This window comes from Nelumbo nucifera, chromosome 3 (assembly GCF_055504915.1).
Source record: "Nelumbo nucifera cultivar China Antique chromosome 3, China Antique-T2T, whole genome shotgun sequence".
Taxonomy (NCBI): Eukaryota; Viridiplantae; Streptophyta; class Magnoliopsida; order Proteales; family Nelumbonaceae; genus Nelumbo; species Nelumbo nucifera.
In genome coordinates, this window is record NC_142651.1 from 40,899,267 (window position 1) to 41,043,445 (window position 144,179).

Genomic DNA, 144,179 nt, shown 5'->3' on the forward strand with positions numbered 1-144,179 from the left:
TTCAGGCTATTCAGATTTTCATGCAAAAGCTCAATACGTCTTTTAAGTATCAAAACTACTAGAAGATTTTCCCAAAAAAACACACCAAACGGGCCCACTTTCCTGTATTTAGCTTTAACAGGTATTTATAATTACAAATACAAACGGTTGCGGTGTGACAACCCAGCTAACCAATTACAACTGGATTGCAAGTGAGCCAAGTGGCCCAAGATTCTGTTGGTTAAGCTGCACGTATGGCTAATCTTGCCCAAGACTCAAATCCTAACATCAGCTTACAAAGAATCAAAGCAGATTGGCATAAAAGTCTTTTTTCCCGTTTTAAATCTTTTGGCAGATACTTAACCATGATTCAAAAGATCCGTTTTGAGACCTACTGAATTATCAAAGTATCAAACCATGCACACCTTGCATGGTCATCAAGTAATTCAAGACATGCATCAATTATCAATGAGTTGCGAAAAAATTACTGAATGGCTATTCTTTTGACAGTTTTCCCTTAGCAGGTTGTAAAATTACCATTTATGCATGGAAAACGAAGGATAATAAATTAAATTGTTTTCACTAACATGACAGTTTATTTTGTTTTAAAAACAAAAATACAAAATTTTGCATATTGGTGAACATCCTCAATTAAAACAGTATGATACTTTTGCCAGTTTGATTCCTCGGTCGAGGAAAGGAGGTAATTAGACATTGAAGATTTGAATCTCATAAATTTTGGCCATGCATTGTTATGATCCTCTTTAATGATAAAACATCACCACCAAGGCAACAACAGCAACCACCATAGCAATAATTTCATCATCATTACCCCATGGTAAGCACCTTTTTATGGTAAATGCTATAGTTGTTAAGGTGTCTACCTGATTCTAAGGCCTTGCTCCTTTGCCAGTATTTAATGGGGGAGGGGTAATTTGGTTAATCGGTAAATTAACCATAATTCTTATATTCATTTTTCGTTATAATGGGTTTCACGATAAGCGAAGATATGGGAGAGTATCGGTTACCCTCCTGGAAGGTGGGTAAGCGACTTACCCGGATGTCGATAACACTCTCTCCCTTAGCCTCTTCTTTTACCCGAATAATCTATATCACATAAGAACATTGGAATTTCACTTATCCAGTCAAGTTTTACTTGAGAAACACTTGTCTAGATAAACGTACTTACACCTAAATAAGTGAAAACGAATGGAGCATAAGTGACAATAGAGTGCCTAATTGCCTAGTTCATGTATGGGGCATATGTGACAAAAATTACGAACAAGTGAAACAACTTGAGAAAGTTATAATTTTATACTAAAAGAAATATATTAAAAAGAAACTATAGGAAAATATTTAAAAACTCTTTGTTTTTTTGAGAAAAGGTAAAGTATAATTTCATAAAAAAAATACATGTACAACAAAAAGATTATCATATACAAAAAAGGAACTATAATTTTCTCCCTAAATAACTAGTTCTTAGTAAGCCAAGAAAATATTCTCTTCAAGAATTTCTTGTATACTGTGTATATCGGACTACTTTTTTCTCTTTTTTGAATATCTTTGCATTTCTCTCCTGCCATACACCCCAAAAAACTGCTGCAGGGCATTATTCCATACCAGCTTCCCCCTCTTAGATTGGCCTTCAACTCTCCAGCTTTGTATAAGAAAATTCTCTTTTCCTTCTTAAAATTTTTTATTTTCAATGGTAAAATACTTAAACAAAGTATAAATAATATGAAGCAAGGTTTTTAAAATCGAATCGAACAAGTCAGGGGCTCAGTTCCTAGGTTGAACAGTCCAATCATTCGAACCAAACGGATGACCTGTTCTGACAAAAAAAATAAAAAATGGCCAAAACCGTTGAATACTTTAAATGATTTGATCACCCGAATCAACTGTTTGCTGACCAAATCAGCGATTTTTGGCCAAAAAACGGTTCTAGGATAAAACGGAACCGATCAAATGACCGTTTCCCGATTTTTCGGTCCAACCTTCCGGAGTGGTTCGATTTTGAAAACTATGGTATAAACTTACATGCTAATTATGTCCATAGCAACAATAGTAAAGAGGTCTGCGTTGTATTTTGTATCGCCTGGGAGGGCACCTGGTCACCTGGATGGGCACTTTTTCTTCTTAATTATGCATGGTTTTTGGGCAAACCACCCAAACATGGGTACCTTGACTCCAGATACAGTACTCCAGATACAGTGCTCCTCACACTGACCTTACAGGCACATTCCACCATGTATTGAGAATATTATTCTGTAATTTTGTATTATTATTTATGGAAGATGTTTCTAATGCACGGTAGGATGTCTGGATGTGCCTATTGACAGAAACAGATCCCAATTTGAATGCCTTGTTGCCTATGCGGCGTCTTGACAACAATAACAGTCCCATCTAGAGCTGGTTGGGGGATATTTTATAAATTATATAACCAAATTTCTGGTTGAAGGCCTTGATCTGTCCAGAATGGTCTATCATAAAATCCCAGATCTATACAAGATGCCAGAACAGTTCAATTTCAATTACAGAGGTGGATTTCTGAAGGTGGTTCTTGCTTAAAAGAGTCCATTAGTCCAACAGAACAGAAGAATTCTATATCATGTAAAGGAAATATGTTGAATTTGTAGGGATGTAGTTCTGTATTGAACTTCAAGACGGGCCAATTTGGACATCTCTGTATGAAGAGGGGACATCAGTATGCTTTGCCTTGCTCTGCTTCCTCCTTTGCTCTTCTAATATGAGAGGGACCTGACCTGCTTTCTCTTGGTTGAGTTGTGCTTGTGATCCACCTAGCAGTTTCGCAAACCTCATTTTGTCAACTTGTTGCACCACTAACCCCCCAGTTAATAACAGTATGCTTCCAATTACACCCATCCATAGCCAACTCTTCCCCTGCACAAATAACACCAAACATAAAAGGCCGCAATTGGAAACAATGCAAATAAGTGTGAATGTAAATATGTAGAGTGTAAAACGGTTCATATAAATTGCGAAATTAGGTTAGTTTTACAATGACAAATTTACATTCTTACTAAACAGACTTTTATCTGTAATGGGTGCAAATATATACTCCAATACAGCATAAGCTTTTTTTTTTTTTTTATCAAAAGCCCACTTGAATGCAAATTTACTTCTTTTTTATTGATGTATTTTTACATCTTATTATCAATATAAATATGCATTGGTCTGTCATTTGTCAATGCATAAATGTAATATTATCAAACACAGGCAAAAGTAAACCAGAATGCAAATTTACCCAGAACCGGGATTTATACTCCATTTGCATCGTTTCCAAGCGCAGCCAAAGAAAATTTCATTCAGCCTATATCAGCTCCTGTGTGCCACTTGAGACTGGATTTGGTCCTCCACACACTGTGTTCACAGCCTTTTGCAGTTGGGCATTAGAAACATCTTCATATTTGTATATTTTTATTTATGAGGAGATATTCCCAATGCACAGCGGCAAGGGCCTGTATGGATGGTGTTGTGAGGACCAAATCCGAATTCATGCCACTTCCCACCTATGCTCTGGTTTCCTAATGCAACAAATTAATGGTCACATCTGATTGATCTTTTCCATTTCAACCTTGATTATGCTTTTCTTTTAATCCACTACCACTTATGATTAATGGCCACTACTGACATGGGATTCAGTCCTCATAAGACAATGCTAATGTCGTCCACACAATCACTTGCAGTTATGCATTAGAAATATCTCCTGGTGAATAAAAAACATACAAGTACAGTGATATTCTCAATACACGGTTGCAAGAATGCAAATAGCTGTGAGGATGGCATGAACATGGTCTTATGAAGACTGAACCTGAGTTCCTTTTCAGTTTTCACTATATGTAATTCATCAAAGACACATACCTTATTCTTGCATTTTGTGTCATCGTCGCTCTCACTGCTGCTGCTGCTACTGCTACTACTATAACCAGTATTATCATCGTCGTCCTTTTTCTTCTTTTTCTTCTTTTTCTTCTTTTCAACTGCTGCTCTACCGCTATAATCAGTATTATCACCCTTCTCCTTTTTCTTCTTTTTCTTCTTCTCGTCCCCTTTTTTATGCTTGGTCTTGGTTGGCTTAACTCCATGACTCTTGATGTCAGGCTCCTTCTGCACATCCTTCTTACCTAATTCTTTCACCTTGTTCTTGGATTCGATGATCGCCTTTCCCTCCTTGGAAGATTCCGAATTGTTAGATGTTTGTCTCTCGTGCTTATGTTCCGTTAAATCCTTCAGCATCTCCGTAGCCACCTCGGTTACAATGTTACCGATTTCATGTTCGGTACATTGTGCATCTTGTCTACCTTCATCTGTTGGCTCCTGGCTCTGGATTGAAGGCTTTGAAGCCATGGCAACTTAGGGAAGATTCTGTTGAGCGCTATGTTGGGGAGGGGGGGAGGGGGTTCTAAGTTCTAACTAATAAAGCATTTGTTTGACAATGTAATTATATTCTTTCCTTGCCTATAATTTGTGCTCTTGAGATGAGCCAAAATGTCAGAAATTCTGTTCTTCGAAAAGCAATATTATTCCTCTACTCTATCTTAATCGCCAATCCAAGAAAAATTCTTCCTTTAAATTCGAAGTCTTAATTGAATTGCTTCCCCCAGCACCCCATTTGTCGTAAGTTATCAACGTTATGTCGTAAGTTATCAATTTGCTATATATAGTGGAGCACGTCTCAAGCTTCATCTCCGCAAGCTGACTGAGATAATCTATGGACCGGAGGTATGTTGATAAATGTGCTAATAGTAGAGGGTCTCTTAGTAAATTTATCACGCCCCAATCTCCGTGTATCAGATAAAGGCCGATACGTCATGTGCTTTTTTTTTATGTTTTATTTTCTTTTTTCAAAACCAGTTCCAAGGGGTCAGTTTAAGTTCCGACTACCTTCTAAAGCATGGTCTGACCCGATACAACCCCTGTAAGGTCATATTGGAAAGCTCCCAATACGATATGTATCGATACTTTGAACATTGTCATGTATAACTGAATATAGAATGTACAGCTTCATTGTGCCTCAACTCCATGGTCATTGATATTGGTGAGCAGCCACGAGACTTTAGTTTCAACCTACCAGAATGTAACTCATGCTCCTCCAGAGATACATATCACAGTATTCAATTTGGGCCCGGACCTGCTACCCACATGCTGTTCCCACATAAGTTGGGATCTCCTACCAATAAAACACGTTTCAACACTCAATCAACTTGATTTTACACCGCACATTTTACTATCAAAGTATTGGAACCCACCATAAATGTGAGACCTATCATGTATGAGATGTACGGTGTCAAATGATGTTGGTAGTGTATTGGAAGTTGGAACATATTTTGTTGGCAGGTGATCTAGACTCTTCGCACATCTCTACCCACGAGACGTTACAATTGCGCATTGGGAATATCTCCCTTGTCATTTATGGGGAGATATTCTCAATACACGGTGCTCCATGGTTTAGGATGTGGGAACAACTTGTGGGTAGCAGATCCCAAGTGACTCAACTCAGCTATATGTATGTATGCGTGAGGTTGGCCACTCTGAATCTCCTACCCGCAAACATTTTCCACACCCACAACACACTACTGCTGTATATTGGGAATATTTCCCATGAATGACAAAGGAGATATTCCTTATGCCTGCCTATAATGTCATGTAAGTAAGGATTTGTAAAGAGTTTGTGGATGGGAAATCCGTGATGGAGGAAACACTACTGCTGTATATTGGAAATATTTACACATGAATGACAATGAAGATATAATGCCTGCCTAAGGATTTGGGAAGAGTTCGTGGGTACGAGACCTGAGTACAGTGGGGGGATAGGAATTAGGATGGTGGGTGTGCTTTTGACTTCATGTGTGAGGCATAATAAAGAGTGTGGGTTGGGAGGTTTTTAATGGATGGATGTGAATATTATGATAATGTGCTTATTTAGTGTGGTCATCATGTGTGCCTACCGGATTCTAATCAGATTTTGTAGGCATAATATAGTAAGCACATTTAATAAATACTTGATAAATATTCTAACAATTATCAAAAGTGGTTTTTAATATTTTTCAATGATAGGTTGGAGGTATTTTAGAGACAGGTATCAAAAAATTTTTCAAGTACTCATTAAATATGCTTATTGCATTGTGCTATCTGATCTGGACCGAGAGAAAACAAGGGGCGTTGATGAAATACTTGAAAAAGTGAGAGAAAAGTGTAGGAGATCTAGACCTAGATGGTGTTTGGTATTGATGGCGTTTTAAGGAGCAACAGTTCCGGTGCAACGCCAAGTAGGCATTTAATAAAAAAAAACCATTAAGTGTTAATTTGTTTGAATCATTTAAAGGATAAATGTTTCTCCCAGGTTATGTGAGAGCTGTTTATAGGAAAAATGTAAAAAAAAACGACATTTTAATTTTTTGGATCTACGGGTGCCTTTTCACTGTTTGGTGCAAATGACACTCAGTTGTAAGAAAACATTTAGGGTCAGTTTGAAAGGAGTACAAAAGCAAATATATTGAGTGCAAAAAAACGGTGTCACGTCGGATCCACATAGGCGTTTCAACAAACGCCCATGTATCTCATTGTTTGGTTCAATCTATTAAAAAATTGGGCATGTCTCGAAAATTGGGACCCCACCAATTCATGAAATGCCAACTTTGGCATCTCGTGCATCAATGACCTGTTTTCCCTAACGGTTGACTGATGTATATCCTATATGGTGCTTACCTATCAGCACATACATGAAAAACAGTGATGAGAATTACCTTACCAAACAACATAGTATTGCTCACAGCCTACGTGGCAAAAGTATTTTTTTTGTGAAAAATGGGTCTTGGAAGCATGGGCGGTTTTTTTTTTTTTTTGAATATCTGTCCCAAAAAGCAGTCACGCTTCCAAACACCATGTAAGTTGACTTAGCATGCATGAATTACACTTGTTGATACAACACTAGACCATGCTATTAGTTTGTTAGTGCATGAGAAGAAATCAGCAGCTACTCCACGGCTAAAACTGAGAAATCATGGCTTTTGATGCCATTAGTTTGTCAGATAGGGATTTGCTACCAATAAAATGCTCTTAATACTGTCCCAACAAGTGAGTGTAGTTGTACATTGTGAACATCTCCCTTGATTGTTTCCTATCTTTTCCTACTTTTTCCTTCAAATCAAATATAGACTTATCATTCATGGAGAGATGTTTCCATATGTGCAACTGTACTAACTAGTTGTGACAGTGTTGTGAGCATTTATTAGTAGCAGATCTGAATTCTCTTATGTCCACCATTTACATAAACCCACCAATAGAAATTGGGCACACCATTTGTTAATGGCAAATTGGCAATGGAAATTTTTAACATTCTTTAGGGCTTGCAAGAGCATAATATTGATCATCGGTATTAGTAATTATTAATATTAATCATTATTATCCTAATTATATTTATTATTAGTAAATAATTTATGGAAATAATGATAATATCTACTAATTTATGGTAATGTGTTGATAACTTTTTGATACTTATATTGATTTCTGGTAATTAATATTATTTTTTAATATTAAGGGTAACTATTTATGTTGACAATTTTCTGTTTGTTAGTAATTATTAATATTATGTTTTGTAATTAATTAATATTATGTTAATAGTAATTATTAATTTTTATTAATATTAATATTAACTATTAATATTTTATTAATAGTAAGTGTTAAAAAAATAATAATTATTAATAAATATATAAGGGTAAATTACAAAGACTGCCCTGTACTATGGGGTCTGTGACAAAGACCCCTTGTACTTTGTTTTGCGATAAAGACCCCCCTGTACTTTGTTTTCCGTTAAAATCCACCGCTAATAATATTTTTTAATCTCTATACTACCTTTATAATATCAAAAACAAAAGGCAGTGACGAGGATGGAGTGCTGGTTTGGTTTGGTATGTGAAAAACTCCTCCAATCCAAACCAACCAACAATTGGTTGACGGAATTGGCCTCAGAGTTGCTATTAATTATTGTTGTTTCTTCTAGGAATACCTTTGTGAATTCGGCAGTTACATTCTGTAGGCTACAACAAGAAATTAGGAGTCTAATGAAGGGCTTTTTCTATAAATCAGCTTTCTAGCTCAATAGTTAATTGCAAATCCAAGTTATTGCGTGTTTGACATCAACGAGTCAAGACTGAGATTGCTTTGATCTTTTCTAGTTCTTTTATAGATTAATGTTCCTTACTTGTTTCTCCTCTCTCTCTCTCTCTGTTTTTGTCTTTTGTTGGTTTTGGTATGATATTCGAATTACCGTGATTGAGTTCTTTCTTGCTCTGGAAGTTATGGTTTTACCGGAGTCGTAAGAACCAGGGTAGCTAGATTTAGGGTCATTATTGGCGAGAGAAGAACTATTGCTTTTGGATAAAATTAGGGTAGTTTTGATCAACGAGAGGAGACATGAGGGGCGTCAATAACACCATGGACACTATAAGTGTTGCTGCGTCTGCGATCGTCACCACTGATGCTCGAGTCCAGCTAGTTACAGTTCAGGTAAAATTTCTTGATTGATTCGTTAGCTTTGAAGTTTCTTTCTTAATTATAATACTATGTGTTTGTTTCGGTTTCTAGTTAACATTATTTTTGGTTGAGTTCTTTGAATTTGAATTCTTGGACTTTGTGATTTGCTTCCGAGGCTCGAGATCTGTTGAATTACTTAAGCTTGTTTTCGTTATTTGATTATCCTTTTGCCTTTTTGATGAAGGGAAATTTGGCCCGACCTCGCGATCGCCCGACACGTGGCAAAGGCAAGCAGCTCGGGACAGTAGAGCACCCAAAGCGAACATCGGAAGCAAGTCCAAACTCACTACCGAGCTCGGACTCCAGTCCGCTGTACTTAGTCCGAGCTCCTTGTTAAGAGCGAGCTCCCTATCAAAGGTCTGAGCTCCCTGAAACACGAGCTCCCTAAGTCCGAGCTCGGTACTAGGAGTCCGAGCTCCCTATTAAGAACAAGCTCCCTACTAGGAGCCCGAGCTCCCTAAGAACCCGAGCTCCCTACTAGGAGCCCGAGCTCCCTGCTAGGAGCCCGAGCTCCCTGTTAAGGGTCCGAGCTCCCTATTAAGAACAAGCTCCCTACTGGGAGTCCGAGCTCCCTATTAAGAGCGAGCTCCCTACCGAGAACCCGAGCTCCCTGCAAGGAGCACGAACTATACTGGGCCCCAAGCCCCACAAAGCTGATCAGAGCTGGCCCGTGGCAGCTCGGAAAACTCCAAACCGAACTCAAGCCACCTCGCTCGCCACTCCAACACTTCACTTCCAAAGCACCAGGCCAGCCAAACGTACCCGACACCAAGGACGTTCGTATCCAAGGGCGACGCACCTGACTGATTTGGGATCTGACGCCTGACAGCCGCATTTCAAACGGCTTCCTGCCACTGCCACCTGCAACCGTCGTCACTAGCCGCAGAGACGGCTCCGACAAAAGGAACAGTGGCGGTTCTGTCTGGCCAGAGGAAATGACACCCGAACTGGCAGGAGTTCAGAAGAAATCATGACCGACCTGACGGAGGCCTGGAAGTGAGTGCGCGAGGTGGTTATAAAAGGCTTCTACCCCCCAGGAACGAGGTATGCTAACTTTCGCGCTATCTGGCTATTCTTGCCTTTGAAGGATTCTAACTTGAGCTTCGGAGCCCTTACGCCGGGTTCTCCCCGGAGCTTCTCTTCTCCTCCCGTTTCAGGTCCCTGTTACTCAGTTCAGAGGCAAGATCATCGACAGCTAAGACCGGCCAGATTGTGCATCATCAATTGGCGCCGTCTGTGGGAAGCCGCTTCAAAAAGCCTCCCTCCAAAACTTTCATACCCTTTCCTTCTTCTCTGAAGAACTCATTACTCATGGCCTCATCCAGCAACGTCGGACGCGGCACAGAGACAAACACCACCGGGGAACAGCTCCAAGTTCCCGTGGTGTGTGTTGGGCAGTTCACCATCCCCCTCACGGTGGATGGAATCCCCAATCTGATTACGCCACAAGCAGTGGCACCTGTAAGCCTTCCTTCCACAAGCATCCCCTTCCCTCTTCCCATCGAGACTACCTTCACTGAACCAACCGCCGTCCCCCTGGCAGTTAGCCAAAATCGGTTGGACGACTTAATGCAATGCATGCGGGCAATGCAAGCCCAGATGCAGCAGTTCCAGCAACACCAGCTTCACCAGCACCAAGTGTTGCACAACCTCTCCCAATACCACTATCAGCAGCAGTTCCCCCAACTGACACCGAACCAACCACTACTTCCACCTCGCCACCCTGCCCCGAAGCCAGTAACGGCCTCTCTACAGGATGGGCGCCTCCACCAAGGAAAGGCCTCCAGGCCTCAGAACCCCCCAAACAGCCAGGCCTCGTCCCCAGGCCGGAGAGAAAGAAAAGTCATCCCCGCCTCGCGGCTCGCAGGCGGATCAGGAACCTCGCCCGCGAGGTCAGCACCTCGGGTCTCCAAACCGGAGTCCCCACTGGTGGGAAACCGATTCGGCGCACTGGCAGCAGCGGACTACCAGCACTCCGAGCCCATCGAGCTCGGCAACACGGAGGCCAGCAGCGCCAGTACAAGGCCCACTCAGTAGTGAAGGCGCCGTTGAAGTCGACGAACTACCACCCGCGTCCTATCCGAGCTCAGAGGCAAAGGCGAGACGAGCTCGGACGAGGTAGGAGTCGCCCCAATTCTCTCAGTTCCTTCCCCCCTCGCCTCATAACTCCTGGCAGTCCCCTTGCCTAGAGATTTCAAGCTCCCGCCCCTGGACAAGTATGACGGCTCCTTCGACCCCAACGACCACGTGGACGCTTTCCAGTCCCAAATGCACCTCGCCAGAGCCAACGAATCATGCATGTGCGTGGCCTTCACCACCACCCTCAAGGGGGTAGCCCGCACTTGGTACAGGAACCTGTCCCCCAGATCGATAAAGTGTTGGGCTCAGTTCGTGCAGGTCTTCACTGCACACTTTGTCACCAGCAAACGGTGCCCCAGAGCAGAGGAAAGCATCTTCGGAGTAGTCCAAAGAGAAGGAAAACCCATACGGGGCTACATCAAACTATTCAACGAGGCATGCTTACAGATACCTCGGTTAGACCCCGCGGTGCAGCTCACCGCAGCAAAAAGAGGGGTGACGCACAAGGAGTTCAAGTGGCACATGGTAGCTAACCAGCCCGCGACCGTGGCCGAGTTCCTCAAGCTTGCGGACAAGTTCATGAGGACGGAGGAGGAGATCAACCAAAGAACCGAGGGCGGAAACGAGAAAAGAAAGAGGGACGGCGAGCCCTCTAGCTCGGCCGACCGAAAAAACCCGGCCCGGGACCCAAAACCGAACCAGTCGTTCCGAGCTCCCCTGCCAGTTCGGACTGATTACACGCCATTGAACACGAGGCGGACCGAGATCCTGATGACGATCAAGGACGCCCCCTTCGTGAAATGGCCACCCCGCCTAAAGGGAAATCCGAACGAAAGAAACAAAAATTTGTATTGTAGTTTCCATAGGGACCACGGTCATAGTACCGAGCAATGTAATAACCTTCGAGACAAGATAGAGGGGCTCATCCGTCGCGGATACTTAAGAAACTTTGTACAACACAACAATAATAACAATAAAGCGGATCAGCCGGGCGAACACTTAAAAGACGCCCCGGAGACTAGCAGCAGGCCCGCCGAACCGATGCAGCGACAGCCTCCGGCAGAAAGGCTAGTTCGGGGAACCATCCATGTAATTGTGGGAGGTTCAGTGGTGGCGGGGTGCACATCAGCGGCAGCTCGGACCTCAGTTCGCGAAGTGGTCCTCAAGGAGTGGAACCCCCCGAAGAGGCCGAAGACCGAGGAACCGATCCTCTTCACAGAAGACGACGCACGGGGAGTTCGCTACCCTCACGACGACGCACTTGTCGTCAAACTCAGGATCAGCGACTTCGAAGTTAGGCGCGTGCTCGTAGATTCAGGCAGCTCGGCAGACATCCTATTCAAGTCGGCGTTTGATCGGCTACAGTTGCCAAGGAGCGAACTAAGACCTGCAAGCACTCCCCTGGTGGGCTTCAGCGGGGAGGAAGTCAGGCCCCTTGGAAAGATAACGGTGCCCGTGGAAGTCAGCACGTGGCCTTGTGCGGTCAGACTCAACCACGATTTTCGGGTGGTCGCGACCCCCTCCCCTTACAACGCCATAATAGGACGGCCAATCACGCATATCCTGCGGGCGGTGGTCTCTACCTACTATTTGGCAATGAAGTTCCCTACGGACTTCGTTGTGGGGGTAGTGCGGGGCGACCAGCTCGAGTCCCGCAAGTGCTACGTCGCCGCCCTAAAGGGCAAGTCCAAGCCGGCCGGCGACCTCGATCTGGAGCGGCCTACAGAGCAAGGCGAAGAACGAGCCTCGCCAACAGAAGAAACAGTCGCGATCCCGACCTCACCTACGGACCCAGCTCGCGCACTCCAGATTGGTGCTTTTGTCAAGGAACCCCTATGGACCGAACTGGTAAGTTTTTTACTCCAAAATTTAGATGTTTTTGCATGGTCCGCGGCCGATATGCCCGGTATTGACCCTAGTCTTATAACTCACAAACTTAACACTGACCCTTTAGTCAGACCCGTTAGACAGAAGAAACGGAACTTAGCCCCAGAGCGCTGGAAAGCGGTCGACGAGGAAGTCGAAAAGCTCCTCGCGGCAGACTTTATAAGGGAAGTCCATTACCCGAGCTGGGTGGCCAACCCTGTACTGGTGAAAAAGGCGAACGGCAAGTGGTGCATGTGCGTCGACTACACCGACCTGAACCGAGCTTGCCCGAAAGACTGCTTCCCCCTTCCTAGGATCGACCGTCTAGTGGACGCGACCTCGGGACATGAATTGCTAAGCTTCCTGGATGCCTACTCAGGCTACAACCAAATCCGGATGGATCAATCCGACGAGGAGAAAACGAGCTTCATAACCGAGTTCGGTCTATACTGTTACAAGGTCATGCCCTTCGGGTTGAAAAACGCCGGGGCGACCTTCCAAAGACTTGTAAATAGGCTGTTTCGGCCCCTGATCGGCACGAAGATAGAGTGCTATGTAGACGACATGGTCGTCAAAACACAGTTTTCACAAGAATTAATACAAGACTTGGATTCTGTCTTCCAGATCCTGCGTCAGTATAACATGAAATTAAACCCCAACAAATGTGTCTTTGGCGTCACCTCGGGCAAATTCCTGGGCTACGTTGTCCATCAACGTGGCATCGAGGCCAACCCAGACAAAATACAAGCCATCCTAGATATGAGACCACCTCGAAAAATAAAAGAAGTCCAAAGGCTAAACGGCCGCATAGCCGCCCTAATCCACTTCATGTCCAAGTCGGCAGATCGCTGCCTACCCTTCTTCAAAGCAATCAAAGGCAAAGGGTTCGAATGGACCCAAGACTGTCAGCTCGCGTTTGACGAGCTAAAAGGCTACCTCGCCAATGTGCCAACCTTAGCTCGGCCCGAGGAAGGTGAAGTGTTAGAGCTATACCTCTCGGCTAGCGACGAGGTGGTCAGTTCGGTACTAGTAAAGGAGGCAGACCGGGTCCAGCGACCCATATATTATGTTAGTAAAATCTTGCAGGGAGCAGAGACAAGGTACCCGCAAATAGAAAAGCTAGCGTACGCCCTGGTGGTAGCAGCACGGAAACTTCGCCCGTACTTCCAGGCCCACACCGTCATCGTCCTGATCGACAAACCTCTGAGGCAAGTTTTACTCAAACCCGAGGTTTCCGGCCGGCTGACGAAGTGGTCCATCGAACTCAGCGAGTACGATCTCCAGTACAAGCCAAGAACTGCCATCAAGGCCCAAGCCTTGGCGGATTTTATCGCAGAGTGCACGTTCAACCCCGAAGCCCCTGAGCTGGTCGAGCCCGAGGTCCCCAGTTCGGGCGAACTCGGAGCTCCCAAGCCAAACGAGTCCGAACCCCGTGAAGTAGCAGCCAGCGTGGCTTCCCTCCTGGTTAGACCAAGCGCGAACTGGGATGATGAGCCCTGGATCCTTCACGTAGATGGCTCCTCGAACCAACAAGGCAGCGGGGCTGGAATAGTGCTACGCGGCCCAGGCAGAACAAAACTAGAATACGCACTATGCTTTGAGTTCGCGGCATCCAACAACGAGGCGGAGTACGAGGCACAGATAGCCGGGCTAAACCTAGCGCGCAAGGTCGGAGCAAAGCACATGGTTATCTGCAATGATTCCCAGCTCGTGGTCAACCAAGTTACAGGCGAGTACGAAGCACGCGAACTCACTATGATTGCGTACTTAGCAAAAGTAAAGGAAGCTCTGCTCAATTTCCAATCACACTTCATCAAGCAAATCCCGAGGTCAGAGAATGCTGAGGCCGACGCCCTGTCCCGACTGGCTAGCACGAGCCACAACGCCAGGAGAACCGTGTACATAGAGGACTTGCCTCGGCCCAGCATTCTCAGTGGGGCAGAAGAGGTCGCTCCCGTCACCGAAGCAGAGCCGAGCTGGATCGACCCACTCGCGAGCTTCCTGTTAGACGGAACCCTCCCCGTGGACCGCAACACAGCCAAGAGGGTGCAGCGCCAGGCAGCCAAATACGTCATGATAGACGAACGGTTGTACCGACGATCCTACACGCTCCCCTATCTGCGATGCTTGCGCCCAGCCGAAGCCGAGCTGGTACTCCGCGACATCCACGAAGGCTTGTGTGGCGGACACCTGGGGGGCAGAGCCGTCGCCCAAAAGGCACTTCGACAAGGATACTACTGGCCAATGATGAAGACAGAGGCAATCGAGCTCGTCAGAAAATGCGGCAAGTGTCAGAAGCATGCCATTATCCACCATCAGTCCGTTGCCGACCTCAAATACCTCACCAGTCCATGGCCCTTCGCTCAATGGGGCATCGACCTCCTGGGGCCATTCCCACCAGCGACAGGCGGGAGAAAATTCCTAGTGGTGGCAGTAGATTATTTCACAAAGTGGATTGAAGCCGAACCCCTGGCAATAGTTACGGCCCGAAACATACAAAACTTCTTTTGGAAGAACATCGTATGTCGCTTCGGGCTACCTCGGGTACTGATCTCCGACAATGGCAAACGGTTCGAAGACATCAAGTTCCAAGAATGGTGCCGAAGTATGGGAATTAGTCAGAACTTCACATCGGTCGCACACCCGCAGGCAAATGGCCAAACAGAAGTAATGAACAGAGCCATCCTCCGCGGACTGAAAGCGCGATTGGACCGAGCCAAAGGTTTGTGGGCAGACGAACTACCGAGTGTTTTATGGGCACACCGAACCACGGAAAAGACCGCCACGGGTGAGACCCCCTTTAACCTCACCTATGGCACCGAAGCAGTGATCCCAGTGAAAATCGAAGTGCCTACGTTGCGACTAGAAGCGTACGACGAACAGACAAACGTGGGCGAGTTACGCACCAACCTCGACCTACTGGACGAAGTGAGAGACCTCGCGCACATCCGAACTGCGGCTTACTAACAAAAGGTAGCTTAGTACTACAACGCGCGAGTAAAAAAGTGGAACTTCCGCGTCGGCGACCTGGTTCTCCGTAAGGTCATGGTGCCCGAACCTGGCGTAGGGAAACTTGGACCAAACTGGGAAGGACCCTACAGAGTAATGAAAACACTCGGTGGGGGAGCGTACGAGCTCGGAACCCTAGAAGGGAAACAAGTACCCCGAGCATGGAACGTTGTCAACTTGAGAAGGTACTATCTATAGGCCACCAAGGCGAGTACGTCGAAGTCATTTCATAAAACGAACTGAAGGACCAAAAGGGTCAGTTCGGCAAAAAATATAGCTCGAAGACACTAGTACATGAACAAAAAGACATTTCATTTCAAAACAGATGTGTACATAAAAAAAAAAGAGGAGACATTTCATTTCATCTCATTTGACAAGCCCGGGGCTACTTCATCGTTATCAGAAGCCTCTCCGACAACGCCCGAAGGACCTGCCTCCCCCTCGGAGTCTGGTTTGGCATCCGCAGCATTAGCCATCTCCGGAGTGATGCGCGAAATGGATATGGCACTGGTATCGAGGTCGGGGTACGTGTTCCGGATCATCCACCGACTTAGCTTGAAACCCCTCCTGTAGGAGTCTACCATCAGGTCATCGAAATCCGGCGAAGTAATGTAATCGCTGACAGCCTTCTTCTTCGCGTCTTCGATGCCTTGAGAGAAGATCTGAGTCCTCTCCCTGATATCCTCCTGAAGATACTCGACCTGGTGCTCCAGGTCCAGCTTCATTTCCGCCATGCGCTGCACCACCACTCCCATGGCCTCGGCATCCCTCTGAGACCTCGCCTGCCCAGACCGCGCACGGCGAGCAGCAGCATCAGCAGCACGAGCATTCTCCTCGGCAGCTCACGCCTGCCGCGAGCACTTCTCCACCTGGTTCGCCAAGGCGTGAATGGAGGAGTTCACCTATCAAAGGAAAACGAGATTAGAGAAATGAATAAAAGAATAAAAGAATAGAAGTCGAGCTCTAAAGAAGGGATCACTTACCACCATGGCATGAGTAACGGCACGGCAGGCCACTTGGTGAGAGGGAGCTCGGTCCACGCCGCAACTTCCTCAGGAAACATCGCCTCCTTACTCCGTTGAAGAGCATGAACAGGCGACAGCACGCTCCTGAAGTCCCCCGGGGCCTCCGAGCCCGACGGCCCAGCTCGCATATGAGCGGACTCGGAGTAGGCGGGAGCCCCCGTGTGTGTGGTTTCGGCATAAGGAGCCCCCGCCGGCCCCTGCATAGGAGTAACCATCTCGGGCTCCTCTGCCGGATAATCCTGCACCTCGGGCTCCGCAGCTCGGGATGGCTCGGCGCGAGCTTGCTTGGCCACCCGCTTTCTCCTCTTCATGCCCTCGAACAAATGCCCACCTCAGGTCCCTCGAGAATCCATTGTACCTGCGAAAAGGAGTTCGACATCAGTAAGACGTAAAAGAAGAGCAAGACAAGATCACTAGGGAAAGAACCTACCCGAACTCAGGTCCGCAGCAATAAGCTTGGCCTCCGTCAGATACCATTGGCAATCCAGCCCAAGCCGCGCCCATTGCCGGAGGCCCTTCGCCGTCTCCTCATCAAGTGTGATGCCGGAATCAGGAGCGGCCACCCCCCAGCCGGTCTGAAACGGCCACCCCATCGCACTTCGCACCCCAAATAGTCCCGCTTCCATGCCGGGACCTTATTGGGGAGTCCATGTAAGAGCTTGAAGCCCGGGCGAGGGGACAGGTAGTATGCCCGCCTACGCCCAGGAAGGGGACCCACTTGCTTTTTCAACATTAAGATAGAAGAAAAAATCTCCAGATCCAGAGGGAAGTTCTCGTCGCAAAATAAGGAGATCGTTCCCACTAAGTTTCTAATAGAGTTCGGGTGAAGCTGGCCAACCGTCACACCGAAGTGGTTTAGGACCTCGACAAGAAGAGGGTGGAAGGGCAGTCGCAGCCCCGCGGCGAGCTGTTCCCGGAAAATCACCATCTCATCAGGACCGTGTTCCCAAGGAAAACTGCCCGTAGGGATAAAGTAACCGTACTCACTGGGCAAATTGTAGTAGTCTACGAGGGTTTGAAGTTCCTCAAGCGTCATAGTCGAAGGGCCGAACTGATCTACAACCCGACCACGACGGGAGGTGGACGCCGACCTACCCGAGGCACCTCGGGTGGTAGGCCCGACCCCTTCCTCAGGACCTACATCGGGCTCACTTGAACTACCGTGGGACGCAAACTGGTTCGTAGAACCCACATCAGACCCGCTTGAACAGTCTGAACCCTCCAAACCAGACATTGTGAAACGGAATGGGATTCCAAAAACACTCACCCGGGAAGAAGACTGAAGCAGACCGCGAGAACTCGAACAAGCAAGAAAACCTGGGACGCGAGCTGAAACTTAAGGCGTGAGCTCAAGATGTACAGCAGTAGCAAGGACGGGGCCCCCCCTGCGCACTATTTATATCCACAGCATACGGAAAGCGACGACCCAGATTGAAGCCAATCCAACGGCCCACAGCCGCGCTAAGCCGCACGTCTTCCAAGACCAATCAGCGCACGTCTTTCCAAAACTGACGGAACGTCGCGCACGTCTTGTCATAGGACAGGTGTCGGCACACGTCTTCCCGAAACTGACGGGGTAACGGCGCACGTCTCCTCGCAATAAAAGCGTCTGCAGCGCAACTCCCGAACAACTGCCGTCACGACTCCCAAACGCGCACCCTTTTTTGAAAATCAAATTAGAGCAAGCGCGCTCAGCACGGACCAAAACCCTTCTGCTACCTTGCAAACTCCCCGCGCCAAGACGGGACCATTGTCGCAGGGAGTGGGGGGCAATTGATGAAGGGAAATTTGGCCCGACCTTGTGATCGCCCAACACGTGGCAAAGGCAAGCAGCTCGGGACAGTAGAGCACCCAAAGCGAACATCATAAGCAAGTCCAAACTCACTACCGAGCCCGGACTCCAGACCGCTGTACTTAGTCCGAGCTCCTTGTTAAGAGCGAGCTCCCTGTCAAAGGTCCGAGCTCCCGGAAACCCGAGCTCCCTAAGTCCGAGCTCGGTACTAGGAGTCCGAGCTCCCTATTAAGAACAAGCTCCCTACTAGGAGCCCGAGCTCCCTAAATCCGAGCTCCCTATTAGGAGCCCGAGCTCCCTGCTAGGAGCCCGAGCTCCCTGTTAAGAGCGAGCTCCCTGTTAAGGGTCCGAGCTCCCTATTAAGAACAAGCTCCCTACTGGGAGTCCGAGCTCCCTATTAAGAGCGAGCTCCCTACCGAGAACCCGAGCTCCCTACAAGGAGCACGAACTATACTGGGCCCCAAGCCCCACAAAGCTGATCCAAGCTGGCCCATGGCAGCTCGGAAAACTCCAAACCGAACTCAAGGAACCTCGCTCGCCACTCCAACACTTCACTTCCAAAGCACCAGGCCAGCCAAATGTACCCGACACCAAGGACGTCCGTATCCAAGGGCGACGCACCTGACTGATTTGGGATTTGACGCCTGACAGCCGCATTTCAAACGGCTTCCTGCCACCGCCACCTGCAACCGTCGTCACTAGCCGCAGAGACGGCTCCGACAAAAGGAACAGTGGCGGTTCTATCCGGCCAGAGGAAATGACACCCGAACTGGCAGGAGTTCAGAAGAAATCATGACCGACCTAACGGAGGCCTAGAAGTGAGTGCGCGAGGTGGTTATAAAAGGCTTCTACCCCCAGGAACGAGGTATGCTAACTTTCGCGCTATCTGGCTATTCTTGCCTTTGAAGGATTCTAACTTGAGCTTCGGAGCCCTTACGCCGGGTTCTCCCCGGAGCTTCTCTTCTCCTCCCGTTTCAGGTCCCTGTTACTCAGTTCAGAGGCAAGATCATCGACAGCTAAGACCGGCCAGATTGTGCATCATCACTTTTCCTCTACGTTTTCATTTGAGAATTTGGGTTCTAATTTGGAGGTGAAAGGGAGAATTCTCTTGAATTGAATTTGGTAATTAATTTGAAATCTTCCTTTAGTGGTTTCTGTGTTTTCGTTGCATTTTCACTCTCAACTTCTTTAGTTCTTTGTAAGACTTAAAACTTGCCTTGGTTTCAAAAATTACAAAACTAGTTTTACTAGATTTCTTTAGTTCTTTGTAAGACTTAAAACTTGCCTTTAGAAAAACAAAGCCCATGCCTCTTTTTATCAAAATCCCACCGTAGTTGAGTTTTTTGGGGTTCTCTTCATCATCACTAATCTGATGAAATGCTTCAAGTTCAACCTCTGCTTCCTTGTCATTCTCAATCTAGTCGCTCAATTTCTCTATGAAAGGTCTCTGATCACCAGCAAAATCTCAACAATCGGTACCAAAATCACTTCGGGTGTTTTTTTTTGCATGGAAATGGATCAGTTTGAATAGTGATAAAAGTTCTGGATTCCTTGCCATCGTTTGCAGATGTCACATGCCTCGTCATTTTGGAAAAAAAGTTCTGCCTTTTCAGGGACATTCCACCAACGAACTCCAAGAAGTGAATTAACAGCAACCCTGAGGCCAATTCCGTCAACCAAATGCTAGCTGGTTTGGATTGGAGGAGTTTTCCACATACCAAACCAGCACTCCATCCTCATTGCTGCCTTTTCCATCCTATTGGTGTATTGTGAAGTCAGGGAAGATGAACAATGTTTTTTTATTATAAGGGTAGTGTGGAGATTAAAAAATATTATAACGGTGGATTTTAATGGAAAGCTAAAAGAATGGGGTCTTTGTCTCACAGTCATAGTACAATGGGGTCTTTGTCTCACAGTCATAATATGTATGCTTTAATATGCTAAAGCATCAATATCCAAAAATGGGTGGCGCACAGATTGGTGATGACAAATTATCGAAAATGGGTCGACATCAACCCACTATACATTAATTGGAAATGGGTCAGCGTCAACCCATTTCCCATTGTCTTCCTCACCCGATTGTAAATAGAGGGTTTCCAAACAAATTTTTGACCAGTTTCCAAACAAATGGGGCAACATCACCCGATTGTAAATAGTCTTCGCACTATACAATGAACTTAAAAAGATGGAGAAAAAGTACCCGGATTCAAGAGTAAAAGCTTGTTCACGCCTGAAAAAACAGTGTTTTCTCTGCCAAAATAATGTGTTTCTAGTTCTACTCCTGGTTTTAGGAAAAAAAGGAAAGGAAGACGACTTAATTAGTGAGTTCTGCCCCTGTTTTTTTTTTTTGTCTCGAGGAGTGTAGTTCCGTCTCCTCTTGGTCCAAAACGCTCTCTCCTTCACGATGATATGTGAACTCCTTTTCGTCCAAAACACTCCCAATAATTTTTTGAGTTGCAAAGATATGTGAAATCTGCATTTTTGTTTTACTCTAAAATGAAGAAAGAATAGTGGGAGTTCTAGTTGCACACGATGTAGGATGCTTGACGTGATAAAACTCTTCAAATTGTGATCAAGCATGACTTAAGAAAGTCATGGGACGTGGCCAAAACAAATTATAGGTTGAGAAAGGTGATTCATTGGAATTAAAATAACGTAGAATAAAAAAAATAAAAAATTTAACATAAGGAGAAAATTTCTTCACTACATGTTTGTGTATATATATATATATTAGTATATATACAAATTTATTAATATTATCTAAAAAGTCATAATATCTAAAAAAAACTTATAACTAGTCAACTAGTATCATAAAAGAAATAACCTATCAATTGATACTTACCAAAATTCACCAGAGAGAGGGTTTTATTGGCCCATGCTCTTCTCATATAGGGATGCAATTTAGGTGGATTCGAGTTAGGATTTTGTCATAATAATATACAATGATGGGTCAATCCGAGTTGCATCCCTACACATATATACCTTTTACTTTTCTAGAAAAATGATTTTGTTAACTTATATTGACAAGCCTAGATGCCCGGCCCAATATCGTCAAGCCCAGAATGAGGGCTGGGCCGGCCCGGCCGGGACGGGCAGTTCAAAATGCTTTTACGGAAATTATTAGTAAGAATACATCTCGCCATGGCCCGGCCCATTATCATCGATTTCGGCTTCAGTCAGGGGCAAAGCCCATTCGAGCAGTTTTTACTGTCTTGCATTGACCATATTTTCATACTTATATGTTTATTTTATGAAGAGATATTCCCAATGCAAGATTGGAAAAGATTCCAATCTGAAACTGATGAAGAGTACAAGAGCCGCAAAGGCTCGTGTTTTAGCAGCATTTCTCGCCGAGTAAGGATATTAAAAGATTCCAATCTAACGATTTTAACAACAGTTCCAATCCTGACCGTCGTCTTCTAGTGGACTCCATCGCGACTCATTTTGCGTTTCAGTTTCAGTGTTCAGTGTTCAGATGATCGGCATCGGATCCCAGCTCGCAGGTTTTAACGAAACAAAGGAAGGATTCCTTGATTCCTTCTGCTTGCACAAACTTGTAGTTGTTTTCTTTATCAAAGAAGACATTGTCTGATTGCTTAGCTCCGACTTTGGATCGCTGAACATATGGCCAAGAGGCGAGTTACGGCCGATCGGGACCGTCGTCGAAATAGGGTCCAGCCGGAGGTTCAAGAGGATCAAACTGGAGGCGCTGCTTCCCAACGCCACCCCGACCGTCGCAAGTTCGTCGCCTTAGTCTTCTTCTCCATCCTCATTCTGATCATATCGCTAACACTATACCGCATAAAATCTAATCCACGTTCGACGAACGAGCTCCTTTCTGTCTACGACAGAGGCCTCGTTCGAACAAACGTCAATTACCAAGAAATCCTCGCTGTAAGTAATTTTTTTTTTCTCAATTTCATCCTTCTCTTTAATTTCACCGCCTCCATTGTATTTTTATTTTGGATATAATTATTTTGCTTTTCACTGCAAATTCTGATTTTGTTTCCCCTGCTTCTCCAAGATTTTCAGGAAAATTTGAAGGTCTCAGAAAATACGTCTTATCGGCACTTTAAGTACCCTGTACTAGCCTATGTCACTCCGTGGTATGCATCATTTACCAGCTTTAATCAAAATAAAAAAAAAGGACGAAAACGATCATTCAATTGCTCTGATTGAATCTGAACAATTATTTGCCCTCCGTTATATGATTATATCCATTTTAAGCTCTTTATTTTTTCGAATATGTAATTTCAGTTTTCGTTTATGGGGGAATGTGGTGGGAGCAGGGCGGTTTGAGGAATGAAGATTGATAATTGTTGTTATTGTTCATTTGCAGCTAGTTTGATTAATTTTCAGAGCTTAACTGCTCAGTCGATAACCATGGTGCAGTCGCCTAGGACGACTAAGCATCGACTAAGTCGATTAACGATGGTCTGCCTATTTGAGCATAACACTATTTTGAAGTTTATTTATTCTATCTCTAACTTATAAAATTTAGCTATATTTTCTTTCATATTCATAACGTGGCAGAGTAGAATCCTTTGGGGAACTTGCATTTCTTTTAGTTTAACGGAATAAGTTGCCTTATGTTTATCATCTCATAAAAAAGTAACAGAGACTGCTGACGACACAGCTCTACTAAGGTCTGAGGCATGGTGTTAAACAATCATAAACCTCCATATGCCATTTACGCTCTGCAGTCCTGGAAAGAGCATTGTTTTATACCGAAAAAATGTACCAGAAAATAGAATTTGCAAGGGGTAGAGAAAAGAAAAACTTTTACTGGAAAACAAGTCTTCCACATCTTGATGGAGAACAATCAATTTCATCAACTTAAAGGAAAAGTTTCAAATATTCATGACAGTCTTGCAACAAACTGAAAAAGGAACTTTTTGCTTCTTTTTTTGTTCTTCTTAAACATTACTGGCTAACCAGGAACAGAGCGGCCTCTATGTACTATAAACTAACTGCTATGAACTACCATCCAGAGATGAGCTGAAATCTCCCATATGTTTTTCCCAAAATCATTTGCTGACTTTTTCGATGGTATTATTTATTTATTTTTTTTTTTTTGAAATTGTCAAGTTTTCTGTTTTATATAGGATTATTGTACTGATTAATCAATTTGTTGGGGTGGTGAATTCTTGCTATGGGCTTCCAGATGGAACTAGTAACATTGTACTCCATGACCCCTGTGTGCAGGTTAATTATCTTTATGGATAGTCTTTTTTTTCTTTTTTTGAGAGAAAAGGTAAAGTATTTCATTAACAGAAGACTGAAAAAAGATCCGGCCTTGCCCACTGAGGAACTGAGCAAGGCAAAGCTTTGTACAACTCAGAAAAACCAAAAAAGAACATCATACAAAAAGATTTCAAAACTCCAAAAAAGAACTCTAAGGGCAATTCTTGAACAGTTTGTGCATTGCCACCCAGGAGTGTAACCTTCCCCAAATGCTTTTTAAGACTTCCTCCTCTGATCTCAACTGATTTTCAAAGAGTCTCTTGTTTCTTTCCGACCAGATTGACCACACCACCAACGCTGGCAGCACCTTCCATACAATCTTACCTCTTCTCGACAGACCCCTTAGAACCCAACCCCGTAGCAGATCCAATACATTCCTTGGGAGGCACAACTGAACTCCAAAAACCTCTAACATTTTCATCCAAATCACCCAACTAAATCTGCAGTGCAGAAGAGATGCTCCAACTTTTCAGAGTTGTTGCCACATAGGACACATCTACTTGGTTCTACTACCCACCCTCTCTTTTTCAAATTGTCAGCTGTTAAGCACTTCCCTAATGCCGTCACCCATAGACAAAAGGAAACTTTTAGAGGAGCCACCATCCTCCAAATGAGGTCTTCGGGAAAATTATCTTCCTCCTCCCTGCACAGGGTGGAAACTTGTATCCACCCTTATCATGCTCAGGATCTGCATCAACTCCTCCCATTGCTCCACTTCCCAATCATTCAGGTTCCTTCTAAAACTGGGGCACCACACACCTGCCCCTCCAACCTGAGAAAACACCTCTGACACCAAACACTCCTTGTTGGTGGCAATAGGATTGGAAATCTGTCCTTAAGAGGTTGATCCCTGCACCAGACCTCCTTCCAAAATCTAACTCTTGAACCATCTCCTACTTCCATTCTTAAACCTTGTCTGAAAGCCTCCTCTGACTTCTGAATACCCTTCCAGAATGCACACCCATAAGTTAAATTTGATTCCCCTGGGTCCCAATTTGAGTTCCTTGAACAATACTTAGCCTCTTACTTTTCTCCATTGACTTGTAGTCTGCTCATTCCACCTCCAATACCATTTCCCAAGACAAGCCAAATTAAACTTTCTCACATTCCTTAAACCCAAGTCCCTTCGCCTTTCTAGATTTACAAGCTTTGCTCCAACTGACTAAATGGAATTTAAACTCGTCCTTCCCTCCCTGCCAAAGAAAATCTCTCATTGTCTTCTCCAACTTCTTAGCCGCACTAGCTGGAATAAAGAAGAGAGACAACAAGTAGGTAGGAAGAGAAGGCAAAACACTTTTTAATAGTGTAAGTTTCCCCCCCTTTGAAAGATACCTCGATTTCCAAGAGGTAAGTTTCCTTTCCATTCTTTCCATCACCAAGTCCCAAATCTTCTTAGAAGTACACTTTTCCCCAAGCGGCATCCCCAAGTACTTTGTTGGCAATTTTCCAACCTTGCAGCCTACAATATTGGCCAATACTTCCAAGTTTGGACTGTTCCCCATTGCCATTAGCTCACTCTTATGCATATTGACTTTCAGGCCAGAGACCACTTCAAACCAAATCAAAATCATTCTGATTTTTTTCACTTGATTTTCTGTCGCATTGACAAAGAGAGTATCATCAGCATACTGCAGCAGTGCTACCTCCACTCCTTGACTCACCTTGAAGCCTTCAAGTAATCCTCCTTCTACTGTCTTATTCACCATCATATTTAGGGCTTCCGAGACACAAATAAATAGCAAGGGAGAGAGGGGGTCCCCTTGCCTTAAACCCCTTGAGCTCTGAAATCTGCCTGAAACACCGTTTAGCAATATAGAGAAGCTGGCTGTTGTTACACACACCTTTATCCAATTCCTCCACCTCCTCCCAAAGTTGAACCTTTTTAGCATGCACTCCAAAAACTCCCAATTTACATGGTCGTACGCCTTTCCCATCACCCCTCTCATTCTTTTAGCTAACACCTTTTCCACCACTTTATAGATGCTACTAACAAGGCTTATTGGTCTGAAATCTTTCAAGCCCACCGCCCCCTTTCTTCTTGGGAATTAAAGCTAAAAATTAAAGTTTAGACTTCTTTCGAATGCCCCAATCTGATGGAACTCCTGGAAAACTTTCATTAGGTCCTCTTTTATGAAACTCCAACTTCTTTTAAAAAAAATTCCATTGTGAATCTATCTGGACCTGGTGCTTTGTCACCTTCCATTTCCTCAATTGCGGCTCTTACTTCCTCTTCTGAGAACGCTACTTCCAGTTGGCTAGCCTCCAGCTGAGAAAGACTCTTGAAAGATAGCCCATCCAGCTTTTGTCTTCTTGTCCACCCTTCTTTATAGAGATCTTTGAAATAATTAGTTTCTGTTTGTCTGATCCTTTCTTCCCCTTCAATCACCTCCCCCCCTTCCTCCAGCCTCTTAATAGAATTAGTTCTCCTTCTGCCATTTGCCATTTTATTGAAGAGAGCGGTGTATTTATCTCCTTGTTTTAACCACAGACATCTGGAGTGTTATCTCCATTTAATTTCTTCTTGGAAACATAATTTGTCATAGTCAAGTTTTGCCCTTTCCCTCTTCTGTCTCTCCTCTACCGAGACACTCCTCTCTTCCTCCGCCCTATCCACCTCCACTATTTCCTTTAGGAGATCCTGTCTTCTCCTTTCTACCCCCTTAAAGACCTGCCTCTTCCATCGTTTCAATTCAGCCTTTACATAGGAGAACTTCTTACAGAAAACATGACTTGCTGTTCCAGTTACTGAGTATTCCTCCCACCACCTTCTAATCTGATCCATGAAGCCTTCCTCTTCCAACCACAAGTGTTCAAACCTGAAAGGTGGATTTCATATGGTGACTAAACCTTTACAGTCCAAAAGGATTGGTGAGTGATCTGAGATAGGATGGGGCAATGCTTCTTGGGATAGATTAGGGAAGCTATCCTCCAAGTCAATGGAAATTATGAATCTGTCCAACTTCTCTAACACAGGATCCTCCTGATTGTTTGTCCAGGTATATCTTGCCCCCAATAAAGGTAAATCCACTAACTCCCATCTTCTCAGAAACTGTGAGAAACCTTGTCTACCCCTACATCTACTATTACTGCCCCTCTTCTCCGAGGAAAATCTGACTGTATTAAAATCCCCCCCAATTACTCAAGGGAAATCCCACCTCTCTCTTATCCCGTCTAACTCAGCCCACAGGTCCCCTCTACTTCTATCCTCTGTTGGCCCATACACCCCAGTCATAACCCACCTGAAATTACAGTCAACAGATTGGAACAGCAAAGACACTGAAAACAATCCCTTTACCACTCCCTGGATCGAGTGAAAGGAAGGATCCCAAACAATTAACAGATCCCAGCTGTGCCCACTGCAGGAATTGCCTCCCATTCGCAGTCCCCATCCCCCCACAATGATCGGACCACCTCATTGGACATTGCCTCCATCTTTGTTTCCTGAATGCACAGAACTGAAGGCTTCCACTTCTTCAAAAAGTCTTTATGGATAGTCTTTTGTTTCTCATTTCTAAAAAGGGTAGCATTGTTCATATTTTGAATATCCGACATGGTGAAGGCAACAATTAAGGTATGTTTCTTGGTTTTCTGTAATCTTCAGGAATTCCAAAGGCTATGAATTGGCAAAGAGATTCAACTCTAAGCTTACACACATATCACCTGTATGGTATGATTTAAAGAGGTATGGTTAAAGGTGCATGATGTCTCATTTTAGTTACTTCTGTTGTTTGTTAAAATTCTTAGTGATTTTTAGCTTTTCCAACTAAAGTGAAGGCACCCAGTTAGTTCTGGAGGGACGTCATAATGCTGATTTGGGATGGATTTCTGAGCTTAGAGTGAACAGACATGCTCTGGTATAATTGTTATCCTGACATCTTCCTTGAAATTCTGTGGTAGAAAAACAATATCCATAATATTTAATGGGAACTGGAAATACAACCATTTAGCATGCTGCTGAAATAAAACTGGCTGTTTTAAAGTCAAACAGATAAAGAATTTAGTTCCTATTGTGAAATGGAAGTTTTGCAAGGCATTGTAGTTAAAAACCATGCAAGATAAATATCATCATGTTGTTATTTGAGATCATTGCATTTATTCTTCAAAATATTTATGTAAGCATGTATGACTATGTTTATGTAAATCATTTTCAAGATTCTCTGGTTTTAGCTTGTTTTACACTGTTGGTTCTAATCCTAGATAGGGAGGAGGGTTGTGTCAGGTTGACTGCTGACATAAAAACTTTTAGTCAATCCATTATGACAATGAATCCTGGATAGTTTTATGCAATACATGGATACTGTATAATGGCTCTTGATAGAGCAGAATGGTGGGGAAGGATTCATGTAGCTGACCCCAAATAGTTGGGATTAAAGCTGGGTTGAGTATATTATTGATTCTTTCTTTTAAATACTTTTAGATGTATTGAGATTATTGCACTTTAAATACATCATTAAGTATTTCTCTATTCTAAAATTTCTTGGCTTGTTCAGAATCAGAACTTCAGCATTCAGTAGTTTTTTGCATATTCAATTTGTTGTCATGTTAGAAATTTGTCATCAATAGATAGGACTTTCATAAGAGTTTCCTGCATCACATATCCTGTTCTACAACTTAATTTCAGTCTCCTTTATTCTGCATGCTCATTATATGGATCGGCTAGCCTTATGTGGTTGGTATCATCTTAATTAATAGGTCCTACCTAGATTTGTTCTAGAAGCATTTCCCAAGGAACTGCTTAGAAAGAAGAAGCAATGGAACAAAGCTATTGATCTTATTGTAACAGAGTGCAAGTAAGCCTTCTTCTATGTTTCTACACTTCCAGTTTCATCTCTTCTTTTCCAGGAAATTTTAGGATAAGGGGTACTTTTTTTTTTTTACAGAAACCCATGGTCTAAGACAAATCTGGGATCCATGGCCATGGATACACTGTTATCATACATCTCTATTTATCTGTTTTCCCTTCATTTTCTGTTATTTCTATCTCCTTATATAATGAATATGCTTTGTTGTATTTTTATGAGTATATATAATAACAAACATGTATTAAGAGGCAGGCCACATTCCTGTATTAAACTCGTTGCATGCATGCAAAAGATATGGAAACATCCTTTCTGAGGGTTTCATATTACCTAATATTCTATGGTTGTACGCATTATGCTGTAACTTCACTTGAATCTGTCTTTGTACCTGAATTTTAATTTGTTGCTGATCTTTTCTCGTGCATTCACTGCTTGATATATAGAGAGATGGGATACGATGGTATCGTACTAGAATCCTGGTCAAGGTGGGCAGCTTATGGTGTCTTGCATGATCCTGATATGCGGAGTAAGGTAATTACAACTTTCTGTAATGAAAGCTAACTAATTAAGTGTTAGCATGATGCTTGTAGGACTAACTGCTTTTTTTATTGTTTGATTTTAAAAGCAAATTATGAGTAAAGAAATAGAAGCTTTGCTTACAGGATCAAGAATAGCCAAAAAAATGAAGTCATGAACCTCCTTGTCTATGGGTTCTTGACTCTTAGCAAATTCAATAATGTGGGCCAAGCACACTGGGATGGGGCCTTGGAGACTGGTAAGCTGAGGCCAACTCCTGGGGTTGCAGATATTCTGTTGTTTTCGGCTTTCCTTTAAAAGTTGCGCTTAGCTGCAATGAGCTTACTTCTTTTTGGTTTATAAGTGACATAAACTATAACGAATTCCAAAATCTTCTAGGAAATGCTATAAATGAGATTGAGAAAGTATTTACTGTGGAAATGCAGATTAAACCTAGGAAGAGTTAATTCCAGATAATTATTGCCTGGGAACTGCAAAAATCATTAAGGGGCCATTTGAAGCGTCGAAATTGAATGACATATTTTGCTTTGTCTTTTAATGGACTAGTAAGTGTGTGTGTGCTTTGCACAAGACAGTTTTTTATGATGCTGATGATTATAGTAAATAATATTTTCCAAAATTTTCTACAATTTTTTTATATTTCTCTGTCTATAAAAATTATTCTTTTTTGTCACACTTATTTTTGTTTAATATGATGAACATGCGATATTATAGATGTGCAGCTGCCCAGCCAAATGTTTTCTGCATATTTTCTATTTTTATACTTTTGTGTGTTTTCATTTTTTTAATTATTATTATTATTATTATTATTATTATTATTATTATTATTATTATTATTATTATTTAATTATGACATTAGGGGTTTACACATTTGACCCAAAAAGGTTGAATTGTTACCTACCACCAAATAGGAAAACAACTCCATTGCATTGGTTTTAAATTTGTATTTTATTTCTATCATCAATAAAAACAATTATTTTTTGTCACACTTATTTTTCTTTTAATATGGTTAATTAATATAGGATTCAATGAAAGAATGAGAGCTAACATCCTAAATATAAGACTTAATGAGAGGGAATTGAATGAGGAGAAATGTAGTGGTTCAAATTAGGGGTGAGCATTCAGTTTATTCGGCTAAAAACCGAACCGAATAAACCGAAATTTTAAAAACTGAACTAAAAAAATAAAAACTGAAATCAAAACCAAATTATAGAAAAACGAAAACAACCAAAACCAAAATTTTCGGTTAGTTCAATTAAAACCAAATTTTAATAATATATACTCTATTATATATATATATTATAACATATAATATATATTATATGTTATATATTATAAAATTGAATTTCATTTTATTATATAAATATATAAATATATAATATATTATTCTTTATATATTACATATTACATTATTATATCTTACATATTATGTATTATATATTATATATAATAATAGAAAGTTTGGTTAATTCGGTTAACTGAATTTCTAATTCTAAAAACCAAAACCAAATTGACCAAAAATCGAAAAAACCGAACTGAAAAAAACAAAACCGAAATTTTTGGTTCGGTTTTTCGGTTTTAACCGAATACTGCTCACCCCTAGTTCAAATTATGTTTTGTGCCTTCACAATTAGGGGGGACCAAATTCAAAAATAGGGGTATTCTAGTCAAGAATATGATTCAATGAATGTAAATGGGAGTTAATACCTTAAATATAAGACTTAATGGGCAGGGTTTAAATGAGAAGAAAAATGGCTGTTCAAATTACATTTTTGTCCTTACAATTAGAAAGCAACCAAATTCAAAAATTGTGGTATTTTAGTCAAACAAAAGTTCCACATTCTCATTCTTATTTTTAATAGTAATATAGATATAAATATAGATAAATAATTAAATAATAGAATGTTCAAGGGTGTAGTAATCTACGCTTCAGTTTCGGCCATTAAGAGTCCACAGCCTCCTTAAAAACTTTTACTAAGGCTGTTTTTTGTTGCAGTGCAAATTTATTTGCACTAGTACAAATGCATGGGAGTGCAAATGTAAAAAAGTGCAAATTCTTGTTTAATTTTGTTTTGGATTTTACTTTATTCTGCTTCATGTCTTAATTTACTTCATTTGCATTGCAACCAAACACAGCCTAAAGGACAAAGCAATAAGCTTCTCAGTTCAGGCATATCAGCTATTGTCAAATGGCCCCTAAGGCTGCTAACTATCAACTATCAAGTACCTTGATAGTTACTTGGCTACAATACCTAGTAGGTTAGTTCCTTCTAGAAACTGTAGTCTTTAAGTGTGACTGTTACTTATCAAAAAAAAGTGTGATTATGTTTATAATTTGAAGTTGTGAAAGCGAAGACATTTTTGTTCTGAAATTCCACCACGTGTCTTTCTTACATTCCTTTCCTTTTTGTTTTCCTACTAAATTCAGCTTAACGTAGGCTCAAGGAGGCCCCAGTGCTCACATTTATTTCCTCCTTGTGGACATTTGCTGCCTATTTTTGTGTTTGTTGTGGTGGCTTCTCCTTGTGTATCATCTTCTTCGGCCATGGCCATGCCTTTGTCTTAACCGCTACAATGTTGCTACTGGATTTAACATTTCTTTTTTTTTTTCGTTTTTGATAATCACTAGAATTAACATTTCCTTCTTTCATATCTTTAAGTTTTCCAATATATTAGTGTCTGATCTGTGTCTATGTGTGCTTCTGCTGTGTGACATTACCATTTATTAATCATTTGCATATTACAGGGCTTTTAAATGCTTCCAGTTGCCTTACACTTGTGTTATTTTCATGTGAATTGTCTCTTTAGTGGAAAATCTGGCTTTGCTACCCCCATTAAGCACATGGAAAAGAATTTTTGTTTGTCAAGTGGTCAAGGTTCGTTTTCCTCTTTTCTTATATTAGTTTGTCATTTTAATGGGCTGTTCTTGGTATACAAGTTCAGGCATTGCAGTTCATCAAAAAGCTTGGACAAGAATTGCACTCAGTGAGCTCAGACAGGAACCCAGAATATCATCTTCAGCTGGTTTACGTTATAGGTCCACCACATTCAGAGAACCTCCAAGAACATGATTTTGGCCCTGACGATCTTCAAAACTTGAGCAATGCTGTAGATGGTTTCTCCCTCATGACATATGACTTCTCAGGTCCTTATAACCCTGGTCCAAATGCTCCTTTGAGCTGGATCCGTTCCACCCTAAAGTTGCTTATAGGTGCTACCGGCACAAGTGAAAAGGGCCTAGCCCACAAGATATTCCTTGGCATCAACTTCTATGGAAATGATTTTGTGCTTTCAGAAGGTATGTGACTTGTTGACCAGGATTGTGGTTAATCAGTAGGTGCAATCAATTGACATGCTTATCGTACATCACTTCTTAAAAAGACACTGGGAGCTTTCATAGCTCATTAAATGCCCTATGCCGTTGATGTTGCAGGCTCAGGTGGTGGAGCTATCACTGGGAGGGAATACATGTCTTTATTGGAGAAGCACAGGCCGATGTTGCGGTGGGAGGACAACAGTGATGAGCACCTGTTTATTTACACTGATAACCGCGGAATTAGGCATGCTGTGTTCTACCCATCCTTGAAATCAATCTCCTTGAGGCTGGAGGAGGCTCATGCATGGGGGGCTGGCATTTCAATTTGGGAAATTGGGCAAGGTTTGGATTATTTTTTCGATCTTCTCTAATCTCATTCTTTTTTTTTTTTCTTTTGAACATAATTATGTGAATTTCATTTATGTAGCCTTTCAGTTCTTAGTTTGAGAATATCTTGAAGACTCCCAAGCGTGGTGTGACTGGTGTCTCTTGAGGGCGAACTTTTGATTTTGGTACCTTTTTTTTTTCCTTAGTGTGATGCAGCTTTGGCCCTATGGGGGCAAGGTGCTGTACACTAGACCTGGTTAGCAGTAGGGGTGTCAATGGATCGGTTTTGGGTTGGACTCTGTCCAAATCAAAATCCATTTGCACGGATTGGACGGACCAATAAGACATTGAATTTGGACGGACTGGACGGACCAATATGACATATTGGATTAGACCTGGTCCGTCCATAATGAATTTATGTTGGATTGAGCCAATATCTGATCCAGTGATAAAAGATAAAAACATAGGTGTCAATGGACCAGGTTTGAGTTGAAATTAATCTAAATTAACAGGAATTTGAACAGATTGGACAGTCATTGGACCGGTCCAAAATATTCATTGGACTGGATGGACCAGGTCCATTTGTAATGGACTCACATTGGACTGGATTGGATTGGACCAAATCCAGTCCAATTGGCACCCCTAGTTAGCAGGGTTAGTGGGGTTAGGGTAGTGGGGATGCACTGAGACCCCATTGGCAATCACAACAGAGGACCTGCGTTACCTGCCTTCTTCAGGGTTGAAACTCGTGCCTCCTGAAATGAAGGGATGCCAAATTGCCAACTGAACAGTCTAGGGGTGTCAATTACAAAATCCAATTCAATGAATATTTTGGACCGTCCAATTCAATGTCTAGACCATTTAATCTGTTCAAATTCGTTTTAATTTAGATTGGTTTCAACTCAAACCCAGTCCACTGTTACCTATATTCTCATCTTATAGCAATGGACCATATATTGGCTTAATCCAACTCAATCCAATATGTCGTGTTGAAAAAATTGGTCCTTGACACCCTCACTGAACACCTAAACTACATGGTTATTGGCAATTTGATTCTTGTCTAAAGGCAAGAAAAAACCAGTTGAATCTTCAATAAGAAGGTTAAGCGCCAATGATATTTGTTGGTAATGCCTCGCGATTGGCGATACGCTGAATACAAGGAAATAGGGATATTTGGCAAAGCTTAATAATGTTATAATGGTGGCAGGTGTGAAGCGATTTCAGTGGAACTGTGGAAGTTGTAAAACGGAGCATCAATGCTTTTTATGGCTCTATATTTGCTTTGAAGTATCTGAGTATATCGATACTTTAACCATTACAATGCAATGCACCGGTACAAGTGCATGGGAGTGCAAAGAATGCAAGTTCTGTTACGTTTTTGTCTTTTTGCCTCCGATTTTATTTTGCTTTAGTTCTCTTACTGGTAGGGAAGCCCTTGCACGGGCAAAATAGAAAATGCCATTTGGATATACAATAATAAATTAGGTTATATTTTTTAAATAAAATAACTATAATTATATTATTTTGAATAATAAATAACTACAGTGGGCCCTAGTCTAATTTAGGGTTGTCAATAAATCAGGATTAGGTAGAACTAGTCTTGAATCAATTATTTAATTGGAATCAAATTATAGACCTGATTATATTGAAAACAATAATTAAAATAATACTAATTTATTTTTAACTTGAACATTTTAACTAATATTATCTTATTTATTATTTATCAAGTTTACTATTTTAAACATGAAACATGATAAAAATTACATGAAAGATAAAAATTTTTATATTTCATAAAATACTTGGTTTCAAACCTGAATCAATTCTGGACAGTTAAGAATGAGAATCAATCTAATAATTAATTAAGACAAAATTATGGAACTAAAACCATTGTAATTATGTTCAGTCAATTTAGCTCCATGAGAATAGACCCAACCTATTGGTTCAACCCTAGTTTTTCTTAAATAAATTAATGTTTATATAATAATTTATTAATTTGAATAAAAATAAATAAATAAATAAAAGTTTATTGGGATGGGACTGGTATGGGTTATCTTAAACTAGATCCAACTAGTTAACAGCCCTAAATATTGGGCTCAAGGGGAGAGAATAATTTGTTAGTAAATTATTTTTAAATAAATATATAAATAATTTAGTAAAATAAATAAATAAATGTTTATTAAAATCTCTCTCTCGATATCACATCTCCTTTATTTTATTAAAATAAATAATTTATTTAATTTTATTAAATAAATAAATATTTAGATAACAATAATAATAAAATAAATAAATAAAAATTGAGATAGAGAACAAGAGAAGAGAGGGAATTGAGAAAGAAGAGGGATGGAATAATTATAAATAATTGTATGTGGCACTCTAATTTTTGAATGCCATAAAGTCAATTATATAAGGAAGTTTGTCCTATATGTGACACTTCTATAATTTTTTAATATCATAGAGACAACATAGCAAGGTGAAGAAGGTGTATTTATCTTATATATGGCATTGTTGTAATTTTCAAATATTATAGAGTCCACTATATAGGGAAGGAGGTTTGTCTTATATGTGGCATTCTTTTAATTTTTGAATATCAAACTAAAGAAATGTGAGACAGAAGAGAGAGAATAAAAGAGAAAATGGAGGGAGAAACATGTCTATACCTTTCCAATGCTTTAAGTATATACTTATAGATTTCATTCATGCATTTGCAGCAAAAAAAGTAAAGTAAAATTTAAAACTAAATAAATAAATAAAATAGATTTTTCACTCCCATACTTTTGCACGGTCCATTAAGGCTTAAAATACAATATTTTTGAAATCTGTTTTGAATTAAATATCATCAAAGAAGGTACAGACTTACTAATCTCCAGATTCTTTAGGCCTATCCGTGAACCAGTAGTCGATTCACTCTGAATAAATTGTTGATTTATTTTAAGAACTCACAGTTAGGGCGAATAGAGTCATCACATGATTGATGTACTAAACTATATTATTTGCCTTTTACACGAATTTCCTTTGAAATGAAAATAAAAGCTGGTTATATTTTTGGTCAATAAACTAAAAACTAACTGGATCTATAAATTATAAATGTTGAAGTTAGGAAAACAACAAATGGGCCCCATAAATTTAACAAATTGACACCCTAAACCTAGAGGCTGTTTGCCAAATTAAGAAGATAACACTGAATTGAACGATAGCACTTGAGTTCAGTACAGCAAATAACCTACAAATTCTGAAGGGCCATCGTTGATACTAAAAATTATTGTTGATGGAGCTTCCAAACGGCAATGGAGGCAGAATTGGTATTATTGGTGAGAAATTACTTTTTTCTTTTTTGATAAAACCTGGAGGTGCTGCCCCCACAGATCACACAGGAGGTTACACAGAAGGAGATATGTAGAAGCTTGGCTTAAAAAAAAAAAAAAACATTCAATTTGCAAAACAGTTCATTTTGTCTAAAAGGAGATGTGTAGAAGATAGTGAATATGTTATTGGATCCAGACCTTGCGGTCCCTTGGTGAATTCATCATATAATTTCTAATTACAGGTTTATCCTGTGTAAGTTCATTTATCACTCCATCTCCTTGATAATAATATTGCTGATTTTATTGTTAAAAACACAGTTCTTTTCAATAGGCCAATCACATGGTTAGTTGCACCACAATTCTTATTACCTACGCTCATGAAAAATTTGTTGAAATATCAGAAAAAAGAAAAAGAATAAAAAATACAAATTGTGAAGGGCGAATCGAACACCAATCTTGTCGAAACACTTGAACTATCAGCTTGGGAATTGATAAGCAGACAAGCAGCCGATTGGGGAGGAATGCCACCAATTGTTAAACACTGTTATGTAAATTTCAAACATTTTGTTTATCAAAATTACTGGATGACTGAGGCTTCTATTGCCAGTAGCGCTGATAGTAACTTACTTTGCCATTTGTCCTATCATGCAAATATGAACTTACCAGTCTGTTGATCCCGCCTCAGTACATAAGAACAGTATAGAGGCTTCATTCCTAGGTAAATCATACAAAGATAAGTCATTGTTAGAATCATTGGTGTAAATTGGGCCATGCCAATGCTTTTGGTGGGTTGTGCTGTGCCGGCCTGCGGCTGGGCCCGGCCGTGCTTATTATCTTTGGGATACTTTAGAGATTCGGCCCAGCCTGGCCCATGGAACGGGCCCAGGCCGTGTTGTGGGCTAGGCTGGCTTGTAAGTTAGACCGGGCCAAGTCATTAGATGTATATTTAAAAAAATAATGAAAATTTTAAAATAAATTAACAAAATAGACAAAAAATTAAAAAAAATACAATAAAATTGAATATATATATATATATATCAAGGTTTTAAAAACCAATCCGGAAATAGAACTGCTGTGGCCACCGGTTTCTAGGTCGAATGGTTTATATTATTAGGGCAAATGTTAGTATTAGTCTCCTTTAGTTTTTATGAGAAAGAAAGAAAGAAAAAGAAAGAAATGAGAGAAATGAAGGAGGGAAGAAGGGAAGAAGGGAAGAAGGGAAGGAGGAAGAGGAGGGAAGAAGAAGGAAGAGGAAGAGGAGGAGGAGGAGGATTCAACCTTCACCAGCGATGATGATGGCAACGGCAATGGTGACGGCAGTGACAAACTGACAATAGAAATGCAGATGTCAGATCTATCTCAGATCTCAGATCTAAGATCTTATTTATCTTCAGCTTCCAACCTCTGCAATCTTCTTCTTCTTCTTCTTCTTCTTCTCTGATGTATATGGATCTCAGATATGAGGTCGTTCTTGTCTTAGATCTGAGGTCATTTTTCTCTCTTTATGTTGTACCCATGAACCACTGTCCCGGTCAAATGGGTTTATGGTTCAATTGCTCGAGCTAGCGGTTCTCTAACCAAGTCAACGGGTTTTGGCCCAAGAACGGGTTAAGGGTGAAATGGAACCAGTTGCCTAGACAATTTTCAGGCCGGAGATAGAAAGATAGATAGCCAGGATAGGCCGTATTGTGCCATGCCACAAGCCCATGCTAGCATGGCCCACCCAGTCATGTTGACCCATGGGCTTGAAAACTAAGCCCATCACTGCCCAATTTACAACTCTAGGTGGGGAAGTTACTTATTCAACTAAGAGATGGGTATCACCTACCTAGGTAAGTGATACTCAAGGAAAGTGATTTTTCCATGGATTCCACATGAATTTGGAAAACAAAAGTGGAAAAAGTGATCAATGGGAATTACAATCCCATTGATCAACTTTGCCCCCGCCCCCCCTCAAAATTTGAAAAAATGAACGAGGCCTAAGAGTATGCTTTTGCTGTAAGTACTTGGTAGGGATGCAAATGATACCCATTTGTCTGAATCTAAATTTAAATTTGATCTTATTGAAAGTGATTAAAATTTATCCATTTATAATTAGATCAAATATGAGTGGACTCCTAAATTGTCATAGGTTAAAGCTTTTAATACAAGTTGTTTTGAATTTTGTTTGTAGTGCAAATCTGAACCAAACACAAATTTTGCATTTGGCTCAATTTTGCATCTGTTTGTAACTATTATTTGCACTCCCATCAAGGCTCAAAGTATCAATTCTTAGCGGATGACTTCATAGTCGAGATGGTAACTTAACATCCCTCCTAATAGGGAGTAAGGTTTAGCTGAATGTCTTAACTGTTCAGCAGCTATGAAACCAATGATAAGGTTCCACACCAGTATTTAAATACATAAGGCCTGTGTCTTTTATGACCCATGAATTTATTACTAGTGTAGAGCCTCACCATTGGTTCCACAGCCGCTGAACAGCTAAAACATTCAGCTAATCTGAATTCCATAATAGGAGGCATGAGATCAAACCCGTTGAACTATGAGCTCTCTGTAGTATGGCTAATGGGCCTCATGTGCACCCTACTCTTCCCCACCCATTCCCCTAATAATAAAAGAAAGTATCGATGTGTATCAGTATGATTTTAAATGATAATAGTTAATGTGATATAATGCCTCACAGATTACCTACCAAATAAATAGAAAAATAAGATAAGAGTTTTGGAATGAAGCCCAGAGCATATGATTTTTGCATATTCAAAGTATCGATACTTTGAAACATGGCTCCTCCATGAAAACTTTGTACTTATTGTCTCATTTGTACTCACTAACAGTGCAAGTTTTGCATTATAGGCTCAATAGTATAAATGCAAATATATACAATGCAAATATATATAAAATAATACAAAACATAAGGTTTTACACTATATATTTACATTTGTATTCCTTCCAAACTGACTTAAGAAATAATGTAAAATTTGCACCACTTTCCTCTTAGTTCAATTTTATGGGGTCTATCATTTTAATTCCAACCTCTCTCTCCCTCTCAAAGAAATAACCTCATCATACCTCCATTCTCTTTCAGATAAGGTGGGGACAACCTCATTCCACTTCTTATTTTATCTTTTACAAACAAACAAGAGTCAATTACCAAAAACCACTGTTTTTAAAATTGGACCGGACCAGAAAAACCAGGAATCAGTCACATGATTGGTTCCGTTTTCCTCCAAAACTGTTGATTTTGGTCAGCAAACTGCTGAACCGGCCGGTTAATTGTTCGAATGGTTCGAACGGTTTTGACAATTTTGCAATTTTTTAAATTTTTTTGTCAGAACGAGCCGGTCGTTCGGACCATTCAAACTGGTAACCGGACCCCTGACCGGTTCGATCACCGGTTCGTTTTTAAAAACCATGCCAAAAAAGCACACATGCGCGAGTCAAGGCTGAAGCAAAACTTAACCAGAATTTGCCTTCACCACACTTGCACTTTCGGGTCAGTTTGGAAACGGTGTTTTATACTCTACATATTCCAAACTGAGCCATGTATTTGCATGGGTGCAAGTTTCCGTAAACAAGCTGAGTCTGAAAATGTAAATACAGTATCACTGTGGGATGGATCAGCTGTATACGGATTCGATTCCCAAATCACCAAATACCAAAAGAAGTTATTTTTAGTTTATTTTATTAATAATATATACTATTTTGTATTTTTAGTTTAATTATTAATTCTATGAAATAACTAAGTTGCAATGCAATTCAATTCAAATGCATATATAAATCCAATGAATCTGATTCAAATTTGAATACAAACGAATCAAACTTTAATCTACTTATACTCCATTTAATTGTATCCGTTTGCAGCCCTATTTGGAGGGTGGTCAAAAGTGATTTGATCTGTCTTAGCTAAATCGCACTTTTGTCACACAAGAGGCAAGTAGGCAATTAGATAATAAGAAAGTTAATTCCAGCTTCCGAGCTTCGTTTAAACCAGGGTAGAAGAATGATGCAATCCGCCCCAATCCCATGTATCTCTGCACAAAATTTCCCAAGTAGGAAGTAGCTAGGTTTATCCTCTTGTGATTTTAAGGACTTGGGTAGTTCTCATTCCCGTCTCAATGACAAATGCTTGACCGGCGAACACAATGCGGTGGTCCTCCCAGTCCCAGTCCCCGAGTATTTTGTCATCCATTCTTGCACTGTTGTCATTAAGGACAAACTGTAAATAGGGTTGCTTTTGCTTGTTACGTCTTATGCTGCTTTCAGCTTTCCCGATCTCTCTAGTCGGACTCGGTCTTGCGTCTATTGCCAGCTTGCTCCTGTTCCACGGAGCCAAGTTATGCATCTGGTTTCTGTCCGGCACGTCAGTGGAGGACGGACGGAATTCCAGGTCGCATTGGTGGTTGCCTAGCTGGTAATTTCCGGCCCCGGGAAGCTGGGACAGAAAGACTTTCCGGCCTTATCTATTATCCATTCAGCTTCTCTGTATCCCACAACCACAAATGCTCGACCGACCAACGACCATTACTGTTACCTCAACTACTACTACTACTACAGAGTACAGACAGCTAATTACTTTTTGTAGTCACCACTCACCACTCGGACTCAGTATTCCCGTTCCAGGACCAAGACCATGGTCTTGACTTTCAGCCACATATAAGAATCGAAGCCAGGAGTTCAGGAATGTCTCATCTTAACGTGCCACGCGGAATCTTGTTATTGGTTCGTATCCATTCCTTCCACGTCAGCTCCCCTTCCCCCCCTTCAAGTCCAAGGTTGCCATCCGAATGGAAATGCTGCAATCCTTTATTTACCTTTTAAAAGGAGGGAAAGAAAAATCATGTCTCTTGAGAATTGAAGCTTTTCTGTCAATTTCTTGAGAGCTTAGATTTCCCTTTCATGATCGAGAATTATGCCATGGAGGCCCTTAATGCAGCACGCTTGACCCCAGTTTCAGTTCTTTCTGATAGAAGAACCGAACCCAGAAAGATTTCATCGCTTCCTTCAACTTTTCCACTTAAATTCTCCAAATTTGCTAATTCTTTCGTATCGACAACAAACTTACCGGAGGTTCTATTGCGGAGTTTTAATGGGAGCCTAATGGTTCTGTCTTCTGTTCTTAGTGCTGGGCTTGCAAGAGCTCTCACGTATGAGGAAGCTTTAGAGCAGTCTACGAGCACCTCCACATCTGGTGGTGGTTCTGATTTTGATGTGGGTGGTCTTCTCGACAACGTTGTTAGCTTTGGAGCAGAGAATCCCGCAATTATAGTTGGTGGAGTCACCATTTTTGCGCTTCCACTTGTTTTGTCTCAGGTTGTGAAGAAGCCTAAGCCTTGGGGTATTGAATCTGCAAAGAATGCTTTTGCAAAATTAGCCGATGATCTTGATGCTCAATTGCTTGATATAAGGGCACCGGTGGAATTTAGGGAAGTGGGTAGCCCAGATATTCGAGGTTTGAAGAAGAAAGCTGTGTCAATTGTATACAATGGCGAAGACAAACTCGGATTCTTGAAGAAGCTTTCTTTGAAGTTCAAGGAACCAGAAAATACCACATTGTTTATTCTAGACAAGTAAGATTCTAGGCCCTGTAACTGTAATTCTCTTTCTTTATACGCTAATGATTCCTATTGTCTTTTTTTTTTTAAATAGGCTTAATTGCAGTTTTGATAAGAATTTCTAATTACTAAATGTGTGAATTTCTGAAATGCTCTCTGAGTTCTGAGATTTACTGAGCTACATGATTTATACATGGGGGGAGATAAAAAGGATCTTGAGGGCCCAAAAACCGGTCCAACCACCAATGCTACAATCACCACAAATTGTTTTAGAATGCCAATATACCAAAACTACGTTCAAATATAACAAGGCAGCAGAATTCATTATATCACTTACAAATACATAATAAAAGAGACAAAAGGTTTAGCCTGAATGTACTTACTGTATTGTAGGCATGAGAGGCTAAATAAGTAATTGAATCAAGGTGTATATGATTGTACTGTTAAGTGGGCAAGGGTTTGCTAGGTCGATATGGCTTTAAATAGAACAGATTGGCAAAACAGGATTCATTTAGTCGAATCCATATGGTGGGGATAAGGCATGGATGATGGTGATGATGTTTAAGTTGTATATGATTGTTCAATAAGTGATGCATAGAACTGAAACTTAATATAGAATATGCTGCAGTTATTCAATGCCATCATGAAGTCACCAATCTTTTTAACCATGCTACTGTTATCCATACTTACTCCTTTTCAAAGGGCTAATTTGCTCTCTCTTTCTACAAACCCTTAACCAGGTAATCACAGGGCGTTCCTCAAACCAACCTCACAGAACTTTCAGCCACACATCAGGAACACCTCCTGCACTTGTATGTTGTCATTTATGGGAGATGTTCCCAATGCATTGGTGTGAGGAGCAAATCTGGATTCATCACTGGGCGTTCCTCAAATCAACCTCACAGAACTTGCAGCCACACATTGGGAACATCTCCTGCACAGCTGCACCTGTATGTTGTCATTTATGGGAGATGTTCCCAATGCATTGGTGTGAGGAGCAAATCCGGATTCATAACCAAGGGCTATTGCTTGATTTGTAAAACCTCAGGCTGATAACCATATGAATGTTGGTTGGAGTTTGAGAGCAGCCACTTTGTGCCCCAAAAAAAAAGTGTCAAAAGTCAGGTCTATATCCAGTCCACCCCTCCCAAGACCGCGGATAGCTGGGACCAACATTGGGTATTGGCCTTACATGGTTATATAACCCTAGCCTATGAACCATAACAAAAGTTGCATAGATTATGTAACTACATTAGTTGAATTAAGCGGTGAACAATGTGCTGCTTTCTAAGTGACTTGGAATTTGATTTATATCTCTAGGGGATTTTGATCAATGTGTCTTTGTTTTCTTGATCATGTGATGAAGTTAATTAACAGTTGTTGATGAATTCCTATAACAGAAAGTATCACTCACTTAGTTTTGTTATTTTATTAATTGTTTCTATTAGTATTTACTGAATGGTGATTAAATACTGGTCTTGAGGACCATCGTTTGAGGTTCATCCATAGAATCTTAGTCACTCAAAACATGTCCGACAATTAGTGTTTTATATTCCATTAATGAGGCACATTGTGAGCAGTTTAGAGGCTGTGGAGCTTCCCCGAGCAGAGGATGATCCAACTGACCTACATTTCTCTTTTCATACTCAATGTTGTTTCTAATATTTATTTCTTATGTCAAATATAGATCCGTGTAAAGGTCAGATTCTGTGTGCTGATATTGATTTATATATTATTTGCTTAACATCCAAAACTAGTATTCAGGACTAACTCCATCAGAACTGCCATGCAAGTCAGGTTTGATGGGAACTCTGAATTAGTTGCAGAATTGGTCACTGCAAATGGTTTCAAAGCTGCTTATTCCATAAAAGATGGTGCAGAGGGACCCCGAGGGTGGATGGTCACTGTCTATCTCCTTGCTTTTATACTTATTTTTTTCTTTTGTTTTACCTTTTCCTTGTGCACTGAACTTTATTGTATACTTGGTTTATTCAGTATTGAGAATCTTGGATATGAACACAAATTTTGCAGAATAGTGGGCTACCATGGATACCCCCAAAAAGAACACTGAGTTTTGATTTTGGCAATTTGACAGATGCTATTAGTGGTGTATTCGGGGTATGCATCTGAAACTTCTATTTGATTCTTAAATGCGTAACAAGTTTAGTAGGTAACAGATGTTTGGTGAATCTTTGGCTTTCCAAAGTGCAAATTTGGCAGGGTTGCTCATGAGGTAGAAAAAAAAAGGAATCAAATGAAACTGAAACAGCCATAAGAAACAGTTTCCAAATACTGTCATCTTGCACTTCCCATGAATAGAACCTTTTGTTCTTTAGGATGGGGAGCATCAGTGTGGGTGATTTTGTGACATTTTTAATGGAAATTCTCTTTTATTTTTTAGAGCTGACCCCATGTAGTTGGGGTAAGGCATGGATGATGATGATCCTCTTTTATTTTTTAAGAAAAAATTGACATGAATATGCTTTCTTTGATGATGCAACTGATGGATTTGTCTTCTATAGGAAACTATTCTGAAATATTAGCATTAAGTTTTGGCAAATTCTGCATATTCTATTTTTTGTGTCAGCATGATGCAAATAATTTCACTTTAGTTTTGATTAGTGACGTTTTTCATGTAGTTTCTGACAAAAAGAGATTAAGTGCAGGAAGGTTCTGATGGTTTGCCTGTTACCCTTGGATTAGCAGCAGCAACAGGTTTAGGTTTATTGGCATTTTCAGAGGTCAGAATGTGGACATTTCTGGTTGCCATGACTTTTTGTGTTTTTTTTTTTTATATATTTGGTAGATGTGAATTAGATTTGGTATGGATATTGACATTCAATGACTTTGGGGATAATTTTTGCAGGTAGAAACAATACTCCAACTTCTTGGTTCAGCTGCAATCGTTCAGTTTGTCAGCAAGAAACTTTTGTTTGCAGAAGTGAGTCTCTGATGATTTCTTCTTGACTTGTGTATTCTCATTTTAAGAGGTTCTTGAAGGACAATTAATTGGTTTACTACAATACCAATGTCTTTTGATCCTGCATGTTGAGCAGATACAATTTATTAAGACTCTTAAATTAATAGACCACCTCTTGGACAGGAAAAACCATAATGAAAGTTGGAAATGTTAGGAATTTTAATCTTCCTATGAAATAGCTTGATTTTAGACCACTAGACGACTTTGTTTATCCTTGATTTTACTGCTTTTCAAATTCCAATAGATGTTAAGATGTCTTGCTGATATAAATGCTATATTTATACCAATAGCATAATAAGCTGCATAGGCTGAAATCCATATCATCCTGCTTATATAATTTTGGAGTAAATGATGTAAAAGCTCCTTATATGTCCCTTATTTGAATGTTACAATGAAAATTTGAATGTTTCTTACATCCATAGATTTTTATTAACAGGATCGGAAGGTAACATTGCAACAAGTTGATGAATTCTTGAACACTAAGGTTGCTCCCAAGGAGATTGTCAATGAGATAAAAGTAAGTCATCCTACTAACTATGAATCTCCATTTGTTAAATTTCCAATGAGGCACTTTGTCTGACGATCAATCTGTTCCAAATGCATACAGTTTTCACCAAGTTCATCAAGGTTTCTTGACTCTTTGAGTTTTAATACATAGGAGTACTTGAAAATGAAAATGATAGGTTATGTAGTCCCATATATATTAGCATTCTAGTGCATACTATCCTCATATATTGATGCGCCCATTGCCTGTGGTCATAATCTCTCTCTCTCTCTCTCTCCATGTTGAAAATTTAGCAAATCGGGAAGGCTTTTCTACCATCACCTACAGTTAAGAAGGCTCTACCAAAACCTGTGGAGGGAGCATCAAACACTGCCACTCCTGATATCATACAGAAGACTGAAGCTGCTACTGAATTGAATCCCGAACTAAAATTACAACAGGCTTCCAAACCTAGTCCTGAGGTCAATTCAGCACCCAAAACAGAGGTTAAGGCAGAGCCATTTCCAGGATTGTCAAGATCACTTTCACCATACCCATATGTAATGCTCATCCTTTGGCATTGAATTTTTAGATTTTTCTTGCTTGTTAAACAGTGCTAGTTTTACGAGCTAACTTGTTAAATAGATCCCGCTTTTGGACACTATTTGTTCTTATCCTATTTAAAATGATAAACGGTGAGCTTTCTTGTCTGGCTTTTTTTCACATCAATATGTAGTGTATTAGTAATCCAATTTTTTAGTTTTGTGCTCTAAACTGATGTTTGTTTTTCTCTTTTCTCAATGATGCAGTATCCAGATTTCAAACCTCCAACTTCTCCTTCCCCTTCACAGCCTTAAAATTTCAGTGCACTCTGGGATCCATGAATGTGTTCTTGCAGCAGATAAATGGTCTGACCGGAACATTTGGAATCTAGTCAGCAAGTAATCTAGTTGAATTTTTGTATTATAGAAAGGTCATGTATTAATAAGAATAAATATATTGCAGGTGCAGTTATTGTAGATCTGCTGTTTGTTTTATCATTAATTTCCTTGTAGCGAAATTCCATTTTGTTGATATAAATTTTGGATATATTGCCTGTCAGATCTGTTAGTCGTACTAGCTGTGGTTAATGGATCATACATCTCTTTTGTACTTTTAGTTAGGAAAAGACCCTAGATTACCCAATTAGCTGAAGGTACTGAGACGTTGTAGACTTGCCATCACCACTCACCAATAGGAAAATTCAGCCCTTTGCAGAATTTAGGAGCTGTTTATAATGGCTGAAGTGGCTATGTTAAATGATTTGTTGATGTGCCTTTCAGTTGAAGGACTGTTTGGTAACAGTTGAAGTGGCTGAACTGAATGGCTTAGTGCTTTCCCTACTTTTTCCTTCAATAATTTTCCTAAAAAATTACGGAGTTCAGAAGGGCTGTTTTGGCATTTTAATTTTTACTGCCATTGATATTTGAACGTTGAAAACGAGTTTGCAATCTAACGAGTTTGAAAAAGAGTTTGTTTTGATAATTTTCCCAATTTTTTAATAACAATAATAATAATACTTAATCTTGTGATGACGATGACGCACATCTTTCGCTCCTCCTTGGAATTTGGAAAGTAGGAAAGGCTCCTTTTAACGATAGGAAATAAAGCCACGAGGCACTTGCTTGAAAGAATCTCAAGCTTCAAATGAAAACATATCTTGCGTGGCGGTGTTTTCCACCGAACGATGGTCCTTTCCTCCACCCATTGGTTGGGTACTGGCTACGCCCGTGGTTTGGATTGTGGAAGAAAGAAAAAGAAAGGCTCTGAGATCAAAACCTGAAGTCGAGCGGGAAATGATTATCAGAGCTTGGTTTGAAAACTTACGAGTAATAATTGTTGCTCTGGCTCTCATTCTCGTTCTTCCTCTCCATTATCATAATGGCGAGGACCAAGCATCTCTTTCGTAAGAAACGAAGGCAATCATCCCGTCTGTCATCTGGTTAGATCTTTCTCTCATTTTCTCTATTGATTGTTGCTTTCTCTCTGCGATGTTTTTTTTTTTTTTTTTTATTTTGCATGTGAAACCCTAATTCCTTGTTTTTTTACCCTCCTAACTTTAAATCGCAGCTGCAGGAGTAAGCCCCGCATCACCTGCGACTCCGGTACTTCTCTATCCTGTTTTAATCTCTCACGTATTTTTTCTTCTCATCCTAGAAGAATTGATTAGTGAATTTGATCTCTTTTTGGGGAAAAAAAGTACAGGCACCCGTGGAAAATGCTAGGAATAAGAAAGCCGACGCACCGGAAAGTGAGCGCGCCCTGTTTCCAACTTATATTTTTGTTTTTCAGTTAATGTTTCACTTGAAATGTGTTCGTGTGTTGTACTTTCTGGTTTAAACTGACGATGGTTCAGGTTCGACAAAGCGGCAGCAGCACAAGCCCCACCGCTACAGGCCAGGAACCGTGGCACTTCGGGAGATTCGACGTTATCAGAAGACTTGGACGCTGCTGATACCGGCTGCACCTTTCATTAGAACTGTGAGTTGTTTAGCTCGACTCAACTTTAATCGTTTTTATTTTTGACTTTTGAGGAAGGAATTGTTACTGAAAACTGAAAAGTTCATATTAGTTCGGACTATTATGACGCCAGCTAAATCTGGTTTCATGAAAATATAGAATATGCTGGATGTTCCGAGTTTTGAATATGTTCCGTAGAATTCTCAATTTCGCATACTGTTCATAGAGACTTGTATATTTTTCCATCTTCAGTTCTGTAGGAACAACTTCAGCTCTAGTCATTCTAGGGATTTCTTTGTGTTCTTGTAATCTTTGGAGAAAGCATCCAGTTTAGTGTTTACCATGGCCATGGTCACCATAACTGCAAAGTGCAAACACAAAATAAGGAAATTAATTTCTGATAGGAATTTGACAGCGGAATAGGAGATATAAGGGTGGTGAACTTAAAGCTTAATACAACATAAATATTTTTTGTGGAATTTTGGGATGGATCAGTTTGATCCGTTCTGGGAAGAAATTTAGGGTTGGAGAAGAAAGGGAACGTAACTACAGAGAAATTATCGAGAATGATGAGGAATGAAAAAACAGGGCTATTTAGGGATAAATGATTTAGGGGATGCTTGGTATCAATGGCATTTATTTGATAATTGTTTTGTACTATTTTGTCTTCAAAATCAGGACAAAATCTGCTTTAAACATTTTTCGACAGCTCAGTGCCACTGGGCTACACTAGATGCCATTAGGTGCCACTAGGGGTGTCAATTGGACTGGATTTGGTCCAATCTGGTCCAGTCCAATACGAGTCCATTACAAATGGACCTGGTCCAATCCAGTCCAATGAATATTTTGGACCGGTCCAGAGACTGTCCAATCTGTTCACGTTCTTGTTAATTTAGATTGGTTTCAACTCAAACCTGGTCCATTGACACTTATGTTCTTATCTTCTATCAATGGACCAGATATTGGATCAATCCAATATAAATTTTATATGGACGGACCAGGTCCAATCCAATATGTCATATTGGTCCGTCCACTCTGTCCAAATTGAATATGTCTTATTGGTCTGTCCAATCCGTCCAAATGGATTTTGATTTGGATGGAGTCCAACCCAAAACCGGTCCATTGATACCCCTAGGTCCCACATGTGTTGAACAGTAAAATATCGCCCCTGAAAATGAAAAACATTATTTTAGCGTTTTTTCAGGTAAATGGCTCTCACGTAAATCAAGAGAAACGTTTACTAAGAAACGGCTCAACCAAACAATAAATTTGGCATTTTTTTTTGTTAATCGTCTACATGGGCACTAAGCTGGTGTCATTGCTCACAAAAATGTCATCGGTACCAAAGACCATCCTACTAAGCCTCACCTTGGCGCCTTGAAAACTATGCCGGTACCTCCAAAAATCAAAGCCTTTTGTTGGAAGTGGTATGTTAGAAAGTCAACACTTTGGATAAGCTATAGAGAAGAAGGCAAAATTGATACGTCTCTCCTCATGCTTGTTGCCTTTGCTTGGGCTGTGGAGTGACAATTAGACATCTTTTACTATCTTGTCCTTTTGCTTCTTTTATGTGGAATTGGTTTTCTTCTCTGTTTGGTTGCAGGTGGACTCCTCCTATGGACGTGGCAACTCTTTTTGATCTGAATTATTTCACATTGCCAAAGAAAAGGGGCAAAATAATGTGGAGGGCAACAAGAGCTGCTATCCATTGGTCCTTATGGGAAGAGAGGAATAACAGGATATTCCAAGGAGTGGAAAGAACTAAGGGGCAAGGTATTGACTCCATAGCTGTTAGAGTTATACATTGGCTGAAAGCAACTGAACTATTTAAAAATTTCTCAGCTGAAGATATCCTAAGGGGATGGTCAGTAGTGGCTAACTCTTCAGCTGAACAAAGTGTGGTTCAGCCCCTTTGGACACCTGCAATACAACAAACCAATGAGTAAAATTGAATTTCGATGGGAGCTCATTGGGAAACCCGGGGCCTTGTGGAGTTGGAGGAGTTTTCAGAGATGGGGAGGGCAGGATGCTAGCACTTTATTCTGGCCCAATAGGCGTGGATGACTCCTTAAGGGCTAAAGTCTCGTCCCTACTTCAAGGCATGAGATTGGCTAAGCAATGGGGATATCAAAACCTTGAGGTAGAGGGAGACTCTAAAGTTCTAATAGGATGGTTGCAGACGAAAAGCTTGAGTGTATGGACCCTTAGACAACAGATGAGGGAAATACTTTGCCTAGCAAGGGAATTGGGTGTAATTTTAAAATGGGTAAGGAGATCAGCCAATGCTGTGGCTGACACTTTGGCGAAGCAGGGGACTCTTAGGGAAAGCTTATTTTGGGCTGTTTTAGATTTGAGATTTGTATGGGATCAACACTCAGATTTTGAGTGGTTGACACTATTGCTTTTAACTGTTATTTTCATGAAAGTGATAAAACTCTGATTAGATGTTCATATATATTTAGATCAGAAGAAAGAAAAGGAAAAGAGAGAGAGAAGGAGGAGAAAGAGAAGAAAAAGAAGGAGAAAAGTCACAGCCGAACTAGAGAGAAAAATCACAAAATCTCTAGTCAATAGAGCAATACATATATAATTAAACATAAAAGGACTGTACTACCCTTGTACAGCCGACTCTAACACTTCCCCTCAAGTTGGTGAGTATATGTCATATAGTCCCAGCTTATTACATATGTAGTCCACTCTTCCCCGATTCAACCCTTTGGTAAACAGATCTGCCCATTGATTTCCTGTGTTCACATATGTTGTACTTATCACTCCACTAAGCACCTTCTCATGTACAAAGTGGCAATCCACTTCTATGTGCTTCGTCCTTTCGTGAAACACTGGATTAGAGGAGATATAAACTGCAGCTTGGTTATCACAGTATAGCTTCAGAGGAGTGTCAATTGAGTACCCCATCTCCTCTAGTAGATGCTTCAACCACACCAGTTTGCATGCTGTGTGAGCCATAGCCCTATATTCAGCCTCTGCATTGCTTCTTGCTACCACTGTCAGCTTCTTACTCTTCCATGTCACTAAGTTCCCACCAAGAAAAGTAGTGGACCTTCTGTTAGATATGGACCCAACCCAATCAACACTTGTGTATCCCTCTATCTCAAGACTTCCTCCACTCTTATACAACAAACCATGACCTGGAGCACCCTTCAAATACCTTACAATCCTTAGGACTGCCTCCCAGTGTGGGATTTTCGGATTCTGCATAAATTGACTCACTACACTGACTGCAAATGAGATATCAGGTCGAGTGATGGTTAGGTAATTAAGCTTACCCACCAGCCTTTTGTACCTTCCCAGATCCTCAAACTCCTCACTTGTATCACTACCCAATCTAGCATTCAGTTCCGTAGGTGTTTCAGCTGGTCTGGCACCTAACAACCCTGTTTCCTCTAGCAAATCAAGAACATATTTCCTTTGGCACAGATTAATACCATTCTTGGACCTTGCAACCTCTATCCCTAGGAAGTATCTTAATTTGCCAAGATCCTTTGTCTGGAAGTGATCATGCAAGTAAGTCTTTAACCTGTCAATTCCTGGTCTGTCACTGCCTGTGATAACAATGTCATCTACATATACCACCAAGAGAATCTTCCGAGCATTTGATTCATAGCTGAATACGGAATGATCAATTTGACACTGTTTCATTCCAAACTTCTTCACCACTTCACTAAATCTTCCAAACCATGCACGGGGAGATTGTTCAAGTCCATAAATAGCCTTCTTAAGTCTATAGACCTTCTCATTCCCCTGAGCAACAAACCCTGGTGGTTGCTCCATGTACACCTCCTCAAGAAGATCAGCATGTAAAAAGGCATTCTTGATGTCAAGTTGAAACAAGGGCCAATCAAACATAGCAACAAGAGAAATTAGAACATGAACTGATCCAATTTTTGCAACCGGACACAAGGTGTTTGTGTAATCAATACCATACTGCTATGAATAACCTTTGGCAACTAACCGAGCTCTGATACCATGATAAAACTCAGATTAGATGTTCGTATGTGTTTAGATCAGAAGAAAGAGAAGGAAAAGAGAGAGAGAAGGAGAAGGAGAACTAGAAGAAAAAGGAGAAAAGTCACAGCCGAACTAGAGAGAAAAATCACAAAATCTCTAGTCGGCCCTTCTTTTATTTATACTCTTCTAAGATATACAAGGATTACCATTGTGCCCTCACTTAAGTGAGGGCCACATCAGCAGAGAAATACATATATAACTAAACATAAATGGACTGTACTACCCTTGTACAGCCGACTCTAACAGAAAGTTACCGTTTCTGATAAAAAAATCTGGAAAAAAAAGAAGCTAATAGCATATGACGAGCCTTTGAGACATTGGGTATTGAGGTGTAAGTTTCATATGCAAACATAATTCTCAAGGGGAATTAGGGTTTTCTCTTGCATTCATTTGTGTTAAAACTTTATGTTCAGACAAGTCCAGATAGATCTAAAAGTAAGCATTAGTACATCTCTATAAAATTTTAGTTGTTCTAATGTGTAGTTTCTTGTAACCTTGTAAGATGTAACTTTGATATTGTGTTATATGCTACTTGGTGCCAATCATCACTTGTACAATGTACATTTTAGGTGAAGGAGATTAGCAACTTCTATTCCCCAGAAGTAACTCGTTGGACGGCTGAAGCACTGGTAGCACTTCAGGAGGTATTAAAGTTAGGAGTACTTGTTTGAAATTTGTATATGGTGCTGCATGGTATTGGATGCATTAAGGCAGACATTTTTGCTTTGACATTCCTGCATGCTTATTTGTATTTCAGTGCATGCGTTTCTGTGCATCTCTTCCTATTTCTGTCCATAGTCTGTAACTGGTCAATTTTATTATGCTTTCTGGGTGGTTTGTGGATTTGAAGTTTAATTTCTAGCTAAGCATATTAATATTATTAATTGAAGATGCAACATTAAGTATTCCATCTGTCTCGGATTATTAGCAAACAGTAAAGATTTTGCTAGCATTTTAAAGGAAATACATCACCATAAGCTTTACCCCAACTATATGTTAAGACACAAATAAAGGGAATAGAGGGACAAGTGTACAAGAAAAGGCCACGTCAGCCTTTAAGTAATGTAACTGACAACCAACCACTAGAACAAACTAAATAAACAAATTGGACAAGTGGAGAGGCTGATATAACAGAATTGTAACGGAAGTGTTATAAATAAGGAAAGGAAGCCAGAAGAGGAGGCATTGATTTTGGGAATTCAGTCTCTCTCTCTCTCTCTCTCGTTCAGGATGCAGGCTTCCTCGAAAAGCCCCTGAGTTAGGCAGTTACCTAACAAGTTGGTATCAGAGCCAAGATGTCGAGCACAAGGTCGTCCGTGATGGAGAGTAGGGTCGACAACATGGAAGGAGAAATGCAAAGATTATCGGCTGACGCCAAAGAAATAAAAGAGAGAGCTTCGCGTCTTTGCTTGGGCGACTGGAACAAACACCACCAGTGCCGAACCAGGAAGGGTAGGAAGAACGCAGTGACACCAGTCATCGAAGCGGATCAAGAACGACAAGAATCGAGTTTCCCATCTTCGCAAGGGGGGATCCCACGTCCTGGCTTCTACAAACTGAAAGGTACTTCGATTACCACGATACGCCGGGACCAGATCGTGTTCCACTAGTTTCCGCACACCTGGAAGGAGAGGCGATCGTCTGGTACCAGTGGTACCGACGACGGCACCCAAGAGCTACATGGGTGGACTTCACCTTAACCATGAGATTTGGAGTCTTGGCTTTTGAAATCTATGATGAAAGCCTCGCTAAGCTATGACAGACCGGCTCCATCCAAGATTATCAGATGGCATTCGGAAGGTTAGCTGTGCGCGTGCAAGGGTGGCCAGAAAACGCACTGGTCGGCAGTTTTGTTGGTGGACTCAGGGAAGAATTGTGGCTGGAGGTTAAAGCCATGCAACCGACCACCGTTCTTGACACAGCAGCCTTAGCTCGACTCCATGAAGACAAATTGAATCGGGCAAGAAGGATTAATCGACCCTTGGGAGCTGCGGTCAGACTAGGTATATCGAATCCAGAACCGGGTATCTTGGGTAAACCGGAGTCCAGACCAGGAGTAGGAATCACAAGCAAGGAAGCCAACTCTGGTTTAGGTCCCGACTCAGCCAAGAGGTTAACCTGGGCTGAGATGCAAGCCCGATGAGAAAAGGGCCTTTGTTATGCATGTGGATACATATTTGGACCGGGCCATTGCTGTAAGATCCCGCAAGTATTCTTCCTTTAGCCCTAAACCGAAAACGTCGAGTAATCAGCAGACATTGACGAGCCAGTGGACAACCAAGAACGGGGGCAATGGACAAAGGAATATCTGGAAGTATCCCTGCAAGCCTTGACCGGTCTTGCCTCCTCTCAAACCATGAGAGTAATCGGACTAGTACAAGGGCGCCATGTGTCGGTTCTTGTAGACAGTGGCAGCACTCTCAATTTCATTACTCAAACATTGGTCAGACAAATAGGGATTCCGGTCCAACCATGTACAACATTCTGGGTGCACGTAGCTAATGGGAGCAATCTGGTGTGCTACAATACATGCACAGGATTAAAACTGAAGATACAAGGACACGAGTTAGAGGTAGATCTACATCCCTTGGAAATCAGTGGAGCAGATGTAGTTCTCGGATTCCAATGGTTAAGGCAACTAGGGCCGGTGATATGTGATTGGGTTCGTCTCACAATGGGCTTTCAAATGGGCAACTCACAGGTGCATATTCAAGGATAGATGTCCAAGGATCCAGGACCCATTAGTCTCGCCACCCTAAGAAAACAGGCAACAGACCCAACCCACATCATTTTAATGCAGATAGACTCCAACGGGAATGGCCCAATTCTAGCCCAAGGAAGTAACTCCAGCAGATCCGAAGAAGCCCACATACAACTATAGCAGTTACTTCAAAACTTTTCACTAATCTTCCAAGAGCCTAAGGAACTACCACCGAGACGTGCCCATGATCATTGCATTCCATTGCTGCCCGGAATGGCACCCACAAATGTAAGGCCCTATCGTTACCCCTATTTTCAGAAACTAGAGATTGAGAGACAAGTGCAAGATATGCTTGATAGAAAAATTATACAACCCAGCCAAAGCCCATTCTCCTCGCCGGTATTACTTGTGAAAAAGAAGGATGGGACATGGCGGTTTTGTATAGACTATAGGGCCCTGAACAACATTACTGTGAAGGATCGATTCCCCATACCGGTAATCGATGAACTACTAGATGAACTCGGTCGGGCCACAATATTCTCTAAACTAGACCTGAGATCGGGATATCATCAAATTCGGGTCCATGAGGGTGACATCCACAAGACCACCTTTCGTACACACATAGGGGCATTATGAGTTTTTGGTCATGCTGTTTGGGTTGACCAATGCGCCAGCTACGTTCCAAGCACTTATGAATGACATATTTCGACCCCATTTGCGCAAATTTATACTTTTTTTTTTATGATATACTTGTATATAGCACTACATGGGACGAACACCAAGTACATCTACAAATCACCTTGGAACTACTAAGGACTCGTAAACTCTTTGCAAAGGAGTCAAAGTGCACATTTGGACAAACTCAAGTACACTACTTAGGGCACGTAGTCGAAAACAGCACTATAGCAGCAGACCCGAAAAAGATCTCAAGCATGATAAATTAGCCCTGGCATCAAAATGTTAAGGAGTTACAGGGCTTCTTGGGTCTAACAGGGTACTACCAGCGATTCATCAGAGGGTACGAACTGATTGCTGCCCCCTTGACAAGTTTACTTAAGAAGAATGGTTTCTGCTGGACTAGGGATGCCCAACAGGCCTTCGAGACACTCAAAACAACTGTCTTGTCTCCACCGACGCTCGCACTTCCAGACTTCTCAAAGGACTTCATCATTGAATGTGATGCGTCAAGCCAAGGAGTAGGTACGGTTCTCATGCAAGAAGAAATGCCACTAGCGTTTTTCAGCAAAGCATTGATAGCACAAAAATGGGCCAAGTCAGTATATGAACGAGAACTGATAGCAATTGTTCTCGCAGTTCAGAGGTGGTGACCCTACCTTCTAGGGAGGAGGTTCATCATACGAACTGACCACCATAGCCTGAAATTTCTGTTGGAGCAATCCGTATTATCCTTGGAACAACAGCGATGGATAGCCAAATTACTCGGCTACGATTATGTCATTAAATACAAGGCAGGGCACACTAACAAGGTGGCAGATGCGCTGTCACGCCAACCACAACTATTTCCATTACTTCTCATGGGCCCAACGTGTTCCATCATGAGTCAGTTAAGGGAAGAAGCTGAAAGACACCCACAACTGAACAAACTGCATTCACAGGTCCAAGAGGACCCTACTAGCCACCCAGGGTACACAGTGGAGAATAACTTGCTGTTGTATAAACGTCGAATGGTGATACCACAGGATTCGGCCCATATTCAGCAGCTTCTTGAAGTGTTCCACTCATCACCAGCAAGAGGACACTCAGGGATTTTGCGCACTTACAAGAGACTAGCCACTTAATTCCACTATAAAGGCATGTGGAATTCGGTCCTAAAATTCATAGCCGAATGTGTCATTTGCCAGAAAAATAAGGCTGATACCCAGTCTCCAGCAGGTCTGCTACAACCACTCCCAATTCCTACACAAGTGTGGGCGGGTATATCCATGGACTTCATAACGGGGCTTCCCCTTTCCTATGGCAAGTCCGTCATTCTCGTAGTTGTTGATAGATTCACCAAATACTGCCATTTTCTCCCTCTTTCCGACCCCTTTACAGCTTCAGTGGTGGCTGAGATTTTTACTAAGGAGGTGGCACGACTGCATGGTACCCCTAACTCTATTGTCTCAGGCTGCGACCCAACTTTTATGAGTCGTTTCTGAGCAGAACTTTTTTGACTACAGGGAGTGAAACTCTTCAAATCTACCAGCTACCATCCTCAAACAGATGGGCAAACTGAGGTGGTCAATCGGAGTTTGGAAACCTATGTAAGGTGCTATGCAGGGGGATAGGCCACGTCAGTGGCTCAAGTGGCTTCATTGGGTGGAATGGTGGTACAATACCACGTGTCACAGTGCAATAGGAATGACTCCCTTCCGAGCTCTATATGGACGCGACCCACCTCCCCTACTCCCATATGAGAAAGGGTCTACATCAGTAGTAGCAGTGGAAGACCAACTCCTCTAGCGGGATAGGGTGTTACAAGATCTCAAATCCCACCTCCGTCGAGCCCAACAATGGATGGCCGACTCTTACAACAGAAAGCATAGGCTTGTCTAGCACCAGATTGGGGAGCAAGTCTTCCTTAAACTACAACCGTACAAGCAAGTTTCAGTAGCAGGCCACAGGTGGAACAAACTGAGCTCAAGGTACTTCGGCCCATTTCGGATTGTGGAACGCATTGGGTCTGTGGCATACAGGCTTGACCTTCCAGCAACATCAAAATTGCACCCTGTATTTCATGTATCTCTATTAAAGAAATGGCCAAAAACAGGAGCAATAACAACAACCACCCTCCCATCGTTCTCGGAAGATGGCCAAGTTCAAACTGAGCCCACCTAGCAATTTCAGGTGGACACGCAAAGGGAATCACATCGAACCAGAGGCATTGGTGGTATGGTCAGGTCTCCCACTTGAAGATGCAACTTGGGAACCTTACTTGGACTTACAAAATAGATTTCCACATCTTGACCTTGAGGGCAAGGTCGCTTTCAAGGGAGGAGGGACTGTTAAGACACAAATAAAGGGAATAGAGGGACAAGTGTACAAGAAAAGGCCACGTCAGCCTTTAAGTAATGTAACTGACAGCCAACCACTAGAACAAACTAAATAAACAAATTGGACAAGTGGAGAGGTTGATATAACAGAATTGTAACGGAAGTGTTATAAATAAGGAAAGGAAGCCAGAAGAGGCATTGATTTTGGGAATTCTCACTCTCTCTCTCTCTCTCTCGTTCAGGAGGCAGGCTTCCTCGAAAAGTTCCTGAGTTAGGCAGTTACCTAACTGCAACATTAAGTATTCCATCTGTCTCAGGTTATCAACAAACAGTAAAGATTTGTTGCTAGCATTTTAAAGGAAATACATCACCATAAGCATTACCCCAACTATATGTGCTTTATCATCAAGTCTCCTTTGCACTTAGTGTTTCTTTTTTCTTTACAAGTGATCATAACAAATATTCATCTTTTATTTTGATGAGTTTAACATGATAAACACATAACTTTTGATGATGAATATTTGCTAGGATCACTTGTAACTTAATCATGTCAAATTAGCCTGCTAACTGGGTGTCAGTGTCGTCACTTTTTTTTATTCCTTTCTGTACAGATTTGGGTCCAGAATTTTACATAATCATTTGAGGGCAATTTACTATATGCTGCAACTTTCAAAGCAAGTCCTGGTCAACCAGCCAGAGTGCCAAACTGTATGACCTAGGAACCAGGCCCCTAAACTCTTTGAACTGATCCACACCCCAACACGCACTGTACAAATTTAAATTGTATACTTGTCAGTTTGTCATTCTGGATGCCTGATTGGCTAGCGTAATCAGTTCCAGTCAGTTTTCTTGTCCAGCCAGCTTCGACCAGTTTGCTGCACAAACCAGGCTTAGCATGTTTGCAAATCCTATACGTATACATGATTATTGTCAGTCTTTTTTTTCTAGTTGAATTAAGTGAGATGGCTAAAAAACTTAATTCTTAAATATTAGAATATATTTTTGATAGTAGAGAAAGAAATTTCATTAAAAGAAGAAAGTGGTCAGAATACCAGTAATGATATTTCACCAAATACAACCAAAATACACTGACCAAAAGCAAAAGCCCAAAAAACAAAATAAAAATGTCACACATTTCTCATTTCAGACTCTAATGTAACCCACAGATTTGATTGAAGATCTCTTTTGTTGGTATCTTTAAATTCTGGATGGCAAACAATCCATTCTGCCACCATAGATCAAATATCTGCCACTACTTTTCTCTTTGGTCTATATTTATCTTTAATATGTGTAGAGAAAACTGATGTGGGCCCCATGGCTGTGGTCCCCACCCTGTTTGTAGGACAGCATGTGCAACTATTATTAGTCATGTCAGTGTTAGTTGTTAGTTAGCTTGTTATTTCAGTGTGTTATTTATTTCAGTCTTTTATTTGTTTTTCTTGCCATGTAAGTATTAAGGGCAGTCTTGTCTTTTCCCCTATGTAACATAACCTATAAATATTAAGAGAGTGGTGGCGGCAGATGGATTGAATCTGTTCCTCCTTTCAAACCTTTGTGTACTTCTGGTTCTTCTCCTCTTTTTCCTCCTACTTTTCTTCTACCTTTCCTAAATCTGAAATCTGTTAGGATTCAAGGCTGATTGTAGTCTTGATCGACTACTTGGTATCAGAGCCAAGATTAGGGCTTCTCATGTGAGTTTGATCCAGCCGACCACATGAGAATTGCCTAGGGCTGGAAGAATAGAGAAAAAGCTTTCTTCAGCTGATTTTTGGAGGTTATCTACAGCAGCAGTCCAAAGATTGGATCGAATCTTTGATAACCAGGAAGAATCAGAGGAAGAGAAAAGGATCAAGATCAGTCCTTGATCAGTACTAAGGTGGCGATCAGAATTTCAGAGGATTTCTGTTCAAGATCAGTTTATTTCAGGCAACGTTGGAAGGTGGCGATCAGAATTCTCTGGGTAAGTCTTATTTTTGTTTCTCTTGAGATTGCTATCAGTCAAGATAGGTTGGACCTATCTAGGAGGAGCGACCGAACTCGTATTTTCTTGGAAAGTGTTCGTTTTAGGGTTTTCTCTCAGAGGTGATCTGTTTTTAGGGTTTGACATTAACTCTACAGCAAGACCTAACTGTTGGGCCGAACTCTCCTATTTTCTTGGAAAGTGCTCGTTTTAGGGTTTGCTCTCAAAACCCTAATTATGTTTCAGCAGTACAGATTGCTCTCTAAGTTGGTTTCAAATTTGTTTCTTGGCTTCGAGTTTTTTGGGGGTGAAGGGGATGAGAGATCCATCCCATGGACGCCCAAAGATTGCGGAATAAGGGGCGAATTTCAAAAATTTTTTTCTCCCTTCAACTGGGAATCACATTCCCTATTTAGAAAATCATATTTTCAAGGATCATTTTTGAACTTTAAACTGAATCAGATCTGACCCAAAAGGAGTAGGTGAGAATTATACTTGATACGGAGAAGTAGAATCTCCCAATGAAGGTGTTCACGCCCAAGGAAGGAACCAAAGACTGCTCCCACTGAAGATGGCGTAGTGCAGGTGGAGCAGAATCAGCAGTGTTCTTCTCCAAGAACTCTGTCCTTCGCAAGGATCAGCAAGGTGGTACGTGAGCACAACTTCCTTTCAATCCTTTCCCAAAGAACTGATGTCAAGATCCGATCTTGACTTCTCCCACAACTGGAGATCGAACTGGCAAACAGGGCAGCAAGAACAGGGAGGCGGCAAAGGGTATTCGCAGGGAGCAGAATTCTCTTCTTGATTTTTGGTACTAGAGAAAATCTGATGTCTGTGTATATCTAAAAGCTGTCGCCCCCTTCTTCTTTTGTAATCTTAAAGGGATCAGTCCTAATCAGATTAGGAGTTGCTAATCCAAATCATATTTGGGTTAGAAGTCCCTTTAAGTGATAAGGGATTCCTTATCTTATTTGTAGTTCAGATCAGCCATCTCCTAATCTAATTAGGAGGTTTCCAGATCAAAATCTCATTTAGATCTTGGATTCTCAAAGTGGATAGGGTCTAAGCCCAATCCTATTAGCTGATCCACTTCAGAATTCGCTCCTTTATTAACTAAATAAACAGCCCAGTTCGAAGTGGGCTTTAGGTCCATTAAGCTTATGTGCTCACTTAACCCTCTTAACTGCTGCCCAGTTGGGCTTCCTTGTATGGCGTGGGACCCAAGCATTGATCTACACATCAGCCACATGGGTTCAGCCCAGCCTTTGTTACAAGGCCTGGCCGAATACACTGTTAAAGACAGTGCACCCCCTGAAACTCATCAAATGGGCTCTACGGGCCCAACACTTACCCTAAGAGGTCCCTGGGCCAAACCACCTTGTAACACCCAGGGACTGTGGGTAGATGCAAGATTAGCCCATCAGGTATTATCCTCAATGGTCTTACACTTAACCTCTCAGCCCATAATGATCATACACTGCCCGACAAGAGAGGACCTCTCCCTCGGCTGCAAGGAACAGTGTTGCACTCCCCACTCATATGGATCCCGGGAATTAAAACCTTCTTGCAAACATTTTAGAAACCATAATGTATATACTTTTATATCTTATATAAAATATATTTTGCAAAACAAATCTCAACGGTTGAAATCGGCTGCCAGTAGTCTTGGTTTCCATCAGTGAGAGTGCATCCCTGATCATTACCTTTGTCCGACAAAGGGGCTGATCCTGTCACTATGATCACCCACTCAGATGAATTCTCGGACTGTCCCAACATACCCAGGTTTTGACCCCCACTAAGGATCTCACTGATTGGTACATCAAAGATAGCCCAATCCGACACCTAATATAGCATCATAATCGAGTCTAGGGGTCGGGTGTAACTTTCCAATTTTGCCCATCAATCTCCAAGGTCTAGGGCAATACTGGAAATCTGGTCCAGTTCAAAGATTCAATTAATCCTACACTGTATGTGCCTAGGGTCTCACCCTGGCAGCTGAGACGGGCCACCCCAACCGACTTGGTGGCACCACAGTGTCAGCCTTGTCAGGATAGGTCTCCCCAGACCGACCCACTGGCTGTGAACATTCTAAACTAACACGAGTCTCATTAAGTGTCCAGTTTAAGGGTATTACACAGAAACATACCAAGGGAACATGAATCAAATATGTATCTTTATTCATTTGTTCCCTTCGCTTTTTTCTATTTCTTTGTACAAAAAAGAGGTGGTCTCAAAGTTTGTCTCACCTCTGGGGACACCCTTAGATCCTACTTGGGATTTTGGGTTTCGTAGAGGACTTAGGGATGCTGAAATTGAGTCTCTTTCTTTGTTGCTTGGGTGTCTCAGTCAGGTTTGTTTGGATCCCTCCAAGCCAGATAAGAGGGTTTGGACTCCTAGACCCAATGGAACCTTCACTTGTGCTTCTTTTTTCAAGTCCATCTCTCAACTTCCTACCCACCATCCCTTTCCGTCAAAAGAAATTTGGTGTAAGCCAGTCCCCCCAAAAATTATGGCTTTTTGTTGGGAAGTTTTCCATGGGAAAGTAAACACTTTAGACAACCTACAAAAGAGAAGACCTTTTCTCTGTATTTCTCCTAATTGGTGTATCCTTTGTAGAGCTCACGGTAAAGAATTGTTACCATTTATTAGTATCTTGTCCCTTTTCTGCAGACCTTTGGGCTTGGCTACTTTCGTTGTTTGGGGGTAGTTGGAGTCTACCAGCAGAAGTTCACATGCTCTTCAACCATTCTACCTTTTATTGGCCTACAAAAATAGGGAGAATTATGTGGAAATGTGCTCGTGCTGCCTTGACTTGGATTCTTTGGGAGGAAAGGAATCTCATAATTTTTCAAGATAAGGAAAGGAACAACCAAGATTTGAAAGACTGTGTGTTAAACAGGGCAATACATTGGCTGAAAACCTTGGAAATCTTTCATCAATTCTCCTTTAATGACATTTGGAGAAATTGGTCAGCAGTAGCAAGGTGTTCATCTTTAAAGGCCAAATCAATTACAAGCTGGTCTCCTCCACCCGAAGGCTCAATTAAGTTCAACTTTGACGGAAGCAGCATGGGTAATCCAGGATTATCCGAAGTGGGGGGTGCTTTGAGAAATGAGAAGGGAGAGATTTTGTTGCTCTACTCAGGTCCTTTGGGAATTGGGAATTCCATCAGGGCAGAACTTTTAGCTGCTGTACAAGGGGTCCAATTTGCAAACCAGTTGGGGGTACAACATCTAATAATCGAGGGGGATTCCAAAGTGGTGGTGGGTTGGTTAAAAAATTCTGAAGAGGCTATGTGGCGATACAAGAATGAAATGAAGAAATTTAGTTGGTTGACAAGGAATATGTTGGTCACTGTACAGTGGGTGGGGAGATTAGCAAATACCTTGTCAGATGTGTTAGCTAAGCAAGGGGTAGATAGGGAAGAATTATTTTGGGCTTAGTTGTGATTCTTGTTTTTCTTTCCTAGTTTACTTGTAAGTTTCAAGGAGGGGTTGCAGCTCGTGCCTCTCGTTGGGATGTTGTATGAACTCACTCTAATTTGCTTATGAATCAATAAACTTATTATTATTCATCAAAAAAACCATAGCTAACAATGGCTATAAGAGATCAAATGGTGTATTATGTTATATCTTGAACTTTGATCTAGAGGACAAATCTGAAGAGGAGAAGGAAGATGAAGAGGTAATCCAGTAACTATTGATAAAGTAAAAAAGAAAGAAGAGAGTGGATTTGGACAAGATAGTGGAAACCGGAGCCCAAGTAAGCAAGATTTTAGGGTTGTTATTTATAGGAGTGGAAGAATTTGTGATGAAAATGTTATGGGAATTGGAAAAGAGATATCCATTGAATGAAGAAAGATCTAAAGGGAAGACCTGAATGGTGAAAATTGTTAGGGTCATTGTGGGATTTAACTCTTAGGGGGGGTTACTGGGTTTTGAAGTGCTTCTGGGTATTGGTAGTGAGTTTTGTTTTTGTTTTTTGTTAACTTTGGGGAAGGAAGTTCTGTATTTAAATGGGGTTTAAGGGTCTTGGTGATGTTCTGTCTTGGTTTCTGAATTTTTTGGGGTGATATCTTGTATTCTTGTCACCTTATTGTACTTTTTTCTTCTTTATTAATAAATTTCTCTTTTTTATTTATTACCAAAAAAGATCTATTGGTTGCAAGTATATAATATGCGAAGCTTTTTTTTAGTGATTATTATTTGGGCATACTTATAGAGATATATTTGATGTGCCATATTCTTATGTGTGAACTTTAATTTGTTGTCTATTGACCAAGAAAAAAGAACTTCAAATTTTTTTTTTGATAGGAAACGACAACTTTCATTAGAGAATTGAAAAGATACAGGCTTACCACCCACAAAATGGATGGAAAAAGGAAATCAAAAACTTACAAATAGGCCCAAAACAAAGCCTCCCTAGTAACTCCTTGCTTAGCTAAAGTGTCAGCCATTCCATTTGCTGACCTTCTTACCCATTTAAAATGCACCCCAATCTCCCTTGCTAAGCTAATAATCTCTCTTAGAGGCTGGTCAAACCTTGAAGTAAGGCCATTACTTTTGCCCTTAATGAATCTCCCACCCCAATTGAGCCCGAGTAAAGGGCCAAGACTTTTCCTTCCTCGTTTCTGTACACACCCCCAACTCTCGACTGACCCGGATTACCCAAGGAGCTCTCATCAAAGTTTAGCTTCACCCTGAACTGAGGCAGTGATACCCAACATTCTTGTACCACAGGGGAGGAAGGCGAGGATACAGCTATAGCACTCCAATTTCTAATTAAATCTGCTGATGAGAAGTCCTTGAAGAGATGATGTACTTTCAGCCAGTGCATAACCTTGATGGTGACAACCTCCACAAGTGCTTCCTTGGATTTTTCTTGCCCTAGGAAGATCCTATTGTTTTCTCTCTTCCCAAATTGACCATAGGATGGCTGCTCTTGTTATTCTCCACATTACCCTGCCCCTTTTCCTTGGTTGTAGGAAGAAGCTAGAGTCAAAAAGGTTCAGCATACCCGAGGGGGGGTTCCATCTGTAACCAAACAAAGTAGAGAACCTATCCAACAAATAATAAGCAAAAGGACAAGAAATCAAAAGATGAGTCGCTGTCTCACCATTTCTTAAGCAAAGGTAACAGACATGTGGGGAAAGGCTTCAGTCTGGCCTTTTTCTTTGAAGTACACCAATAGTATTGATCTTTTGAAGAGCCACTTTCCAACAAAAAGCCCTAACTTTTGGTGGCACAGGAGAATACCAGAGTTCTTTAGCAGGAAAAGAGAAAGACACAAAAGGAAAAAAGAACTTTAATTTGCTGTCTTGAGTGAAGTCTATGTTCTGTGACACGAAATGTACGTTTTAATAGCATTACATTAAATCATAAAATCATCCACAAACTCCATGTTTCTATCATTCCTGGATTGCTTTATTACTTAGATCTGCAAAAAACATTTTTATTTTGTTATGGATCTTCAGAATTGTATATTTGAACTTACTGGGTTGACTCATTTTTAGGCAGCTGAAGATTACTTGGTCCATTTGTTTGAAGATGCAATGCTTTGTGCAATTCATGCAAAACGCGTTACTCTGAGTAAGTTAAATGTTCTCAAAAACTGGGGTGGTTCTCTTTTTAGATGATCAGTAACTTGGGAAAATATGAAGGTTATATTGTAAATTATATATAATATATACACTAAATAAACTGAACCAAAAAGTGTGTCACAGTGTCTCTGCATACCAAAAAAAGGGTTTATTTAGTTTGGTTATTGTACATGTTAATTACCTAAATAAACGTCATTGCATATTATTATCTAAGGTTGTTATGTGGCCTTGAAGGTTATACTGTAAACTATATATAATATATATCCTAAATAAACTGAACCAAAAAGTGTGTCATAGTGTGTCTCTGCATACAAAAAACAAAGATTTATTTAGTTAGGATACTGTACATTTTATTGTTGTATTACCTAAATTACCATTATTGCATATTATTATCTAAGGTTGTTATGTGGCCATCAAGTTGTTAGTAAGTATGCATGCATGTCTGTTGCTCATTTAGAACCAAACCAATTTTGTGCAGGGATCATCATTAGTAATAATGATATTTATTTGAACCCTTTTCACTGTGCTTGTCATGCATGTGTTACAAATGAGAAAAATGTACTTCTTGTATTGTCATCAGCACTGTAATTGTATGCAGTCCGAAACTTGACATGTATTTCTTAGGGTCCGTTTGGTTCACAGACAGGATTGGAATTGGAATCCCTGGGAATCGGAATTAGAATTATCTATTCCTGATGCCTGTTTGGGTCAGTTGGGAATTAGAGTCTGATTCCAATTATTGCTGTTTGGTTCTTTTCAAGTTGGAATTGGAATCAACTGAAAATTTTCAATTTTGTATTAGTCTATTTATTATTTTCTTATAACTTTATTAATATTTTATGAATATATAATTATTCTTTTATTAGTACTTTGTTATTATTATTTTATTAATACTTAATAATTAGTATCTTAGTATTTATTATTATTTATGAATAATTCATTAATATATTATTATTTTCTTAGTACTTTATTAATATTCTATTATTTTAACATTAGTTTATTATCATTTAATAATTATTACATTAGTATTTTATTATTAGTTTATTAATATCTTTGCTTTTTATTATTAATTTATTAATATATTATTATAGTACTAATATTTTTGTTAATAGTTTGTTATTATTACTATTTTACTAATATTTTATTGTTTTATTTATATTAGGGTTTGGAGGGTTTTTTTGTCATGAGTTCTTTAGTCTCTGTTTGATTTTCTAGAAAGAGGTGGGAAAGATGGAATATTCCTAAAATATTCCACTTTCCCATGTTTGTTTTGTGAGACACACGAAAGTGGGATGGGAAAATAGGGGGACGTACTTTCTCAAAAACTGGGATTTGGGGTCGCACAAAAACAGTGCTACCCCGGTGAGAAAATAAAGGGAAAGAGTATCGGGCTTGCTTGCCAAAAGAGTTTGTTGTCTGTCTTCTCCACCTCCTATGCCCAATAGCAACATCCAAGCTTCCGGTGACATTTTCAGATAGATGGTTGTCTCCACGTCCTATGCTGCAATCACAGTGGGCCTGGCTGCCATGGTTTCCAACAACCAATGCCAACTCTCTCTCTCTCTTCAGCGTTTGGTTTCCTTCTACCATTTTACTTCGATCAAGATATAACCTATTTTTTCTTGAAAAAACAGAGCTCTTTTCTTCTCTTCAACTCTCCATCTCTTACTCTTATGTTATCTCCCCTGTCTACTACATGGATATTACTGTTCTCCTAATACAATGATTTCCACCAAATGTTTCTAAACACCACTATCGTTCCTTCGATTAAAATTGTGATTTTCATAAATTATTTCCTAACGCACTCAACTCATTCTGATAATTAATTATTTTCAGAATTTATCCAACTATAGAACAAATAGATGCCCTTCAACTGTAACAGATACAATGTTCAAAGCCCAGAAACCAACAAACGAATCCCAACTTTGGCAAGCCAGTAGTGTTGAAGCCCAGCTTTAATTCTCCTCTAAACCTGAAAAATTGCAATCACCCACCATATGTTCGACCAAATTCCCTGTCAAATACCTTCGCTTGGAACAGTCTCATCCAAGCCCGTGTCACCAGTCATGATCCCTATCATCTAATTTGGAGCCTATGGGCACTTGAAATCACTACAGGAAGAAAAAGAATTTATGAATCATGATACTATAGGACAAAGTGGGTTAAAGTGCCTTCTCACAATTGTCATTTCATGGATAGCAATGGTCTGTTGTTATGTGAAAAATTATGGATTCAATGAGTTTGAAATTTTTTAGAGGGACAATTGATTTTTTGGAGCTAAATAGTTTTATTTTCAACTCTGATTTATGTCATGTTTTCTCTCAATAATTTTCTCATAAACCAAATGATGGAAAATGAAAACTTCACACTTTCTCATCCCATCCCACCCAAATCATCCCACAAACCAAACAGAGCCTTACTTCTTGAAAGACTCTGGAATGGGAATCCCATTCCCTAGAAGGGGCTAGGGGGGAGCCTGGAATGGCCATTCCCCCATATGGGGGAACCCCATTCTGCCAAGAATGGGAATCAGAGCCTCATTCCAACTAAACAAACGGCTGGAATCAGGATGAATCTGATTCCAGGCACCTATTCCAGCAAACCAAAAGGACCCTTAATTCTTACCTTGGAAGGATGTGATTTGTGATTTACTGCTTTCTGTTAACATTTTCTGTGTGTTTTGGGGGTGGAGCAGGTCAGACTAGGGATGCAACTTGGGTCTGATTGGGTTGGACTGTTGGGAATTTGTTAAATTTCCAATGGGCCTGAACCCTAACCTGAAACCAATGCAGTTAAAATTCTTCAAGTCAGGCAACCAACTTGCCGCCCTAGATCAGACAAGATGAAACAGGGCTAATGTATCTAAGAACCTGGATGGCAAGAGTCTTTTCTCCCCTTCAGCCTCTCAAACCCAAAGATATAATGTATCTAGAACCTGGATGGCTAGAGTCTCAAGTTTGTTGGGATGCCTTCCCCTTAGCAAACCACTGGGTGATACTTGACGCTCGTCAAATACCAAATGGTTTGTATCCCCTGATAAACACCAATTACAGTTCAGCCTAATAGTTCCTAGGTCAGAAGGGTGCCAATGTGACATGGATGATCAATTTCCAATGCTAATAGGCCTGTGTGGACCACAAGAAACCAAAACTTCAAAAAGCCTGTCCATGAGAATGTCTCTGGGCAGGGCAGCAATACTGTATGAAGGCCACCCTAACGATGCTTAATAACTTTTCTTTTTTCCTTTTGTTTTTGGTGATAGATTAAGTTTGTCACGAACCATCCTAGAAATCTCTGTCCAAAACTCCTCAAAAGCATCGCTTCTTTTCTGGAAAAGGACATTTCTGTGGAGTATTTTTCCTCTTCCCTAAAGGTATGAAGGTCCAACTCGTCATGTGCTCTGACAGATTGCTGTAAAGAATCCTATGCACTCTGAAGAATCTGAAGAAAGAGTCATAATCCTATGACATCGCGCGAAAATTGTGAGTGAAAAAATGATTCACTGTCTTTCCACTAGACATGACAAGCATGTAGAGAAAGCTTCCAAGTTTTATCTTTCATTTGAAGCTTACACCAGCTATTTTTGTAGGCAACCTCCTAGGCAAAATCTCTTGATTCATGAGGTGCTGAGAATTTTTTAAATAACCTTAGGAGGGAAATAATCATAACCCTTTATGTTACTGCACACCCTACATTGCAGTTTTGATGTAAAAAGAACTGTGTCCTAGATCCAATTCCTATTAATGTGGTCTAATTAAGACAGGAAAATGAGGTTCAAGGATCCAATTGCCCAAGGGTGAAGTTCACCTCTCTTATTGTTCTAATTACTGTTTCTTCCTGCCACAAATCTCTGATTTTCTTATGCATTTCTCTTTCTTAAATCTTCTCTAGGTCTTTTCTTATTTAATAGATGATTGATAATGATTTATTCCACTAGCTTATTTAATAGCTGATGGATCCTTGTTCTGGTTTTGTCTTTTTAGTATGCAGTTTTGGCTTCAGTTGGGGGCTGGCTTGTTCGTTGCTTTTAGTCTGGTTTGGTTTTACTCATTTGAGTTGTGGTTCAGAAGTTTGTTTTGGTTGGGTTGTTGTGGTTGAATGGGGGTGTTTTTTTTATAGAACCGGAGGGTGCTACAGGGTAGCATGTCCCCCAAAATCAGAAAAGACAATGAGAGAAAGGGGCAAAGGAAGACAAGAAATGTCCACAACCGTGCCGTTGAATGCTTCCTTAGCAAGCAAGTCTGCCACCTGTAGGACTACCCTTCTTTGGTCAGAGTTTTGGTTCATCATCATCATCATCCATGCCTTATCCCAACTATATGGGGTTGGCTACATAAATCCTGTTTTGCCAATCTATTCTGTTTAAAGCCATATCCACTGTTAAATTATTAGTCCTTAAATCATTTCTTACTACTTCTACCCATGTCCTTTTTGGTCTACCTCGAGCTCTTGTAGCCCCTTTAGTGTGTAACCACTTCTAACTGGCACAAACCAGAACCTTATTGCCTGTTGGCTTGAATTCCTACAAACTATAGGTTCCATGAGTGCCTTACAATCCTTGACATGATAATCTAAGCTAGTATTTGCATCTTTTTATCTTGTAGGCACTCTATTTATATTGGGCATTGTTCTTTCTTTTTACCTTTTCTAACATTTTTTTTATTTTTTTCCTGCTGCTGCTCTAGTGCAAAAAGATTGGGCGCTTGCTCGACGGCTTGGAGGCAAAGGGCAGCTTCGATGAGAGGGGGTGCAGCACTTGCTGACACAGCGACTGTGGAAATCAATTCTTTAAGAACTGGCTGTAATTATTGTTTTATGGTTAAAGGATTTTATGTTAGCATGTACTATACAAAATCAGCAGTTGGCAAACATTCCAAAAGTCATGTTACTGGTTAAATAGCAAATCATGAAGTCTGGAGATTCTTTGGAAGAGCTGTGACTGATCCTTTCTTTTTCCCCTCATAATGTACCATCTTCAGAAAGTTCATGTTAGGATATCTTCAGTTCAATCAGTGGATGTCCAATATTTCACTTTCACTGCCAATTAATTGGGCTCCTGGAGTAGCCATTTACTTTTTTTTTCTCGCAGTCATACTGAGTTACTGACAACATCAAGCAATTCTAAATTCTAACATTTACAGGCTTACAGCCGACAAATATGCACTTATATGCAGGTTAATTGGCAATTTGGCATACAAAGTCCTATCAGTGGACTGTGGACATACCTTTCTGGTTATCCTAGTCTGGGATATGGTATGCATTTAGATTTTCCTTTTTAACTCTTTACCTGCGCAGCTGGAATGTGGGTGGTCTTGTGCAATACGCAGGTCAAACCAAGTTTGCGTACTCTGCTTTTTTCTCTCGGGCTGAATGCATGACTCACAAAGTCACAATCACTTTAGCAAAATGATTGCCCATCCCCCAAACCCATAATCTCCCATAGGATCGTTTATTTGGGTAAAATCTCAATTGAATAAATCAAAATTTTCAATGAAAAAGACTAAATAATCAAAACTAATTTTTTTGGTTATTTTTGTTAAAACCAAATTTCATCACTATAAATATTTTAATATATATTATAGATATTATATATTATATGTAATGAATTATATATTTTAATGTATAATATAATACAATATAATATATATTATACCAAGGTTCAAAATATTGATACGCCCGATACATTGATAGAGGTGTATTGGGCAGTATCGATAGCTTTATTTTTTGTCATTTTTTCTTCAAATCCAGTTCAGAGGGGCCGGTTTAAGGTCCAATACCAGTTTGGTATTTTGGATTTCAAATTGGATTCAAATTTAGTTAGTTGGGTATGACTATGATATGAAAAATATATGATATCTAAAAAACTTCTGATCAGTCAACTGGAATCATAAGCTGGTAGTCAATTAGGTGTTATTTATCAAAATTCATGGGTGGGTTTTGATTGGTCAAAACTCTTCTCATACCATATTTTTTCCACATCATAGATTTTCCCTAGTTTGATTCCTTTCTATTTAAGTAAAGAAAAAATTATAAATTAAATATCTTTAACATACAGAAATAAAAATATAATATAAACATAAAGTATTATATATTTAATATTTATATATGTGCATTATTATATTACATATAACTATATTCAGATTTTTATGAGTTTGAATTGGGTTAAATCCATGCCCAGGTATTTGGATCATATGTCGAACTAGGTATTAGATATTTGGAGTCCATTGACACTTTCACCAATAGAGTGGATTGGGGCTCCATATAGATCCCATGTTTCATTGTAACCTTTGTGTTTAATTTTTGTGAAAAAATACATTTGTGTGATAAATCTATCTCACTCCGGATCTAGTGTGTTTGGATTTGAAGGGATTTTCTCTTCGAATCCACTAAAATTTTGACACGTCGTTCGATGCTCTACTGGCCATTACCTATCACCTGTTGAAGCTAATACTGACAAAATTCTAAAATCCTCTGTTATCAGACTCAGACCATTGGTTGTTATACAATTTTAACGGCAACAGAAACGATGGTCTTCCGGTCTTCCCTACTCTCCTTCTCCTTCTCTACTTTGTCCATTTAATCAGCAAAACCTCACCACCTTTTTCAGTTCATTTATTACCCATTTTAGTCACAGAAAGATCAATCCTCATGTGCCGCAAATATCTCCGGCACCGGTCCCAGCTCCAGCCATGAATCTGATCCAAGAATTCTTTACTAGGTCTCCTGTGCCATCCTTCGATCAAATTTAGTCCTATTACTTAAATGACATTGGCATTAAAGTGAGTATTTATAAATACATTTACTTATGTAAAGACAGTATATATTAATATATATGATGAAAATAGTTGAAAAAATATTTATATTTTTTTTATTTTTCTTTAAAATTTTTATGTTTTTTCTTTTAATAATTTATTAAATTTTTCATAATTCAAATCAAATAAAATCATATTCAGATGTTCAACATCCTTAGCGGATTCGGATTTGAATAACCATTTATGAGATCTAGCCGGATCTCGTATATTTGCTATCGGATCGGATTCGGATATACCCCGATTCGAGTCCGATTTGCATCCCTAATGATGAAGGCATATGTTTGAGTTGCAATTCCTATCCTTATCTGGTGGATACTTGTCCCTACTCACCTTCACGATAAGTTTATTTTTTTTTTGAAAAGTGGATTTTAGGACCGAACAAGTTTTGGGATTTTGCAACCCATATGGGTACAGCATTAGGCTAAAACCTAATTCTCTTTGACTTGTATATTGTTGTTGGAAGGCATATGAAAATATGTGTTGTGTTAAATTTGATAATGTTTTGAATATTATGTGAAGGATAATTGATGATTTGTGTATTCTCTATATGTTTCAATCAAATAGTTTAAAAATTTAATGTTTACTCACATTATTTTAGGGGGGCATTCTACACCGTGAATTGTTTTCCTTGTTGGTGGTTCCAAAAACAAATCAGAATCTTCTTGTTTGAAAATAGATTGTTTCTTAAAACAAGAACACAAAAAACATGTTCTTGATTGTGCATGTGCTTTCTGTTTTCAAAATTGAAACAAAAACATGTTCTTGAATTTGGTTTAAAAAACATGTTTTCATCTTGTTGATGCTCGGGTTGGCCGAGGGCAACAAAGTAAATTTGCTCTTGAGCTTCGAAGGAAGGCTGAAGGCTTTGAGGGCCCGGAGGAGATGAGCCGAGGCCGAGGGCTAGAGGCCGAGGCGGATTGCTCCTTTGGATACGGTAGAGGCTGAGGGCTGGTATTGAGAAGGGCATCCGAAGAGGGGCGAGATACGGTCCCCGCGGTAATGAATCTGCAAGGGAGAAGGTCTCAGAGACCTTGGGTGGAAACCTAAGGCGAAGACTCCGACAATCAAGTTAATATGTGCACAAGGTAAGTAGTGAGTCTGGAGTCGAGGGGTCTAGACGAGGTCTCAAATAGCGCTAAGTCCTTAGAGGAGAAAGCACTAGAGATCACAAAGATTTTCGAATCGAATGCCTTACCTTGTGGGGGCGTGCCTTGTATTTATAGTCTGAGTTGTTAGGGGTTAATTGGGCTCAGATGGTCCAGATGCGAGTCGTACGAGGGCCTGTTGAGATGTTTTTCCAGGGCCACATGGTGCCCTGTGATTGGATCCGCTTGGTCCACATCGGGTAACCCCAAGCGTCCTCATGGCAAGCCTATGTTGGCACTATCTAGTCGACACGCGTCAGCCCTGTACAGGCCAGCTGAATGCGCCTACATCACATATGATTATTCAACACCATGTTCCATAAATCATATAATTTTTATACTAAAAAAATTGTTTTTTGTTTTAAAAAACCAATATTTTGTTGGTTCAAAAACATGTGTTGTTTTTTGAAACAAAACCAATTTATTTATCCCTTCAAAAACAAAAAAGAGTTCAAGAATATGTTTTTGTTTTTTTGCTGATGTGGCAATTCCAAAAACAAATGAAAACAAAAATGTTCATGTTGTAGAACACCCCCTTATTGTATTACTTATATACAATAGGAAATAATAGGAAATTAAATGCAGTTTTTGGACATGACCCACTCACCCTCAAACTTGAGGAAGGTAACGTTAGGGACAATTTTGCTTTTTCATATTTGGGGAGGGTTTACATTATGAAAATCCAACCTGTTGTGGGTTTGGGGTGAATATGAGTTGAGAGGTTTGGAGAGACAGATGTTTAGAATTTACAAAACCCTCCAAAAAACCCACATCATAGAATTTACAAAACCCTTCCAAAAACCCACATCGTCACTGTCTCTATTCCCATAAGGAGGGAAACACTGAAAAACCACTGGGGTGTGGGGAGATGCACATGCACCACAAAACCCTAAACCTTGAGCACATGTGCTCGTAGCCTCATATCTTAACATCAATTTCTATTGATCAATTGCAAACATTTTATCAATAAACAGTAATGGTACCAAAAACAACCATACTCAAGTTTAAACAATCAGATTGCCCTGAGTGGATTTCTTTTCTTGTTCCGTTCGTGTGATCCGGTAGATGGGGTAGCACTAGCACTAGCACTAGCACATGCCTTTGAGATCACATTTGCACCCCGACGAAGGGCGTCCCACAAATGCCCCACATGCACATCTTAACATGCAATGGGAACATCTTCTGAAGTTGTTAGTGTGAGATATTCCCAATACAAGGTTGGGATATGCTATGGGCGCATATGTGAATTCTTCTGATTGCCCTTAGTGGCTTGATGAGTTGATCTAGTTTTGCTTGTTTAGTCGTATTTGATTAATTTGTAGGGTTTGTTAGTCTGTATTATTTTCTTCCCTCTAGTTAGGTTGTTCTTTTGATTTTCTGTTTTATTTTTATTTCCTGAATGAAACTTTGTATCTCTCATCTTCCTCCACTAGGCCGTCAATGCAAGTGTTGCGGGCAGATGTGGAGTCGAGGGCAATAAACGTAATTTCTAGTGCACGAGACCGACGAGTCCAATCTATTGAGGGAAAGAAGATGTTAGAGGTCCTAAGAGTTATCATAGGGGTGGAAACTTTGATGATCAAGTTATACGAGAACTATGAGGGGTCAGACCAAGCAAAAGAGGAGACTTAAAGCTTAAGTTCCAGTATGTCTTTACCTCCATGTCGGAGCCCCTTTTTATAGTCGGAATTGCCTGAGAGGAGTAGTAATTGGAAGCAGGTGGCAGCGGTTGGTGATGGGTGGTTAGGATACATTCGACTGACACCACATGTCAGGATCCGTAGGATGGTTGGGATGCGTCCAACTGACACCACATGTCAGGATCTACAAGTCAGCCAAATACTCCTACACCACCAAGCTAATATTTTCTACCAAAAGTAACCCCTAAACCGTTTGATTTATGGGGGCCCAACCCTTTGATAGGGTTAATTAGCAAAATTGCCCTTGAACACCACCACTCATTCACAAGTCACCTCGGACAAGAGTTGTGTTCCCAAACACTGCCTACGTCATTTAGTCGAGCCGTTTGGAGTCTGGACCAGACGATCGAACCTATGAACCGAGAAGGGCTGATTTTTATAAAGATGGGGAAGGAATCAAAGGATAAAGAAAGAGGGTTACGAAAAAATCTCCCGCGACCAGAAACTCTTCTAGTGTACAGTTTAAGCTTCAAGCTTAACTGCTCAACATCCACCGGTGCCGGTGAACTTCTGAATTGTAAGTTTTAAATCTAAACAACCAGCCGCGAAACAGGTGAGGAAACTATTTCACTAATTTTGTTTTTGTTTACTCAATATCGCTGTACCATTTTCGTTTGTCTCCTATATAAAAATCCTGTAATGGATCCACAACTGTTGCTTTCCTCAAGAAAACCCTCGTCCCCGGCACCTTTATCGCTTTTTCCGTCGTGCCCATCTTCTTTTCGTGAAAGACCCAACTTCTCTATCAAAACTCATCTTTCCTTCTCAACCAAACATGCGGACAAAACCACATTTATGGGGACACGTTTGGTTTTAAATGACAAGAATCCTGGACTCTGTAATCAGAGAAGAGCATGTTTGCCATTTCACCCAATAACAGCTGCTGTCAAGAGAAGAAAAGAGCTTGCCTTTGACAACGTTATCCAACGTGACAAGAAGCTGAAACTGGTGTTAAAAATAAGAAAGATTTTGGTTAGTCAACCTGATAGAATAATGTCGCTTAGAGACTTGGGCAGGTACCGAAGGGAATTGGGCCTCGGTCGGAAACGTCGTTTTATTGCTTTATTGAAGCGGTTTCCTGCTGTTTTTGAGATAATGGAAGAAGGGGTTTATTCTCTCAAGTTCAAATTGACCCCTGAGGCCGAGCGGTTATATTTGGAGGAATTGAAAATGAGGAATGAAATAGAAGATTTGCTCGTTGTCAAGTTGAGGAAATTATTGATGATGTCCTTAGAGAAGCGGATTCTATTAGAGAAGATTGCTCATTTGAGGACTGACCTCGGGCTTCCTTTAGAATTCAGGGACACAATTTGTCATAGATATCCTCAATATTTTAAGGTCGTTCGTACTGAGCGGGGCCCTGCATTGGAGTTAACCCATTGGGATCCCGAGTTGGCTGTCTCTGCGGCTGAACTTAGTGAAGAAGAGAATCGTGCTAGAGAATTGGAAGAGAAGAATTTGATCATTGATAGGCCTCCCAAGTTCAATAGAGTAAAGCTACCCAAGGGTCTCAATCTTTCAAAAGGTGAGATGAGAAGGATATGCAAGTTTAGAGAAATTCCTTATATATCTCCATATGCTGATTTCTCAGAATTAAAGGCTGGTACACCAGAGAAAGAAAAGCATGCCTGTGGAGTTGTTCATGAGATCTTGAGTCTCACTGTTGAGAAGAGAACACTTGTGGATCACCTTACTCATTTCAGAGAAGAGTTTAGGTTTTCTCAGCAGCTGAGGGGAATGTTGATCAGGCACCCTGATATGTTCTATGTGTCCTTGAAGGGGGATAGAGATTCGGTTTTCCTACGGGAAGCCTATCATAACTCCCAATTGATTGACAAGGATCGGTTATTAATTATCAAGGAGAAACTTCGTGCACTTGTTGCAGTTCCCCGATTCACAAGGAGCGGTGCACCCAAGATGAATATGGATGGCAGTGAGGATGCTGACAGTGCTGATAACTCAGAAGTAGAAAGTGGTGAAGAGGAGGCTGGTGAATGGTCTGATGTTGACAACTTATTGAGCAATGAGTTTGGTGATGATGACTTTGATGATTACAATGATGATGAGGATGAATGGAGTGATGAAGATGATGACATGCCCCCAGATTTTGATGATGTTGATGGAAGCAGAAATATTAGAGAGACTGAACTAGTTAATCAAGTTGAGGTCTTGAGAAACTATGAAGAAAGGGTTCCTGTATTCCCTGATGGTCGGCCAAGAGAACGCTGGTGATAATAAAAATTATCATGGAGTTTGACCCTGGATGCATGGTAAGAGAAAATAACTTTATTGCTTTGTCAGATGTTCTTTTCATGTAGAAACATCCTTGAGAGGCAAGAGTAAGTTGTTGCAAAGATATCTGTTTTTCCACTGTCCTTCCATATAAGGTATAACCAGTTGCCAGAATTCCTATTTGTCACAATTAATGTCTGATATCAGTAAAAAGGAGGCTTTTTGTTGGTTGTAGTTCAAATTACCTTGTTCTAATGTGACCAATTTACCTTTCTTGGTGGTGTTGGGAACTATATAAATTTTGAAGTTTTTTTTTTTTTTTACCTCTCTGTTCTCTCCTGATTTAGATATTCCAACGAACCTGATTGAACAAAGATCTGTTCTGAGCCTTATCTGCTGAATCTAGAAGGGATGCATTTTAAGACTCTAATTTATGTTCATTTCTTTTAATCAGATATAGAGTTCTGTATGACTGTATCTGTCAGGTTGTGGCATAGCTGAAGTGGAAGAGATGTTTCTGACATCATGTTTGTTAAACTGATATGAAATGTCTGCAATGAAAAACAGAATGTGACAACCTTAAGTTAGGATGCATTAAGGAAGGTAATGTTGTTAGCTGCTAGGATGGAAGCCTCAGTCATCTAGATTCCTAGTTTAAATTAAAAAAAAAACCCTTTTATCTGACCTACTTAGTCACATCAGTCACATGTTTTCCATCCATCCAACAACCTCTACCTAGAAAAAGAAAAGTGAATAGAAATCTTCAAAAAGCAAAAAAAAAAAAAAAGAAAAAGAAAAAGAAAAAGAAAAGAAAAGACTAGTACAACAAAAAGGATTAAGTGAATGTAAAGATTCTAACCCTTTAATCTACCTCCTGACATGAAAAAAAAAGAAGTCACGATCCTATGCATCAATGCCCTCCACAAGGTCTTTGTATGGCTTGTGGAGGGCATTGATGTAGACACCTGTAAGATCCACCATAAGCTCAAACAAAAGGTTCATGGAAGTGTCCTGAAATATGTAAAAAACATTGCACGCCTGCCATCTCTCCATTCTAAACAAGTCTACATCTTCGGTTCCATCTTTTATTTTCTTCTCCCTTTAGGGGCTCCTTTAGTTTCCAACCTGAAAGGCTGAAACCCAAAAACCCTAAAAAATGACATGTCTGCAACACTCTCCATTTCATTCTGTCTCTGAAACTGATCCATTGAATCGTAATACATCCTCTGAATTCAGTTCTCTGCCTCTCCCCATGTTTGGTCACAATTTTTTCTCCAATAATTTGAACTTGCTAGAAGATTTCCTCATAGATGAAGGATTTGAAGGTGATTTTGATTTCTCTCTACATGATCTCATTCTTGCTGCTAAAAATGAGCATCTACCTTTGGGAGATGGTTCTATGACCTTGTCCTCAATGTTGATTTGGCTGTTGTTCATTTGTTCTCTCAGAAGTCTAAAGCTGATGGATTGGGTTTGTCCTGGCAGGTTTCTGTTGGGACCCAAATACCTTCCCCTAACCCAACACAGGGAGTGGAGCAGGCCACTACCCATCAGCAGTACTCAAGGAAGCAGAAAGGACAGGCGACAGAGCCTCAGGGATAGGCAACAGAGCCTCAGAATTAGTTACACACAGAGAGGGTGATTCTGTCGACAGAAGATATTCCCTCCATGATATTTCCCAGAGTTTGTTATCAGTTAGTTATTCTGCCAATCAGAGGATATTCCCTCTATGATTACACCTGTAGGCCAGATATATAAGGCCCTACTCCTTTAAAGAAGGAATGAATGAATATCCCCTGTTTTTCTCTTTCACTGCATCCCTCTCTTCCTACCTTCCCTTCTCTTCTTCCTCCCCATTTTCTGTTTCAGGAGGTTAAGCCACCCTCGAAGGGGCTTCCGAGGTGAGCGGTATCTCACCAAGTTGGTATCAGAGCAAGGTTGTAGACCAGCTATGCCGCAGACAAGATCCTCTACCATGGAAGACAGAGTCGACCAACTTGAGATTGGGTTTCACCAAGTACTGAACAAACTCAGGGATCTCAAGGTGGGGTCATCTCTAACTTCGCCTCCCAACAACAGTCCGGCGAGACCAGTCAGCCAACAGGGGCCGACGCCTCTGTTTCCGGAAGCTAGGGAACTGGGGGTTACCCCGCCGGAAAGGTTACTAAAATCAATTTTCCCAACTATTCCGGTGGAGATCCCATTCCTTGGATCTTCAGAGCAGAGAGATTCTTCGAGTACCATGAAACCCCTGCACACCAGCGCCCTTGAAGGAGACGCTATTCTCTAGCTTCAGTGGTATCGACAAACACATCCTCAGGTAGCTTGGGCGGAGTTCACGGAAGCTCTATGCATCCGTTTTGGGTTGACGGCGTTCGTGGATTATGACGAACTTCTCACTCGATTAAAACAGACGGGGACAGTAGTAGACTACCAGCTCGAGTTCGAAAGAATGGCGACCAGAGTACACGGATGGCCGGAGAAGACCTTGGTTGGGTGTTTTGTGGGAGGTCTCAGAGAAGACATCCGCCTAGAAGTGAGAGCTCTTCGACCAGCGACAGTCATGGCGGCGGTGGGCATGGCTCGCTTGCAAGAAGAGAAGATTGATAGCATGCGCAGGACTAGCAAGCCATCCTATCCGAATGTGAGGGCTCTCCAGCGGGCCGAACAGCAACCCCAAAAACAAGTTGGGGATCCACAAAAGCCCATTTTGTCCAATCCCACTGTGCCTTTCAAGCGCCTCTCGTGGGCTGAGATGCAGGCCCGATGCGAGAAGGGCCTCCGTTACAACTGTGATGATAAGTTTGGGCCGGGCCATAAGTGTCGAGTCCAGCGAGTATTTCTCCTTCAAACAGAGGGAGAACCGGAGGGGACAGAACTAGAGCACCTCGAAGATTGTGAGCTGATATCAGGCGAACTAGAATCGGTTGGAACCGAGATCTCTCTACACGCTCTCATGGGTCTCAACCCTCTTCAGTCCATGCAAGTAGAAGGAAGATTGGGTGGCCGATCTGTGATGGTGTTGATTGACAGTGGCTCTACTTTGAATTTCATCACTTGCCGTTTGTCTAAGCAACTAGGTATGACTATACACCCCACTCCTCTCTTTTCAATCCATGTGGCTAATGGGAATCAGATGTTATGTGATGGTGTATGTAAGAAGGAAAGGATCCTCGTACAGGGCCATAATTTCGTGGTAGATCTTCACCCATTGGAATTCTTGGGGGCTGATATCATTTTGGGAATCCATTGGTTACGTAGCCTAGGTCCTGCATTGTGTGATTGGGCCAGAATGACAATGGATTTTTGCCAAAATGGACAGACCTGCCCTTTGCAAGGGGTGCGGCCCCTTAGTCCCCGAGGTGATACCTTAGCCTCTATAATACGGGCCTCCAAGGATACTGGACAGCCCTTGTTTATGCATTTGGGCATTCGGCCCACAGTTCCGATTTTAAACAATCAGGACTGTGACCAACCTACTGAAGCCCAACACTAGAGCCTAAGATCGATCCTCGATCAGTTTGGTGACATATTCAAGGAACCGAACCAGTTACCTCAACCCCGGGCCCATGACCATCAGATACCCCTCTTACCCGAATCCAAACCAGCCAATGTGAGGCCATATAGATACCCTTATTTCCAAAAGCTGGAAATTGAGAAGGCAGTAAAAGAGCTACTGGACAAGGGGCATATACAGACCAGCACCAGCCCGTTTTCATCCCCCGTACTCCTAGTGAAGAAGAAAGATGGTAGTTGGCGGTTTTGCGTAGATTAATGGGCCCTGAACCAGATTACAGTGAAGGACAAGTTCCCAATACCTCTCATTGACGAACTGCTGGACGAGTTAGGGGAAGCACAAGTGTTCTCCAAACTGGACCTGCGGTCCGGGTATCATCAGATCCAGGTTCACCAGGCTGATTTCCACAAGACAGCCTTTAGGACCCACGATGGCCACTATGAGTTTCTGGTTATGCCGTTTGGTCTTACCAACGCCCCCTCCACCTTTTAGGCCCTCATGAATGACATCTTCAGGCCTTTCTTAAGGCAATTTATTCTGGTATTTTTCAATGACATCTTGGTTTACAGCAAGGATTGGGGCACCCATATGAAACATCTCAAACTTACCCTCACAATTCTGAGAGAGCACCAGTTGCATGCCAAATTGGCAAAGTGCTCCTTTGGACAAAGACAGATTCGGTACTTAGGCCATGTGGTTGCTGCAGGCCAGGTCATGGCAGACCCAGAAAAGATAGGTGCCATCCAAAATTGGCCCAAGCCCACCACTGTAAAGGCTCTCAGGGGTTTTCTTGGGCTTACCGGTTATTATAGGCGCTTCATTAAGGGGTATGGGCTTATGGCCACCCCTCTAACACGCCTGTTAAAGAAGGATTCATTTGGGTGGGCTGATGATGCCCAACGGGCCTTTGAAGACTTAAAGACAGCAGTCTCTAGCCCTCCAGTCCTCACTCTTCCGGATTTCTCTCAACCCTTTGAGATAGAGTGTGATGCATCGGGTGTTGGAGTGGGGGCCGTTTTGATGCAGAAGGGGCAACCCATTGCTTATTTCAGCAAAGCTCTCTCAGCAGCCCACCAAAATCAGTCCACCTATGTCAAGGAAATGATGGCCGTGGTAATGGCAGTATAGAAATGACGTGCATACCTATTGGGATGCCAATTTATCATCAGGATAGACCAAAGAAGTTTGAAGTACATAGCAGAACAAAGGGTGCACACCCCGGAGCAGCAAAAATGGCTTAGTAAACTAATGGGATTTGACTACCACATTGAGTATAAACCTGGGCCTGCCAACAAAGTAGCTGATGCCTTATCACGGGTAGAAGAGCTGACCCAACTAACCTGCTCTCAACCCAGTTTTCCCTTATTTGAAGCTATACGGCAAGAAGCCAGATCTGATCCACAGCTGCAGACATCAAGGAAAGGTGGAAAAGTGACCCTTCTCAGGTTCCGGGTTACCAAATTGTGGGGCTTGATCTTTTCTTCAAGGGTAGGTTTGTGGTTGCTCCAAATTCCACCCACAAAACTGAACTGCTAAGGTTGTTTCATGATTCCGCTTTGGGAGGACATTCAGGGGTGCTACGGACCCTAAAAAACTCAGCAGCCACTACCATTAGGTAGGAACGCACAAGGATGTGTTGCACTATGTATCAGAATGCCCAACTTGCCAACAGCAGAAATACTCCTCACAGTCACCCGCGGACCTTCTACAACCCCTCAAGATTCTAGAGCAAGTGTGGGAAGACCTCTCCATGGATTTCATCACAGGACTCCCTTGTTCTGCAGGAAAAGAGGTCATCATGGTAGTGGTTGACCGCCTCACCAAGTATAGCCATTTCTCTGCTTTGCCTCACCCTTACGTTGCAGCGATGGTGGCCAACATTTTCATACGAGACGTGGCGAAACTGCATGGAACACCAAGATCCATTGTCTCGGACCGTGACCCTGCCTTCCTAAGTTCATTTTGGAAGGAGTACTTCAGATTGCAAGGAACCCGACTACACCCGTCCACCAGCTATCACCCGCAAACTGATGGACAGATTGAAGTCATTAATCGATGCTTAGAAGCCTACCTTAGATGCTTCATAGGGGAGAAGCCTAGACAATGGGCTCATTGGCTTCCGTGGGCAGAATACTGGTACAACTCAACTTATCAATCAGCTGCAGGGATGACACCTTTCAAGGCCTTATATGGCAGAGAACCCCCTCCCATATTACCCTATGAATATGGGTCGTCCAAGGTGGCAGAAGTAGAGACTCGCCTACTGGAAAGAGACGAGATTCTTAGATTGCTCAAGGCCAATTTGACAAAGGCCCAGCAACGAATGAAGATCAGCTATGACTCTCACCACCGCCCATTAGAGTTTTAGGTGGGTGATTTTGTCTACCTTAATCTCCAACCTTACCGTCAGGTCTCAGTGGTAAGACAGGCTTGGCACAAGCTAGCTCCCAGGTATTATGGGCCCTACAAGGTGCTGGAAAGAGTGGGCCTTGTTGCTTACAGATTGGACCTCCCTACTACCTCGAAGCTTCATCCAGTGTTTCACATCTCTCTTCTCAAGAAGGCTGTGGGAAATCATACTCCTACCTCATCTAGCTTACCCCAATTCACTGAAGAAGGGGACATTTACACAGAGCCCATCAAAATTGTGGATTTTCGATGGGTCTGACGAGGTGGGCAGGTTGTACCAGAAGCCAAGGTAGAATGGGCCGGACTGCCCCCAGAAGACGCCACTTGGGAACCTTATCTTAGGCTGAATGAGAGGTTCCCGAACCTAGACCTTGAGGGCAAGGTCAATGCTAAGGAGGGAGGAATTGTTGGGACCCAAATACCTTCCCCTAACCCAACACAGGGAGTGGAGCAGGCCACTACCCATCAGCAGTACTCAAGGAAGCAGAAAGGACAGGCGACAGAGCCTCAGGGACAGGCAACAGAGCCTCGGAATTAGTTACACACAGAGAGGGTGATTCTGTCGACAGAAGATATTCCCTCCATGATATTTCCCAGAGTTTGTTATCAGTTAGTTATTCTGCCAATCAGAGGATATTCCCTCTATGATTACACCTGTAGGCCAGATATATAAGGCCCTACTCTTTTAAAGAAGGAATGAATGAATATCCCCTGTTTTTCTCTTTCACTGCATCCCTCTCTTCCTACCTTCCCTTCTCTTCTTCCTCCCCATTTTCTGTTTCAGGAGGTTAAGCCACCCTCGAAGGGGCTTCCGAGGTGAGTGGTATCTCACTAGTTTCAAACAACTAGGGTTTGGAGTTTGTTGGGTTTCTGACTTCTCCACCACTGTAGATGGGTAGTTGTGACCCGTAGTTTTGGGGGAGGATAAATCTTCCAAATAGGTGATTCAAGCCATTTTCAACCCACTACGTAAACGAGTGGGTTATAAGTGGGTGATCGGATGTGTTGGGTTAGAAATTGCCATCCCTAATTGAAAGCGATTCTGTACTAGGGTTTGACCCTATCAGGGTAGTTATAGAGGAAGATGTTGAAATTGATCAGTGTTTTTTGGTGGCTTTTTTTGGTCCATCTTGTTTCTAGAGTTGGAAGGTCTTTTTCTTTATGATTGACAAGATCAAGAGATTTAATTAAATATAGAATCCTTGATGTGGCAAGAAATAAAAAGCTTACAACAGATAGAACAGCATGAAAGTAAGACAGAATGGTAGGCCATTATAATACACTACATCACAATTTCAAATTTAGGTTTCCTCCTGGGTGTGGTGTCCCCCGCCCCAAACAAATTTGACCTAACTGCCCAATCCCTAGTTTAGAGATTTGTAAGAGTGGTAGCTAATGAGTTCGAAGGTATTTGAAACTCTTGATATTTTTCTTTTAGTAAAATGTTTTGATTTCATTGTTAATTGAAAAAAAGAAGAAAAGAAAAGAAAATGAATATGATGATAATAGCTTGGATGGTGTGGGGGCAGTAACCATGCTGGTCTCATGTATCAGTATCATAATTGTTGTGCGGCAATTCATGTAATTATGTTACTAGAAGCACAGTTGGAAAGAGAAAAAAGAATCATTAGAACCATGAGTTCAAGACTTGGCTGTTGTGGAACTGGACATAAATTTTGCATTGGTAGACCACCTGCCATTACATTGCAGCTTCACATGTGGCTTATGGGTGAAGGTTTCTAAGTTATTTGAAGTCAGGGGATACTCTCCTGCTTTGACTACTTTGTCTACATAAACATCCACCAATTTTCTTAACTTCCTGATACCGGGCAAGCCACTGTAATCGTATTTGGCCAATTCACCATCCAACTCATCACCACTGTTCTCCTCATCTAGACCACACAAATCCCCCTTAGGAGGCGGATGATGAATGTCCTCCTGTTATATCTCGTTAAAGATTTCTCTGACCCTTTTTTCACTTCCAAGAAAAAAAATACACCCATTATCTTTGCAACTTGGATGTTGTTTTCACTTTTCACTCTTGAGACTCTACTGAAATCCATCACATTGCATTTTGACAAGTCTGCCATGCACCCCTCACCTGTCTTCTCTCCTTTCCACCTTGTCACCCAAAGAAACACTATCCTAACAGCTTCTGCTTCTAGTTCTCCTAATGCGTCTTCGACAATTAAAACTAGTAGTAATCTTCTTAGCCTTAAACTTTAGACTAGTCCTCTTTTGAAATTCATTTTGTAAGCATTCAGGGTATGGTGGTATAGATGTTCTTTTTTGTAAGGTTTGTAAATTCTCTTGTACAGCCTCTAGTTGTACAAGGGCTTTGGAGTTATCCTACCCCAAGCATCGGACATACATAACAGCCCAAAAGTACCCACTGCCAAAGAGTTACAGGAGATAGAAGCAGTATGACCCAAGTTGGCCAACCAGTCAACAATAAAATTTGCCTCCCTGAAGACATGTACATACATAACTGTGAGAGAAGCCTCAAGGCAGACATTGTGACATTCTTCCAGAACTGATCTGATGCTCCAAGGCAGAACCTCCAGACCTCTCAAGGCATTTATGACCACACTGGGATCTCCTTCTATAATATTTGGTTGTCTCCTGAATTTGCTTACTACTTGATAGCTTCTTAGGGCTGCCCAGGCTTCCATGACGTTGATGGAGCACATGCCAATGTTTCTACTGATCACAAACAGCACTCTACCACAATGATCACAAGCAACGACACCAATAGCACAGCTACCATCTGATCTTCTTGAAGCATCAAAATTGATCTTGATCTCATTGAAACTAGATGCTTTTCATTGAACAGGGGTCATTCTTGTTGCAGCACTCTCTTGTTCATCATTTACATTGCACGAGAGGAACTCAAATAACCTAGCTCTAGCTCTCTCAATGATCACCAGAGGGGGAGTGGTAGAACTGTTGAAAATCTTGTTATTTCGATTTTTTCCAAATGTACCAAAGAAACATAGCTGCATTATCTAAAACCCTTTGGGAGAATGACGGTTCAGCCCAGGGTCTGAATTTTTAGGCCCAAATAACAGTTGGGTTAGGTGCCAGTTCGGAATTGATGCCAATTCACGAGCGGGCATTGGTGTATAGAGTGGGGGTTTTTGACATTTTGAATGTTTATAGATCTGCAGTGGAATTCAGAAATCTGCATTGGGCCTGTCCGTACTTCTTCGAAACCCTTTTATCCTTTTTATTTTATTTTATTTTACTTCTTGAGTCTTTCTCACCAGTCTACAACTAACTCTTTCTCTGAGACTTCAGGATAGCATGGTCAATTACTCCCAACACTTGCAGCAATCTGGCAATTAATAAAAATGTGATTTGAGTTCTCATCCTCTCCCCAAATGGAGCAACCCACATCCAGGGCCATACCCATTCTTTGAAGCCTCATTTTGCTTAGAAGTTTGTTTTTTAAGAGAAGAGGCATAAAATCATGATTTAAAAAACTGACTTGGAAACAGAATGACTTTGACCACCGGTTCCCAGGTCAAACGGTTCAACTGTCTGGTCTGAACTATGATCAGATGGTTTGGGGTCCAAAACTGGACTTGGGGCCATGACCGGTTCCCAAGTCCACTGGTTTGACCATAGTTTTCAAGGCGCCAAGGTGAGGCTAGGCGACAGGGGGGTGCCTTATCGCCTAGGCAACTAGGCGTTACCCGCATATCTTAGGGTAGTTCCTTAGGTTCCATAACCATCTTTCCTTGATAACTATTCGTAATCTTCATAAGAAAATTATAAACTTCATGTTTAAGTCTAGAAAATCAACATATTTATGAGAAGAAAAAGAAGAAAGAAAAGAAAATTCAAAAAATATAGGGGCTGAACCCCTATTTTTGTTGTAGGAAAAGAAGAAAAGAAAAGGTGGAAGAAGAAGGAGAAATGTGTTGATTAGACAAAATTTTAAGTTCTTCCCTTACTCGTTGGTTCAGATTTTGAAGTCTTTGAGGGTTCAATACAGCAGTTAGCAATGCTTGTGTTGATTAAACCCTAACAAATAAGAAAATAATAAAAAGAAATTAGTTTATAAACACAAAAAATGAATAGTTTTGTTTAATAATGTCTATTTTATACTTGTAGTCTAAAAATATAACAATATAAAAGTATTTTATAAGACAATATACAAAATTGCTTGGCGACTTGGCGAGGTGAGCCTCCAAGGGTGCCTTGTTGCCTAGGTGTCGCCTCGACAACTATGGGTTCGACTATCCAGTCTGAACCCTGATCAGATGGTTTTGGGGTCCAAAACGGACCTGGAGCCATGATTGGCTCCTAGGTCAACTAGTCTGACTGTTTGGTCCAGTTTGATTTTCAAAATCATGCATAAAATACTTTATTTTGTTGGGCGTTTGAGTTTCTAGATCTCAGGGTGATCCATTCTTGGATTGTAATCTCCATCCATTTCCAAAATTGAGTAGGCCTGAAAACCTCGAGATTATAGGGCTTTGGTTTATTTATTTTAATGAAAGTATATTTTACCTCTTCTAAAAAAAGGACATAAATTTTGCTCATGTTAACAGCAGGCAGTTAAGTTGTTGCAGGAGTGACTATTAAAATTTTTCACTGGATTGAACAAAGAGAAGATAACATGTAATAAATTCTCTCTAAGGTTGCTATGACTGGCAACAACAATCTAGTTTGAACTTTGTGTATTTCTTCGATCAGGTTAGTGCTTCTCAACAGATGGGAAACATTCTCTCAATCTTTGGACTAATATGAGATCCTTTTCAATTTTATTTTCTTCATGATTAATTCCTACTGCCATAAATTAGCTGTTTTTTTTTTTTTTTGTTAAATGCCACAAACTTAGATTGAGATATTCTTCTTGGCTACCTTTGGTTCTACCACACCAATGAGGGAAGGTTTGTCTTTAGGATTATATTTCCTCTTAGTCAAGGGCACTTTTGACCATCAAAGGGCAAAGGGCAAACAGCTGAAAGTGTTCACTAACGAAGGGCCTATTTAAGTAGTTTTGGAAACCACAAGGAATATTTAAATAGTTTTGTCAAACCACAGGGTACATTTAAGCAATTAACCCTTCTTTTTTGTATTTCTTATCCACTTCATCATTTTTCTATCATCAGCTAGAGTTACATCCTTATCTATGGGCTCAGACTATAATGGATTTCTGTAGCTATTACATGCACCACTTGATTGCAAATTGGAAAGTCCATTCTTTTATATTGGGTATTTTCTTAAGTAATAAAGTTTGCATATCAATGGGGGACTCATTTTGTTTGTTTTCTTAAGGGTGGTTGTTGCCATTCTTTTGGATATGAAAAAGACTTGCTTCTTGGAAGAAAAATTATCTTTCTTTAGAGGTGAGAATTACATTGATTAGGTCTACCCTAGCTAAAGTACCTGTCTATTTCTTTCCAGTGATAAAGATACCTACGAAGGTCTCTAATAGATTGGAAAAGCTAACGAGGGATTTGTTGTAGGAGCTAGGAGAGGAGAAGAGGGAGCATAGGGTGGGTTGGGAGATGGTAACTAGATGTAAGAAGCTCTAGGAAAAGAAATATAGCATTAATGGGGAAGTGGTTTTGGAGGTAACCATTAGAAAAGGAAAAGTTGTGGGCTAAGATAGTGGCTAGCATTCATGGGTTGGAGGACAATGGTTGGGATCTTGGAATTCTGACAAGGACTACAAGTGCTTTTCCATGGAAAGCCATCCATGACTTAATTCCAATCTTCTCCCCTTGGATAAGGTATGATTTGAACTCAGGTAACCTCATAAAATTTGGGAACAAACTTGGGTTGGGGATTCCCTATTGATGAACTAGTTTCCTTCTTTGTATGCTTTGTTTGACCTGAAAAATGAACCTATTTCTTCTTTCCTTGTTCCTTCCGACTCGGCTTCTGTTTTGGGTGGAACTTGGGCGTAAGAAGGGCTGTCAGGGACACTGAACTGGATTGCACCTTGACTCTCTTGGCCACTCTTGAAAATGTTTTCTTGGACTCTTCAAAGGAAGACAACAGAATTTGGACCCCTTCTCCCTTGGGCTCCTTCTTTTGTGCCTCATTCTTTAAAACCTTAACTCAGCCACCTGCTCCTCCTGGTTTGTCCTTTCTTGTTAAAGAGGTCTGGTGTAAGCCCATCCTCCTCGGGTTGGGAGTTTTTGTTGTGAAATTTTCTTGGAAAGAATTAACACAAGTGATTTGCTTTAAAGAAAGAGACCCAAGACTTGTTTATCTCCGCATAGGTGTACTCTCTGCAAAGCTGATGGGAAAAATGGTTACCACCTAATGGTATCTTTCCTTTTTGCTAAAACTATATGGGAATGGGTTTTCTGCCTTTTTGGGTGTAATTGGAACCCCTCAATGAATGTGTAAAGCCTGTTTTCTCCTTCAGTTGGCCAATGAAAAGAGGAAGGATCATGTGGAGATGTATTAGGGCAGATGTATGCTGGTCTTTATGGGAAGAAAGAAATCCAAGAATCTTGTCAAACAAGGAGAGAAACATTGAGAACATAATATAATTGACCCACATAAGGGTGGCACAATGGCTGAAATCCATGGACCTATTCATAGATTTCTCCTTGGATGACTTGCTGAGAAATTGGAAAGAGATAGTAAATTCTGCCCAGATTAAGAGGGTTCCAAATCCTTCTTGGATCTCTCCTTCCTCTGGATTCATAAAACTGAATTTTGATAGCAGTAGCTTAAGGAATCTAGGGCTGTCTGGTATTGGGGGAGTCTTTAGGAATGAGGAAGGGAATGTCTTAGCCATGTACTCAGGCCCAATTGGAGAAGGTGACTCTCTCAGGGCTGAGATCTTTGCGGCTTTGGAAGGAATCCAAAGAGCAAGATATTTGAACATCAGGAGGCTGGTAGTTGAAGGCGACTCAGAGGTGGTGGTGAGATGGTTAAAGGAAGCCAATATTGGTATGTGGAACTACAGCAATGAAAGGAAAAAAAAAATTAAATGGCTGGCTAAGGACATTGAGATAAAGTGCAGCTGGGTGAAGAGAACTGCTAATTCATTTGCTGATGGGTTAGCCAAGCAAGGGGTGAATAAGAGCTCTTTGTTTTGGGCTCATTTCTAATTTTGTTTCTTCGGTTATTTGCTTGTTGGGGAGTTAAGACAGTTTACCTCCCCCTTCTTGTATTTAAAGCTTCTTAAAATTTAATGAAGTTACTTGTTATTGATAAAAAAAGGCCTGTGTGAAAGAACGGGTTATTGATGTTAACGTTTTAAGAATAAGAAATGTTGTATGCTGTATGCTGGACAGAAGTTTCCATGGACTATTTTGGGATGTTAAAATTGATCCACACTACCAAATTCTTAGATATATGGTCCAGAATTGGAAATCATCGCTTTCACTATCTCCTGTTTGGTATTTATTCTCAAATCCTTCTGTCTTTGCCATTCCATTTCTTCACATTTAGTTTGAGTCTGGTCTGAGCCTACCCTTCATGTCTGTTAATAAGTAGCTGAGACCAAGAATTGAAGATACACCAGAATAATAGAACAAAGCCAGACCTTGGTTGGTATTGCTTTAGTCTTTGAAGTCTGGTTGCCAACAAGAGTAAAATTGCGGATTTGATTTGAGTTTGAGAATCAGTCTTTGTATAAAATAAATGCCAAAGGTTAGGTCCATATCCATTCTACCCTTCCTAGACCCTGCGTAGCTGGGACCATCATTGAGGCAGAGAACAAAGAGAATTCTTTATTGCTATGATTCTTTGGTTAATGGAGCATCATGCAAGAATTCCAATCAAATCCTCTCCAGATCAGTCAGGAGAGAATCCTCTATTGGCCCAACAATATTATGCCATCTCTTTTTTCACTAACAAACATTGTCTTTTTTTTTTTTTTTCCTTCACGGGGCTACACAATGGGCAGGCATAACCCCCCCAACCCTGGTGATAGCGGGATTTGATCCCAAGTATCTGCTACAACCAGCCAGAAACCATACTGGTCGAGCCAGTTGCACAGTCAATATTATGTCATCTCAACCGGTTGTGTTTGAATCATTGGTGAGTTAAATACTAACCACCAAAACCAGAGGATTTCAAAAATAATAAATTAATTAAAAAAAAAGAAATAGCAACAGAATCTACTGGAAGGAAAAAGCGTTTGTGTAGTTGTGATCACGCTGAGAGCACAGCATCCGGCTCCATTTGGGAATAGTGTAAATACAAATATGTACAGTGCAAAACCTTGTAGGGTATTTCTAGACCTTGTATTTGCATAGAAGTATGGGAGATATTTGCTGTGCTGTCAGCATATTTATATGATTTTTTGCTTGCAGCAGATCCTTTTTTTTGGTACTCATGTTCTTGGAGCTACACAACGGGGGTAGCCCATCCCCATACCCTAAAGTCCTTAACCCCCCTCTACAGCAGATTCAGACTCTAAAAGATACAGAGGGAAAACAGAAAATAAGAATTCTCTTTCTCCCTATATCTATCTCCTCTCCCTTCTAACTTGATTACAGACCTAAGCTACTCTGCAACCCAAAACATTCTCTTCCTCCAATCACCTCTCAGAAAACATTGCTTCTCTTTCTGGTTCCTGTGATTTGATCTTCATGGATATTGGAGGATGAAAAATCAGGCATCTGTCCAAAACAGAACCACCAAAGTTTCATAACAAAATAATGATTGCTTTGGGCACCTGTATGCTGCAGAAGTATCAAAATAAAACAAAAGTGGGGCAAATGTCTGATCCACAGTATCAAACTTCAGTCTGCTGCAAAATCAACTAGACTAATATTCAAATCTGGTTGATCATATATGCTACTCTTAATGGACTATTGGGGGCTTCAAGTTTAATTGAAGTTAATGTCTTTCCACCTTCCAAGTACTAGTGTAAGAGCATGTGCTATGCATGTACCTAAATGAGTATATGATATTTGGAGTTGACTTTTATGACCTGTATGGAATCCAAGGGCAAGTATCTGCTTTATATAATATAATGTAACATCTTTTTTTTTTTTTTTTTTCTTTCTCTTGATCTATTATTTTTAAATGCTATAACTAGCAATCACTAGTAAGAATCAGGATTTACTCTTCACAGAGTGCACCTCACACCGACCTCATAGCACATATCCACTATATTGGAAACATCTCCCCATGAAAACAGCACACAAGTACAGGAGATGTTCCTCATGCACGGCTGGAATGTCTTGTGAGGAGCAGATCCGGACTCCCCTAGTGTTGGCAGTGAGTCCTTAACCCACTAAAGATCCAAAACTGATAAATTGAGATGGCATGATGTTATCGGCCAGTAGAGGACTCTACTGACTGGCCCAGAGACGATTTGAAGCGGATCCTTGGAGCAAGAGAGGAAGAATACCATGTCTTGTGGAGTCAAGATAACTGAAATACTTTTTTTTTTGTAGTGTTTTCCTTGCTCTTCTCTTCAAATGAATGTGTTTCTGCTGTCAATAAGCGTTTCAGATGCAAGAAGTGGGCTTCTTGTTGTAGGGTGTCTGCTGTCTTCTTTTCACTCTGCCTTTGCTTCCAGTTCACATGATGGTCCAACTCCCGGGCCCTGATTCTTCTAACCAGCCAAAATGTTTTGGTAAAGAAATGTTGTTAGTTATTTGGCTCGAGCCAACAGTTTTTTTTTTGACATCTTTTAAAAGGGCTACACAAACGGGGTAACTCATCCCCCAACTCAGGTGCAGGTGGGACTTGATCTGAAGTCTCCACTATTACCAGCAGGAGACCTTACCAACCAACTGGTTGGCACCTTACGAGCCAAGAGCATGTTGTGGCGTGGTCAGTTAATTTAATCCACTGACTAGATCGCAACCAATTTGTGACCCATGAAGGTTCAAAGTATCGCAACATATCAACCCAAATGAATGTGTCAGAACATATATTTTGCAAGTCAGCTGAACCATGGCATGGCATGGCATGGTCATTAATTTAATCCACTGACTAGATCATCGATGAGGCAGAGCCAAAAGTCATGAAAGATCACCAATTTAATATATAGGTCCTGTCTTGTCGATGCACAATGTCTGCACTGTGCAAATCAAATGGTGAGAATTGTTTCAGTGGCAAGAGAATATACAAGATTTGCCGGGGATGGTAAGTTTAAAGAGTGCATCCAGAAGTTTGATCATAATCTGCCTCCAATGACCCCCGCCACAGTTGTTGATATGGACTCCACCTTGCATCCATCGTTCAATCTCCACCCTGCATTATCTGGATTCTGGTGACCTGGCGTCGGTTCTGGAAGATAAAAGGGTTTACCCCCAAAAAATGCATGTGTTTATTTGGAGTTGGTTATGCAGTGTATAGAGACCTGTTCATGGGTCGGGCTTCGGGTTTGACTTTATACTGTTTTAAGCTTAGGTTTCGAATTAGGCCTATTCAAAAGTCAATGGCGTATGCCCAGTTTGTGGGGAAACAACTGAATCCTTGGATCAGATGAGAGGTTTCTGCACTGCCCCTCCCCTCCATGAAGCTGGTCGTTATCTGAGTTGCTTACTGGCTAGGCCACTGGCATGATTTAAGTTACCAGAGTCTGTGGGACATAACTCAAGAAGGCCATTTAAGGCAAAGATTTCACACCATGGGACATAATTCTTAGTGTCCCTGCACGTACAAACGAGCTACAAGCGAGTTCTCTGACCCACTCTCGGCCCTCCTCCTCCGGTGCAAAATGGACCTACGCATTGGATCCCTAACTCCTCATTTAGACACTCAAAATTAATACTGATGGAGCTTATGCTGCACTCAAGGTGGGGCCAGGCATTGTTATCCAACATTGTCGTCAGTCTCATTAGGGTTGTTTTCAGGATCTAAAACCGGTAGGTCGGTTTTGGTTCTTGATCTATTGTTCTGATTATTACTGGTCTGGAGTCAATTCTATCCAGTCCCGAATTGATCCAGACCTGAATGACCCGAATTGATCCATACACACACTCACTAAATTTCCCTGTTTTTTTGAGAATAGATATATCACAAGTTACTTGATAAACCAAATAACCACATGCCCTTTAAGACAAAAATATTTGGACTTTTAGAAGAATTTGTGATAAACAACTTGGTCAAATTTCAATATGTTAATTTATCAAAAAAATAAAGGAGAAAGAAACCCAAAATGAATGAATGAAACCATGGCTAGGAATGGCCAGGGCAGGGTGGGGTAAATTCAGGGATCTATGTTCCCCGTGGGGAAGGGAATGGGACTGGAAATTACGGGGTTAGGGCAGTGTACCATGTGTTTGGGGACGGGACCAGGATATGCAAAAATTGGCCCTGTCCCACTCTGTTTTCATTCCTATATGGGGATTAGATCTAGTAGGCATGTTCAATGAGCACATGATAAATATTCTCACAACTGTCAAAAGTGGGTTTTAATCTTTTTCAATGATAGGTTGGGGGTATTTTAAGGAACAGGTGTTGAAAAATTTTCAAAGTGCTCATTATACGTTTTTACAATGTTGTGCCTACCTAATCTGGACTCTCCTTAACCATTTTTCGGTTTAACCAATCACAAATAAATTAACAAAATTTGCCTTTTCTCTCCAAAGCATTCATATGTTATCAGTTGTACCACAATTTCTTACTTCTCAAATTATAGCCTTATACCAAGAAACGAAAGAAAGAAAGAAAAAAAAAAAAAAGAAATGGCCACTGGTGTCCCTCCATTACTTCCTTCAGAATATAGAGATGCAGGATCACACTAGTTCGCATAACTTCTTGCTCTCCATGGTACAATCAAATTCTTAATCCCACCGTATTGTATCATATATATATATTTTGAAAAGCGTAAACCAAGGTTCATTCAATTAGAAAACTCAGTTGGATGATAGGAACTAAAAGGTCCAGGGGAGAATCCGTCCATGTAATATAGGATCCAAGTACATAAGAGAGAATATTGAGCAATAGTATGAGCAGCATGATTACTGTATATTGAACATGGACAAAAGAAACCGAGTCGAACGTGACTACGTATTTCAGGGTCCGTTTGATTTGTGGGAATAAGAATTTGGAATCGGAAGGGTCTGTTCTGATTCCAACTGTTTAGTTAGACGGAATTGGAATTTCATTCTCATATTTTTGGTGGAATGGCATTTCCCCATATGAGTGAATGGTCTTTCCCCCTCTCTTGGGAATAAGAATCCATTCCAGCCAATTCTAATTCTAATTTCGATTCTAGACTGACTGTCAACCAAATAACTCTAAATATCACTACGCCAAGTATAATTAATCTTCATGACTCATGAGACAGGCACTGACATCAGGTAACCTTCAATAATAATAACTCATGAAAGATTAAGGGTCCGTTTGGTTCACAGTTGGAATCGGAATCAGAATGATCTATTCCCATAGTCTGTTTGTTTCAGATAGGAATAGGAATGGGAATTGGAATCAGCAGGAATCAGATTTAATTCTCAAGGGAGAGGTAGGGAGTAGCCATTCTCTCAAATAAAGGAATGCTATTCCGGTAGGAATGGGAATGAGATTCCAATTCCGTCCAACCAAACAGTTGAAGTTAGAATAACCTATTCTGATTCTGATTTCAGACCCCTATCAACTATCATGCGAACAAACGGGGCTAAAATGGATGGCCAGTTTAAATGAAGAAATGCTTGAGCTTCCGCTTTACCTGAGCAGCAGCAGGCGAGCAAAGGAATAGCTTGGCTCGCAATGTGGGCTCCCAACTGGTCACGGATAAGTATCCCAGCCCTGGCAGATGTTAGAGAAGAGGTACCGTCAACATTTACTTTAATATACGAGGTTCAGACTTCAGAGAGTGTATCAGGAGGGGACCGACCAAAGCAGTTGATGGGCATTGGATACTTATATGGGAGAGACCTTGAGAACGGTAAGATGACAATTTTGAGTGCTGGATTTTCGCTATAGTTGGTCCCCAAATAGTGGTTTGGAATTGGAATTAGACATTTTGCTAACAAATTTGGGTAGAATTGGAATTCTATTTCTATTTCTACTAGAATAGCATTCCCTCATTTGAGAGAATAGTCATTCCCTCACCCTCCAGAATGAAATCCCATATTCTCATTTTTATTCTTATTCCTGTCTGAACCAAATCAATTATGGGAATAGACCATTTCAATTCCGATTTCCATTCCAATAGGTTTTGGTTCAGATTCTGATTCTGATTCTGACTGCGAACCATGTATGTATCATAAATGAATGACATTGAAGAGTCCATCACCTGGGTGGGGGTTCCCTTTGCCCAAAACAAGGTTTATTATTGTTACCTTTTTGTTTGATTTTTTTTCTTTTGATTGTGATGATTGATGATCGATTCATTTTAATGTTTCTTTTGATGTACAAAGTTTACTAGACCGAAATTTGACATTTTTCTAGATTTTTCTGAAGCCTAAAATTTGGATCATTTTTCCATTTGTGTGTGTCATCCTTGCTTTTTTTAAACGTTGCAAGATGCTTTGTTTTTCTCTTTTAATTTATTATGGCTTTTGTTTTGGGCTTAATGGCTTATGTTGCTTTTGGTTTGATGGGTTTCTAAAGATAATTTATAGGTTAATAAATTTATTTAAGATGGGTGTCTTTGCTTATGTTGTATTTGATTTGATACAAAATATAAACTTTCTCTCAACTTTCTGTTTTTTATTTCCTATAGAACCAAACACAACCAAAAGAAATAGATGTAAAAAGAAAGCAGGATGGGTGGCGTTATTCTGAGAATCATATCCGAGGGAGGGGGATAAGTGAGAATGGGAAGATTAGGGTTGGATTTGAGCCTTTCGCTTTGTAAAAATAAAAAAGAGAGTAAAATATACATAAGTATTACGTATAAAAAATATTTAATATTTATTATTATATATAACTAAAAATATCAGACTTGAACTTATATTAGACTTAAACTCGATCAAAGCTCAATTTAAACTAAACTGAATCCAACCTTTTCACGAGACAAACTCAAATAACTCCTCTGTACTGTATCCATCCCTATTGAAGATATATTTGGAGTGCATCGCCTAAAAGTGGGCCTAACTCAGAGGGTAGAGTGGTGCCTACCTGCAAGTTAGGTAGCTAGGTCAAATGAGCTTCAATCTATTAGTCTCTGGACCGTTAGTTATTTTGTTCTTATCATACATCGATGGTCGATCCACTAAAAAGCACAGATGGATTTAAAATCATTATCAATGTATAGTCACTGTTTGCAATAATTGAACTACTGACGAACGAACGAACGAACAAACAAACAAACAAACAAAATAGCAATAATTGAAGTGCTATTGTTTGCTATGATACTGATACTGCAAGAAAGGACCTTGATCTTGTTTGTTATTTCTTTCCTTCTTCACCTGTTTCTTTTGGTGAGTCTAATTCGTTTTTTAGACGTAATAACAACCTATTCAATTTGTCAAAACATGATCATATTAGTTGATCAGCTTTCAAAGCCGGTGTTTGGTACCTATCAAGCAAGAAGTATATATGAAAAAAGAAACTATTAGATGTGATATTTTTGTGTCAAGGGTCCGCCTGGTCTAATAACTGAATGATTTATTGTTTTCTTTTTTTTTTATTGGATAAAATAATTAAATAGTAAAGTATTCATGGATATAGAATCAACGCAGGCAGTATCAACGGACCGGGGGTTATGGTCCAATCCAACCCGGATCTAATGGATAGAAGGTATCAATCTGTTTCATCTTAATGCAAGTGGATCGGATTGGACCCCATTCCATCCCAAATGATAAAATAGCATAAGTCAGAAAAAAGTAGAAAAGTATCAAAAAGAGGAGGGAGGAGAGAATCTCTCTTCATTACAAACCCTGCATGGTTTGGCTGAACAGTCTGCTTTGTAGGCCAAGGTGGTGAAAAGATTTTCTCCTTCTCAATGTTTTGTCAAAGTTCGCATCCGCCCCACCCCGACAGACTTGCCGCCAAAAACGTCCCACGTAATCTAGTACACGCGCACTAGGATGACTCGTGCAGTTTTTATTTCATGTCGTTTGTATCACATCTGTTAGTTTTTTCTCGCCCAAAAGGGTTTCTTCTCCCATTCTGGGTATTTTTTCTTCTATTCTACTATGAACTGAAACCTTTGACGCCCCCTTTCGTAACCCATCCACCGAAAATACTCTTTCGAGTTCCGCCAGTCGACCCCATCGGCCATACAAACGGCAAGAAGGTAAGTATTCTGTAATGGAGGGAAGTAAGCGTCGTTGGTTTTCTCGGTGCCCCCTAACTACTATGCTTACTTCCCTTCCAGCGGTAGCGTCGCTGGTTTTCTCGACGAAATGCTTAGCACCAGATTTAATGTCGTTGGGTTCAACTGGATGTCGTCGCTGGCGGCCACAGAGCTGGAGTGCATAGTCATGGATTGGCTTGGCAAGATGCTTAAGCTCCCCAAGTCTTTCCTCTTCTCTGGAAATGGTGGTTGTGTGCTACAAGGGACTACCTGCGAAGCCATCCTGTGCATGCTCACGACAACTAGAGATTGGATGTTGAACAGAATTGGTAGGGAGAACATAGGGAAGTTGGTGGTTTATGGATCAGATCAGATCCACTGTGCACTCTAGAAAGCTACCCAAATTGCAGGGATCTTTCCAAACAACTTCCGTTCCGTTTCAACGAGTAAGGCCACCTCATTTGGGCTGGCCCTCGAGTCTCTTCAGTCTGCAATCCAAGCAGATATACAAGCTGGGCTCATCCCATTATTCCTCTATGCTATTGTCGGTACTACATCGTCGACAGCCATCGACCCAATTGCTCCTCTATGCGCAGTGGCCAAAGAGTATGGAGTTTGGGTTCACATCGACGCAGTATACGCCGGAAGTGCATGCATATGTCCTGAGTTCAGACACTTCATCGATGGGGTAGAGGATGTAGACTCGTTCAGTTTCAATGCACACAAGTGGTTCTTCACCGCTCTCGATTGTTGCTGCCTTTGGGTCAAGGACCCCAGCGCTCTTGTTAAGGCCCTGTCAACCAGTCCTGAGTATTTGAGGAATAAAGCTACTGAATCAAAGCAAGTGATAGACTACAAAGACTGGCAAATCGCCCTCAGTCGTCGATTCCGAGCCATTGAGCTCTGGATGGTGCTTTGAAGCTATGGTGTGGCCAACCTAAGAAATTTCCTTCGGACCCACATGAAAATGGTTAAGCACTTTGAAGAGAAGGTAACCATGGACAAGAGGTTTGAGAATGGTGGTGCCGAGGAATTTCGCGATGGTATGCTTCTGGCTGCTACCGCTGCCAGTGAAGGATCATGAGGATGAGACGCTCGAGCAATCATCGGAGTTGGAACGTGCAAACGAGACCAACCGTAAGTTGCTGGAGTCGATCAACTCGGCTGGGCACATATACATGACCCATGCAGTGGTTAGGGGTGTTTACATGATCAGGTTCGCTGTTGGTGCAAGCCTTACGGAGGACCGCCATGTGAACTTGGCATGGAAGGTAGTGCAGGAACATGCAGAGGCCATTCTCAAAGCGTGCTAATTAAGGTGGCGACCTGCGACCACCACTCCATATTCATGGAGTTGAGGGTTTAATTCAAACTTACTTAAAGAGTAAGACCTGTAAGAATAAATAAAGGGGAGCAAATCAATCCTTAGTCTTGCAGAATCATCCCAATACCATTCATGTACGAAGAACAAGAAGCTATGTTGCACCCCAAAGAATATCATGCTGCAGTTATCAAGGAGGTTTAAACGTACATACCTGTATCCATTGCAGTAGTAGAAACCCTTGCGGAATGAGTGATGAATCAATGGTAGGTCGACTGTGGTTTTCCTCAGTTAAATCTTCCTTCTTCCTTAGGTTTTCTCAGCTCTTGACTCTAATGGGGTATAGCAAGAGGGTAGCTAGATGATTTAACATATTGGGAACCATAACCTAGGAGCCTTTATATTTTGAGCTAATAGGATCCCATTAAGCCTATATGGGCCAAAATGTGGTATCCACTCATTAAGCCCCATACCCTTTTGTTGAAGTCTACGGGCTTGGCCTAAATGAATCACTTGATTTAGCCCAATTACAAGATAGCTCATCAATGCAATAGTTTCACTGAATATGTAAGCCCACTTAATAAAGATTAAAACCTAACAATCTCCCACTTGGGCTACATATGAGAACTGAAACAATTATATTGAAAGAATTTCTTATGTGTACACTTCTTATGCTAATTTCTTTAGATTTCTCCTTAGTTTCAATCTGGTCCATCTCCTGTACTAATATGAGACCATGACGGCTTTCGCCACATATATGCGTGACTCAACCTTTCATGCTCACCATATCAATGCATTCAATGACATAGATCAAGTATGGATGAGTGGCATGGAAATTACATGCAATGTGATCTCAAAACATGCTTATTTCCAATTGGTTCAACTTTATTCTTTAGAGAGATCAATCAAAAATCACAAACATATTCATAGATGTAGATGATGGATAGAGTCATAAACTTTATTATGTGTAAATGTAGACATACAAACATGCCTTAATCCATAGTACATCCAAGAGCAAAAGAAAAGAAAACTCCCACTAAATCAAGGTATCATAAAACATGCCTACACCCATATGAGCAGTGTGCTCATGAAAGACCTTAGGTGGCAATCCCTTGGTCAATGAATCCGCTATCATGGAGTTTGTCCCTATATGCTCTATTCAAATCTGACCACTCTGAACTCTTTCCTTAACAGATAGAAACTTGATATCAATATGTTTCGACTTCATAGAACTTCTGTTGTTGTTGGAATATAGAACTGCAGATTTATTGTCACACAATAACTTTAATTGCCTTTCAATGCCATTAACCACTCGCAGCCCCGTGATAAAGTTACGCAGCCATATCCCATGATTGGATGCCTCAAAGCAAGCTATGAACTCTGTTGCCATAGTTGAAGGGGCTATGAGCGTCTGTTTGGCACTTTTCCAAGATATAGCTCCTCCAGCTAACATGAAAACATAGCCCAAAGTGGATTGTTTGCTGTCTTGGCATCCCACAAAATCAGAATCAGAATACCCAATGATCTTCAAACTATCTGATTTCCTGTAGATTAACATGAAGTCCTTTGTTCTCTGTAAATACCGCATGACCCGTTTGGCTGCTTTCCAATGATCCAGTCCTGGGTTACTCAAATATCTGCCCAACAGTCCCACTATAAATGCTATATCGGGATGAGTACAAACTTGAGCATACATCAGACTTCCTATAGTCGAGGCATAGGGAACCTTTTGCATCTCCTTTATTTCAAGGTCTGTTTTGGGGCACTGACTGAGACTGAACTTGTCTCCTTTAGCCACAGGCGTATCACCTGGCGAACAACTTTTCATGTCGAATCTGCTTAGCACCCTTTCAATATAGCCCTTTTGTGACAATCCAAGAACACATTGAGAGCGATCTCGTAGTATTTGTATGCGTAGCACAAAAGAGGCATCCCCAAGATCTTTCATCTCAAAATTCTTAGTGAGAAATTTCTTGGTTTCGTGCAACAAGCCTATATCGTTACTTGTCAGCAGTATGTCATCGACATATAGTACCAGGAAGATAAACCTGCTCCCACTAAACTTGTGGTATACACATTCATCAACCACATTTACCTCAAAACCATATGAGGTAATCACTTGATGAAATTTGTGATACCATCGACAAGAAGTCTGTTTGAGACCATAGATGGATTTCTTTAATTTACAGACCATAAACTTTGAATCTTTGGATTCGAAGTTTTCTGGCTGAACCATATAAATCGTTTCATCAATGTCTCCGTTGAGAAATGTTGTCTTTACATCCATCTGATGTAGCTCTAAATCAAAATGAGCTACAAGTGCCATTATTGTCCTAAAGGAGTCCTTCAAAGAAACCAGAGAAAATGTCTCTTTATAATCAATGTCTTCCCTTTGAGTGAAACCTTTGGCGACTAGACGAGCCTTATATCTTTCGACATTGCCTTTTGAATCCCTTTTGGTTTTAAATATCCATTTGCAACCAATGGGTTTCGAGCCTTTAGGCAACTCGGCAAGATCCCAAACATCATTGCCTTTCATGGATTTCATCTCTTCTTGCATGGCATTGATCCAATGTTGAGAATTAGAACTTTGAAGGGCTTCGCGAAGGGTGATTGGATCATCTTCCGCTAAGCCTACCGAATCTTCTTGTTCTAGGAGGAACACGATATAGTCATCTGGAATCGCACTTCTCCTTTGTCTGTTGGATCTCCTCAATGGCACTTCTTGAGGTTGTTAAGTTTGCTTTATGGAAGGAACTTCATTATTGTCTTGAACCGGAATCGCTTCATGAACAGTGTCAGGAATTATTGTTTGATCATTGGAGACAATAATATCAGGAAGAGAAATGAATTTCTCTTCTTGCAAGACAATTGTTTCGTCAAAAGAGACGTTCCTTAGTTCTTCCTCTTCAAACTCAACATCTTCAAGAAATCTCGCATTTCCCGTCTCAAAGGAGCGGGTAGTGGAATCATAGAACTTGAACCCTCGAGAACGTTCTGCGTATCCAAGAAAGTAACAACTAACTGTCCTAGAGTCCAATTTCCTTTCGTTGGGCCTATAAGGCCTCACTTTAGCTGGACATCCCCAAATGTGTAGGTGCCTTATGCTGGGCTTTTTCCCAGTCCACAACTCATATGGGGTTTCAGTTACTACTTTGCTGGGTACTCTGTTAAAGATATACACTGCAGTTTTTAATGCTCTCCCCAAAGTGATTCAGGTAAAGAAAATGACTAATCATGCTCCTCACCATGTCCTTAAGTGTCATGTTTCGTCTTTTAGCAACACCATTCATGCTGGGTGTACCCGGCATGGTGTACTGTGGGACGATACCACATTCCTTTAGGAAGTTAGCAAAGGGTCATGGACATTGCTCTCCTGATCCATCATATCTGCCATAGTATTCCCTGCCACGGTCAGATTTGACAGCTTTAATTTTCTTACCAAGTTGAAGTTCAACTTCAGCTTTATAAGACTTGAAAACGTCCAGGATTGAGACTTCTCACTTACTAAGTATAGGTACTCATACCGCGAATAGTCGTCTATGAACGTGATGAAGTACTGTTGGCCATTCCATGCAAGCGTAGGGAATGGCCCACAGATGTCCGTATGTATCAGTTCTAAGACTTCTGTACATTTATTGGCACCTAATTTCTTTGTGTTTGTCAATTTTCCCTTAATACACTCAATACAGATTTCGAAGTCCGTTAAATCAAGGGAATCAAGAATTCCGTCCGACACAAGCCTCTGATTTCTCTGTTTAGAAATGTAGCCTAAGCGCTTATGCCTAAGGAAGCAGAATTCTTGGTTAATTTACGCTTTGCACCTTTAATACTTGCATGCAGGATTGCATTGTGGGAAGCAATAGTTTCTAACATATAAAGACGATAAATTAAAATATCGGTACCAATAATATTTGAATTTAGAGAAATACTAACTTTATTATTTCCAAAACCACAAAAGTAACCAGATTTGTCTAAATAGGAAATAGAAATTAAGTTCCGTTTAAATGACGGAGCTACAAATGTCTCAACTAAATTCAAATAACAACCAGTTTTTAAAATCAATCTAAAATGTCCTACAGCTTCCATAGGAACTTTATTGCCATCGTCTACATAGATGAATTTTTCAGCATTAGTTGGCGGTCGGCTCTAGATGCAACCCTGCATAGACACACTTATGTGAGTAGTAGTGCCAGAATCTATCCACCAAGTGTTTATAGGTACAGAAGCTAAATTATCCTCAGAACAAACTAAAGTGAGAGACATACCCTTCTTTATGTGCCATGCGGCGTATTTGGGACACTCTTTCTTCATGTGTCCTTTATTGCAGAAAAAAACAGGTAAATCCATCACCTTGCTTCTTCGTCGTTTTTTGCGTGGGTATTCCATTTGTAGTATCCTTAGTCCTCTTCTTTTTATTATTCTGAGAGGTTGATGCTAAGTGAGCACTTTCTGTCTTTTCTCTCTGGATTCTTTTTTCTTCTTGCACATGAGAAATGAGCTCATTAAGAGTCCACTTCTCCTTTTGAGTATTATAACTCACCTTAAATTGACTGAATTGTGCAGGAAGAGAAATGAGAACTAAATGCACGAGCAAATCATCATTTATCTCTAACTTTAGTGCCTTTAGTTTACCCGCAAGATTTGACATTTCCAGTACATACTCCCTTATGTTTCCTTTTCCCTTGTACCTCATAGAAATTAGAGTAGCTAAAAGGTTGCTAGTCTCTGCTTTCTCATTCTTGGCGAAATACTGTTGTATTGCCACAAGGGATTCCTTAGCATTATTGCTCTCAGAAATAGAGCCCTGAAACACTTCCGGTATGAAACGTTTCATAATCATCAGACTCATGCGATTAGAGCGATCCCATTTCTCAACTTTGGCCTTATTGGAATTGTCCTCAGCCGGGATGGGTCGCTCCGTCCTTAACGCAAGGTCTAAATCCATGCAACCAAGAACGATTTTCACATTTTCTTTCCAGATCTTGAAGTTTGTACCATTCAGCATGGGAATGACACTGATTTGAGCAGAAACATTATTTGCAGTTGCTGAAACTGAACAGAGAACAAAAACAACATATAATCAATAATAATATAAATCACAAAGGCAAGATACCCAGCACAACTTGACATTTAGTGTTTGCACAGAAACATCAATTGCAAATGGTACTCTCAACGCAACAATCAAACATTGATAATAAATCCTATCAAACAATAGCCTTTCTTTGGACCGATTACTATTCACATGGATAATAACTTTATGATATCAATATTCATCATCGCATGTGTGTTCACTGCCCGGCCAAACATCAACCTTCCTTTGGGCCGATCAATGTCCGCATGGACAATGAACACACAAAATCTTCATATTTCAAAACATCGCATGTGTGTTCACTGCCCGACCAAACATCAATCTTCCTTTGGGCCGATCAATGTCCACATGGACAATGAACACACAAAATCTTTATATTTCAAATGAAATTAATTTTACACTACAGAGACTACTTAGGTAACATGTTGCTTCAATCAATTTAATTTGAAAGGGAAATAAAAATATTCATCCAAAACTGTATTCATCGCATGCATGACAAAGTCAAAAAGGTTCAAGGTTACTTCCATGCAAAAGGAGAGAAAAACGGTCGCATGTAAATTGCTTACGTGCATGCAAATCACGATTCCAATTTTTTTTTTGAGTCGGTTCTGTAGACGCATCGAATCACTGATGCGAATTCATTCTTGGGTTCTAGAGGCGCATCACAACACTGATGCGTCGTTGTTTTTTTTTTTTTGGTTCCAAAGATGCAACACCGATTCCAGAGACGCATCAACCAAAGACGCAATACCGATGCGCCTTCTTCCCCTTTTTTTTTTTTTGCTTTCAGAGATGCATCGCAACAGCATTGAATCATCATCACGATGCGTCTTTGTTTTGTTTTTTTTTTTTTGGTCAAATGAAACCGAAACCACATTGAATTATCATGACTGAAATCGAAGCCGAATCATCAATGCGTCTTTCCCTTTGACTGAAACCAAAACCGCATTGAATCATCAATGCGTCTTTTTTTTTTTTGGTCGACACAGCCTTGCTTCATGGCTGTTCGACAAGCACACACAGTCGAATGACTGTATGCATCGATCCAGAGGCAACCACAAAGAAATCGATTCAAACAAAGAAAAACGATAATCCTAATAACCGAACATGATATAAGGCTCTGATACCACTTGTAAGAATAAATAAAGGGGAGCAAATCAATCCTTAGTCTTGCAGAATCATACCAATACCATTCATGTATGAAGAACAAGAAGCCATGTTGCACCCCAAAGAATATCATGCTGTAGTTATCAAGGAGGTTTAAACGTACATACTTGTATCCATTGCAGTAGTAGAAACCCTTGCGGAATGAGTGATGAATCAATGGTAGGTTGACTGTGGTTTTCCTCAGTTAAATCTTCCTTCTTCCTTGGGTTTTCTTAGCTCTTGACTCTAATGGGGTATAGCAAGAGGGCGGCTAGATGATTTAACATATTGGGAACCATAACCTAGGAGCCTTTATATTTTGAGCTAATAGGATCCCATTAAGCCTATATGGGCCAAAATGTGGTATCCACTCATTAAGCCCCATACCCTTTTGTTGAAGTCTACGGGCTTTGCCTAAATGAATCACTTGATTTAGCCCACTTACAAATAGCCCATCAATGCAATTGTTTCACTGAATATGTAAGCCCACTTAACAGAGATTAAAACCTAACAATCTAGGAAAAAAAATAAAAGAAATTAATTACTTGGGTTCATTATTTTTATTCGTATTCATCATTTGTAATTTTTTTCTTAAATTTCTTTTGTATCTATTAAATCATCTACATTGAATTGTTTCTACTATGAAATTATCAAATTATTATTGATTTTACAACAACGATTCTTAATACTCTCTCTCTCTCTCTCTCCCCGTTTGTATGGTTGTCGGCGTCAGCCGGTGGAACTCGAACGAGTTTATCTCCGGTGGGTGGGTTACGAAAGGGGAACCAAGGGTTTCAGTTTGGAGTAGAATAGGAGAAAGAATACCCAGAATGGGAGAAGAAACCCTTTTGGGCGAGAAGGAATTAACGGCATGAATTAGAGACCACACGAGTCATCCTAATGCGCATGTGTCATGACACATGTCACGCCTAGGTTTCGTGGGACATTTTTTTTTGGAGGGGGGGCATATGTGAACCCATTTTGTTAGGGTTTCTTGTTAGCCTTTTGTGTTCTATTTATCGTTTCAAAAGTGTAATGAGATGTTTTTAATGCAGTTTTAGGGTCAAATTGATTCTAGTTGTGAGGTCAAATTCAAGTGTGAATTTAATTGTGATTCTCATAATGAAATTTGTGCAAACTTGAGTAAAAATGTGATGGGATGCCTTTGGGAGGTTAAATCATGCATATTTATTGATGTTTTAATTTTAATCAAATGGTCATGAATTAATCGAGTGTGATCAAAACACCATTTTAAATTTTAACAATTAAAATCAAGGTTTTTAAAACTGAATTGAACAATGAACCGGTCAAGAATCTGGTTCCTAGGTCGAACGGTCCGATCATTCAAACCAAATGGACAGCCCGTTTTGACAAAAAAATAAGAAATAAAAAAAAAACAGCTAAAACTACTGAACGGTTCAAACGGTTTGACCGTTCGAATCAACGGTTTGTTGACCAAATCAATATTTTTTGGAAAATAATGATTTTCGGGTAAAATAGAACTGTTCACCTGGCCGGTTCTCGGTTTTTTTGGTCTGACTGTCTGGTCCGGTCCGGTTTTGAAAACCATAGTTAAAATATTAATTAATGGGTAAAAGACTTAAATAATCCTAAGTTTCATAAATTGACTTATATGTATCCTTAGTTTTCTAAATAAACTTAAATATACCTTGTGACTCTTTTATCTTTTATTCTCTTTTAAACTTTCAAAATATACCATCATTTTTTAAAACTTATGTAGGTGGTAGCCACTAGGCATATCGGGCTCCCCCTCTCTCTCCTCTCATATGGGTGGTGGTTGGACTTTATCTATAAACTCTTCATCTCAATCTTAATGCTTTAAAGCCTATTAAGCTTATTTTTCAGTCTTACAAGCCATTTATGTTTTAAGTTTGGCTTCGATGCTGATGTATGGGTTGGAAGTGCTGTTTTTTGAGAAAATTATATCTTTTTTTTTTGTTTGTTTGAAAACGTTGCTGCCAGGTCGGACGTTTCCTAGAGTGACAACAATGTTTTATGTTTGGTACCAATGCTTCAAGAAACATTTTCAGCACTGGTACCTATTATCCAGTGCCACATCATGTCCTTATCACCGGTACCAATGCTCCAAGAAATGCCAAATTCGGCATTGCTCCAAGCCACGCCTTCCCAATTTCCAATGTGTGGCTTGGAGCACCGTTTTTTATGGAAAATGATTCCAAACAAACAGGTGTTTTTTAGAGCACCATTTTTTTCGATGTGGCGCTGATGTATCACCATTTTCTGGAGCAATGGCATCGATGCCAAACAGACGCCAAGTCATCAGTGTATTGCAGCTCTTAGCTTAGTTCTCTTGAACCTTGACCCTTCCAAAAACATGCTTACATAGAGATAGAGATGCACAAAGAGGGAAAACAAGTTCCACCCTCCACCATGGTGGCTCCTAAAGTGCAAAGGACACATAATCATATTCAAACCACTTATGTACTTCTTTATTACTTGGAGCATGATTCAGGCGTGAACTCCAACATCACTAGAGGATGAAAGGAACAGTGGAAAGCTCTGTACCAAAGAGAAATCAAAGCTTTCTGAATTGTGATTATTTTACATTTGTTTTTTTGAAACCAAAGTGATGTTTGGCATCAATGTTGATTCTTCTTTACCGATTCTTTGATTTTTGAAATTAATGTTTTTTAAAAATCAATAAATTTTGTTATTTGGTATCATTTCTGCCATATAAGCCAATTTTTGAGAAATTGACTTTGAGTCTGATTAGTATTGATTTTCAGGGGCTAATTATTCTTGTATTAGAGTTATTATTCAATGCCATGTTGGATGCCATGCCATCCTCAAAAAACTGGAATCAGATAAAAATTAGAAAATCACCAAAAAAAGGTGATCCCTGAAAAAAAGCCAAATTCAAGAATCGATTTTTGGCCAATTTCTTGAAAATCACCAAAATCGGCCAACCAAACAGAAATTCCAACATCAATTCCTCTAATGCTGATGTGGCACTGTCATGGCATTGATTTTCAAGAAATCTTCATCGATGCCAAACATCACGCATAGTTTCCTGAATCATGGTTATTCTGCATTTATTTTCGGAAGAGGATGTCTAATGGTGGTTTAGCTTTTGATTCTGTTATACATCCTGATTAATTCAATGTGGTATCTCTAATTAATTGGACCAATATAAAACAGAGGAAAGGAGCAATTGTTCTTCATTAAATGAGCTAAAATTTTCCTAGTTAGATCTCATATGTTAAAGGAATAGAAAGGGCAAAATCGGATTTAGAAAATTTTAAATGGATTCATAGTAAACTGTTCAATGATAGAGGATATGTTTAAGTCTAATGGGGTCATCCCATAAGGTGCATTTAAGTCTATGTGAAAAACCTAGGATATGTTAAGTCAATTTATGAAAATTTGGGGTATATTTAAGTCTTTTACCCTTAATTAATTGTGAAAAATCACTTAATTCAAATTCATGACTGTACATAGAACTTATCCTGAAAACGAATTTATTTACAACCTGACAACGAATCCAATCACCTAAATAACATTCTAAAGATAATATCTGTAAATATACTTCAAAATTTCACCTCTAATTTTCATAAATACATTTCCAATAGTTGTTGCTTTGTAGTATAAGAAATGCTCTAATGGCAATAAACATCCAGTGGTGATACCGAAAGATGATAGATATTTTCTAGGATTAGATCTGGGATGCAATAGGAACCTTGGTGGAAAGAGACTGCATCATCTGCCAATAAAATATGTTCCAATCACCCTATTAACAGCGTCCCACTTTTATGAATGGTTGGCTTGAGTGGATGCAAGACCCGTTCAAACAGCCTTTACAGCCTTGCATTGTGAATATCTCCATACCTATGTACTTTATTTCACGGGGAGATATTCCCAATGCAAGGTTATAAAGGCCGTTCGAATGGGCCCTCCACTGACTGAATCCAGTTTCCTTTTATGATGGGTCTTAGTTAAATAGTGAGATGTGTGGTGTCAGATCAAGTTGGTAGGGTGTTGGAACATATTTTATTGGCAGGAGATCCAAGTTCCCAACACAGCAAATATTCCCTAAAAAACATTCAGTTATCAATTCAGGTTGAGATAGCGCTAGATCTAGAATGAATCATAAGCGGCTCAATGGTAGCTAGGGGTGTCAATCGACCGGTTTTGACTTGGATCCAATCCGATCCAAACCTTATCAAATCGGATTTGGATCGTCCATTATAATTTTGGCCCAAAATAAATTGATCCATATTCTTATTGTTTCGAATTGGACATAAACCAAATTTCCAATTATCCGATCATGAGGCCAAAGCCTTGTCCAATTTGAAATCAATCAAAATTGAAGCCAACATAAAATCTTTTATGAAAATATGAAAACATTTTTACAAAAGCACTTTTATAAAAGTAATTTTATGAAAACTATTTTACGAAAGCACTTTTACAAAAATACTTTTACGAAAGCACTTTTGTAAAAGTACTTTTATGAAAGCATTTTTACCAAAGTACTTTTATGAAAGCACTTTTATAGTAGTTTAACAAAAGAACTTTTACAAAAGTGTTTTTACGAAAGCACTTTTACAAAAGTACTTTTACATGAATCACTTTTATGAAATCACTTTTACAAAGAAGCATTTATAGAAGTACTTTTATGAAAGCACTTTTATGGAAGCACTTCTATAAAAACACTTTTATGAAAGCACTTTTATAAAAGAACTTTTACGAATGCACGTTTACAGAAGTACTTTTATGAAAGCACTTTTATAAAAATACTTCTGCGGAAGTACTTTTATGAAAGCATTTTTACAAAAGCATTTTCGCGAAAGAACTTTTATGGAAGTACTTTTATAAAATCACTTTTACAAAAGCACTTCTATAAAAGCACTTTTATAAAAGTCTATGGAAGTACTTTTCTAAAAGTGCTTTTATAAAAGTACTTTTACAAAAGTACTTTCAATAAAGTGATTTTGTAAAAGCACTTTTATGAAAATACTTTTATCAAAGTGCTTTTACAAAAATGTTTTTTCAATGCCAAAAGTGCTTTTATATAATTTTTTATATTTCATTCAGTTTGGATTGGATCCAATCCAATCTATTTACATTTTAATGGATTTGATTTGATTTGGTTTGTATTGGATTTGGACTGAATTGGATTCAGTCCATTTGTAAGTGGGCTCACATTGGACTAGATTGGGTTAGACCAAATCCAGTCCAATTGGCACATCTAATGGTAACAATTTTATTTGTATTAGTACAAATGAGAAGTGCAAATGAAAAAAAAAATGTAAAATTTGGTTTAATTTTGTGTGGCTTATTTGCCTACCAAAACTACAAAGAAAATAAAAACTAAATGACACATTCCAATCAATCAGAACAAACTAGTCAAACATACCAAACCGGGATATTAATATAATCCTCTCGAATAAGTTTTCTAAGACTTGAAAGACTAGCGGGGATATGAGAATTATAGTATCATACCTACTAGCATTAGCAAGGAATGAGAAATTGCAAATCTCATTCATTATATATATATATAGGATTGAAGTGCTCTCAATGGAATCTATTCGTCCGAGCAGATTCCCACGTGAGAGCAATTTATTTCCTATTAATTATATAAATATTGTTAGATAAATATATAATAGTTATTATATATAATTATAAATATTATTATTATAATTATTTAATTGTATAAATATTGTTTATATAATTATCTAATTATATAAATATATAATAGTTACTATAAATATTGTTAATAACTAGATATTGAATCGTTCTAACGGTTTTGATAGTTTTTTATTTTTTGTCAAAATGGGCTGACTTTTTGGTTCGAACGGTCTGACCGTTCAACCCTATAACCGGACCCCTAACTAGTTCGGTCTCCGGGTCAGTTTTAAAAACCATGATGTTATGTCATTCAAGCGTGTGACTCATACGACTCGAAAATGGAACCGTTCTAGCCACTGCTTTTTGGGTCGATGGTTTGACCATTCGGTTCGAACGGATGGCCCGTTTTGACAACAAAAATAAAAAAAATGGTCAAAAACCATTGAACGGGTCAATGGGTTGACGGTTCAACCACTCGGGTCAATAGGTCATTGACCGATTCAACGATTCTTTGCCAGGGACCGGGATTGGGGAAAAATAGAACTGGTTGCCTAGATGGTTCCCAATTAAAAAAATAAAAAAATGGATGACCCGTTCTAACAACAAAAATTACAAGCAAAAAATTGAGTGTATGAGGTCCATTAAGCAATACCATATGTGTTATATCATTCGAGTGTGTGACTCATACGACCTGAAAATGGAATCGTTCTGGCCACCGGTTTTCGGGTCGATGGTTCGATTGTTCAATTCAAACGAATGGCCCGTTCTTACAACAAAAATTTAAAAAAATAAAAAAATGACCAAAAACCATTGAACGGGTCAATGGTTCGACCTCCCGGGTAAATGGAATCTACTCATGCAAGTAGATTCCCATGTGAGAGCAACCCATTTCCTATTAATTATATAAATATTGTTAGATAAATATATAATAGTTATTATAAATATTGTTAATAACTAGATATCGAACCGTTCGAACAGTTTTGGCCGTTTTTTTTTATTTCTTTTGTCAGAATGGGCCGACCGTTTGGTTCGAATGGTCGGATCGTTCCACCCGGTAACTGGACCCCTAATCGGTTCGGTTTTAAAAACCATGATGTTGTGTCATTCGAGCATGTGACTCATATGACCCGAAAATGGAACCGTTCTAGCCATCGGTTTTTTAGGTCAACGGTTCTACCGTCCAGTTTGAACAGATGGCCCATTCTGACAACAAAAATTAAAAAATTAAAAAACAGCCAAAAACCATTGAACGAGTCAACGGGTTGGCGATTCAACCACTCGGGTCAATGGGTCGTTGAGCGATTCAACGGTTTTTGGCCAGGGATCGGGATTGGGGTAAAATGGAATTGGTTGCCTAGACGGTTCCCAATTAAAAAAATAAAAAAATGGTCGACCCGTTCTGACAACAAAAATTATATGCAAAAAATTGAGTGTGTGAGGTCCATTAAGTAGTATCATACATGTTATGTCATTCAAACGTGTGATTCATACGACTTGAAAACGGAATTATTCTGGCCACTGGTTTTCAGGTCAACAGTTTGACTGTTCGGTTTGAACGAATGGCCCATTCTAACAACAAAAATTAAAAAAATAAAAAAATGACAAAAAACCATTAAACGGCTCAATGGTTCGACCACTTGGGTCAATGGGTCATTGAACGATTCAACGATTTTTGGCTAGGGACTGAGATTAGGATCAATGGAACCGGTTTCCTATATGGTTCTCAATTAAAAAAATAAAAAACGGCCAAAAACCATTTGATGGATTAACGGGTAGATGATTCAACCGCTTGAATCAATGAATCGTTAATCAATTCAACAGTTTTTTGCTAGAGACCAGGTCAACAGGTCAACGGTTCCATTCCAGCCATTGTGAAACAGGGCCTTCCGCTAATGTTACTACTTAAGAAAATGTTTGGTTTTCTTACAAGTATAGGCAGCAAACGGTAGATGACGTCATGCCTTTGGTAATCTCAACAAGAACTTATTATCACTAGCCACCTCTATATCGATAACCCAATGATTGAGGTACAACCATAAAAATTGTAAAAATCAAAGCAAAAACGTTATAAATATTAACTATTGGAGGGAAAGGAGAGATTCTAAGAAGGAGATAATTCCTTATTTAGAATGCTAAATGCATTCTAATTGTCATTTTAATAACAATAATATGATTTTATTGATATGAAGGTGTTCGGATTATGGTTGAGCTGGCCCGCATGCCATGTGGTAGCTTTCGTGGCCATCTTATCTCTTCGGCCACATCAGCACCACGTAAGATGGATAAGTGTGACCAAGAAAAGGAGTCTAGTGTGGATAAGAAGGGCAGTTTCACCAGGGATTAGGACTTATTCCGAAGACATCGATGGGCTACTTCATCCCGAGAACCCCGGAAGCTTTATTCAAATAGGACACCAATCTTCGGCTATAAATAGGTAACCTCCGCTCAAGGTAAATGACTTTTGACTCTTCAGCCTTCACACTGTTATTCTGCCCCTGTTCGGACTAACGTTCTTCTCAACTGCTCTGCCTTGACCATCTTTCTCTTCCATTACTGACTTGAGCGTCAGAGTGTGCACCCGGGGACCAACTTCCCAGGCCTTTGATCTCTTTCTTGGTTTTTGATCTTGCTGCGCGACTTCATCCTTCCACCTTGACTTCGCTAGGTGGCACTTGACAAAATTATTTGACTACGATCATAACTCGGGACACCTAGAATCAGACAGTATGAAAAACATGGGATATTGGGAATTTGGATTCCTTCGTAGCTAAGATGGTCATTTGGCATCCATTAGTATATGTAACCACATTGTTGAACTCCCATAACTGTTAGCTCTCTATGGTAAAAATAATGGACTTCATGCACCCTACTCTTCCCCAACCCCTAAATCTCCCCTCCATCTCAGTATCTCGTAAGGCTGTAAGTTTCGGAAACAAGGTAACCAAGAGACCGTACCATCCACTACCTACGATACCCACCACTACCCACCATACCCATCACCTAGAAAGTAGCACTTTATGCGAGTTCACATTTCCGCCCCACAATGCCTCACAGCACATCTCCGCCCTGTATTGCCAACATCTCCCAGATGATGTACTAGAACCGATGATTAAATCATTGGGAGATGTTCCCAATACATGGCATGCATGTGCTGTGGGGAGTTGTGGGGTAGAGATTTGAACTCACTTTATGCCCTCTTCTATCTTCTCTTCACCACACAGTCCATACCAACCACCTATAAAGTAGCAATTTATACCCTCTTCTCTCCACCTTTGGATTTTTTATCTGCGCCTCACAAGGGTCATTGTGTGCCTCATGTACTCCTCTGTGCAATGCTAATGTCCTCCACATGTTATTTTCACGTGGTCTGACGTGGACAAACATGTTACCATGTGATACATCAAAATCCTTGATCTCAAAGATGTTAGTGTTTTCGGTCCACCCCTAGGTGGAGTTAGCATTTCGTAGGAGTGGACTGAATCATAAAAACCCCTTTCATTACTGCTGGTGTACTCCACTGTCCAATATCATCCACTGGTGAACTACACGTGGCCTAATGTAGATAACTTGTCACCATGTGATGTTATAGGTCAATCCAACCCTAGAGGGAGTTCTAGATTTCTAGGGGTGAGTTGGCCTATAAAAAACCCTTTTTTTAGGAATGGGATCTGCTCCTCACATGCACATCCATTGGGCATTGGCAACATCTCCGATGAATAATAACTTATAAGTATGGGAGATGTTCCCAATGAATGGTACGATGTGTGTGTGAGGCACGTGTGGGGCGCCTCTGTAAGGATAAATGCAAATACGTAGAGTGCAAAACCTTATATTTTGTATGTTACATTGTACATATTTGCATTTGTACTACTTCCAAACTGAGCCTAAATTTGCATTTCTACTCCTTCCAAACTCAGCCTTATGAACTTTAGGATGAATTAGAAAAATCCAATTGAGTCGAAATTTTCAAAACCAGCTTGTTCATTAATTTGCATTTCTACTCCTTCCAAACTCAGCCTTATGAACTTTAGGATGACTTAGAAAAATCCAATTGAGTCAAAATTTTCAAAACCAGCTTGTTCGTTAATGAAGATTGTTTTTTTTTTCCTTTAAGAAAAAAAATAGTTGTTAGTTTCCTCTTATCAGGCAGGATTTGATCCCAAGTCTAGTTCATTGACACTTGAGCTCATATCTTATGTTAATGGATCAGACGTTAGTTCAATTTGACTGAGTTCAATATAAATCCATTACAAATGGACCGGGTCTAATCCATCCCATAAATATTTTGGGCCATTAAGTCTAGACTGGTCAAACCCAATATATTTTATTCGTCAACCCAATCCATTCAAATTGATATCGATTCGGATGAGTTCAATTCGACCGACTTCAATATAAATCCATTACAAATGGACTAGGTCTAATCCAATCCCATAAATATTTTGGTTCATTAAGTCTGGAGTGGTCAAATTCAATATATTTTATTCGTCAACCCAATCCATTCAAATTGATATTGATTCGGATGGGTCCAATCCAAACTAGTCAAATTCAATATATTTTTAAAAATCTAGTAACTAAGCACGTGCGTTGCACATATGAATTTTTTTTCATATTAATTATTTGAATTTTAAATATATCATAGTTAAGATATAAATTGAAAATTAATAAAAGTAATAATTAATATGACTAAAAGTAAACTTAAATACTTGTACTAAATGTGCACATGCATAAATTTTAAGTGATAATAATAATAATAATAATATTATTATTATTATTATTATTATTATAACTACTACTACTACTACTAATTTTTGTGTTCCATTTCTATCTTAAATAAAAATAATTTTTATTTTAACAATTATTTTTATTTAATATGATGATCATATAACACTAGAAATGCTTTGAAATGTCTTTGACAAAACTCTATACTTTTTAATTTTTGTGTTTGATCTTTTTTTAAATATTTATTATTCAATTAGGACATCATGAATTTCTTTGAAAAGTTGGATCATTGACCCATCATTTAGATAGGAAAATAGCTTTCCTCTCGGATCAGTTTTAAATTATATATCCCATCTGCATTATATAAATAATTTTTACTTATCACACTTAATTTTTGTTTGACATAATTAATATATAATTTTTTATATATTCTTTTGGTTACTTGTACATTTTTCTTACTTTTTAAATATTTATTATTTAACTATCATATCATCAACTAATCCATTTGACCTAAACCACTAACCCACGACCCAAAAAAGTTTGATTTCTAGGTTGACATTAAATTTTGTATTACATTTCCATTATTGATAAAATTATATTTTATGTATAATATTTATTTTTGTTCAATATAATGAATGTATAATATTATAGGTGTAACCAATATTTTATTTTTTTATAAATATATAATATTATGTCTTACGTATAAAATTTATTTTTGTGATTCTTTGTATTTTATATTTTAAAATTTTTATCATTTGACTATGACATCATTTTATTTCTAGGTTGATTTTAATTTTGACATTACATTTTCATCATTTATAAAAATACTTCTTACATTTCATACTTTTTTTTTTGTTTAGTATAATGAATATACAATATTAGTGATGTACCCAATTATTTTTATTTTTTTGCATTATATATTTTATTTATCATTATTTAATTATGGTATTATTTATTAATGCATTTAACCCCAAATGGTTGAATTGCTTACCCACCACCGAGAGGGAAGAGGTTTTGTTTTTCAATTATTTTTCAAAATATTTATTTATATATTATTAAAATTAATGTTATGAATTTACTTAGTAGAATTTAATAATGAGAAAAATATATCTTAAATATAGGATTTAATAAGAGAATATACCTTAGATATGAGATTTAATGAGAGATACTAGAAAAATAGTTTTACTTCCAATTGGTTTTAAATTTTACATTCCATTTCCATCATTAATAAAAAACATTTCTTAGTTATCATCCATGTTTTCAACCTGTTGTTGACTTGGCCGATTGAACCATTCAAACCCATACCCACCCATTCTATTGGCTGGTCAATATGAGTCGAGTAACCCATGAGGGTCAGAGTGGGTTGGGTTGAAGGTAGCCATTAGGGTCAGGATGGGTTATGTCAAAGTTAAGATACTCCCCAAATATAAAAAGTACATCAATTAACATGACTTGAACTCAAGCCTCCTAGCGCATTCACATCTCATTACAAATCCAAACCACCATGCCACATTACAATTTGCAATTAATAGTGAAATAAAATAGATTTTATGAACTTTCGTGTTCACATGCAATTTTACACGGAAGCACTTTTACAAAAGCAATTTTATAATTAATTTTATGAAAAGTATTTTTACGAAAATAGTTTTACAAAAGTACTTTTACACGAAAGCATTATTATAAAAGTACTTTTATGAAAACACTTTTATAAAAGTACTTTTATGAAAGAATAAAAACACTTTTAAAAAAGTACATTTACAAAAGTACTTTTATGAAATCACTTTTACGAAAGTACTTTTATAGAAGCAATTTTGTTAAAATACTTCTATGAAAGCTCTTTTGTAAAAGTTATGCATTTTTTTGCATTTTCTTCTATTTTCTACATTTTCTGAAAATTTTTGGTATTTTTACAAATTTTTTGTGTTTTTTTTTGCATATTTTATGCATTTTTCTGATGTTTTCATGCATTTCCTGCAATTTTCTGGTTTTTATTTTGTATTTTTTATGATTTTCTGCAAAAGTTCTGCATTTTTTGTAATTTTTTGGTATTTCTTTTGTATTTTTTGTATTTTTCTGCATTTTCTGTAATTTTTGCAATTTGGGGTATACAGGTTGACCTAACCTGTTTTCGTTATGTGGCAAGAGGGATGATTCTCTTAAAAATGTTTTTTTTTTGGATATATGGGTTAACCCAACCCGTTTCTGTCACGTGGCAATTTTAAAGAGAGATGATTTTATCAAAAAAATAAAAAAAAAATGACCAAAAACCATTGAACAGGTCAATGGTTCGACCACCTGGGTTAATTGGTCATTGATTGATTCAACGATTTTTGGCTAGGGACCGGGATTAGGATAAAATGGAACCGGTAATAATAAAATGGTTGACCCGTTCTAACAACAAAAATTATATGCAAAAAATTGAGTGTGTGGGGTCCATTAAGTAGTACCATATGTGTTATGTCATTCGAGCGTGTGATTCATACGACCTAAAAACGGAATTATTCTGGCCACCGGTTTTCAGGTCGACAGTTTGACTGTTCGGTTCGAACGGATGGCCCGTTCTGACAACAAAAATTAAAAAAAAATAAAAAAATGACCAAAAACCATTGAACGGGTCAATGGTTCGACCACCTGGGTCAATGGGTCATTGATTGATTCAATAATTTTTTTGCTAGGGACCGAGATTAGGATAAAATGGAACCAGTTTCCTAGATGGTTCTCAATTAAAAAAATAAAAAACGGCCAAAAACCATTTGATGGGTTAACGGGCTGATAATTCAACCACTCGAGTCAATGAATCATTAACCGATTCAACGGTTTTTTGCTAGAGACCAGGTCAATGATTCCATTCCAGCCCTTGTGAAGCAGGGCCCCTCCGCTAATATTACTAATTAAGAATATGTTTGGTTTTCTTACAAGTCTAGACAGCAAACCGTAGATTAGACGTCATGCCTTTGGTAATCTCAACAAGAACTTCATTATCACTAGCCACCTCTATATCGATAACCTGATTGAGGCACAGCCATAAAAATTGTAGAAAGCAAAGCAAAAAGGTTATAAATATTAACTATTGGAGGGAAACGAGAGATTCTTCAGGTATCATACCTTTTGGGCATAGATTTATACTATTTACATTTGGCATTCCGGACTTATCTTCTTTTTGTGGTTAAAATGCTATACAGTGTTTTTAACGGTAAAAAGGAGATAATTCCTTATTTAGAATGGTAAATGCATTATAATTGTCGTTTTAATAACAATAATATGATTTTATTGATATGAAGTGTTCGGGTTATGGTTAAGCTGGCCCTGCATGCCATGTGGTGGTTTTCGTGGCCATCTTATCTCTTCGGCCACATCAGCACCACGTAGGATGGATAAGTGTGACCAAGAAAAGGAGTCTCGTGTGGATAAGAAGGGCAGTTTCGCCGGGGATTAGGACTTATCCCGAAGACCTCGGTGGGCTACTTCATCTCGAGAACCCCGAAAGCTTCATTTGAATAGGACATCAATTTTCGGCTATAAATAGGTAACCTCCGCTTAAGGTAAAGGACTTTTGACTCTTCAGCCTTCACAGTGTTATTCTGCCCCTGTTCGAACTAACGTTCTTCTCAACTGCTCTACCTGACCATCCATCTCTTTCATTATTGACTTGAGCATCAGAGTGCGCATCCGGGGACCATTTTCCCGGGCCTCTGATCTCTTTCTTGATTTTTGATCTTATTGCACGACTTCATCATTTCACCTCGGTTTCGCTAGTTGGCACTTGACAAAATTATTTAACTATGATTATAACTCGGGACACCTCAAATCGGACAGTATCAAAAGCATGTAATATTGGGAATTTAGATTCCTCCGTAACTAAGATGGTCATTTGGCATCCATTAGTATATATAACCACACCGTTGAACTCGCATAACTATTAGCTCTTTATGGTAAAAGTAATGGACTTCATGTGCACCCTACTCTTCGTCAACCCCTAAATCTCCCCTCCCTCTCAGTATCTTGTAAAGCTGTAAGTTTCGGAAACAAGGTAACCAAAGAGGCCATACCATCCACTACCTACCATACCCACCACACCCATCACGTAGAAAGTGGCACTTTATGCGATTTCACATTTCCGCCCCACAATGCCCTACAGCACATTCCCGCCCTGTATTGGGAACATTCCCGCCATGGATGTGCTGTGGGGAGTTGTGGGGTAGAGATTTGAACTCACTTTATGCCCTCTTCTATCTTCTCTCCACCATACGGTCTATACCTACTACCTAGAAAGTAGCAATTTATACCCTCCTCTCTCTACCTTTGGATTTTTGATCTGCGCCTCACAAGGGGCCTTGTGGGGCGCCCCCCTGTGGGGCGAAGATGTGAACTCTGAATTTTTAGAGGAAAATGCCTGATGTACTCCTCCGTGCAATGCTAATGTCCTCTACATGTTATTTGCACGTGGTCTGACGTGGACAAATATGTCACCATGCGATACATCAAAATCCTTGACCTCAAAGATGTAGAGAGGTTTTTGTTTGCTTAGTGTTTTCAGTCCACCCCTAGGTGGAGTTAGGATTTCCTAGGGGTGGACTGAATCATAAAAACCCCTTTCATTAATGCTGGTGTGCTCCACTGTCCAATATCATCCACCGGTGAACTACCCGTGGCCTAATGCAGACAACTTGTAACCATGTGATGTTATAGGTCAGTCCACCCCTAGAGTGGAGCTCTACATTTCTAGGGGTGGATTGGCCTATAAAAACCCCTTTTTATTAGGAATAGGAGCTGCTCCTCACATTTGGGCGCTTTACATGCACATCCACTATGTATTGGAAACGTCTCCCATGAATAATAACTTATAAGTAGACATGTTCATGGGCCAGGCTGGGCCGGGCTTTTAGTGTTCATTAACAGAAAAATAATAGGCCCGAGCCCGAGCCCGGCCCGACCAACAGGCCTAGAACTTGAGCCCGAGCCCGGCTCTGATAAAAAGCCTGAAAACCGAGCCTGAGCCCGAAGCCTGAACTAATAAAAGAAAATCAAAATTTTCACATTATCTATTTTAATTCAGATTTTTTCCCCTATTTAAATGAACAATGGGCCTACAAGTGAATCAACAACCTTCTCAAATCAAAAAGAAATTATTCAAATGGACATCACATAGGGCTTTTACTTAGGTTTAACTATATGTCGGGTTGGGTTTACTTAGGTTTAACTATAGGTCAAGCCGGGCCGGGCTATTTTGGCAAAGCCCGAGCCCGACTCGAATTTATGCGGGTCGGGCTTTTTGGCCCGAGGTTAAGCCCGCGGGCCAAAAAGCCTGTTCAAGCCCGTCCAGGGGTCGGGCTGGGCCGGGCCGGCCCGTCGGGCCACCCGACCCATGAACAGGTCTACTTATAAGTATGGGAGATGTTCCCAATGAATGGTACATGTGTGTGTGAGTCATGTGTGAGGCACCCTATGTGAGGAGAAATGCAAATATGTAGAATGCAAAATCTTATATTTTGTATGTATTTACGTTGTACATATTTGTATTTGTACTGCTTCTAAACTGAGCCTAAATTTGCATTTCTACTTCTTCCAAACTCAGCCTTATGAACTTTTGGATGAATTAGAAAAATCCAATTGAGTCAAAATTTTCAAAACCAGCTTGTTCGTTAATGAAGATTTTTTTTTTTAATTTTAAGAAAAAAATAGTTGTTAGTTTCCTCTTATCAGTCCAATCATTTTGATAATTTTTAGAATTTAAAATTCAGACAACATTCTCTGCATTGACACATGAACTCTTATCTAGTCCAATCATCAGACAACATTCTCCACCCAACCCAGGTATAGACAGGATTTGATCCCAAATCTAGTCCATTGACACTTAAACTCTTATCCTATGTTGATGGATCGGAATTAGTTCAATTCGACCGAGTTCAATATAAATCCATTACAAATGGACCAAGTCTAATCCAACCCCATAAATATTTTGGGCCATTAGGTCTGGATTGGTCAAATTCAATATATTTTACTCGTCAACCCAATCCATTCAAATTGATATTGATTCGGTGGGTCCAGTCCAACCCAGGTGTAGGTAGGATTTGATCCCAAATCTAGTTCATTGACACTTGAGCTCATATCTTATGTTAATGGATCAGACGTTAGTTCAATTTGACTGAGTTCAATATAAATCCATTACAAATGGACCGGGTCTAATCCATCCCATAAATATTTTGGGCCATTAAGTCTGGACTGGTCAAACCCAATATATTTTATTCGTCAACCCAATCCACTCAAATTGATATTGATTCGGATGAGTTCAATTCGACCGAGTTCAATATAAATCCATTACAAATGGACTAGGTCTAACCCAATCCCATAAATATTTTGGTTCATTAAGTCCGAACTGGTCAAATTCAATATATTTTATTCGTCAACCCAATCCATTCAAATTGATATTGATTCGTATAGGTCCAATCCAAACTGGTCAAATTCAATATATTTTTAAAAAACTAGTAATTAAGCATGTGCATTGCACATATGAATTTTTTTTCATATTAATTACTTGAATTTTAAATATATCATAGTTAAGATATAAATTGAAAATTAATAAAAGTAACAATTAATATGACTAAAAGTAAACTTAAATACTTGTACTAAATGTGCATGTGCATAAATTTTAAATGAAAATTATTATTATTATTATTATTATTATTATTATAACTACTACTACTAAATTTTGTGTTCCATTTCTATCTTAAATAAAAATAATTTTTATTTTAACAATTATTTTTATTTAATATGATGATTATATAACACTAGAAATGCTTTGAAATGTCTTTGACAAAACTCTATACTTTTTAATTTTTGTGTTTGATCTTTTTTTAAATATTTATTATTCAATTAGGACATCATGAATTTCTTTGAAAAGTTGGATCATTGACTCATCATTTAGATAGGAAAATAGCTTTCCTTTCGGATCAGTTTTAAATTATATATTCCATCTGCATTATATAAATAATTTTTACTTATCACACTTAATTTTTGTTTGACATAGTTAATATATATTTTTTTATATATTCTTTTGTTTACTTGTACATTTTTATTACTTTTTAAATATTTATTATTTAACTATCATATCATCAACTAATCCATTTGACCTAAACCACTAACCCACGACCCAAAAAAGTTTGATTTCTAAGTTGACATTAAATTTTGTATTACATTTCCATTATTGATAAAATTATATTTTATGTATAATATTTATTTTTGTTCACTATAATGAATGTATAATATTATAGGTGTAATGAGAATTTAATAATGAGAAAAATATATCTTTAATATAGGATTTAATAAGATAATATACCTTAGATATGAGATTTAATGAGAGATAATAGAAAATTAGTTTTACTTCCAATTGGTTGTAAATTTTACATTCCATTTTCATCATTAATAAAAAAACATTTCTTAGTTATTATCAATGTTTTCAACTTGTTGTTGACTTGGCCGATTGAACCATTCAAACCGTCACTCGGCCTTGATCCTAGGTTTGGTTCTATTGAAACTCCCCCTTTCAATTAAAAACTCTCTAACTTGGGAAGTCCAACCATTGCCCCCATTTGACCCAATAACCAGGTTATAGGTTGCACACTTAATTATGTGCAAACTTTTGGAAGTCATAAATTTGCACTCCGGTGTCTAATTGGGGTTATCTTTTTTTTTTTTTTGAGTAACTTTTCAAGATCTATACGTTCCAAGAGCCTTAGGTGCCTTGCCTTGCTATTTTCGCGAAAAACCCCTTTTTTGGCCCCAAATTGAAATTTTAATATTTTTATAAATAAAAAATAAAAAACATAAAAAAAAATCTAACATAATGCATATATTATATGTAATATTTGTAAAAAATAATTATAAATATATGTAAAACATAACTATAATATATGTAAAACATTATTATATTATTTATTGATAAAATATGTATTTTTACATACACACAAATATAGGATTGACGTAGAGCGGTTTGACTCATTTGACCTTGATAGTCGAACCGATGACATGCGATTCAAAGGTAAAAGTGGGTTGGCCTCCGGGTCGATTTTTAAAAATATTGTTTGTCATACTGATTATTGTTTAATATGTTAAATATATGATTGTGGCAACATGGATTGGCCCATTTGACCCAAATGGTTTAATTTCTTACCACCACCTAGATGAAAACACTATTTTTTTTTCCAGATAGATATTAAAAGTATAAGTTTTTATATTATTTAAATTATTAATTTATTATGTATGAATTTAATTATAGAATTTAATGATGAGACAAAATAAAAAAAAAAGCCTTAAATATATGATTTAATGAAGGTGAATGCAAATTAATACCTTAAATGTTGGATTTAAGGAGAGAGAATTGAATGCATTGAATATCTTAAAATTACCTCCTTTCAACTCATTTAATATCAATAACCAACTACCCTATTTGCCCTCATTTTTTATCAATAAATTTAAATATAGAGGGGTAAATTTTGTCCTCAGAAAATTCTAGAAATATTCTTGAGGCTATTCATACTTTTTGAAGTAGTATAGATATTTGGTTGAGTGCTCTTTAACTCCAATTTTAAATTGAAATTGCATTATTCTTGATATAGAAACATAAAAGCATATTGGGGTATAAATGTTTATACATAAAAACATATCCCCACTATCATAAAGTGGATATTTGCCTTGGTTTGGTACAAGTCATAAGAGTTAAATTTGATTGTAAATGTCTTAACTTATATCTTTATCCTCTACTTGCATATGTGCATAACATGTGCCTTTACACAAATATAATATAAAAGTAATATAATATATAATTGAATTGTATCAGATTTTAGCAAATCAAATCAACTAAATTTTGAATTTGATCTACTTATTATTCGAATCAAGTTTTAGAATTTGATTCGATTCGTTCAATTATATGTGGATGATATTTAAATCTAGCATAGCCAAATGGAATCACATATCAATATGATTGATTGCAACCCTATTGTAATTAGCCTCTAAGATCATTGACTTGGTCAATGTTCCATGAACCAATGGCCTGTCCAGACAAAATGTAAATGGGTTCGACCTCTAGGCCAGATTTAAAAACAATACTAATGACCAATGAGTTGAAGTACTAGAAAAGTAATGTTTATGTTTTTTTAATAACTAATGTAAGAATATGTACTATGCATGTGTGCAAGTATCAACCATATATATGATATATGGTACTTCTTTTAGGTAGGAGATATATTTTGCTCCATAAGTACACAACCATGAGTGTTGGGGTGATGCTCGGTAAGAGAATATATGAATCAAATATTGGTAAAAGACCAATATCGGATTCATTTGCAGCACTATCATAATTAGCTAAGGCTGACAATCTTGACCAACCCCAACCCATGTGACCCATCCACCCATACCCACCCATTCTATTGGCAGGTCAATATGAATCGAGTAACCCATTAGGATTAGAGTGGGTTGGGTTGAAAGTAGCCATTAGGGTCAGGATGGGTTGTGTCAAAGTTAAGATACTCTCAAATATAAAAAATACATCAATTAACATGACTTGAACTCAAGCCTCTTAGCGCATTCACATCTCATTACAAATCCAAACCACCATGCCACATTACATTTTGCAATTAATAGTGAAATAAAATAGATTTTATTAACTTTCTTTTGTATTTTTCGTAATTTTCTGATATTTTTTTTGTATATTTCTGAATTTTCTGCGATTTTTGCATATTGGGGTATACAGGTTGACCTAACCTGTTTTTGTTCTGTGGCAGTCATGAGAGGGATGATTCTCTTAAAAACGCTTTTTTTTTGGATACATGGGTTAACCCAACCCGTTTTTGTCACGTGGCAATCTTAAAGAGAGATGATTTTATCAAAAATATATATATATTTTTTTGGGTATATGGGTTGACCCGGCCCGGTTCTTTCACGTAGCATCCTTGAGAAAGATTATTCTCTCAAAAATCGTTATTTTCAGGTATATAAGTTGCCTTGACCCATTTCTGCCACGTGACAGTCTTGAGAGATGTTTCTCTCAAAATTTTGTTATTTTCAGGCATATGGGGTCGACCCAACCCATTTATGCTATGTAATAACCTTGAGAGAGAGATGTTCCTCTTAAAAATTATTATTTCAGGTATATAGGCTGTCACGACCCATTTTTGTATTTATAGGTGAAGATAGGTGAATTAGTATGGATGAGGGTGGTTAAGGGTCAATATGAATGGATCAAGTGGATCAATATGGATGGATTAAGGTTGGATCAATCAAATTTTCTTAACGGGTTGAATCGGATATACCTTTACGGAGTCCGACCCAATTACAGTCCTATGGATTGATGGATTGGGTGGGTTGCTATTCAACCCTTACCCCACCGAACCCAATCCACCCATTTGCAACCTCTATTATTAGCTTATAAAATCATGGTCAATGATCCATGAACTAGTGACTTATATATATATCCATATATACACGTTTTTTTTCAGGTTTTTCAGGTAGGAGATATATTTTGCTCCATCGGTACACAACGGCCCGAGTGAGGGTGGGGGATATTAACTTTTGAAGAACTTTAGAAAAATTATTGATAAATACCATATATTTTGGGTTAGTGGCTCAGTTTGGTAGAAGTACAAATACAAATATATACAATATATACAGTGCAAAGCCTTATATTTTGTATATATTTATATATTTTATATTATTTTATATATTTATATCATACATACTTATATTTGTACTCCAACCAAACGCAGCCTTAAGGACATCAACTTTTAAATGCCACAACCAAGTATTCTAAACCTTAAAAAATCTACGATTAAGTCAAGTTGTATCGTTCCGTCAATTATTCACAAAATGTGATGTCATTTGTGCCTTGAAATATTTATAAACCCTAAAATTATTTTTATGAAACCGTTCACAAGAGATTGTTTCGACTTTCGAGTTCTATTAGATTCACCTTGCATTACAATTTGGCGATTCTCCCAAATCAGTTCAACAAATTCATTTTTAAGACTATACAAAATAAATTTAAAATGGATAATTTGGTAATTTTATCATTCACCACAACCTCAGTTAAGATTACTGAAATTGAGTTGATTGTCTTGTCACACTTACCCCAAAGCATGGTTTTTAAAACTGACCCGACCAGTCAGGGCTCCGGTTATCAGGTCGAACGATTCGACCGTTCGAATTGAACAATCAGCCCGTTTTGACAAAAAAAATTAAAAAAATAAAAACCAAACAAAATCGTTCGAACGATTAACCGCCTAGGTCAGCGGATTGTTGACCAAAAGCAACGGTTTTTATGGAAAATCCGGTTTTGAGAAAAATCAGAACGGATCACCTGATCGGTTCCCAGTTTTTCGGTCCAACCATCCGATCCAGTCCAGTTTTAAAAACCTTGCCCCAAAGTACAGACTACCTACATGTAATTTTTCCAAGAATTTCCTTTTTATCCAAATTGATATGATAATGGTTGCATTTACAAAACCATATAAATATGTTTTATATTGGGGATAGGGCTGTAAATGGATTCGATTGGGATTAGGGGTTGGGCTTAAATTCCAAATCAAACCAGTAGTATCGGTTTTTGGAAAACTAGCAATTAAAGTTGATTGGTTAGATTAATTATCGGTTTAATTTTTTATTCTTATAAAATATATTATAAATAAATATATAATAAAATTAAAAAAACATATAAATATTATATTATATATAATAAATAATATATTATAAATATATATATATCCATTAATTCGATTGATCGAAAATTTCAATTCAATCTCATCAATTCGATATTTCGATTTCTCGGTTTTTCTTCTTCACTCATAATTGGGATGGGTTCCAACATGCATCTGGTTTTAATTCATTAGGTTGAGTTTGAAAGGAGTACAAATGCAAATATTATGTAGATTGTAAAACCTTATATTTTATATCATTTTGTAGGTATTTACGCTGTACATATTTGCATTTTTATTTTTTACTGAGCCTTAACAAATATTCAGTCAATAAGAATTTTGTTCAAAATGAGGACTTGGTGCTGCCGGGATTGAATCCGGACAGATTTTCTAATCCCGTATCTCCCCCTGATGTAAGGAATTAGACACGTAACTGTCTACACACACAGCGGTACGAGCAGCAGATTCCGAGTGGATTTGTGATTTAATCCGACTTCAATAAAGAGAGAAAAAGGTTAAAAAAAATCTAAAACAACCGGTTTACCGGTATAAATGGATTTTTTCTTTTAATTTCTTGTGAAATATTTGGACTGAACAAATCTCGGGGTAGCACTATCCAATAGTCCGATATTATGGTGTAAATCTAGGATGCCGAAAAGTATGATACGGAAGAGTTTTGACCAATCAACAACCCCCGTCCTAACCCCACCAGTACCTTTATGATACTCCGATGTCCGATCCTTTGTAGAGTCGGATAATCCTAATAGTTGTGATATTTATTTTTTTAATAGAAAATCATAACCTCTGTGGGTATGTTTGGATTAAAAAGAGTGCAGATATTAGTCAGTGGACAAACAGAACAATTAGAGACCAAATACAAAGATACAAAGATTTAATGACGACAACTACTCGTCAACACATTTTAAGCGCCTGTTTGGTAGCACCGGTCGTTCCATACTTTCTCAACCGTTGCTCTCAAAACAAAATAACATCACCGTTTTCCCAATTTGACAAAACTGTTGATCTCAACCCTCCGTTACGCGCCTTCAAATTTTGCCTTTTGGATTTCTTTCTCATTCTCTCTCTCTCTCTCTCTCTCTCTCTCAAGTCTGAATAATCCTTCCTTGTCTATTAAGCGAAACCATGGACAAACGTCGCCGGAAGCAAGCCAAGACCATCCACAACGACTCTGAAGGTTAGTTGTTTATTCCTCGCTATTATTGCCTTCTCTAGGCTTGTCAATCAGTTTTTCCTTTCTTTAATGGGTGTTTTCCTCTTCACTTTCTCTTTCTCTTTCTCTTTCTTTCTTGATTGTTCACGACAGAGGTCAGTAGCATTGAATGGGAATTCATAAACATGACGGAACAAGAAGAAGATCTCATCTATAGGATGTATAAACTCGTCGGAGACAGGTAAAGAACTACAACATCTTGCCTCCCCTCCTGTTATTTTGCTGTTGCATCATTTTCCGGCTACTTTTCAGTGGGCGACCGGTGCCCCTAGCGCCCCCTTCACCATGGAGATTCCGACTGTCAACTCTTAAACAGTCTGGAGCCCGCCGCTCTGGACTAAAGCGAAAAGAAAGCTCTTATCACAATGGCTTATTACAAGCGGAGCGGTGGTGGTGGTGCAAAACACAACCATGAACCAACCAAGGGGGGGTTGGGGCTCGGGCTTCGGTGTGGCAGATTGCTATTGGTTTTCTGACCCCAAGTATTTTACACTGTACAATATGTGAACCCGCTCTTGAGCTTGAATTCCCGTCCCAATCCAAAGCATTTGTTCAGTTGTTTGAAAGAAAAAGAAAAGAAAGAGAGTTTATAATTTTTAAACTGGCGGGGAGAGGGACAGAGCTAGGCCTGCTAATGGGGTCTTGGTAGAGGGCTGGACGTAGGTTGGAGTCGGACTACAACCAACCGAGCTAGAGCTGCAACTTGGAGGTAATGGCGGGGGGGGGGGGGGGGGGGGTGGTTACTGACAGGAATGTGTGTTTTATGATTCTGACAGTGAAGAGACTGACAAACTGAGTGTGGACTGTGGATTGTGGGAGTTCAAATCAGCCCCCCCCACGAGATTGCCCCCCCCCCAACATCCCAGCACATCTCCGCCGTCTATTGGGAATACGGAAATATGCTGTGGGATGTTATGGAGACAATCTTGTGGGGGCTGATTTGGTCTCGAATTGTGAAGTCTATGCACTAGCGGAGTGAAAAGGGTTGTGAGTCTTGTGACAGATGTCACGTGACATCCATCCCCCCTCCCCACACGTCTTCACCTATCCATATCTGAACTTGAAGGACAAGAGGAGTATAAATTGCAACTTTGCAAGTGGGGGAAGCAAGGAAGAAGCTTCATGACACAAAACGCCACTGCTCTCCTTCATTCCTCCCAGTTCATTTTTTATTTTAGGTTTAGTTCAGGACTTTGGGAGAAATGGGGAAGAGAGAGAGGAAATAGAAGGGGTGGAAAGGCAGCTTCCCTGCCAAAAACAACAGTGTCAGCTTGCTTGTTTTGTTTTCTTTTTATGCAACACGCATACGAGATGGGAGTACATGAGTTTTGTTGTTTACTAATTTCTAGGTGGAATCTAATAGCGGGGCGAATTCCGGGCCGGAAACCAGAAGAAATAGAGAGGTTTTGGATTATGAGACACGGCGAAGGTTTCGCTGGGAGAAGAAAATTGCAGCAGAGCAACAATTGATAAAGCTTTTAGCCATTGATATTTGAGGAAGGATTGTTTTGTTTTTTTTGGGTACTTCCCTCTTTTTCCTATTTTTGGCTTTTTTTCTGTCGTTTATTAGTCTAATTTTTCTTTTTTAGTGGCTGTATATCATATCTATTTGGACCCTTGTAATGAACATTCATCATCATCCCCTCTCTCCCTCTCTCCCTCTCTCCCATACAGCTACAGAGTAGCGTGCATAATTGCATATACTTGATATTACTGTACGAGTCTAACCCATTTATTGAGCGTAAAGGTGACTCAGAAGTCCATTGTACGATTCCAGCCCATTCAACAAGATAAAACATTCTATTGGTAGCCAATTGTAAAAACGAGAAGGCGTGATTTAAAGCAACGTTGAATTTGAAGTTCTTTCATATTGGAATTTGTTTTTACTAATGAAGATATGGTGTGGTAGTGATATAATAAGTATCAATGTTAAAAACAGATATAAAGCACCAATACCAAATGAAAAATATTGCTGTCGTTCAAGAAAACGTCATATTTAACAGCATTATTTTTAAACAAAAAAAAAGACCGTTTTCTTTTTAACTCATATATCAATACTACCGTTTTCTGTTGTATCTATAGCATTGCATTGATGTCAAACATATATGAAGTAGTTTGGTAAGAACCGGGGGGGTTCAGGCTCAGTGACCTATCTTGCACGGTTTTCAATTCCATTCAGCAACTTGCAAAAGAAAAAGGGTTTTATCATTTGAAAGCTACGTTTCTTAGCTCTGGAGAACGTAGGTGGACTGTTTCTTGAGTAGGATCTGAGGAGATCAATAAATACACTTATACAGGCAGAATTGCCCCCCCCTTTTTTTCTAATTAAGAAAAACAATTAAAGTTAAGCAAAAAGTCCAGTACTGTATGGGAGATCTGAACCAGTGCCGGTTAAAGTCTGACTGCTAGGTGGTGGGAATACATTGTCTTCCATCCTTCATGGACGCTGCGGTGGGGCCCGTCGTCATCTGCCGTGAAATCAAGATCTTATGCTTCTGGTTGTAAAAATTTGTGCTTTTGAACAGATTCACATTGGAGTTAAACCTCCCTCTTTCATCCAGTGGGATGAATTTGTAGTTTTTTTCTCTGACGTTGAAATTGAGAAAGCTTATAAATCTTTCAGGTTTTCATTGATTGCAAAGTGTTCATATGGCATGGCAGGCCCTCAATACCGGAAATCAAATCTCTTGGCCTGTTTTGTTCTGCAAAAAGAGGTGGCCATTTCTGTGATTGATTTCACACACCTTCTCTTTCGATTTCAATGCGAGGAAGAATGTTTTTTTGAAGGTTTGGCTTAGAGAGGTCATTTATCTCAAGGGGTTCTTCTTCCGGTTCTTCAAGTGGTTTCCATTATTTAACCCTAATGAAGATCCCACCGTCCTCCCTATCTGGATTAATCTTCCAAAGCTGCCTATTTATCTTTATGGGGGAGGATTTCATAAAATCGATTACAAGCAACGTTGGTAAGGTACTAAAAATCCATATTGCTACTTTGCAGTGTACGATGGCTAAGACTGCTCGGATTTGTGTTGAAGTAGATATAGCCAAGCCTTTAGTGGAAAAGGTTTAGATTGGTGTGGGGAAAGATGGTTTCTTCCAAAGTATTGTTTATTAGAACATCCCTAGCTATTGTAACAAGTGTCGTAAGATTGGCCATGTCCAAAGAGAATGTAAGAAAATGAAAAAAGGTAGAAAGGAAAATAAAGCGACTAAAGAAAACAGAGGAATCAATGAGAAGAAAGAATGGTGGTTCCCTTGAAGAGAAAGGAATAATGAAGGAGATGACGATACCAAGATGGATCGAATGCCAAAAGTGGAGACAGACTGGTGATGTCCGCAAATTTGGCATCATTAGCTCACCAAGTAAATTAGATTAGAGCCTAGTTGTTGAGGTCTCTTCCTCCCCAGCTTTAATTAATATTACGTAGAAGATGAAGTTAGCAATCGAGGATGCTCTACAAGAGGTGTTTGGCATGCCAACGGATGCAAAGAATGCTGAATTTAATGTTCATGATCACTTGGAAATCATGGGAGATAGGGTCATTGAAAGCCATCAAGAGAGACCAAGGTTTGCTGACGGAGACACTATTAACAAAAACTCAGTTAATTTAATACGAGCTGATGCCACGGACCTAAGGAGGTTCTATAGCAACCTTGCTACGAAAGTAATAGAAGTTGTTCAAAGAGTGTATGAGACTGTTCAGAGTGATGATGAAGGGCCTCAGTTTGACGGTTTGCCAACTAATAGTGAAAGTTTGCCGGTGCCGGAGGAATTACAATAATCGTTTGTGGCAGACACCCCTATCTCTCATGAACCAAGCCAACTGGTGGTTGAACCAACTTTAGTGGAGGTGAAATCGAGACGAGTTAGAAAGCTAGTTAAGGCTATGGATGAGTGGCATCAATCTTCGCCTTGTTTTTAGCCATGATTACATCTCTCTTTTGGAATTCCAAAGCTATAGCCAACCAAAAAAAATGGTATGATGTTTAAAGAAACTTATTCAAGTTCATAGAATTTCCTTAGTGATTATTTTAGAACCATTTATTGCTTCTATTAAAGCTCAAGATTTAGCGGGGAAAATTGAGATGGATTTCTCTATTACAGGAAATGATAAAAATAGTAAGATTTGGATTTTTGGAAAATCTGATTTCCAAATCCAATTAGTGGACTCTAGGACTCGATGCATTACTATTAAATTATAGACAAAAGATCCAATGGTTCCTGTTTTGTTACAGCCGTTTATGCAAGTTGTAATTACATCATCAGGTATGAATTATGGGAACATATTAAAACTCTATCTGTTGAAGAATGGTTTAAAAAACTGTAATAGTAATGTTTTTGGTGATATTTTTGAGAATGCAAAGGCAGCAGAAGAAAATGTCGCAAATGCTGAACTGAGGGTCCAATTGGACAATTCAGAGAATAACAAATTGAATTTGCGGCTGGCGAACAACAATCTCCACCGATGTCTTGCTCAAGAAGATGCTTTTATAAGGTAGAAATCTCGCGAAAAATGGCTAATGGATGGTGATCGCAATACCAAGTTTTTTTTCTCATCTATTAGAGCTCAACAAAATTATTCTTCAATTAATAGAATTTGGCAGGATGGTATGGAAATTACTTGCCAGAATGCTATTAAAAACCATGCCATTAGCTTCTTTGAAAGAATGTTGACTGATGAGGGGTGTGAAAACCATGACTACTTGTTTCAAACTATCCCTTGCCTTGTAACCAATGGGGATAATCGAATGTTGACTCGGGTTCCAAGTTGCGAAGAAATTAAAGACACTGTCTTCTCTGTGAAATTAGAAAGTGCCCCTGGTCCAAATGGGTTTGGTGGTATATTTTTTACTAAATGTTGGGAAATTGTTGGCAATGATGTGTGTAATGCAATTAGAGAAATTTTTTATACCAAGTCTCTCCCAAGGTACTATACATTTACATTCATTGCTCTTGTCCCAAAGAAAGAAGCACCTAGAACTTTTGTAGACTTTCAACCAATAAGCTTATGTAATTTCTGTTATAAAATTTATGCAAAAATCCTATCTCAGGCAATTATTCTCTCGAAATTAATATCTTTGGAACAAGGTGCTATTGTCAAGGGGAGAAGTATTGGTGACAACATCGGTTTGGCTCAAGAAATGGTAACAGAAATCAGTAGGAAGGTCAGGCATAGTAATGTGATCTTCAAGTTGGACATGGCTAAAGCTTCTGATAGAATGAATTGGGGGTTTGTTTTCAAAGCCCTTCAAAGTTTTGGGTTTAATAGCATTTGGATTGATTTAATTCGGCCTTGCATTTATAATTATTGGTTCTCAATAATCATTAATCGCTCCCCAACTGGTTACTTTCATTCTACTAGGGGCCTTAGACAAGGAGACCCCTTGTCCCCTAGCCTCTTTATTATTGCTAAAGAAGTTCTTAGTAGAGGGTTGAAAATGATATTTCAAAATGGGCACGTCCCCTACTATGTCTTTCCAAGATGATGCAATGTGGTATCACACAGTCTGTTCGCTGATGACATTATCATCTTCTCAATGTGCAAGAAAAGAGGTTTACAAAATTTAATGCAATTCATTGATGTTTATCAAAAGGCCTCAGGACAACTGGTGAACAAGGAGAAATCATGTTTTATAGTGAACCCTAGGATAAGGGTTGTTTCTGTTAGTATGATTAAACAAGTCACAGGTTTTACTCAAAAGCATCTCCCTTTCATCTACTTGGGTGCTCCAATTGGTAAAAGGAACCCAAGATCTAGAGACTTTGATGAGATTGTGGGAAAAATCAAAAGAAAAATTGAATGATGGAAAGCCAAATCTCTTTTAGCTGGTGGAAAGTTAATCTTACTCCGCCATGTATTGCAAAGTTTACCTATGCACATTCTTTGTGCTTGCTCGCCCACTAAAGCTATCATTAAACGGATAAATTAGTTGTTTGCTAGTTTTCTTTGGGGTGATTTAGATTTTGGATCTAGGATGCAGTGGATAAGTTGGAGTAAGGTGTGCAAGCCTACAAATGAAGGTGGCCTTGGGTTAAGGGAAATTTCTAACATAATAAAGGCTTTTCGAATTAAAACTTGGTATAGATTAATATCAAATGACAATATTTGGGCCCACTTCATTCAATCAAAGTACATAAAAAAACACTCCTCTCACACTACTTTCTATGCTAAGAACTTATACTGGAGTCTGGAAAGAAATGATAAGCCTGAAGCAAATTGCATTATCACACTACCAATGGATTGTGGGAAGAGGAGAAGTATCATTCTGGCATGATAACTGGTTGGGTCCAGGCCCCTTAATAAATAATATAGTGGTGGTGGAGATTGAAGAATTTACTCTCAAACAGGTTCTTAATTGTGATGGGTCAAAGAACTTTAATACAAGTCAAAATATCCCTCCTTGTATCATGAATCAAATTAAGGAAGCTAAATGCTTCATTGAAGATGAGGATGATTGGCTAATTTGGAACTGTAATATGAATGGTCACTTCTCTCTTAATTCAGCATGGGAGCTAATTAGAAGATGTGATCCTATAATTGATTAGGAAAAATTTGTTTGGAAAAAAGGCATTCCTACTAGAAGTTCTATGTTTATGTGGCGTTTTATTCATGGTACTCTTCCAAGTGATGACAAAGTCATGAAGCATGGGGTGAATTTGGTTTCAAAATGTTGTTGTTGTGGTAGCCATAGAGCTGAATCCTTTCATTAGTTGTTTGCATGCGGGGTTATGGCTCAAAAAGTTTGGAATTTCTTCTCTTACTTATTTGACATACACATGAATCCCTCACAACATATTGGTGATTGGGTGAGAGCATGGTGGCATTAGTGTAAAATTGACTCTCAAGTTGACAATTTAATAGCTATCACCCCATGTCTCATTCTTTGGATTATTTGGAAGGAGAGATGCAAAAGAGTTTTTGAAGGAAAAGCTTCAATATCTAATGAGCTGATTTCAAGTGTGAAGAAGTGGTTGATTGATATTAATGCCATCTAAAAACCCCCTCTCATTGCTAGCTCTAACAACCTTGTGCTCCAAACTCTTAATATTACAACCAAGGATTGGAAATTTCCAATCCATTATCATTATAAATTAAATATAGATGGTGCTAGTAGGGAGAACCCAGGTGTCAGTGGCGAGGGTGGAATTATTAGGGATGCCTTGGGAGGTTTTTGCTTTGCTTTCTACAATTTCTATGGCTATACTTCCTCCATTCAAGTTGAGTTTTTGGCTCTTCTCGATGGGTTAGACCTTTGTCTCCAACTTGGAATCACTGAATTAGGAATAGAGAATGACAATGAGGTGTTAGTCAGCATCGTTAACGGGACAACATCTCACCCATGGTCAATTGCCTACACTTATATAAAGATCAAATGAATTCTTAGTAACATGAGGTATTCTATTGGTCACTCATTGAGAGAAGGAAATAGGTGTGCAGATTACCTTGCAAATGTGGGTGTGAATTTGAAAAGCAATGCAACTTTTAATTCCGTTTTTCATACCCCGGAAAAACTTAAAAGGCAGTTACATGAGAATTATGTTAATCTTCCCATTCTGAGAATTGGATAAATCTGATTGTATTTTTTTTTTTTTAATTTCCTTGTTGGGGTGGGTTTTAAGAGGGTGGTGATGAGTGCTTTTTGTATTGGGCATGAGGCAAGGCGGGCTATGTCCTCTCCTGTATATTCTGATTTTTCATTTGATAATGATTAATAAAATTTGAAGTGGCCGCCCCTCCACCTGGAGTAAAGTTTGAGGACAAAAAAAAAGGATAACTTAGAAAGATATTTAAAAAAAAATCTTAGAAGAAAAATTAAAAAATATAAAAACATTAAAAAAAAAAAAACAAAGAATTGAGTTGACGCGTCTAAGCTTTGGGGTAATTTGGTTGAGCTTGTAAATTGAAAGTAATGTTTACATCAGACGGCGATTGCCAATTGGTAGGACAAGGCCCAATCTGAGCCCGAACTGATTCGGTCCGTAATTTTAAATGGATTGCCAATTGGACTTGGATCTTTGGTTCTCGGAGATTCCAAATTTTGGGCTTTCTTATTTTTGGGATGAACCCAGACCTAGGCCTAAGGTAAACTGAACTAAACCCAACCTTAACACAACCTTGATCCAACCTGAGCTGATTGACCTTTAACCTTATTCTTAGGATAGGGCCTGGGTTGATTTCAACTTGCCCAGCCCAGCCCACCCGACATGAATCCTTACGTTCAATTTAGAAGTACAAATATAAATAGATACAAAATAATACAAAGTACAAGGTTTTTGCACTCTACATATCTATATTTGTATGCATCCCAGCATGTCTCAAAATATCTTTAGGCATGGGCTCGACGCATGGCATGGATGAAATGATTTGAGTTTTGTTGCCATTCCACATGTATCGTATATGCATATAGAGCATGATCTGAAATTTTTGAGCTTTAAATTCCACCCGCTAAACTACAATACATGTTAATTGTTAATAGAAATGGATTTTGAATACTAATGAGATTTATAAAGATTGAAAAAAAAAGAAAGATAACAATTAATTAATTACTAAAATTAGTATTTTTAAGTATTAACTATATTATGTTGATTTTATGCACGATACATGCATATTTAATTCTTTTAACAATTCTATATCTTACTTAGAATCATATTAAAACATAGTTTTATTATTATTGTTGTTATTATTGAACTTTGGTCCTCTAGTTGACAAGTCAATAGACATGGGTATGATCACAACTTTCTAATGGCATGTCCAAAATTGGGACGATCAATATTGGCTACAATCCTGTTCTAAGAACCAAACTTTCGACCTATGGCTTAGTCCCAACAGACATGGGTCTGGCTATGAACAAGTAGGGTGGTCAATGATAGTCGATTACCTAAGTCTGAGTTTGAAATTCAATTCAATCAAATTGTTTTTGGACTAAAAAAAATAGATCTGTTTATAATTGGATTGGATCTGGATCAACCCAATCCTATTTCCAGTTAGAATATTCCAAATCCAATAATATTAATATGTATGCATGTGTTTATAAATTAATATATATATATATATATATATATATATATATATATATATATATTGATAAAGTTGGTCCAAATATATATTTTTCCATTGAAACCTAATAAACTGAAGTCTCACTGAAGTTAATTTTAGATCATTTTATTAGTAAAATATAATGTTGTGGTTATTTTGAACTCAATCTATTAGGCTCATTTGGGAAGAGTGTAAATGTAAATATGCTCAATGCAAATACAAATGCTGTCATTTTCATAAACCTTGTATATTTGTATTTGTACTATTTTCAAATGGAGTTTTAATAATATATGGTATTCAAATTTGATCTAAGATACATACCAATCGAATTTGACTCGATTAAAGCTAGGAATGGCAACGGGTTTGGGGTGGGGCACCCCCTCCCCATCCTTGCTCCAAAGTCAAGATACTCTACCCAATCCCTGCCCTAGGGCTGCAAGTCGGGACGGGTTGAGGCCAACCTTAGCCCAACCCTAAGTTCTAAACCCCAGCCCTAATCCTAACCCTAACCCACCCCGACCAACCCAACCCTAACCCAACCCAAACCAACCCGAAGTCAATTTCGGGTTGGGTTGGGCCCAACCCAACCTTCTTCCCATCCTTTAAAACCTCATAGAATTTCTCGATTTTAAATCTTAACTCAACTTTTAGTACATATATTAATCCTATGTTTCATTAGTATTTGTTTGTTGACGTTATTTTTTTTTTAGTACAAAATTCAAAAAAGCAAGTGTTAGAAATGACTATAGATCTTTCTTGGGCGGCAAACAACACAGAGGAGATGAAGAATAAAATTTTCAAAAAACACAAAATAATGTTATTAAGGTTTTAGTCTTTCTGATTAGGATTAAGTAAAGTGATTATCTTAAAAGAAATACATGATACTATGTGGTGGGGGCTATATAAATATCATGCATCTAAACAAATCAATGTATGTTATATATTACATATAACATATATTTATATATAACATGTACTATAGAGTCGGATTCGGGTCGGGTTGGGTTGGCTAAGGGGTCAACCCTAACCCAACCCGAAGTAAAGTCGGGTTCATGAATTTCAACCCGAACCTCAACCCAACCCAACTTTTTCGGGTTGGGTTCGGGCCAACCCGACCCAAGTTGCAGCCTTACCCTGCCCTGTCCCCAGTGGCGGGGCAGGTTCTAGACGAGACACCCACTCCCCATTGGGATGGGGAATCCCCAAAATTTTCCCACTCCAAGGCAACCACCTAAAAATAATCTAATTTGTGGATATTTTACAAGGGTTTTTAGGAATTGGATTATGACAATTTGGCAATACTTTAGAAATAGACTTATGGGATCCTAGGATTTCAAGAATTTGGGGGAAACTTAGAGATATTCTAAAAATCAATATTAAATCTATTAATTTACCATTGGGTTCGAGGAATGCAACTCCTATCCCTGCCCCATCCCTGGTTTAAGACAAAAATGTTTTCTCCATCCCTGGTTTAGGACAAACACTTTTTTTCTGAATTTTGTACTTAAAAAACCAATAAAAACATCAACAAATAAATACTAATAAAACATAGGATTAATATATGTAATGAAAGTTGAGCAATGTGCAACTGCAATGAATTGGGATCTTCTCCTCTATTCTCACTGATCTCACAGCCACATCCCACCATGTATTGAGAAGTAGGGCTGCAAGTCGGGCCAGGTTAGGTCAGGTTGAGGCCAACCCTAGCCCAACCTTAAGTTCTAAACCCCATCCCTAACCCTAACCCTAACTAAATTCCTTCAACCCTAACCCAACCCAACCTTCTTCCCATCCCTTAAAACCTCATAGAATTTCTCAATTTTAGTTCTTAACTCAACTCTCACTACATATATTAATCCTATGTTTCATTAGTATTTGTTTGTTGACATTTTTTTTTTAATTCTTTTGGTACAAAATTCAGAAAAAAAAAGTGTCAGAAATGACTATAGTTTATTATGAGTTATGACTTACGATAGATCTTTCTTAGGCGGAAAACAACATAGAGGAGATGAAGAATAAAATTTTCAAAAAACATAAAATAGTGTTATTAAGGTTTTAGTCTTTCTTATTAGAATTAAGTGAAGTAATTATCTTAAAAAAAATACATGATATTAAAGGGTGGGGGCTATACAAATATTATGCATCTAAACAAATCAATGTATAACATATATTGATATATGACATGTACTATAAAGTTGGGTTCAAGTTGGGTCAGTTTGGCTAAGGGGTCAATCCTTACCTAACCCGAAGCAAAGTCGGACTCATGAATTTTAACCCTAACCTAACCCGAACATCAACCCGACCCAACCCATCCCAACTTTTTCAAACTAGGTTATGATTGGGTTCGGGCCAACCCAACCCAAGTTGCAGCCTTATTGAAAAATGTTCGAGTGCCAGGAGGTGCTGTGAGGTTAATGTGAGGAGCGCTTTATTAGGAGCAGATCCGGACTCAACTCAACTGTAATAGGTTGTGAGGTGGGTATGACTTATGAGAAAAATGCAAACTCGTGTAAAACAGTATTTGTGCATGTGATGAGTGTAGATTTGATTCCAACAAAGCATCCCAACAACCATGTGGCTTGTTAGGAAAATGTATCACCATACATCAGTCATGGTAAAAAAATGTGTGGTGATACGTTTCTAAACTCGTGTTTGGAACCGATGCCATTTTTTTACCATGCCTGACGTGTGGTGATACGTAACAAGCCACCATGCCTTGAAATGAAAAAAGATGTGATACGAGAAAATGTCATGTTTGATATTTTTTCATTTTTTTTACTGTTATTAGCAACAGTATGTTGATGTGGCATTGAAAAATGAATATGTGGCAATGGTGCTGAATAAAAGAAAAAAAAAAAACAATTTATGAAAAAACGACATAACAATGCAACACTATTTTCTCAAAAAAAGCACCTTGGTTCCAAATATCTCCTCAATTTATTATTTTCAGCTTTTTACATATCTCCTCAAAAAAAGCACCGGTTTTAGACTGAATCCCATGATTCATCCATAATAAATTTATTTATATTGGATTAAGCCAATATCTGATCCATTAATATAAGATAATAATATAGATATTAATGGACTGGGTTTAGGTTGAAACCAATTTAAATTAAAACGAATTTGAACAGATATATTCATACCTGATCCATTTGTAATGGACTCACATTGACTGGATCGGACTAGACAAAATCCAATCCAATTGACACTCGTATCCGCAACGTAATCTTATGCTGTTCTACTCCAACAAAAATCAACTGAACTTTTAGTGGTAAGAACCCATATAACCATGTGCGTAGAATACAGAATTTCGAGATTAGCACGAACACGGCTGTTAAAATAATTAAAAACACATGAAGCTACTTACAGTTGCAAAACGAACCAGTGTGAAGTGTTCTTTATACATGATTATCTGTGTATTTTACAAAGGAAAATATTATCTGTACAAGAGTTATTATTTTAGTACCGAATAAAATGTACTTGGTAGTATACAACCTTGGTCTTCAATGTAAACTATATGTTACAACAATTCCTTTCTTCATGTAATTAACGTATATATGATACAAATCTTTAGTATACAACAACAATAATTAGAAGGGCAATAGGCCAAAGAAAGGCCAACTATAAATGAAGAAGCAGTGGGGGATGCTTCCAATATTACAAATCAGTATGTTGTTCACACTTTAGAAAATGTATCTGCGGAGATAGTCAACTCGAGTTGGGTGCTTAAGTTTCATGAGAGCTTTCACTTCATGCTTTCGCACCATCTCTCTTGATATGTTTAGGTTTCCTGCAATCTCTCCCAATGTTCGATCTCCTTTTCCATCCAGACCGTATCTCTGCCTGATCACCAAGCTCTCCTTGGGCTTCAGAGAGTCGAGCTGGGAAAGAATAGAAAGACAACATTATTTTAGTACTGAGCCTTCTGTCATTTTTCTTTGCCGAAAATCTTAAAGATTAGGGGCCATCGGCCACTTTGTGCAAGAAAAGGCTGTAAGGAGGTCTGTATCCCGACCACCCCTCCGAAGAACCTGGATAGCCAGGATCAACACAGGGTAATGACCCTTTTACTGAAATTCTTGAATATTGTTCCAAGTCTCTGAAACAAGTATGGAAAAACAGCAATAGCCTTACGATGAAATCATTCAAGCAAACCGGACCAAGAGATTGACGAGGGCATCAAAGTGGTCCTAACTCCCAAAGTCGGGTATAGGAATTTTCTATTTCTTATTTCCTTATTGTTTTTTTTTTTTTCGAGACAGGGGTTACTTTCTCGTTTACATTTTTTATGTTGGATTTGGCCATTGTAAGTTGTTAACTAGGTAATTGTCAAAATTTTTGTTTGAAATTTCAAAGTGATATGGACATAGGGTGTAAATGGTATCCAATTGTCTGATTTCGAATTCGATCCCATTAAGGGTGATCCCAGTTCAATCTGTTTATAATTGGACCAAATATGGATCCACCCCTATCTGATCCATTATAATCGGATCAGATTCAACTTAAATATGTATACTCGCACATACTTAAAATTTATATAGTAAAGTTGGTTTGAATGTTGAGTTTTTATTAAATTATAATAGGTTCAAGTTTCATACAATTAAGTTTCAATTCATTTTGTTCATAAAATACAATATCAAAGTCATTTTTAGTTCATTTTATTCATAATATATAGTATTTATATGTTCATTTTATTAATAATAGAGTTTTTTATCATTTTTTTGTCTAATTCACCTCTTTTGGATCAAGTCTATTACAAGACTAGGTCTTGGGCAACCTACAGCAATCTCCAACTGAGATTATGCAGATGGAATGCAAAAATGCATGCAGAAAACTATTAAAAATTCTGCCAGAATGCTGTAGGGGAAGAGAAGGATTTTGTGTATCTAGTAGCTATACGCCCATGTATTTATAATAAACCCACGAGCATCTATTCGAATAGACACCTGAACAGGTTAATAGATGCCAAAGAAAGGTCATTTTGTTTAAAAAAAAAACAACTTTAAGTAAAAGGCAAGATAAAGAGACTAAAAATTAAAAGAGCTTCTTGAAATGTTAAAATATTCCCCGTATGCTCTCTACTTGTTATTTTCTCTCTTTCCTCTTTTCTATATTCTCTCTCTTCTTCAGGTTCCCTATTAAAGTTTGAATTGAGATATTCTGCTTAATATCTTTTTTGGCTCTCAACAAGGCTTCAGAGAAGTCCTTGGGACCTTCTCTCTCTCTTTTACTATTTTTTTGTTCTTTTTCTTTCCTAGTTTTTCTTCTCTTCTACATATTTGTTCTAAATATTGATTGGAATGATAATTCTACCTATTAGAAAGCATAAATTTTATTGATCTAACCTTTCTTCAACCTTTAATACCTGTTAAATGTTTGTAAGAAGGTTGTCTATCCATCCTATATCAGAGATGTAACAGAATATTACTGGCAACCAGGCTGCATTGATCCTACAATGAATTAAAAAGAAAGACTCGAATAACCAATGTAATATGTTTTTAACCATTTGTTTAACTTACTTATCTAGTGAAAGTCAAAATGGAGCAGATAGTCCATCAACAAACAAATTGTTTAGCAGTTCAATGGCATAATTTAGGATCAAAGTTAAGGAATAGATGATTACCACATCATCAAGAGCAAGCCTGAGAAGGGCAGGTTGCCTCCGTTTATCACCTCCAACACCTTCGATGTCAGTGATTCCATTTATGAACTCTTCTTGTGTAATTGCATGTCTTGAATGGAGAGAAAAGACAGGTTTAGAGGCCTTAATGACTTCATGGTATCTCTCTGGGGAGATTCCTACTTTCTTTATTATCTCTTCCTCTGTTGGAAGCCTCTCAAGCTCAAACATTAACTCTAGTTTGGCCCTTTGAATCTCTACTCTGACCTGCACAATAAATAGTTACATCCCTGTTATGTCAGAGTCTTCCATCCCCACCCCCACCCCCCCCCCCCCAAAAAAAAATAGTAAATGTAACCGGAAGTCAGAAGCCAAAGAGATTAGCAACACTTGAAGGTGAAATTGAAACATAGAATTCTTATACTATATAAATCTCAGAAGTTATGTAAGTAATAAGGTAGTAACCAGGGGCAATTCTTTCTTTTCTTCTGTTTTTTTTTTTTCTTTTTGAGGCACTCTATTAGGTTGGGGCCAAACTCCCATCACAAGTGTATATTAAAGATAGGAACATCCATGAAAATAGTGTGTTAAAGATGTTTCCAAAATTTTGGGAGAGGGATATGGGCCCTCTCCTTTCTACCCCTGATGGTAGATGTTTATGAGAAGGATATAATAAGAAAACTACAAACATATTCACTACAAAATACAAATATGATATAGGTTTGGTAGAGAGAAATCTCTTGAATAAAAATTACGAACTTTTCTTTGGATGAATACAAAATTAAATTATAACAAAGCAGAAATTGATAAATACTATGTAACTGCACATCTGACCTAGAAAGAACAGAAATATTATTCAGTGAATGTTTATGGCTTGAAATGATTATAGTTATATGGTATTAAATTGAAAAAAAAGTTCAGTAAATCTTAGAGCTAAAATGAACATACCGATTCAAGGCCGAAGGAGACACGTGTGAAGCTTGAGAGTGTCATAGATCGCATGATAGCATGCCTGATCCAGAATAGACCATAAGTGGATAGCCTGAACCTCCTTTTTGGTTCAAAGCGGTCAATGGCTGTGATGAGTCCCTTTACTCCTGCTTGGCAAAGGTCTTGGAATTTTGGTCCATTCGCAAACTCTTGAAAATACT

At 39.3% G+C, this 144,179-nt stretch overlaps 7 protein-coding genes and 1 pseudogene across 15 annotated transcripts in view; 6 read left to right on the forward strand and 2 right to left on the reverse strand.

The window, feature by feature from the left end:
• Positions 1-2,380: 2,380 nt before the first annotated feature.
• LOC104603978 (uncharacterized) lies at positions 2,381-4,385 on the reverse strand. Its single transcript, XM_010268172.3, has 2 exons — positions 3,862-4,385; positions 2,381-2,880 (listed from the first exon to the last, which is right to left on the reverse strand). Exons 1-2 carry the CDS (start codon positions 4,345-4,347, stop codon positions 2,638-2,640), a joined length of 729 nt encoding a protein of 242 aa, XP_010266474.1. The 5' UTR covers positions 4,348-4,385; the 3' UTR covers positions 2,381-2,637.
• A 4,107-nt stretch (positions 4,386-8,492) lies between these two features.
• On the forward strand, positions 8,493-34,010 carry LOC104603977 (Glycosyl hydrolase superfamily protein). Of its 5 annotated transcripts, XM_088901646.1 has the most exons (10): positions 8,493-8,508; positions 21,762-22,200; positions 22,339-22,412; positions 27,152-27,232; positions 27,320-27,404; positions 28,243-28,340; positions 28,793-28,880; positions 31,830-32,184; positions 32,320-32,544; positions 33,737-33,999. In XM_088901646.1, exons 2-10 carry the CDS (start codon positions 21,931-21,933, stop codon positions 33,979-33,981), a joined length of 1,521 nt encoding a protein of 506 aa, XP_088757772.1. In that variant the 5' UTR covers positions 8,493-8,508; positions 21,762-21,930; the 3' UTR covers positions 33,982-33,999. The 5 variants fall into 5 exon arrangements, with proteins under 5 accessions (XP_088757772.1, XP_088757771.1, XP_088757773.1 ...); XM_088901645.1 differs by lacking the exon at positions 8,493-8,508 and having other exon boundaries at positions 21,621-22,200; XM_088901647.1 differs by lacking the exons at positions 8,493-8,508; positions 33,737-33,999 and adding an exon at positions 32,630-32,670 and having other exon boundaries at positions 21,632-22,200.
• Positions 34,011-40,603: 6,593 nt separating this feature from the next.
• Positions 40,604-45,948, forward strand: LOC104603976 (rhodanese-like domain-containing protein 4, chloroplastic). Of its 3 annotated transcripts, none has more exons than XR_016084108.1 (8): positions 40,605-41,398; positions 43,181-43,283; positions 43,415-43,501; positions 44,050-44,124; positions 44,250-44,324; positions 44,800-44,880; positions 45,162-45,542; positions 45,657-45,948. XR_016084108.1 is itself a non-coding variant. In XM_010268170.3 (8 exons), the coding sequence occupies exons 1-8, from the start codon at positions 40,728-40,730 to the stop codon at positions 45,702-45,704; spliced, it is 1,386 nt and encodes a 461-aa protein (XP_010266472.1). In that variant the 5' UTR covers positions 40,606-40,727; the 3' UTR covers positions 45,705-45,948. The 3 variants fall into 3 exon arrangements, 2 of the variants coding, with proteins under 2 accessions (XP_088757447.1, XP_010266472.1); XM_010268170.3 differs by having other exon boundaries at positions 40,606-41,398; positions 45,162-45,407; XM_088901321.1 differs by lacking the exon at positions 45,162-45,542 and having other exon boundaries at positions 40,604-41,398.
• A 686-nt stretch (positions 45,949-46,634) lies between these two features.
• Positions 46,635-69,558, forward strand: LOC104603975 (histone H3-like centromeric protein CENH3). Of its 2 annotated transcripts, XM_010268168.3 has the most exons (7): positions 46,635-46,828; positions 46,957-46,991; positions 47,092-47,137; positions 47,243-47,367; positions 51,945-52,019; positions 64,542-64,617; positions 69,314-69,558. In XM_010268168.3, exons 1-7 carry the CDS (start codon positions 46,768-46,770, stop codon positions 69,367-69,369), a joined length of 474 nt encoding a protein of 157 aa, XP_010266470.1. In that variant the 5' UTR covers positions 46,635-46,767; the 3' UTR covers positions 69,370-69,558. The 2 variants fall into 2 exon arrangements, with proteins under 2 accessions (XP_010266470.1, XP_010266471.1); XM_010268169.3 differs by lacking the exon at positions 51,945-52,019.
• A 5,121-nt stretch (positions 69,559-74,679) lies between these two features.
• On the forward strand, positions 74,680-76,838 carry WTF1 (Ubiquitin carboxyl-terminal hydrolase family protein). Its single transcript, XM_010268167.3, has one exon. It carries the CDS (start codon positions 74,925-74,927, stop codon positions 76,515-76,517), a length of 1,593 nt encoding a protein of 530 aa, XP_010266469.1. The 5' UTR covers positions 74,680-74,924; the 3' UTR covers positions 76,518-76,838.
• Positions 76,839-97,542: 20,704 nt separating this feature from the next.
• LOC104604094 (tyrosine decarboxylase-like) lies at positions 97,543-99,102 on the forward strand (annotated as a pseudogene).
• Positions 99,103-128,090: 28,988 nt separating this feature from the next.
• On the forward strand, positions 128,091-130,022 carry LOC104603973 (transcription factor TRY). Its single transcript, XM_010268166.3, has 3 exons — positions 128,091-128,334; positions 128,464-128,551; positions 129,720-130,022. The coding sequence occupies exons 1-3, from the start codon at positions 128,283-128,285 to the stop codon at positions 129,838-129,840; spliced, it is 261 nt and encodes an 86-aa protein (XP_010266468.1). The 5' UTR covers positions 128,091-128,282; the 3' UTR covers positions 129,841-130,022.
• Positions 130,023-140,827: 10,805 nt separating this feature from the next.
• SIGE (sigma factor E) overlaps positions 140,828-144,179 on the reverse strand; it is a 7,084-nt gene continuing 3,732 nt past the window's right edge. Inside the window, exons 4-6 of one of the 2 annotated variants that reach the window (XM_010268165.3) lie at positions 143,977-144,179; positions 143,032-143,295; positions 140,828-141,289 (exon numbers count right to left, since the gene is read on the reverse strand). The exon at positions 143,977-144,179 is cut by the window's right edge and continues 34 nt beyond it. In XM_010268165.3, coding sequence (XP_010266467.1) covers positions 141,092-141,289; positions 143,032-143,295; positions 143,977-144,179 — 665 coding nt within the window. In that variant the 3' untranslated portion in view covers positions 140,828-141,091. Of the gene's footprint in view, positions 141,290-142,713; positions 142,859-143,031; positions 143,296-143,976 lie in introns of those variants that run through there. The other variant, XM_088901499.1, reaches the window with a different exon arrangement.

Bases quoted from the DNA above. Each gene is read 5' to 3' on its own strand.
- LOC104603978 (XM_010268172.3), bottom strand. From the start codon at position 4,347: ATGGCTTCAAAGCCTTCAATCCAGAGCCAGGAGCCAACAGATGAAGGT. The intron at 2,881-3,861 runs GTATGTGTCTTT...TTATTTGTGCAG, and splicing joins ACACAAAATGCAAGAATAAG to GGGAAGAGTTGGCTATGGAT.
- LOC104603977 (XM_088901646.1), top strand. From the start codon at position 21,931: ATGGCCAAGAGGCGAGTTACGGCCGATCGGGACCGTCGTCGAAATAGG. The intron at 27,405-28,242 runs GTATAATTGTTA...CTTAATTAATAG, and splicing joins GAGTGAACAGACATGCTCTG to GTCCTACCTAGATTTGTTCT. The intron at 32,185-32,319 runs GTATGTGACTTG...TTGATGTTGCAG, and splicing joins TGATTTTGTGCTTTCAGAAG to GCTCAGGTGGTGGAGCTATC.
- LOC104603976 (XM_010268170.3), top strand. From the start codon at position 40,728: ATGATCGAGAATTATGCCATGGAGGCCCTTAATGCAGCACGCTTGACC. The intron at 44,325-44,799 runs GTGAGTCTCTGA...TTTTATTAACAG, and splicing joins AGAAACTTTTGTTTGCAGAA to GATCGGAAGGTAACATTGCA. The intron at 45,408-45,656 runs GTAATGCTCATC...TCAATGATGCAG, and splicing joins CACTTTCACCATACCCATAT to TATCCAGATTTCAAACCTCC.
- LOC104603975 (XM_010268168.3), top strand. From the start codon at position 46,768: ATGGCGAGGACCAAGCATCTCTTTCGTAAGAAACGAAGGCAATCATCC. The intron at 46,992-47,091 runs GTACTTCTCTAT...AAAAAAGTACAG, and splicing joins CCGCATCACCTGCGACTCCG to GCACCCGTGGAAAATGCTAG. The intron at 47,368-51,944 runs GTGAGTTGTTTA...TGTACATTTTAG, and splicing joins CTGCACCTTTCATTAGAACT to GTGAAGGAGATTAGCAACTT.
- WTF1 (XM_010268167.3), top strand. From the start codon at position 74,925: ATGGATCCACAACTGTTGCTTTCCTCAAGAAAACCCTCGTCCCCGGCA.
- LOC104603973 (XM_010268166.3), top strand. From the start codon at position 128,283: ATGGACAAACGTCGCCGGAAGCAAGCCAAGACCATCCACAACGACTCT. The intron at 128,335-128,463 runs GTTAGTTGTTTA...TGTTCACGACAG, and splicing joins CATCCACAACGACTCTGAAG to AGGTCAGTAGCATTGAATGG. The intron at 128,552-129,719 runs GTAAAGAACTAC...ACTAATTTCTAG, and splicing joins TATAAACTCGTCGGAGACAG to GTGGAATCTAATAGCGGGGC.